We start from the raw sequence: 141993 nt of genomic DNA on the forward strand, positions 1-141993 counted from the left end.
CGATTGAACAATAAATAAAAATGTACTTCGATTTTTAATAACATTTTCAAAATCGACATTTCACGGCCAGAAAAGCATATTTTGAGTATTTCTTAACTATTTTCAAATATAGCCACTGAAGCCGTTATTTTTGTACTTTTTGCTTTAATTCAAGCAAATGTAACGATAGTCATTCAAAAAACTGTTAAAATTCAATTTTCAACAAGAAATCGTTGTCACGGATTTTGTATCTTGAAGAAGAAAAACATGCGATTTTTTCGGTACATTTTTGAATGCATTTTTTTCTGGACAAATTTTTGACCGAATTCAGCTTAATTCTCTATAAAATACTCCTTAAAAGTGATTTCATCTCGATTGAACAATAAATAAAAATGTACCTCGATTTTTAATAACATTTTCAAAATCGACGTTTCACGGCCAGAAAAGCATATTTTGAGTATTTCTTAACTATTTTCAAATATAGCCACTGAAGCCGTTATTTTTGTACTTTTTGCTTTAATTCAAGCAAATGTAACGATAGTCATTCAAAAAACTGTTAAAATTCAATTTTCAACAAGAAATCGTTTTCACGGATTTTGTATCTTGAAGAAAAAAAACATGCGATTTTTTCGGTACATTTTTAAATGCATTTTTTTCTGGACAAATTTTTGACCGAATTCAGCTTAATTCTCTATAAAATACTCCTTAAAAGTGATTTCATCTCGATTGAACAATAAATAAAAATGTACTTCGATTTTTAATAACATTTTCAAAATCGACGTTTCACGGCCAGAAAAGCATATTTTGAGTATTTCTTAACTATTTTCAAATATAACCACTGAAGCCGTTATTTTTGTACATTTTACTTTAATTCAAGCAAATGTAACGACATTCAATCAAAAAACTGTTAAAATTCAATTTTCAATAAGAAATCGTAGTCACGGATTTTGTATCTTGAAGAAAAAAAACATGCGATTTTTTCGGTACATTTTTGAATGCATTTTTTTCTGGACAAATTTTTTACCGAATTCAGCTTAATTCTCTATAAAATACTCCTTAAAAGTGATTTCATCTCGATTGAACAATAAATAAAAATGTACTTCGATTTTTAATAACATTTTCAAAATCGACGTTTCACGGCCAGAAAAGCATATTTTGAGTATTTCTTAACTATTTTCAAATATAACCACTGAAGCCGTTATTTTTGTACATTTTACTTTAATTCAAGCAAATGTAACGACATTCAATCAAAAAACTGTTAAAATTCAATTTTCAATAAGAAATCGTAGTCACGGATTTTGTATCTTGAAGAAAAAAAACATGCGATTTTTTCGGTACATTTTTGAATGCATTTTTTCTGGACAAATTTTTGACCGAATTCAGCTTAATTCTCTATAAAATACTCCTTAAAAGTGATTTCATCTCGATTGAACAATAAATAAAAATGTACCTCGATTTTTAATAACATTTTCAAAATCGACGGTTCACGGCCAGAAAAGCATATTTTGAGTATTTCTTAACTATTTTCAAATATAACCACTGAAGCCGTTATTTTTGTACATTTTACTTTAATTCAAGCAAATGTAACGAAATTCAATCAAAAAACTGTTAAAATTCAATTTTCAATAAGAAATCGTAGTCACGGATTTTGTATCTTGAAGAAAAAAAACATGCGATTTTTTCGGTACATTTTTGAATGCATTTTTTTCTGGACAAATTTTTTACCGAGTTCAGCTTAATTCTCTATAAAATACTCCTTAAAAGTGATTTCATCTCGATTGAACAATAAATAAAAATGTACCTCGATTTTTAATAACATTTTCAAAATCGACGTTTCACGGCCAGAAAAGCATATTTTGAGTATTTCTTAACTATTTTCAAATATAACCACTGAAGCCGTTATTTTTGTACATTTTACTTTAATTCAAGCAAATGTAACGACATTCAATCAAAAAACTGTTAAAATTCAATTTTCAATAAGAAATCGTAGTCACGGATTTTGTATCTTGAAGAAAAAAAACATGCGATTTTTTCGGTACATTTTTGAATGCATTTTTTTCTGGACAAATTTTTGACCGAATTCAGCTTAATTCTCTATAAAATACTCCTTAAAAGTGATTTCATCTCGATTGAACAATAAATAAAAATGTACCTCGATTTTTAATAACATTTTCAAAATCGACGGTTCACGGCCAGAAAAGCATATTTTGAGTATTTCTTAACTATTTTCAAATATAACCACTGAAGCCGTTATTTTTGTACATTTTACTTTAATTCAAGCAAATGTAACGAAATTCAATCAAAAAACTGTTAAAATTCAATTTTCAATAAGAAATCGTAGTCACGGATTTTGTATCTTGAAGAAAAAAAACATGCGATTTTTTCGGTACATTTTTGAATGCATTTTTTTCTGGACAAATTTTTGACCGAATTCAGCTTAATTCTCTATAAAATACTCCTTAAAAGTGATTTCATCTCGATTGAACAATAAATAAAAATGTACCTCGATTTTTAATAACATTTTCAAAATCGACGTTACACGGCCAAAAAAGCATATTTTGAGTATTTCTTAACTATTTTCAAATATAGCCACTGAAGCCGTTATTTTTGTACTTTTTGCTTTAATTCAAGCAAATGTAACGATAGTCATTCAAAAAACTGTTAAAATTCAATTTTCAACAAGAAATCGTTGTCACGGATTTTGTATCTTGAAGAAAAAAAACATGCGATTTTTTCGGTACATTTTTAAATGCATTTTTTTCTGGGCAAATTTTTGACCGAATTCAGCTTAATTCTCTATAAAATACTCCTTAAAAGTGATTTCATCTCGATTGAACAATAAATAAAAATGTACTTCGATTTTTAATAACATTTTCAAAATCGACGTTTCACGGCCAGAAAAGCATATTTTGAGTATTTCTTAACTATTTTCAAATATAACCACTGAAGCCGTTATTTTTGTACATTTTACTTTAATTCAAGCAAATGTAACGACATTCAATCAAAAAACTGTTAAAATTCAATTTTCAATAAGAAATCGTAGTCACGGATTTTGTATCTTGAAGAAAAAAAACATGCGATTTTTTCGTTACATTTTTGAATGCATTTTTTTCTGGACAAATTTTTGACCGAATTCAGCTTAATTCTCTATAAAATACTCCTTAAAAGTGATTTCATCTCGATTGAACAATAAATAAAAATGTACTTCGATTTTTAATAACATTTTCAAAATCGACGTTTCACGGCCAGAAAAGCATATTTTGAGTATTTCTTAACTATTTTCAAATATAACCACTGAAGCCGTTATTTTTGTACATTTTACTTTAATTCAAGCAAATGTAACGACATTCAATCAAAAAACTGTTAAAATTCAATTTTCAATAAGAAATCGTAGTCACGGATTTTGTATCTTGAAGAAAAAAAACATGCGATTTTTTCGGTACATTTTTGAATGCATTTTTTTCTGGACAAATTTTTGACCGAATTCAGCTTAATTCTCTATAAAATACTCCTTAAAAGTGATTTCATCTCGATTGAACAATAAATAAAAATGTACCTCGATTTTTAATAACATTTTCAAAATCGACGGTTCACGGCCAGAAAAGCATATTTTGAGTATTTCTTAACTATTTTCAAATATAACCACTAAAGCCGTTATTTTTGTACATTTTACTTTAATTCAAGCAAATGTAACGAAATTCAATCAAAAAACTGTTAAAATTCAATTTTCAATAAGAAATCGTAGTCACGGATTTTGTATCTTGAAGAAAAAAAACATGCGATTTTTTCGGTACATTTTTGAATGCATTTTTTTCTGGACAAATTTTTGACCGAATTCAGCTTAATTCTCTATAAAATACTCCTTAAAAGTGATTTCATCTCGATTGAACAATAAATAAAAATGTACTTCGATTTTTAATAACATTTTCAAAATCGACGTTTCACGGCCAGAAAAGCATATTTTGAGTATTTCTTAACTATTTTCAAATATAACCACTGAAGCCGTTATTTTTGTACATTTTACTTTAATTCAAGCAAATGTAACGACATTCAATCAAAAAACTGTTAAAATTCAATTTTCAATAAGAAATCGTAGTCACGGATTTTGTATCTTGAAGAAAAAAAACATGCGATTTTTTCGGTACATTTTTGAATGCATTTTTTTCTGGACAAATTTTTGACCGAATTCAGCTTAATTCTCTATAAAATACTCCTTAAAAGTGATTTCATCTCGATTGAACAATAAATAAAAATGTACCTCGATTTTTAATAACATTTTCAAAATCGACGGTTCACGGCCAGAAAAGCATATTTTGAGTATTTCTTAACTATTTTCAAATATAACCACTGAAGCCGTTATTTTTGTACATTTTACTTTAATTCAAGCAAATGTAACGACATTCAATCAAAAAACTGTTAAAATTCAATTTTCAATAAGAAATCGTAGTCACGGATTTTGTATCTTGAAGAAAAAAAACATGCGATTTTTTCGGTACATTTTTGAATGCATTTTTTTCTGGACAAATTTTTGACCGAATTCAGCTTAATTCTCTATAAAATACTCCTTAAAAGTGATTTCATCTCGATTGAACAATAAATAAAAATGTACCTCGATTTTTAATAACATTTTCAAAATCGACGGTTCACGGCCAGAAAAGCATATTTTGAGTATTTCTTAACTATTTTCAAATATAACCACTAAAGCCGTTATTTTTGTACATTTTACTTTAATTCAAGCAAATGTAACGAAATTCAATCAAAAAACTGTTAAAATTCAATTTTCAATAAGAAATCGTAGTCACGGATTTTGTATCTTGAAGAAAAAAAACATGCGATTTTTTCGGTACATTTTTAAATGCATTTTTTTCTGGGCAAATTTTTGACCGAATTCAGCTTAATTCTCTATAAAATACTCCTTAAAAGTGATTTCATCTCGATTGAACAATAAATAAAAATGTACTTCGATTTTTAATAACATTTTCAAAATCGACGTTTCACGGCCAGAAAAGCATATTTTGAGTATTTCTTAACTATTTTCAAATATAACCACTGAAGCCGTTATTTTTGTACATTTTACTTTAATTCAAGCAAATGTAACGACATTCAATCAAAAAACTGTTAAAATTCAATTTTCAATAAGAAATCGTAGTCACGGATTTTGTATCTTGAAGAAAAAAAACATGCGATTTTTTCGGTACATTTTTGAATGCATTTTTTTCTGGACAAATTTTTGACCGAATTCAGCTTAATTCTCTATAAAATACTCCTTAAAAGTGATTTCATCTCGATTGAACAATAAATAAAAATGTACTTCGATTTTTAATAACATTTTCAAAATCGACGTTTCACGGCCAGAAAAGCATATTTTGAGTATTTCTTAACTATTTTCAAATATAACCACTGAAGCCGTTATTTTTGTACATTTTACTTTAATTCAAGCAAATGTAACGACATTCAATCAAAAAACTGTTAAAATTCAATTTTCAATAAGAAATCGTAGTCACGGATTTTGTATCTTGAAGAAAAAAAACATGCGATTTTTTCGGTACATTTTTGAATGCATTTTTTTCTGGACAAATTTTTGACCGAATTCAGCTTAATTCTCTATAAAATACTCCTTAAAAGTGATTTCATCTCGATTGAACAATAAATAAAAATGTACCTCGATTTTTAATAACATTTTCAAAATCGACGGTTCACGGCCAGAAAAGCATATTTTGAGTATTTCTTAACTATTTTCAAATATAACCACTAAAGCCGTTATTTTTGTACATTTTACTTTAATTCAAGCAAATGTAACGAAATTCAATCAAAAAACTGTTAAAATTCAATTTTCAATAAGAAATCGTAGTCACGGATTTTGTATCTTGAAGAAAAAAAACATGCGATTTTTTCGGTACATTTTTGAATGCATTTTTTTCTGGACAAATTTTTGACCGAATTCAGCTTAATTCTCTATAAAATACTCCTTAAAAGTGATTTCATCTCGATTGAACAATAAATAAAAATGTACTTCGATTTTTAATAACATTTTCAAAATCGACGTTTCACGGCCAGAAAAGCATATTTTGAGTATTTCTTAACTATTTTCAAATATAACCACTGAAGCCGTTATTTTTGTACATTTTACTTTAATTCAAGCAAATGTAACGACATTCAATCAAAAAACTGTTAAAATTCAATTTTCAATAAGAAATCGTAGTCACGGATTTTGTATCTTGAAGAAAAAAAACATGCGATTTTTTCGGTACATTTTTGAATGCATTTTTTTCTGGACAAATTTTTGACCGAATTCAGCTTAATTCTCTATAAAATACTCCTTAAAAGTGATTTCATCTCGATTGAACAATAAATAAAAATGTACTTCGATTTTTAATAACATTTTCAAAATCGACGTTTCACGGCCAGAAAAGCATATTTTGAGTATTTCTTAACTATTTTCAAATATAACCACTGAAGCCGTTATTTTTGTACATTTTACTTTAATTCAAGCAAATGTAACGACATTCAATCAAAAAACTGTTAAAATTCAATTTTCAATAAGAAATCGTAGTCACGGATTTTGTATCTTGAAGAAAAAAAACATGCGATTTTTTCGGTACATTTTTGAATGCATTTTTTTCTGGACAAATTTTTGACCGAATTCAGCTTAATTCTCTATAAAATACTCCTTAAAAGTGATTTCATCTCGATTGAACAATAAATAAAAATGTACCTCGATTTTTAATAACATTTTCAAAATCGACGGTTCACGGCCAGAAAAGCATATTTTGAGTATTTCTTAACTATTTTCAAATATAACCACTGAAGCCGTTATTTTTGTACATTTTACTTTAATTCAAGCAAATGTAACGACATTCAATCAAAAAACTGTTAAAATTCAATTTTCAATAAGAAATCGTAGTCACGGATTTTGTATCTTGAAGAAAAAAAACATGCGATTTTTTCGGTACATTTTTGAATGCATTTTTTTCTGGACAAATTTTTGACCGAATTCAGCTTAATTCTCTATAAAATACTCCTTAAAAGTGATTTCATCTCGATTGAACAATAAATAAAAATGTACCTCGATTTTTAATAACATTTTCAAAATCGACGGTTCACGGCCAGAAAAGCATATTTTGAGTATTTCTTAACTATTTTCAAATATAACCACTAAAGCCGTTATTTTTGTACATTTTACTTTAATTCAAGCAAATGTAACGAAATTCAATCAAAAAACTGTTAAAATTCAATTTTCAATAAGAAATCGTAGTCACGGATTTTGTATCTTGAAGAAAAAAAACATGCGATTTTTTCGGTACATTTTTAAATGCATTTTTTTCTGGGCAAATTTTTGACCGAATTCAGCTTAATTCTCTATAAAATACTCCTTAAAAGTGATTTCATCTCGATTGAACAATAAATAAAAATGTACTTCGATTTTTAATAACATTTTCAAAATCGACGTTTCACGGCCAGAAAAGCATATTTTGAGTATTTCTTAACTATTTTCAAATATAACCACTGAAGCCGTTATTTTTGTACATTTTACTTTAATTCAAGCAAATGTAACGACATTCAATCAAAAAACTGTTAAAATTCAATTTTCAATAAGAAATCGTAGTCACGGATTTTGTATCTTGAAGAAAAAAAACATGCGATTTTTTCGGTACATTTTTGAATGCATTTTTTTCTGGACAAATTTTTGACCGAATTCAGCTTAATTCTCTATAAAATACTCCTTAAAAGTGATTTCATCTCGATTGAACAATAAATAAAAATGTACTTCGATTTTTAATAACATTTTCAAAATCGACGTTTCACGGCCAGAAAAGCATATTTTGAGTATTTCTTAACTATTTTCAAATATAACCACTGAAGCCGTTATTTTTGTACATTTTACTTTAATTCAAGCAAATGTAACGACATTCAATCAAAAAACTGTTAAAATTCAATTTTCAATAAGAAATCGTAGTCACGGATTTTGTATCTTGAAGAAAAAAAACATGCGATTTTTTCGGTACATTTTTGAATGCATTTTTTTCTGGACAAATTTTTGACCGAATTCAGCTTAATTCTCTATAAAATACTCCTTAAAAGTGATTTCATCTCGATTGAACAATAAATAAAAATGTACCTCGATTTTTAATAACATTTTCAAAATCGACGGTTCACGGCCAGAAAAGCATATTTTGAGTATTTCTTAACTATTTTCAAATATAACCACTAAAGCCGTTATTTTTGTACATTTTACTTTAATTCAAGCAAATGTAACGAAATTCAATCAAAAAACTGTTAAAATTCAATTTTCAATAAGAAATCGTAGTCACGGATTTTGTATCTTGAAGAAAAAAAACATGCGATTTTTTCGGTACATTTTTGAATGCATTTTTTTCTGGACAAATTTTTGACCGAATTCAGCTTAATTCTCTATAAAATACTCCTTAAAAGTGATTTCATCTCGATTGAACAATAAATAAAAATGTACTTCGATTTTTAATAACATTTTCAAAATCGACGTTTCACGGCCAGAAAAGCATATTTTGAGTATTTCTTAACTATTTTCAAATATAACCACTGAAGCCGTTATTTTTGTACATTTTACTTTAATTCAAGCAAATGTAACGACATTCAATCAAAAAACTGTTAAAATTCAATTTTCAATAAGAAATCGTAGTCACGGATTTTGTATCTTGAAGAAAAAAAACATGCGATTTTTTCGGTACATTTTTGAATGCATTTTTTTCTGGACAAATTTTTGACCGAATTCAGCTTAATTCTCTATAAAATACTCCTTAAAAGTGATTTCATCTCGATTGAACAATAAATAAAAATGTACCTCGATTTTTAATAACATTTTCAAAATCGACGGTTCACGGCCAGAAAAGCATATTTTGAGTATTTCTTAACTATTTTCAAATATAACCACTGAAGCCGTTATTTTTGTACATTTTACTTTAATTCAAGCAAATGTAACGACATTCAATCAAAAAACTGTTAAAATTCAATTTTCAATAAGAAATCGTAGTCACGGATTTTGTATCTTGAAGAAAAAAAACATGCGATTTTTTCGGTACATTTTTGAATGCATTTTTTTCTGGACAAATTTTTGACCGAATTCAGCTTAATTCTCTATAAAATACTCCTTAAAAGTGATTTCATCTCGATTGAACAATAAATAAAAATGTACCTCGATTTTTAATAACATTTTCAAAATCGACGGTTCACGGCCAGAAAAGCATATTTTGAGTATTTCTTAACTATTTTCAAATATAACCACTAAAGCCGTTATTTTTGTACATTTTACTTTAATTCAAGCAAATGTAACGAAATTCAATCAAAAAACTGTTAAAATTCAATTTTCAATAAGAAATCGTAGTCACGGATTTTGTATCTTGAAGAAAAAAAACATGCGATTTTTTCGGTACATTTTTGAATGCATTTTTTTCTGGACAAATTTTTTACCGAGTTCAGCTTAATTCTCTATAAAATACTCCTTAAAAGTGATTTCATCTCGATTGAACAATAAATAAAAATGTACCTCGATTTTTAATAACATTTTCAAAATCGACGTTTCACGGCCGGAAAAGCATATTTTGAGTATTTCTTAACTATTTTCAAATATAGCCACTGAAGCCGTTATTTTTGTACTTTTTGCTTTAATTCAAGCAAATGTAACGATAGTCATTCAAAAAACTGTTAAAATTCAATTTTCAACAAGAAATCGTTGTCACGGATTTTGTATCTTGAAGAAAAAAAACATGCGATTTTTTCGGTACATTTTTAAATGCATTTTTTTCTGGGCAAATTTTTGACCGAATTCAGCTCAATTCTCTATAAAATACTCCTTAAAAGTGATTTCATCTCGATTGAACAATAAATAAAAATGTACTTCGATTTTTAATAACATTTTCAAAATCGACGTTTCACGGCCAGAAAAGCATATTTTGAGTATTTCTTAACTATTTTCAAATATAACCACTGAAGCCGTTATTTTTGTACATTTTACTTTAATTCAAGCAAATGTAACGACATTCAATCAAAAAACTGTTAAAATTCAATTTTCAATAAGAAATCGTAGTCACGGATTTTGTATCTTGAAGAAAAAAAACATGCGATTTTTTCGGTACATTTTTGAATGCATTTTTTTCTGGACAAATTTTTGACCGAATTCAGCTTAATTCTCTATAAAATACTCCTTAAAAGTGATTTCATCTCGATTGAACAATAAATAAAAATGTACTTCGATTTTTAATAACATTTTCAAAATCGACGTTTCACGGCCAGAAAAGCATATTTTGAGTATTTCTTAACTATTTTCAAATATAACCACTGAAGCCGTTATTTTTGTACATTTTACTTTAATTCAAGCAAATGTAACGACATTCAATCAAAAAACTGTTAAAATTCAATTTTCAATAAGAAATCGTAGTCACGGATTTTGTATCTTGAAGAAAAAAAACCTGCGATTTTTTCGGTACATTTTTGAATGCATTTTTTTCTGGACAAATTTTTGACCGAATTCAGCTTAATTCTCTATAAAATACTCCTTAAAAGTGATTTCATCTCGATTGAACAATAAATAAAAATGTACTTCGATTTTTAATAACATTTTCAAAATCGACGTTTCACGGCCAGAAAAGCATATTTTGAGTATTTCTTAACTATTTTCAAATATAACCACTGAAGCCGTTATTTTTGTACATTTTACTTTAATTCAAGCAAATGTAACGACATTCAATCAAAAAACTGTTAAAATTCAATTTTCAATAAGAAATCGTAGTCACGGATTTTGTATCTTGAAGAAAAAAAACATGCGATTTTTTCGGTACATTTTTGAATGCATTTTTTTCTGGACAAATTTTTGACCGAATTCAGCTTAATTCTCTATAAAATACTCCTTAAAAGTGATTTCATCTCGATTGAACAATAAATAAAAATGTACCTCGATTTTTAATAACATTTTCAAAATCGACGGTTCACGGCCAGAAAAGCATATTTTGAGTATTTCTTAACTATTTTCAAATATAACCACTAAAGCCGTTATTTTTGTACATTTTACTTTAATTCAAGCAAATGTAACGAAATTCAATCAAAAAACTGTTAAAATTCAATTTTCAATAAGAAATCGTAGTCACGGATTTTGTATCTTGAAGAAAAAAAACATGCGATTTTTTCGGTACATTTTTGAATGCATTTTTTTCTGGACAAATTTTTGACCGAATTCAGCTTAATTCTCTATAAAATACTCCTTAAAAGTGATTTCATCTCGATTGAACAATAAATAAAAATGTACTTCGATTTTTAATAACATTTTCAAAATCGACGTTTCACGGCCAGAAAAGCATATTTTGAGTATTTCTTAACTATTTTCAAATATAACCACTGAAGCCGTTATTTTTGTACATTTTACTTTAATTCAAGCAAATGTAACGACATTCAATCAAAAAACTGTTAAAATTCAATTTTCAATAAGAAATCGTAGTCACGGATTTTGTATCTTGAAGAAAAAAAACATGCGATTTTTTCGGTACATTTTTGAATGCATTTTTTTCTGGACAAATTTTTGACCGAATTCAGCTTAATTCTCTATAAAATACTCCTTAAAAGTGATTTCATCTCGATTGAACAATAAATAAAAATGTACCTCGATTTTTAATAACATTTTCAAAATCGACGGTTCACGGCCAGAAAAGCATATTTTGAGTATTTCTTAACTATTTTCAAATATAACCACTGAAGCCGTTATTTTTGTACATTTTACTTTAATTCAAGCAAATGTAACGACATTCAATCAAAAAACTGTTAAAATTCAATTTTCAATAAGAAATCGTAGTCACGGATTTTGTATCTTGAAGAAAAAAAACATGCGATTTTTTCGGTACATTTTTGAATGCATTTTTTTCTGGACAAATTTTTGACCGAATTCAGCTTAATTCTCTATAAAATACTCCTTAAAAGTGATTTCATCTCGATTGAACAATAAATAAAAATGTACCTCGATTTTTAATAACATTTTCAAAATCGACGGTTCACGGCCAGAAAAGCATATTTTGAGTATTTCTTAACTATTTTCAAATATAACCACTAAAGCCGTTATTTTTGTACATTTTACTTTAATTCAAGCAAATGTAACGAAATTCAATCAAAAAACTGTTAAAATTCAATTTTCAATAAGAAATCGTAGTCACGGATTTTGTATCTTGAAGAAAAAAAACATGCGATTTTTTCGGTACATTTTTGAATGCATTTTTTTCTGGACAAATTTTTTACCGAGTTCAGCTTAATTCTCTATAAAATACTCCTTAAAAGTGATTTCATCTCGATTGAACAATAAATAAAAATGTACCTCGATTTTTAATAACATTTTCAAAATCGACGTTTCACGGCCGGAAAAGCATATTTTGAGTATTTCTTAACTATTTTCAAATATAGCCACTGAAGCCGTTATTTTTGTACTTTTTGCTTTAATTCAAGCAAATGTAACGATAGTCATTCAAAAAACTGTTAAAATTCAATTTTCAACAAGAAATCGTTGTCACGGATTTTGTATCTTGAAGAAAAAAAACATGCGATTTTTTCGGTACATTTTTAAATGCATTTTTTTCTGGGCAAATTTTTGACCGAATTCAGCTCAATTCTCTATAAAATACTCCTTAAAAGTGATTTCATCTCGATTGAACAATAAATAAAAATGTACTTCGATTTTTAATAACATTTTCAAAATCGACGTTTCACGGCCAGAAAAGCATATTTTGAGTATTTCTTAACTATTTTCAAATATAACCACTGAAGCCGTTATTTTTGTACATTTTACTTTAATTCAAGCAAATGTAACGACATTCAATCAAAAAACTGTTAAAATTCAATTTTCAATAAGAAATCGTAGTCACGGATTTTGTATCTTGAAGAAAAAAAACATGCGATTTTTTCGGTACATTTTTGAATGCATTTTTTTCTGGACAAATTTTTGACCGAATTCAGCTTAATTCTCTATAAAATACTCCTTAAAAGTGATTTCATCTCGATTGAACAATAAATAAAAATGTACCTCGATTTTTAATAACATTTTCAAAATCGACGGTTCACGGCCAGAAAAGCATATTTTGAGTATTTCTTAACTATTTTCAAATATAACCACTAAAGCCGTTATTTTTGTACATTTTACTTTAATTCAAGCAAATGTAACGAAATTCAATCAAAAAACTGTTAAAATTCAATTTTCAATAAGAAATCGTAGTCACGGATTTTGTATCTTGAAGAAAAAAAACATGCGATTTTTTCGGTACATTTTTGAATGCATTTTTTTCTGGACAAATTTTTGACCGAATTCAGCTTAATTCTCTATAAAATACTCCTTAAAAGTGATTTCATCTCGATTGAACAATAAATAAAAATGTACCTCGATTTTTAATAACATTTTCAAAATCGACGGTTCACGGCCAGAAAAGCATATTTTGAGTATTTCTTAACTATTTTCAAATATAACCACTAAAGCCGTTATTTTTGTACATTTTACTTTAATTCAAGCAAATGTAACGAAATTCAATCAAAAAACTGTTAAAATTCAATTTTCAATAAGAAATCGTAGTCACGGATTTTGTATCTTGAAGAAAAAAAACATGCGATTTTTTCGGTACATTTTTGAATGCATTTTTTTCTGGACAAATTTTTGACCGAATTCAGCTTAATTCTCTATAAAATACTCCTTAAAAGTGATTTCATCTCGATTGAACAATAAATAAAAATGTACTTCGATTTTTAATAACATTTTCAAAATCGACGTTTCACGGCCAGAAAAGCATATTTTGAGTATTTCTTAACTATTTTCAAATATAACCACTGAAGCCGTTATTTTTGTACATTTTACTTTAATTCAAGCAAATGTAACGACATTCAATCAAAAAACTGTTAAAATTCAATTTTCAATAAGAAATCGTAGTCACGGATTTTGTATCTTGAAGAAAAAAAACATGCGATTTTTTCGGTACATTTTTGAATGCATTTTTTTCTGGACAAATTTTTGACCGAATTCAGCTTAATTCTCTATAAAATACTCCTTAAAAGTGATTTCATCTCGATTGAACAATAAATAAAAATGTACCTCGATTTTTAATAACATTTTCAAAATCGACGGTTCACGGCCAGAAAAGCATATTTTGAGTATTTCTTAACTATTTTCAAATATAACCACTAAAGCCGTTATTTTTGTACATTTTACTTTAATTCAAGCAAATGTAACGAAATTCAATCAAAAAACTGTTAAAATTCAATTTTCAATAAGAAATCGTAGTCACGGATTTTGTATCTTGAAGAAAAAAAACATGCGATTTTTTCGGTACATTTTTGAATGCATTTTTTTCTGGACAAATTTTTTACCGAGTTCAGCTTAATTCTCTATAAAATACTCCTTAAAAGTGATTTCATCTCGATTGAACAATAAATAAAAATGTACCTCGATTTTTAATAACATTTTCAAAATCGACGTTTCACGGCCGGAAAAGCATATTTTGAGTATTTCTTAACTATTTTCAAATATAGCCACTGAAGCCGTTATTTTTGTACTTTTTGCTTTAATTCAAGCAAATGTAACGATAGTCATTCAAAAAACTGTTAAAATTCAATTTTCAACAAGAAATCGTTTTCACGGATTTTGTATCTTGAAGAAAAAAAACATGCGATTTTTTCGGTACATTTTTGAATGCATTTTTTTCTGGACAAATTTTTGACCGAATTCAGCTTAATTCTCTATAAAATACTCCTTAAAAGTGATTTCATCTCGATTGAACAATAAATAAAAATGTACCTCGATTTTTAATAACATTTTCAAAATCGACGTTTCACGGCCAAAAAAGCATATTTTGAGTATTTCTTAACTATTTTCAAATATAGCCACTGAAGCCGTTATTTTTGTACTTTTTGCTTTAATTCAAGCAAATGTAACGATAGTCATTCAAAAAACTGTTAAAATTCAATTTTCAACAAGAAATCGTTGTCACGGATTTTGTATCTTGAAGAAAAAAAACATGCGATTTTTTCGGTACATTTTTAAATGCATTTTTTTCTGGACAAATTTTTGACCGAATTCAGCTTAATTCTCTATAAAATACTCCTTAAAAGTGATTTCATCTCGATTGAACAATAAATAAAAATGTACTTCGATTTTTAATAACATTTTCAAAATCGACGTTTCACGGCCAGAAAAGCATATTTTGATTATTTCTTAACTATTTTCAAATATAACCACTGAAGCCGTTATTTTTGTACATTTTACTTTAATTCAAGCAAATGTAACGACATTCAATCAAAAAACTGTTAAAATTCAATTTTCAATAAGAAATCGTAGTCACGGATTTTGTATCTTGAAGAAAAAAAACATGCGATTTTTTCGGTACATTTTTGAATGCATTTTTTTCTGGACAAATTTTTTACCGAATTCAGCCTAATTCTCTATAAAATACTCCTTAAAAGTGATTTCATCTCGATTGAACAATAAATAAAAATGTACCTCGATTTTTAATAACATTTTCAAAATCGACGTTTCACGGCCAAAAAAGCATATTTTGAGTATTTCTTAACTATTTTCAAATATAGCCACTGAAGCCGTTATTTTTGTACTTTTTGCTTTAATTCAAGCAAATGTAACGATATTCATTCAAAAAACTGTTAAAATTCAATTTTCAACAAGAAATCGTTGTCACGGATTTTGTATCTTGAAGAAAAAAAACATGCGATTTTTTCGGTACATTTTTAAATGCATTTTTTTCTGGACAAATTTTTGACCGAATTCCGCTTAATTCTCTATAAAATACTCCTTAAAAGTGATTTCATCTCGATTGAACAATAAATAAAAATGTACTTCGATTTTTAATAACATTTTCAAAATCGACATTTCACGGCCAGAAAAGCATATTTTGAGTATTTCTTAACTATTTTCAAATATAGCCACTGAAGCCGTTATTTTTGTACTTTTTGCTTTAATTCAAGCAAATGTAACGATAGTCATTCAAAAAACTGTTAAAATTCAATTTTCAACAAGAAATCGTTGTCACGGATTTTGTATCTTGAAGAAGAAAAACATGCGATTTTTTCGGTACATTTTTGAATGCATTTTTTTCTGGACAAATTTTTGACCGAATTCAGCTTAATTCTCTATAAAATACTCCTTAAAAGTGATTTCATCTCGATTGAACAATAAATAAAAATGTACCTCGATTTTTAATAACATTTTCAAAATCGACGTTTCACGGCCAGAAAAGCATATTTTGAGTATTTCTTAACTATTTTCAAATATAGCCACTGAAGCCGTTATTTTTGTACTTTTTGCTTTAATTCAAGCAAATGTAACGATAGTCATTCAAAAAACTGTTAAAATTCAATTTTCAACAAGAAATCGTTTTCACGGATTTTGTATCTTGAAGAAAAAAAACATGCGATTTTTTCGGTACATTTTTAAATGCATTTTTTTCTGGACAAATTTTTGACCGAATTCAGCTTAATTCTCTATAAAATACTCCTTAAAAGTGATTTCATCTCGATTGAACAATAAATAAAAATGTACTTCGATTTTTAATAACATTTTCAAAATCGACGTTTCACGGCCAGAAAAGCATATTTTGAGTATTTCTTAACTATTTTCAAATATAACCACTGAAGCCGTTATTTTTGTACATTTTACTTTAATTCAAGCAAATGTAACGACATTCAATCAAAAAACTGTTAAAATTCAATTTTCAATAAGAAATCGTAGTCACGGATTTTGTATCTTGAAGAAAAAAAACATGCGATTTTTTCGGTACATTTTTGAATGCATTTTTTTCTGGACAAATTTTTTACCGAATTCAGCTTAATTCTCTATAAAATACTCCTTAAAAGTGATTTCATCTCGATTGAACAATAAATAAAAATGTACTTCGATTTTTAATAACATTTTCAAAATCGACGTTTCACGGCCAGAAAAGCATATTTTGAGTATTTCTTAACTATTTTCAAATATAACCACTGAAGCCGTTATTTTTGTACATTTTACTTTAATTCAAGCAAATGTAACGACATTCAATCAAAAAACTGTTAAAATTCAATTTTCAATAAGAAATCGTAGTCACGGATTTTGTATCTTGAAGAAAAAAAACATGGGATTTTTTCGGTACATTTTTGAATGCATTTTTTTCTGGACAAATTTTTGACCGAATTCAGCTTAATTCTCTATAAAATACTCCTTAAAAGTGATTTCATCTCGATTGAACAATAAATAAAAATGTACCTCGATTTTTAATAACATTTTCAAAATCGACGGTTCACGGCCAGAAAAGCATATTTTGAGTATTTCTTAACTATTTTCAAATATAACCACTGAAGCCGTTATTTTTGTACATTTTACTTTAATTCAAGCAAATGTAACGAAATTCAATCAAAAAACTGTTAAAATTCAATTTTCAATAAGAAATCGTAGTCACGGATTTTGTATCTTGAAGAAAAAAAACATGCGATTTTTTCGGTACATTTTTGAATGCATTTTTTTCTGGACAAATTTTTTACCGAGTTCAGCTTAATTCTCTATAAAATACTCCTTAAAAGTGATTTCATCTCGATTGAACAATAAATAAAAATGTACCTCGATTTTTAATAACATTTTCAAAATCGACGTTTCACGGCCAGAAAAGCATATTTTGAGTATTTCTTAACTATTTTCAAATATAACCACTGAAGCCGTTATTTTTGTACATTTTACTTTAATTCAAGCAAATGTAACGACATTCAATCAAAAAACTGTTAAAATTCAATTTTCAATAAGAAATCGTAGTCACGGATTTTGTATCTTGAAGAAAAAAAACATGCGATTTTTTCGGTACATTTTTGAATGCATTTTTTTCTGGACAAATTTTTTACCGAATTCAGCTTAATTCTCTATAAAATACTCCTTAAAAGTGATTTCATCTCGATTGAACAATAAATAAAAATGTACCTCGATTTTTAATAACATTTTCAAAATCGACGGTTCACGGCCAGAAAAGCATATTTTGAGTATTTCTTAACTATTTTCAAATATAACCACTGAAGCCGTTATTTTTGTACATTTTACTTTAATTCAAGCAAATGTAACGAAATTCAATCAAAAAACTGTTAAAATTCAATTTTCAATAAGAAATCGTAGTCACGGATTTTGTATCTTGAAGAAAAAAAACATGCGATTTTTTCGGTACATTTTTGAATGCATTTTTTTCTGGACAAATTTTTGACCGAATTCAGCTTAATTCTCTATAAAATACTCCTTAAAAGTGATTTCATCTCGATTGAACAATAAATAAAAATGTACCTCGATTTTTAATAACATTTTCAAAATCGACGTTACACGGCCAAAAAAGCATATTTTGAGTATTTCTTAACTATTTTCAAATATAGCCACTGAAGCCGTTATTTTTGTACTTTTTGCTTTAATTCAAGCAAATGTAACGATAGTCATTCAAAAAACTGTTAAAATTCAATTTTCAACAAGAAATCGTTGTCACGGATTTTGTATCTTGAAGAAAAAAAACATGCGATTTTTTCGGTACATTTTTAAATGCATTTTTTTCTGGGCAAATTTTTGACCGAATTCAGCTTAATTCTCTATAAAATACTCCTTAAAAGTGATTTCATCTCGATTGAACAATAAATAAAAATGTACTTCGATTTTTAATAACATTTTCAAAATCGACGTTTCACGGCCAGAAAAGCATATTTTGAGTATTTCTTAACTATTTTCAAATATAACCACTGAAGCCGTTATTTTTGTACATTTTACTTTAATTCAAGCAAATGTAACGACATTCAATCAAAAAACTGTTAAAATTCAATTTTCAATAAGAAATCGTAGTCACGGATTTTGTATCTTGAAGAAAAAAAACATGCGATTTTTTCGGTACATTTTTGAATGCATTTTTTTCTGGACAAATTTTTGACCGAATTCAGCTTAATTCTCTATAAAATACTCCTTAAAAGTGATTTCATCTCGATTGAACAATAAATAAAAATGTACTTCGATTTTTAATAACATTTTCAAAATCGACGTTTCACGGCCAGAAAAGCATATTTTGAGTATTTCTTAACTATTTTCAAATATAACCACTGAAGCCGTTATTTTTGTACATTTTACTTTAATTCAAGCAAATGTAACGACATTCAATCAAAAAACTGTTAAAATTCAATTTTCAATAAGAAATCGTAGTCACGGATTTTGTATCTTGAAGAAAAAAAACATGCGATTTTTTCGGTACATTTTTGAATGCATTTTTTTCTGGACAAATTTTTGACCGAATTCAGCTTAATTCTCTATAAAATACTCCTTAAAAGTGATTTCATCTCGATTGAACAATAAATAAAAATGTACCTCGATTTTTAATAACATTTTCAAAATCGACGGTTCACGGCCAGAAAAGCATATTTTGAGTATTTCTTAACTATTTTCAAATATAACCACTAAAGCCGTTATTTTTGTACATTTTACTTTAATTCAAGCAAATGTAACGAAATTCAATCAAAAAACTGTTAAAATTCAATTTTCAATAAGAAATCGTAGTCACGGATTTTGTATCTTGAAGAAAAAAAACATGCGATTTTTTCGGTACATTTTTGAATGCATTTTTTTCTGGACAAATTTTTGACCGAATTCAGCTTAATTCTCTATAAAATACTCCTTAAAAGTGATTTCATCTCGATTGAACAATAAATAAAAATGTACTTCGATTTTTAATAACATTTTCAAAATCGACGTTTCACGGCCAGAAAAGCATATTTTGAGTATTTCTTAACTATTTTCAAATATAACCACTGAAGCCGTTATTTTTGTACATTTTACTTTAATTCAAGCAAATGTAACGACATTCAATCAAAAAACTGTTAAAATTCAATTTTCAATAAGAAATCGTAGTCACGGATTTTGTATCTTGAAGAAAAAAAACATGCGATTTTTTCGGTACATTTTTGAATGCATTTTTTTCTGGACAAATTTTTTACCGAGTTCAGCTTAATTCTCTATAAAATACTCCTTAAAAGTGATTTCATCTCGATTGAACAATAAATAAAAATGTACCTCGATTTTTAATAACATTTTCAAAATCGACGTTTCACGGCCGGAAAAGCATATTTTGAGTATTTCTTAACTATTTTCAAATATAGCCACTGAAGCCGTTATTTTTGTACTTTTTGCTTTAATTCAAGCAAATGTAACGATAGTCATTCAAAAAACTGTTAAAATTCAATTTTCAACAAGAAATCGTTTTCACGGATTTTGTATCTTGAAGAAAAAAAACATGCGATTTTTTCGGTACATTTTTGAATGCATTTTTTTCTGGACAAATTTTTGACCGAATTCAGCTTAATTCTCTATAAAATACTCCTTAAAAGTGATTTCATCTCGATTGAACAATAAATAAAAATGTACCTCGATTTTTAATAACATTTTCAAAATCGACGTTTCACGGCCAAAAAAGCATATTTTGAGTATTTCTTAACTATTTTCAAATATAGCCACTGAAGCCGTTATTTTTGTACTTTTTGCTTTAATTCAAGCAAATGTAACGATAGTCATTCAAAAAACTGTTAAAATTCAATTTTCAACAAGAAATCGTTGTCACGGATTTTGTATCTTGAAGAAAAAAAACATGCGATTTTTTCGGTACATTTTTAAATGCATTTTTTTCTGGACAAATTTTTGACCGAATTCAGCTTAATTCTCTATAAAATACTCCTTAAAAGTGATTTCATCTCGATTGAACAATAAATAAAAATGTACTTCGATTTTTAATAACATTTTCAAAATCGACGTTTCACGGCCAGAAAAGCATATTTTGATTATTTCTTAACTATTTTCAAATATAACCACTGAAGCCGTTATTTTTGTACATTTTACTTTAATTCAAGCAAATGTAACGACATTCAATCAAAAAACTGTAAAAATTCAATTTTCAATACGAAATCGTAGCACGGATTTTGTATCTTGAAGAAAAAAAACATGCGATTTTTTCGGTACATTTTTGAATGCATTTTTTTCTGGACAAATTTTTTACCGAATTCAGCCTAATTCTCTATAAAATACTCCTTAAAAGTGATTTCATCTCGATTGAACAATAAATAAAAATGTACCTCGATTTTTAATAACATTTTCAAAATCGACGGTTCACGGCCAGAAAAGCATATTTTGAGTATTTCTTAACTATTTTCAAATATAACCACTAAAGCCGTTATTTTTGTACATTTTACTTTAATTCAAGCAAATGTAACGAAATTCAATCAAAAAACTGTTAAAATTCAATTTTCAACAAGAAATCGTTTTCACGGATTTTGTATCTTGAAGAAAAAAAACATGCGATTTTTTCGGTACATTTTTGAATGCATTTTTTTCTGGACAAATTTTTGACCGAATTCAGCTTAATTCTCTATAAAATACTCCTTAAAAGTGATTTCATCTCGATTGAACAATAAATAAAAATGTACCTCGATTTTTAATAACATTTTCAAAATCGACGTTTCACGGCCAAAAAAGCATATTTTGAGTATTTCTTAACTATTTTCAAATATAGCCACTGAAGCCGTTATTTTTGTACTTTTTGCTTTAATTCAAGCAAATGTAACGATAGTCATTCAAAAAACTGTTAAAATTCAATTTTCAACAAGAAATCGTTGTCACGGATTTTGTATCTTGAAGAAAAAAAACATGCGATTTTTTCGGTACATTTTTAAATGCATTTTTTTCTGGACAAATTTTTGACCGAATTCAGCTTAATTCTCTATAAAATACTCCTTAAAAGTGATTTCATCTCGATTGAACAATAAATAAAAATGTACTTCGATTTTTAATAACATTTTCAAAATCGACGTTTCACGGCCAGAAAAGCATATTTTGATTATTTCTTAACTATTTTCAAATATAACCACTGAAGCCGTTATTTTTGTACATTTTACTTTAATTCAAGCAAATGTAACGACATTCAATCAAAAAACTGTTAAAATTCAATTTTCAATACGAAATCGTAGCACGGATTTTGTATCTTGAAGAAAAAAAACATGCGATTTTTTCGGTACATTTTTGAATGCATTTTTTTCTGGACAAATTTTTTACCGAATTCAGCCTAATTCTCTATAAAATACTCCTTAAAAGTGATTTCATCTCGATTGAACAATAAATAAAAATGTACCTCGATTTTTAATAACATTTTCAAAATCGACGTTTCACGGCCAAAAAAGCATATTTTGAGTATTTCTTAACTATTTTCAAATATAGCCACTGAAGCCGTTATTTTTGTACTTTTTGCTTTAATTCAAGGAAATGTAACGATAGTCATTCAAAAAACTGTTAAAATTCAATTTTCAACAAGAAATCGTTGTCACGGATTTTGTATCTTGAAGAAAAAAAACATGCGATTTTTTCGGTACATTTTTAAATGCATTTTTTTCTGGGCAAATTTTTGACCGAATTCAGCTTAATTCTCTATAAAATACTCCTTAAAAGTGATTTCATCTCGATTGAACAATAAATAAAAATGTACTTCGATTTTTAATAACATTTTCAAAATCGACGTTTCACGGCCAGAAAAGCATATTTTGAGTATTTCTTAACTATTTTCAAATATAACCACTGAAGCCGTTATTTTTGTACATTTTACTTTAATTCAAGCAAATGTAACGACATTCAATCAAAAAACTGTTAAAATTCAATTTTCAATAAGAAATCGTAGTCACGGATTTTGTATCTTGAAGAAAAAAAACATGCGATTTTTTCGGTACATTTTTGAATGCATTTTTTTCTGGACAAATATTTTACCGAATTCAGCTTAATTCTCTATAAAATACTCCTTAAAAGTGATTTCATCTCGATTGAACAATAAATAAAAATGTACCTCGATTTTTAATAACATTTTCAAAATCGACGTTTCACGGCCGGAAAAGCATATTTTGAGTATTTCTTAACTATTTTCAAATATAGCCACTGAAGCCGTTATTTTTGTACTTTTTGCTTTAATTCAAGCAAATGTAACGATAGTCATTCAAAAAACTGTTAAAATTCAATTTTCAACAAGAAATCGTTTTCACGGATTTTGTATCTTGAAGAAAAAAAACATGCGATTTTTTCGGTACATTTTTGAATGCATTTTTTTCTGGACAAATTTTTGACCGAATTCAGCTTAATTCTCTATAAAATACTCCTTAAAAGTGATTTCATCTCGATTGAACAATAAATAAAAATGTACCTCGATTTTTAATAACATTTTCAAAATCGACGTTTCACGGCCAGAAAAGCATATTTTGAGAATTTCTTAACTATTTTCATATATAGCCACTGAAGCCGTTATTTTTGTACTTTTTGCTTTAATTCAAGCAGATGTAACGATAGTCATTCAAAAAACTGTTAAAATTCAATTTTCAACAAGAAATCGTTGTCACGGATTTTGTATCTTGAAGAAAAAAAACATGCGATTTTTTCGGTACATTTTTAAATGCATTTTTTTCTGGACAAATTTTTGACCGAATTCAGCTTAATTCTCTATAAAATACTCCTTAAAAGTGATTTCATCTCGATTGAACAATAAATAAAAATGTACTTCGATTTTTAATAACATTTTCAAAATCGACGTTTCACGGCCAGAAAAGCATATTTTGAGTATTTCTTAACTATTTTCAAATATAACCACTGAAGCCGTTATTTTTGTACATTTTACTTTAATTCAAGCAAATGTAACGACATTCAATCAAAAAACTGTTAAAATTCAATTTTCAATAAGAAATCGTAGTCACGGATTTTGTATCTTGAAGAAAAAAAACATGCGATTTTTTCGGTACATTTTTGAATGCATTTTTTTCTGGACAAATATTTTACCGAATTCAGCTTAATTCTCTATAAAATACTCCTTAAAAGTGATTTCATCTCGATTGAACAATAAATAAAAATGTACCTCGATTTTTAATAACATTTTCAAAATCGACGTTTCACGGCCAGAGAAGCATATTTTGAGTATTTCTTCACTATTTTCAAATTTAACCACTGAAACCATAATGTTTGTACTTTTTGCTTTAATTCAAGCAAATGTAACGATATTCATTCAAAAAACTGTTAAAATTCAATTTTCAACAAGAAATCGTTGTCACGGATTTTGTATCTTGAAGAAAAAAAACATGCGATTTTTTCGGTACATTTTTAAATGCATTTTTTTCTGGACAAATTTTTGACCGAATTCCGCTTAATTCTCTATAAAATACTCCTTAAAAGTGATTTCATCTCGATTGAACAATAAATAAAAATGTACTTCGATTTTTAATAACATTTTCAAAATCGACATTTCACGGCCAGAAAAGCATATTTTGAGTATTTCTTAACTATTTTCAAATATAGCCACTGAAGCCGTTATTTTTGTACTTTTTGCTTTAATTCAAGCAAATGTAACGATAGTCATTCAAAAAACTGTTAAAATTCAATTTTCAACAAGAAATCGTTGTCACGGATTTTGTATCTTGAAGAAGAAAAACATGCGATTTTTTCGGTACATTTTTGAATGCATTTTTTTCTGGACAAATTTTTGACCGAATTCAGCTTAATTCTCTATAAAATACTCCTTAAAAGTGATTTCATCTCGATTGAACAATAAATAAAAATGTACTTCGATTTTTAATAACATTTTCAAAATCGACGTTTCACGGCCAGAAAAGCATATTTTGATTATTTCTTAACTATTTTCAAATATAACCACTGAAGCCGTTATTTTTGTACATTTTACTTTAATTCAAGCAAATGTAACGACATTCAATCAAAAAACTGTTAAAATTCAATTTTCAATACGAAATCGTAGCACGGATTTTGTATCTTGAAGAAAAAAAACATGCGATTTTTTCGGTACATTTTTGAATGCATTTTTTTCTGGACAAATTTTTTACCGAATTCAGCCTAATTCTCTATAAAATACTCCTTAAAAGTGATTTCATCTCGATTGAACAATAAATAAAAATGTACCTCGATTTTTAATAACATTTTCAAAATCGACATTTCACGGCCAGAAAAGCATATTTTGAGTATTTCTTAACTATTTTCAAATATAGCCACTGAAGCCGTTATTTTTGTACTTTTTGCTTTAATTCAAGCAAATGTAACGATAGTCATTCAAAAAACTGTTAAAATTCAATTTTCAACAAGAAATCGTTGTCACGGATTTTGTATCTTGAAGAAGAAAAACATGCGATTTTTTCGGTACATTTTTGAATGCATTTTTTTCTGGACAAATTTTTGACCGAATTCAGCTTAATTCTCTATAAAATACTCCTTAAAAGTGATTTCATCTCGATTGAACAATAAATAAAAATGTACTTCGATTTTTAATAACATTTTCAAAATCGACGTTTCACGGCCAGAAAAGCATATTTTGATTATTTCTTAACTATTTTCAAATATAACCACTGAAGCCGTTATTTTTGTACATTTTACTTTAATTCAAGCAAATGTAACGACATTCAATCAAAAAACTGTTAAAATTCAATTTTCAATACGAAATCGTAGCACGGATTTTGTATCTTGAAGAAAAAAAACATGCGATTTTTTCGGTACATTTTTGAATGCATTTTTTTCTGGACAAATTTTTTACCGAATTCAGCCTAATTCTCTATAAAATACTCCTTAAAAGTGATTTCATCTCGATTGAACAATAAATAAAAATGTACCTCGATTTTTAATAACATTTTCAAAATCGACGTTTCACGGCCAAAAAAGCATATTTTGAGTATTTCTTAACTATTTTCAAATATAGCCACTGAAGCCGTTATTTTTGTACTTTTTACTTTAATTCAAGCAAATGTAACGACATTCAATCAAAAAACTGTTAAAATTCAATTTTCAATAAGAAATCGTAGTCACGGATTTTGTATCTTGAAGAAAAAAAACATGCGATTTTTTCGGTACATTTTTGAATGCATTTTTTTCTGGACAAATATTTTACCGAATTCAGCTTAATTCTCTATAAAATACTCCTTAAAAGTGATTTCATCTCGATTGAACAATAAATAAAAATGTACCTCGATTTTTAATAACATTTTCAAAATCGACGTTTCACGGCCAGAAAAGCATATTTTGAGAATTTCTTAACTATTTTCATATATAGCCACTGAAGCCGTTATTTTTGTACTTTTTGCTTTAATTCAAGCAGATGTAACGATAGTCATTCAAAAAACTGTTAAAATTCAATTTTCAACAAGAAATCGTTGTCACGGATTTTGTATCTTGAAGAAAAAAAACATGCGATTTTTTCGGTACATTTTTAAATGCATTTTTTTCTGGACAAATTTTTGACCGAATTCAGCTTAATTCTCTATAAAATACTCCTTAAAAGTGATTTCATCTCGATTGAACAATAAATAAAAATGTACTTCGATTTTTAATAACATTTTCAAAATCGACGTTTCACGGCCAGAAAAGCATATTTTGAGTATTTCTTAACTATTTTCAAATATAACCACTGAAGCCGTTATTTTTGTACATTTTACTTTAATTCAAGCAAATGTAACGACATTCAATCAAAAAACTGTTAAAATTCAATTTTCAATAAGAAATCGTAGTCACGGATTTTGTATCTTGAAGAAAAAAAACATGCGATTTTTTCGGTACATTTTTGAATGCATTTTTTTCTGGACAAATATTTTACCGAATTCAGCTTAATTCTCTATAAAATACTCCTTAAAAGTGATTTCATCTCGATTGAACAATAAATAAAAATGTACCTCGATTTTTAATAACATTTTCAAAATCGACGTTTCACGGCCAGAGAAGCATATTTTGAGTATTTCTTCACTATTTTCAAATTTAACCACTGAAACCATAATGTTTGTACTTTTTGCTTTAATTCAAGCAAATGTAACGATATTCATTCAAAAAACTGTTAAAATTCAATTTTCAACAAGAAATCGTTGTCACGGATTTTGTATCTTGAAGAAAAAAAACATGCGATTTTTTCGGTACATTTTTAAATGCATTTTTTTCTGGACAAATTTTTGACCGAATTCCGCTTAATTCTCTATAAAATACTCCTTAAAAGTGATTTCATCTCGATTGAACAATAAATAAAAATGTACTTCGATTTTTAATAACATTTTCAAAATCGACATTTCACGGCCAGAAAAGCATATTTTGAGTATTTCTTAACTATTTTCAAATATAGCCACTGAAGCCGTTATTTTTGTACTTTTTGCTTTAATTCAAGCAAATGTAACGATAGTCATTCAAAAAACTGTTAAAATTCAATTTTCAACAAGAAATCGTTGTCACGGATTTTGTATCTTGAAGAAGAAAAACATGCGATTTTTTCGGTACATTTTTGAATGCATTTTTTTCTGGACAAATTTTTGACCGAATTCAGCTTAATTCTCTATAAAGTACTCCTTAAAAGTGATTTCATCTCGATTGAACAATAAATAAAAATGTACCTCGATTTTTAATAACATTTTCAAAATCGACGTTTCACGGCCAGAAAAGCATATTTTGAGTATTTCTTAACTATTTTCAAATATAGCCACTGAAGCCGTTATTTTTGTACTTTTTGCTTTAATTCAAGCAAATGTAACGATAGTCATTCAAAAAACTGTTAAAATTCAATTTTCAACAAGAAATCGTTTTCACGGATTTTGTATCTTGAAGAAAAAAAACATGCGATTTTTTCGGTACATTTTTAAATGCATTTTTTTCTGGACAAATTTTTGACCGAATTCAGCTTAATTCTCTATAAAATACTCCTTAAAAGTGATTTCATCTCGATTGAACAATAAATAAAAATGTACTTCGATTTTTAATAACATTTTCAAAATCGACGTTTCACGGCCAGAAAAGCATATTTTGAGTATTTCTTAACTATTTTCAAATATAACCACTGAAGCCGTTATTTTTGTACATTTTACTTTAATTCAAGCAAATGTAACGACATTCAATCAAAAAACTGTTAAAATTCAATTTTCAATAAGAAATCGTAGTCACGGATTTTGTATCTTGAAGAAAAAAAACATGCGATTTTTTCGGTACATTTTTGAATGCATTTTTTTCTGGACAAATTTTTTACCGAATTCAGCTTAATTCTCTATAAAATACTCCTTAAAAGTGATTTCATCTCGATTGAACAATAAATAAAAATGTACTTCGATTTTTAATAACATTTTCAAAATCGACGTTTCACGGCCAGAAAAGCATATTTTGAGTATTTCTTAACTATTTTCAAATATAACCACTGAAGCCGTTATTTTTGTACATTTTACTTTAATTCAAGCAAATGTAACGACATTCAATCAAAAAACTGTTAAAATTCAATTTTCAATAAGAAATCGTAGTCACGGATTTTGTATCTTGAAGAAAAAAAACATGCGATTTTTTCGGTACATTTTTGAATGCATTTTTTTCTGGACAAATTTTTTACCGAATTCAGCTTAATTCTCTATAAAATACTCCTTAAAAGTGAGTTCATCTCGATTGAACAATAAATAAAAATGTACCTCGATTTTTAATAACATTTTCAAAATCGACGTTTCACGGCCAGAGAAGCATATTTTGAGTATTTCTTCACTATTTTGAAATTTAACCACTGAAACCATAATTTTTGTACTTTTTGCTTTAATTCAAGCAAATGTAACGATATTCATTCAAAAAACTGTTAAAATTCAATTTTCAACAAGAAATCGTTGTCACGGATTTTGTATCTTGAAGAAAAAAAACATGCGATTTTTTCGGTACATTTTTAAATGCATTTTTTTCTGGACAAATTTTTGACCGAATTCAGCTTAATTCTCTATAAAATACTCCTTAAAAGTGATTTCATCTCGATTGAACAATAAATAAAAATGTACTTCGATTTTTAATAACATTTTCAAAATCGACGTTTCACGGCCAGAGAAGCATATTTTGAGTATTTCTTCACTATTTTGAAATTTAACCACTGAAACCATAATTTTTGTACTTTTTGCTTTAATTCAAGCAAATGTAACGATATTCATTCAAAAAACTGATAAAATTCAATTTTCAACAAGAAATCGTTGTCACGGATTTTGTATCTTGAAGAAAAAAAACATGCGATTTTTTCGGTACATTTTTAAATGCATTTTTTTCTGGACAAATTTTTGACCGAATTCAGCTTAATTCTCTATAAAATACTCCTTAAAAGTGATTTCATCTCGATTGAACAATAAATAAAAATGTACTTCGATTTTTAATAACATTTTCAAAATCGACGTTTCACGGCCAGAAAAGCATATTTTGAGTATTTCTTAACTATTTTCAAATATAACCACTGAAGCCGTTATTTTTGTACATTTTACTTTAATTCAAGCAAATGTAACGACATTCAATCAAAAAACTGTTAAAATTCAATTTTCAACAAGAAATCGTTGTCACGGATTTTGTATCTTGAAGAAAAAAAACATGCGATTTTTTCGGTACATTTTTGAATGAATTTTTTTCTGGACAAATTTTTGACCGAATTCAGCTTAATTCTCTATAAAATACTAATTAAAAGTGATTTCATCTCGATTGAACAATAAATAAAAATGTACCTCGATTTTTAATAACATTTTCAAAATCGACGTTTCACGGCCAAAAAAGCATATTTTGAGTATTTCTTAACTATTTTCAAATATAGCCACTGAAGCCGTTATTTTTGTACTTTTTGCTTTAATTCAAGCAAATGTAACGATAGTCATTCAAAAAACTGTTAAAATTCAATTTTCAACAAGAAATCGTTGTCACGGATTTTGTATCTTGAAGAAAAAAAACATGCGATTTTTTCGGTACATTTTTAAATGCATTTTTTTCTGGACAAATTTTTGACCGAATTCAGCTTAATTCTCTATAAAATACTCCTTAAAAGTGATTTCATCTCGATTGAACAATAAATAAAAATGTACTTCGATTTTTAATAACATTTTCAAAATCGACGTTTCACGGCCAGAAAAGCATATTTTGAGTATTTCTTAACTATTTTCAAATATAACCACTGAAGCCGTTATTTTTGTACATTTTACTTTAATTCAAGCAAATGTAACGACATTCAATCAAAAAACTGTTAAAATTCAATTTTCAATAAGAAATCGTAGTCACGGATTTTGTATCTTGAAGAAAAAAAACATGCGATTTTTTCGGTACATTTTTGAATGCATTTTTTTCTGGACAAATTTTTTACCGAATTCAGCTTAATTCTCTATAAAATACTCCTTAAAAGTGATTTCATCTCGATTGAACAATAAATAAAAATGTACTTCGATTTTTAATAACATTTTCAAAATCGACGTTTCACGGCCAGAAAAGCATATTTTGAGTATTTCTTAACTATTTTCAAATATAACCACTGAAGCCGTTATTTTTGTACATTTTACTTTAATTCAAGCAAATGTAACGACATTCAATCAAAAAACTGTTAAAATTCAATTTTCAATAAGAAATCGTAGTCACGGATTTTGTATCTTGAAGAAAAAAAACATGCGATTTTTTCGGTACATTTTTGAATGCATTTTTTTCTGGACAAATTTTTTACCGAATTCAGCTTAATTCTCTATAAAATACTCCTTAAAAGTGATTTCATCTCGATTGAACAATAAATAAAAATGTACCTCGATTTTTAATAACATTTTCAAAATCGACGTTTCACGGCCAGAAAAGCATATTTTGAGTATTTCTTAACTATTTTCAAATATAGCCACTGAAGCCGTTATTTTTGTACTTTTTGCTTTAATTCAAGCAAATGTAACGATAGTCATTCAAAAAACTGTTAAAATTCAATTTTCAACAAGAAATCGTTGTCACGGATTTTGTATCTTGAAGAAAAAAAAACATGCGATTTTTTCGGTACATTTTTGAATGCATTTTTTTCTGGACAAATTTTTGACCGAATTCAGCTAAATTCTCTATAAAATACTCCTTAAAAGTGATTTCATCTCGATTGAACAATAAATAAAAATGTACCTCGATTTTTAATAACATTTTCAAAATCGACGTTTCACGGCCAGAAAAGCATATTTTGAGTATTTCTTAACTATTTTCAAATATAACCACTGAAGCCGTTATTTTTGTACATTTTACTTTAATTCAAGCAAATGTAACGACATTCAATCAAAAAACTGTTAAAATTCAATTTTCAATAAGAAATCGTAGTCACGGATTTTGTATCTTGAAGAAAAAAAACATGCGATTTTTTCGGTACATTTTTGAATGCATTTTTTTCTGGACAAATTTTTTACCGAATTCAGCTTAATTCTCTATAAAATACTCCTTAAAAGTGATTTCATCTCGATTGAACAATAAATAAAAATGTACCTCGATTTTTAATAACATTTTCAAAATCGACGTTTCACGGCCAGAAAAGCATATTTTGAGTATTTCTTAACTATTTTCAAATATAGCCACTGAAGCCGTTATTTTTGTACTTTTTGCTTTAATTCAAGCAAATGTAACGATAGTCATTCAAAAAACTGTTAAAATTCAATTTTCAACAAGAAATCGTTGTCACGGATTTTGTATCTTGAAGAAAAAAAACATGCGATTTTTTCGGTACATTTTTGAATGCATTTTTTTCTGGACAAATTTTTGACCGAATTCAGCTTAATTCTCTATAAAATACTCCTTAAAAGTGAGTTCATCTCGATTGAACAATAAATAAAAATGTACCTCGATTTTTAATAACATTTTCAAAATCGACGTTTCACGGCCAGAGAAGCATATTTTGAGTATTTCTTCACTATTTTGAAATTTAACCACTGAAACCATAATTTTTGTACTTTTTGCTTTAATTCAAGCAAATGTAACGATATTCATTCAAAAAACTGTTAAAATTCAATTTTCAACAAGAAATCGTTGTCACGGATTTTGTATCTTGAAGAAAAAAAACATGCGATTTTTTCGGTACATTTTTAAATGCATTTTTTTCTGGACAAATTTTTGACCGAATTCAGCTTATTTCTCTATAAAATACTCCTTAAAAGTGATTTCATCTCGATTGAACAATAAATAAAAATGTACTTCGATTTTTAATAACATTTTCAAAATTACGTTTCACGGCCAGAAAAGCATATTTTGAGTATTTCTTAACTATTTTCAAATATAACCACTGAAGCCGTTATTTTTGTACATTTTACTTTAATTCAAGCAAATGTAACGACATTCAATCAAAAAACTGTTAAAATTCAATTTTCAACAAGAAATCGTTGTCACGGATTTTGTATCTTGAAGAAAAAAAACATGCGATTTTTTCGGTACATTTTTGAATGAATTTTTTTCTGGACAAAATTTTTGACCGAATTCAGCTTAATTCTCTATAAAATACTAATTAAAAGTGATTTCATCTCGATTGAACAATAAATAAAAATGTACCTCGATTTTTAATAACATTTTCAAAATCGACGTTTCACGGCCAAAAAAGCATATTTTGAGTATTTCTTAACTATTTTCAAATATAGCCACTGAAGCCGTTATTTTTGTACTTTTTGCTTTAATTCAAGCAAATGTAACGATAGTCATTCAAAAAACTGTTAAAATTCAATTTTCAACAAGAAATCGTTGTCACGGATTTTGTATCTTGAAGAAAAAAAACATGCGATTTTTTCGGTACATTTTTAAATGCATTTTTTTCTGGACAAATTTTTGACCGAATTCAGCTTAATTCTCTATAAAATACTCCTTAAAAGTGATTTCATCTCGATTGAACAATAAATAAAAATGTACTTCGATTTTTAATAACATTTTCAAAATCGACGTTTCACGGCCAGAAAAGCATATTTTGAGTATTTCTTAACTATTTTCAAATATAACCACTGAAGCCGTTATTTTTGTACATTTTACTTTAATTCAAGCAAATGTAACGACATTCAATCAAAAAACTGTTAAAATTCAATTTTCAATAAGAAATCGTAGTCACGGATTTTGTATCTTGAAGAAAAAAAACATGCGATTTTTTCGGTACATTTTTGAATGCATTTTTTTCTGGACAAATTTTTTACCGAATTCAGCTTAATTCTCTATAAAATACTCCTTAAAAGTGATTTCATCTCGATTGAACAATAAATAAAAATGTACTTCGATTTTTAATAACATTTTCAAAATCGACGTTTCACGGCCAGAAAAGCATATTTTGAGTATTTCTTAACTATTTTCAAATATAACCACTGAAGCCGTTATTTTTGTACATTTTACTTTAATTCAAGCAAATGTAACGACATTCAATCAAAAAACTGTTAAAATTCAATTTTCAATAAGAAATCGTAGTCACGGATTTTGTATCTTGAAGAAAAAAAACATGCGATTTTTTCGGTACATTTTTGAATGCATTTTTTTCTGGACAAATTTTTTACCGAATTCAGCTTAATTCTCTATAAAATACTCCTTAAAAGTGATTTCATCTCGATTGAACAATAAATAAAAATGTACCTCGATTTTTAATAACATTTTCAAAATCGACGTTTCACGGCCAGAAAAGCATATTTTGAGTATTTCTTAACTATTTTCAAATATAGCCACTGAAGCCGTTATTTTTGTACTTTTTGCTTTAATTCAAGCAAATGTAACGATAGTCATTCAAAAAACTGTTAAAATTCAATTTTCAACAAGAAATCGTTGTCACGGATTTTGTATCTTGAAGAAAAAAAAACATGCGATTTTTTCGGTACATTTTTGAATGCATTTTTTTCTGGACAAATTTTTGACCGAATTCAGCTAAATTCTCTATAAAATACTCCTTAAAAGTGATTTCATCTCGATTGAACAATAAATAAAAATGTACCTCGATTTTTAATAACATTTTCAAAATCGACGTTTCACGGCCAGAAAAGCATATTTTGAGTATTTCTTAACTATTTTCAAATATAACCACTGAAGCCGTTATTTTTGTACATTTTACTTTAATTCAAGCAAATGTAACGACATTCAATCAAAAAACTGTTAAAATTCAATTTTCAATAAGAAATCGTAGTCACGGATTTTGTATCTTGAAGAAAAAAAACATGCGATTTTTTCGGTACATTTTTGAATGCATTTTTTTCTGGACAAATTTTTTACCGAATTCAGCTTAATTCTCTATAAAATACTCCTTAAAAGTGATTTCATCTCGATTGAACAATAAATAAAAATGTACCTCGATTTTTAATAACATTTTCAAAATCGACGTTTCACGGCCAGAAAAGCATATTTTGAGTATTTCTTAACTATTTTCAAATATAGCCACTGAAGCCGTTATTTTTGTACTTTTTGCTTTAATTCAAGCAAATGTAACGATAGTCATTCAAAAAACTGTTAAAATTCAATTTTCAACAAGAAATCGTTGTCACGGATTTTGTATCTTGAAGAAAAAAAACATGCGATTTTTTCGGTACATTTTTGAATGCATTTTTTTCTGGACAAATTTTTGACCGAATTCAGCTTAATTCTCTATAAAATACTCCTTAAAAGTGAGTTCATCTCGATTGAACAATAAATAAAAATGTACCTCGATTTTTAATAACATTTTCAAAATCGACGTTTCACGGCCAGAGAAGCATATTTTGAGTATTTCTTCACTATTTTGAAATTTAACCACTGAAACCATAATTTTTGTACTTTTTGCTTTAATTCAAGCAAATGTAACGATATTCATTCAAAAAACTGTTAAAATTCAATTTTCAACAAGAAATCGTTGTCACGGATTTTGTATCTTGAAGAAAAAAAACATGCGATTTTTTCGGTACATTTTTAAATGCATTTTTTTCTGGACAAATTTTTGACCGAATTCAGCTTATTTCTCTATAAAATACTCCTTAAAAGTGATTTCATCTCGATTGAACAATAAATAAAAATGTACTTCGATTTTTAATAACATTTTCAAAATTACGTTTCACGGCCAGAAAAGCATATTTTGAGTATTTCTTAACTATTTTCAAATATAACCACTGAAGCCGTTATTTTTGTACATTTTACTTTAATTCAAGCAAATGTAACGACATTCAATCAAAAAACTGTTAAAATTCAATTTTCAACAAGAAATCGTTGTCACGGATTTTGTATCTTGAAGAAAAAAAACATGCGATTTTTTCGGTACATTTTTGAATGAATTTTTTTCTGGACAAATTTTTGACCGAATTCAGCTTAATTCTCTATAAAATACTAATTAAAAGTGATTTCATCTCGATTGAACAATAAATAAAAATGTACCTCGATTTTTAATAACATTTTCAAAATCGACGTTTGACGGCCAGAAAAGCATATTTTGAGTATTTCTTAACTATTTTCAAATATAACCACTGAAGCCGTTATTTTTGTACATTTTACTTTAATTCAAGCAATCGAGATGAAATCACTTTTAAGGAGTATTTTATAGGGAATTAAGCTGAATTAGGTCAAAAATTTTTCCAGAATATTGTGCCACGGAAGTTTAGAAAATAAATTGTCGTCAGGTATTGTAGAAAAACTTTGACTTTTTACGTTACATCTGAGACAACACAACACCGCTCCCGGGTGGGTTCGAACCACCAACCTTTCGGTTAACAGCCGAACGCGCTAACCATTGAGCCACGGAAACTCAGAAATTAAATGATCGGCAGGTATTGTGGAAAAACTTTGACTTTTTATGTTACATCTGAGGCCTCACAACTCCGCTCCCGGTTGGGCTCGAACCACCAACCTTTTTACTAACAGCTGAACGCGCTAACCATTGCGCCACGGAAGCCCAAAAATTAAATGGTCGTCAGGTATTATGGAAAAACTTTGACTTTTTACGTTATTTATCACAAAACACTCCAACGTTCCCGGGTGGGCTCGAACTAGCACATCTTTCGCTTAACAGCCTAACGCGCTAACCATTGTGCCACGGAAGTTTAGGAAATAAATTGTCGTCAGGTATTGTAGAAAAACTTTGAATTTTTACGTTACATCTGACACAACACAACACCGCTCCCGGGTGGGCTCGAACCACCAACCTTTTGATTAACAGCTGAACGCGTTAACCATTGCGCCACGGAAGCACAGAAATTAAATGGTCGTCAGGAATTATGTAAAAACTTTGACTTTTTTACGTTATTTATCACAAAACACAACAACGTTCCCGGGTGGGCTAGAACTAGGAATCTTTCGGTTAACAGCCGAACGCGCTAACCATTGTGCCACGAAAGCTTAGAAAAAAATTCTCGTCAGGTATTCTAGAAAAACTTTGACTTTTTACGTTACATCTAAGACAACACAACACCGCTCCAGGGTGGGCTCGAACCACCAACCTTTCGGTTAACAGCCAACGCGCTAACCATTGAGCAACGGAAGCCCAAAAATTAAATGGTCGTCAGGAATTATGGAAAAACTTTGACTTTTTACGTTATTTATCACAAAACACACCAACGTTCCCGGGTGGGCTCGAACTAGCAATCTTTCGGTTAACAGCCGAACGCGCTTACCATTGTGCCACGGAAGATTAGAAAAAAATTGTCGTCAGGTATATAAAAAAACTTTGACTTTTTACGTAACATCTGAGACAACACAACACCGCTCCCGGGTGGGCTCGAACCACCAACCTTTCGGTTAACAGCCGAACGCGCTAACCATTGAGCCACGGAAACTCAGAAATTCAATGATTGGCAGGTATTGTGGAAAAACTTTGACTTTTTATATTACATCTGAGGCCTCACAACTCCGCTCTCGGGTGGGCTCGCCACCAACCTTTCGGTTAACAGCCGAACGCGCTAACCATTGAGCCACGGAAGCCCAAAAATTAAATGGTCGTCAGGTATTATGGAAAAACTTTGGCTTTTTACGTCATTTATACCAAAACACACCAACGTTCCCGGGTGGGCTCGAACTAGCAATCTTTCGGTTAACAGTCGAACGCGCTAAATATTGTGCCACGGAAGTTTAGAAAATAAATTGTCGTCAGGTATTGTAGAAAAACTTTGACTTTTTACGTTACATCTGAGACAACACAACACCGCTCCCGGGTGGGTTCGAACCACCAACCTTTCGGTTAACAGCCGAACGCGCTAACCATTGACCCACGGAAACTCAGAAATTAAATGATCGGCAGGTATTGTGGAAAAACTTTGACTTTTTATGTTACATCTGAGGCCTCACAACTCCGCTCCCGGTTGGGCTCGAACCACCAACCTTTTTACTAACAGCTGAACGCGCTAACCATTGCGCCACGGAAGCCCAAAAATTAAATGGTCGTCAGGTATTATGGAAAAACTTTGACTTTTTACGTTATTTATCACAAAACACTCCAACGTTCCCGGGTGGGCTCGAACTAGCACTCTTTCGGTTAACAGCCTAACGCGCTAACCATTGTGCCACGGAAGTTTAGGAAATAAATTGTCGTCAGGTATTGTAGAAAAACTTTGACTTTTTACGTTACATCTGACACAACACAACACAGCTCCCGGGTGGGCTCGAACCACCAACCTTTTGATTAACAGCTGAACGCGTTAACCATTGCGCCACGGAAGCCCAAAAATTAAATGGTCGTCAGGAATTATGTAAAAACTTTGACTTTTTTACGTTATTTATCACAAAACACAACAACGTTCCCGGGTGGGCTCGAACTAGCAATCTTTCGGTTAACAGCCGAACGCGCTAACCATTGTGCCACGAAAGTCTAGAAAAAAATTCTTGTCAGGTATTCTAGAAAAACTTTGACTTTTTACGTTACATCTGAGACAACACAACACCGCTCCCGGGTGGGCTCGAACCACCAACCTTTCGGTTAACAGCCAACGCGCTAACCATTGAGCAACGGAAGCCCAAAAATTAAATTGTCGTCAGGAATTATGGAAAAACTTTGACTTTTTACGTTATTTATACCAAAACACACCAACGTTCCCGGGTGGGCTGGAACTAGCAATCTTTCAATTAACAGCCGAACGCGCTAACCATTGTGCCACGGAAGTTTAGAAAAAAATTCTCGTCAGGTATTCTAGAAAAACTTTGACTTTTTACATTACATCTGAGACAACACAACACCGCTCCCGGGTGGGCTCGAACCACCAACCTTTCGGTTAACAGCCAACGCGCTAACCATTGAGCAACGGAAGCCCAAAAATTAAATGGTCGTCAGGAATTATGGAATAACTTTGACTTTTTACGTTATTTATACCAAAACACACCAACGTTCCCGGGTGGGCTCGAACTAGCAATCTTTCGGATAACAGTCGAACGCGCTAAACATTGTGCCACGGAAGTTTAGAAAATAAATTGTCGTCAGGTATTGTAGAAAAACTTTGACTTTTTACGTTACATCTGAGACAACACAACACCGCTCCCGGGTGGGTTCGAACCACCAACCTTTCGGTTAACAGCCGAACGCGCTAACCATTGAGCCACGGAAACTTAGAAATTAAATGATCTGCAGGTATTGTGGAAAAACTTTGACTTTTTATGTTACATCTGAGGCCTCACAACTCCGCTCTCGGGTGGGCTCGCCACCAACCTTTCGGTTAACAGCCGAACGCGCTAACCATTGAGCCACGGAAGCCCAAAAATTAAATGGTCGTCAGGTATTATGGAAAAACTTTGGCTTTTTGCGTCATTTATACCAAAACACACCAACGTTCCCGGGTGGGCTCGAACTAGCAATCTTTCGGTTAACAGTCGAACGCGCTAAATATTGTGCCACGGAAGTTTAGAAAATAAATTGTCGTCAGGTATTGTAGAAAAACTTTGACTTTTTACGTTACATCTGAGACAACACAACACCGCTCCCGGGTGGGTTCGAACCACCAACCTTTCGGTTAACAGCCGAACGCGCTAACCATTGAGCCACGGAAACTCAGAAATTAAATGATCGGCAGGTATTGTGGAAAAACTTTGACTTTTTATGTTACATCTGAGGCCTCACAACTCCGCTCCCGGTTGGGCTCGAACCACCAACCTTTTTACTAACAGCTGAACGCGCTAACCATTGCGCCACGGAAGCCCAAAAATTAAATGGTCGTCAGGTATTATGGAAAAACTTTGACTTTTTACGTTATTTATCACAAAACACTCCAACGTTCCCGGGTGGGCTCGAACTAGCACTCTTTCGGTTAACAGCCTAACGCGCTAACCATTGTGCCACGGAAGTTTAGGAAATAAATTGTCGTCAGGTATTGTAGAAAAACTTTGACTTTTTACGTTACATCTGACACAACACAACACCGCTCCCGGGTGGGCTCGAACCACCAACCTTTTGATTAACAGCTGAACGCGTTAACCATTGCGCCACGGAAGCCCAAAAATTAAATGGTCGTCAGGAATTATGTAAAAACTTTGACTTTTTTACGTTATTTATCACAAAACACAACAACGTTCCCGGGTGGGCTCGAACTAGCAATCTTTCGGTTAACAGCCGAACGCGCTAACCATTGTGCCACGAAAGTCTAGAAAAAAATTCTCGTCAGGTATTCTAGAAAAACTTTGACTTTTTACGTTACATCTGAGACAACACAACACCGCTCCCGGGTGGGCTCGAACCACCAACCTTTCGGTTAACAGCCAACGCGCTAACCATTGAGCAACGGAAGCCCAAAAATTAAATGGTCGTCAGGAATTATGGAAAAACTTTGACCTTTTACTTTTTTTATACCAAAACACACCAACGTTCCCGGGTGGGCTGGAACTAGCAATCTTTCAGTTAACAGCCGAACGCGCTAACCATTGTGCCACGGAAGTTTAGAAAAAAATTCTCGTCAGGTATTCTAGAAAAACTTTGACTTTTTACATTACATCTGAGACAACACAACACCGCTCCCGGGTGGGCTCGAACCACCAACCTTTCGGTTAACAGCCAACGCGCTAACCATCGAGCAACGGAAGCCCAAAAATTAAATGGTCGTCAGGAATTATGGAAAAACTTTGACTTTTTACGTTATTTATACCAAAACACACCAACGTTCCCGGGTGGGCTGGAACTAGCAATCTTTCAGTTAACAGCCGAACGCGCTAACCATTGTGCCACGGAAGTTTAGAAAAAAATTCTCGTCAGGTATTCTAGAAAAACTTTGACTTTTACGTTACATCTGACACAACACAACACCGCTCCCGGGTGGGCTCGAACCACCAACCTTTTGATTAACAGCTGAACGCGCTAACCATTGCGCCACGGAAGCCCAAAAATTAAATGGTCGTCAGGTATTATGGAAAAACTTTGACTTTTTATGTTACATCTGAGACCTAACAACCCCGCTCCCGGTTGGGGTCGAACCACCAAACTTTTTACTAACAGCTAAACGCGCTAACCATTGCGCCACGGAAGCCCAAAAATTAAATGGTCGTCAGGTATTATGGAAAAACGTTGACTTTTTACGTTATTTTTACCAAAACACACCAACGTTCCCGGGTGGGCTCGAACTAGCAATCTTTCGGTTAACAGCCGAACGCGCTAACCATTGTGCCACGGAAGTTTAGAAAATAAATTGTCGTCAGGTATTGTAGAAAAACTTTGACTTTTCGCGTTACATCTGACACAACACAACACCGCTCCCGGGTGGGCACGAACCACGAACCTTTCGGTTAACAGCCGAACGCACTAACCATTGAGCCACGGAAACTCAGAAATAAAATGATCGGCAGGTATTGTGGAAAAACTTTGACTTTTATTATACATCTGAGGCCTCACAACTCCGCTCCCGGGTGGGCTCGCCACCAACCTTTCGGTTAACAGCCGAACGCGCTAACCATTGAGCCACGGAAACTCTGAAATGAAATTATCGGCAGGTATTGTGGAAAAACTTTGACATTTTATGTTACATCTGAGACCTCACAACTCCGCTCCCGGTAGGGCTAGAACCACCAACCTTTTTACTAACAGCTGAACGCGCTAACCATTGCGCCACGGAAGCCAGAAAATTAAATGGTCGTCAGGTATTATGGAAAAACTTTGACTTTTTTCGTTATTTTTACCATAACACACCAACGTTCCCGGGTGGGCTCGAACTAGCATTCTTTCGGTTAAGAGCCGAACGCGCTAACTATTGTGCCACGGAAGTTTAGAAAATAAATTGTCGTCAGGTATTGTAGAAAAACTTGACTTTTTACGTTACATCTGACACAACACAACACCGCTCCCGGGTGGGCTCGAAACTTTTGATTAACAGCTGAACGCGCTAACCATTGCGCCACGGAAGCCCAAAAATTAAATGGTCGTCAGGTATTATGGAAAAACTTTGACTTTTGACGTTATTTTTACCAAAACACCCCAACGTTATCGGGTGGGCTCGAACTAGCAATCTTTCGGTTAACAGCCGAACGCGCTAACCATTGTGCCACGGAAGTTTAGAAAATAAATTGTCGTCAGGTATTGTAGAACAACTTTGACTTTTTACGTTACATCTGACACAACACAACACCGCTCCCGGGTGGACTCGAACCACCAACCTTTCGGTTAACAGCCGAACGCGCTAACCATTGCGCCACGGAAACTCAGAAATTAAATGATCGGCAGGTATTGTGGAAAAACTTTGACTTTTATTTTACATCTGAGGCCTCACAACTCCGCTCCCGGGTGGGCTCGCCACCAACCTTTCGGTTAACAGCCGAACGCGCTAGCCATTGAGCCACGGAAACTCAGAAATTACATGATCGTCAGGTATTGTGGAAAAACTCTGAATTTAAACGTTGCATTTGAGATCTCACAACAACGCTCCCGGGTGGGCTCGAACCACCAACCTTTTGAATAACAGCGGAGCGCGCTAACCATTGCGCCACGGAAGCGATTTTTTTCTGGAAAAATTTTTGACCGAATTCAGCTTAATTCCCTATAAAATACTCCTTAAAAGAGATTTCATCTCGATTGAAAAATAAATAAAAATGTACCTCGATTTTTCTTAACATTTTCAAAATCGACGTTTCACGGCCAGAGAAGCATATTTTTGAGTATTTCTTCACTATTTTGAAATATAACCACTGAAGCCGTTATTTTTGTTCATTTTGCTTTAATTCGAGCAAGTGTAACGATATTCAATCAAAAAACTGTTAAAATTCATTTTCAATAAGAAATCGTAGTCACGGATTTTGTATCTAGAAGAAAAAAAACATGCAATTTTTTCGGTACACTTTTGAATGCATTTTTTTCTGGACAAATTTTTCACCGAATTCCGCTTAATTCTCTATAAAATACTCCTTAAAAGTGATTTCATCTCGATTGAACAATAAATAAAAATGTACCTCGATTTTTAATAACATTTTCAAAATCGACGTTTCACCGCCAGAGAAGCATATTTTGAGTATTTCTTCACTATTTTCAAATATAACCACTGAAACCAGAATTTTTGTACTTTTTGCTTTAATTCAAGCAAATGTAACGATATTCATTCAAAAAACTGTTAAAATTCAATTTTCAATAAGAAATCGTCACGGATTTTGTATCTTGAAGAAAAAAACTTGTGATTTTTTTTCTTCGATGGCAGCAAGAAAGTTTGCACGACGAAACATAGTCTAATTTCGCAAGTTTGCATCTTAATCGTCTGCGTCTTGTCGTGCCAACGCTTCGGCAGAAAAAAGTTTCTCTATATCGAAGCTTTTAAAAACGTACACGCACTTAAACCCAGAGGTCCTATAATTCCAATAAAATCCTGCATTTTAGAAAGTATCCTATTTTACCCTACAATTTCACAAATCGTCCTTTAAAGTCTCATATTTTTACACTACAATTTCAAAAATCGTCCTTTAAAGTCCTTTATATTTGGGATTTTGATGTAATTATTTATAGTCTTAGTTGCATTACGTTTTAAACGTAGAATCAGGGATATCTCATTTGGTCAGATAAAAAAATCCAAGCTAAACGAATGAGAGGGTGGGTTGTTTGATTACGTTTTGCTTAATTACTTGGCCCCGTTTGTCGTAGCCCTAACCTTAGTATGGTTGGATGGGGGACAAATTGAAATAAAGCTTTCTCAAAGGACATCCCCGTATCTCTAGGGTGGGATAGCTAAACGAGTGAGAGGGTGGGTTAGCTAAACGAGTGAGAGGGTGGGTTAGCTAAACGAGTGAGAGGGTGGGTTAGCTAAACGAGTGAGAGGGTGGGTTAGCTAAACGAGTGAGAGGGTGGATTAGCTAAACGAGTGGGAGGGTGGGTTAGTTAAACGAGTGAGATGGTGGGTTAGCTAAACGAGTGAGAGGGTGGGTTAGCTAAACGAGTGAGAGGGTGGGCTAGCTAAACGAGTGAGATAGTGGGTTAGCTAAACGAGTGAGATAGTGGGTTAGCTAAACGAGTGAGAGGGTGGGCTAGCTAAACGAGTGAGAGGGTGGGTTAGCTAAACGAGTGAGAGGGTGGGTTAGCTAAACGAGTGAGAGGGTGGGTTAGCTAAACGAGTGAGAGGGTGGGTTAGCTAATCGAGTGAGAGGGTGGGCTAGCTAAACAAGTGAGATAGTGGGTTAGCTAAACGAGTGAGACGGTGGGTTAGCTAAACGAGTGAGAGGGTGGGTTGTTTGTTTACGTTTTGCTTAATTACTCGGCCCCCGTTTGTCGTAGCCCTAACCTTAGTATATTTGGATGGGGGACAAATTGTACTATAACATACTCAAAGGACATCCCCGTATCTCTAATATAACCTGAGTTATGAGCCTCCAAAATATAGTGTAATGTTAATCAAATGGAAGGTATGTTCACGAACATTTTGCTTAATTACTCGGCCCCCGTTTGACGCAAATTTTCCTGATTCCCCAGAATTTTACTAAAAATTCGAAATGTCCCTGAATTTTCCATGAGTTTTTTGTCAACTATTTATTTCCCTGATTTTTCCAGGTTTTCCTGGTTTTCCAGGTTTGTATGAACCCTGTTATCTTTTGGTGGGCGCCCAAATCCACATTTAGACTGTACCCCCCTAAATTCGAAACGTTCCTACGCGCCTGCCACCAACCTTTCGGTTAACAACCGAACGCGCATAGCATTGCGCCACGGAAGCTTAGTAAATAAATGGTAAGTGCTGGCTGGCTCCTGACAAGTCTATTTGGAAGTAAATACAGTGATAGTTAATCATTTAAATATAAAATGACCTTTTACGCGTAATGAGCCCTTGACCATAATTAAAGAGCACTAGCATGCGCGTGAGACTACTTGGTCCGGCTTTTAAGTAAACACTGCTAAAGTGACTAACAATATGAGGATGTTTGAACGATTCCCGTCCCATTGGAACGAAATCCCATTCAACCGAAATCAAAGAAGGGAGGACCCATTGGACCGCAATCCCGCACCTTGGGCGGTTTACGAAAAGTAGAGATAGCCATGAATGGCTGCACTTAACGTTAGTGTACACTGCCTAGTTATCTCCAATAAAAACGAAGTTGCAAGGAGTTAACCGTGGAATCGGTTTTAAAGGCTTATGTTAATTTAAGGGAAAGCTAAAATAAGACGTTAACCGTAACATTTTCTTTAATGTTACCCTAAAGTAGGTTTCCAATGGTATTTTCATGAAAAGTACGAAAAATTTACGGCGCTCAACCTAACCTAACCTAACCAAACCTAACCAAACCAAACCAATTTACTGTTATGTTATGTTAGGTTAGGTTTGGTTTGGTTAGGTTAGGTTAGGTTAGGTTATGTTAGGTTAGGTTAGGTTAGGTTAGGTTAGTAATATACTATAAATCATTTAACAATGCTACGCCTTTTCCAGAATATTGATGTTTAGCTTTATTGACTTCTCAAATAATATGCCTTTTCCAAAACATTACTGTTATGTTAGGTTAGGTTAGGTTTGGTTTGGTTAGGTTTGGTTAAGTTAAGTTAGGTTAGGTTTGGTTAGGGTAGGTTAGGTTAGGTTAGGTTAGGTAAGGTTAGGTTAGGTTAGGTTAGTAATATTTTATAAATTATTTAACAATGCTACGCCTTGTCCAGAATATTGATGTTTAGCTTCATTGACTTCTCAAATAATATGCTTTTTCCAAAACATTACTGTTATGTTATGTTTGGTTTGGTTTGGTTAGGTTTGGTTAGGTTAGGTTTGGTTAGGTTAGGTTAGGTTAGGTTGAGCGCCGTAAATTTTTCGTACTTTTCATGAAAATACCATTGGAAACATACTTTAGAGTAACATTAAAGAAAATGTTGCGGTTCACGGCTTATTTTAGCTTTCCCTTAAATTAACATAAGCCTTTAAAACCGATTCCACGGTTAACTCATTGCAACTTCGTTTTTATTGGAGATAACTAGGCAGTGCACACTAACGTTAAGTGCAGCCATTCATGGCTATCTCCACTTTTCGTAAACCGCCCAAGGTGCGGGATTGCGGTCCAATGGGACCTCCCTTCTTTGATTTCGGTTGAATGGGATTTCGTTCCAATGGGAGGGAATCGTTCAAACATCCTCATATTGTTAGTCACTTTAGCAGTGTTTACTTAAAAGCCGGACCAAGCAGTCACACGCGCATGCTAGTGCTCTTTATTTATGGTCCACCAACCTTTTGGTAAACATCCGAACGCGCTAACCATTGCGCCACGGAAGCCCAAAAATTAAATGGTCGTCAGGTATTGTGGAAAAACTTTTGCTTTTTACGTTACATTTGAGACGCCACAACACCGCTCCCGGGTGGGCTCGAACCACCAACCTTTTGGTTAACATCCGAACGCGCTAACCATGGAGCCAAGGAAGCTCAGAAATGAAATGGTCGTCAGGTATTGTGGAAAAACTTTGACGTTTTACGTCACATCTGAGACCTCACAACACCGCTCACGGATGGGCTCGAACCACCAACCTTTCGGTAAACAGCCGAACGCGCTAACCATTGCGCCACGGAAGCCCAAAAATTAAATGGTCGTCAGGTATTGTGGGAAAACTTTGGCTTTATACGTTACATTTGAGATCCCACAACACCGCTCCCGGGTGGGCTCGAACCACCAACCTTTCGGTTAACAGCTGAACGCTCTAACCACTGCGCCACGGAAGCCCAAAAATTAAATGTTCGTCAGATATTGTGGAATAACTCTTATTTTTTACGTCACATCTGAGACCTCACAACACCGCTTTCGGATGGCCTCCAACCACCAACCTTTCGGTTAACAGCTGAACGCTCTAACCACTGCGCCACGGAAGCCCAAAAATTAAATGTTCGTCAGATATTGTGGAATAACTCTTATTTTTTACGTCACATCTGAGACCTCACAACACCGCTTTCGAATGGCCTCCAACCACCAACCTTTCGGGTAACAGCTGAACGCTCTAACCATTGCGCCACGGAAGCCCAAAAATTAAATGTTCGTCAGATATTGTGGAAAAACTCTTATTTTTAAGGCATCAGAGACCTCACAACACCGCTTTCGGATGGGCTCGAACCACCAACCTTTCGGTTAACAGCTGAACGCTCTAACCATTGCGCCACGGAAGCCCAAAAATTAAATGTTCGTCAGGTATTGTGGAAAAACTCTTATTTTTTACGTCACATCTGAGACATCAAAACAACGCTCCCGGGTGGGCTCGAACCAACAACGTTTTGGTTAACATCCGAACGCGATAACCATAGAGCCAAGGAAGCTCAGAAATGAAACGGTCGTCAGGTATTGTGGAAAAACTTTGGCTTTATACGTTACATTTGAGATCCCACAACACCGCTCCCGGGTGGGCTCGAACCAACAACCTTTCGGTAAACAGCCGAACGCGTTAACCATTGCGCAACGGAAGCCCAAAAATTAAATGGTCGTCAGGTATTGTGGGAAAACTTTGGCTTTATACGTTACGTTTGAGATCCCACAAAACCGCTCCCGGGTGGGCTCGAACCACCAACCTTTTGGTTAACATCCGAACGCGCTATCCATGGAGCCAAGGAAGCTCAAAAGTGAAAAGTTCGTCAGGTATTGTGGAGAAACTTTGACTTTTTACGTCCCATTTGAGATCCCACAACACAGCTCCCGGGTGGGCTCGAACCACCAACCTTTCGGTTAACAGCTGAACGCTCTAACCATTGCGCCACGGAAGCCCAAAAATTAAATGTTCGTCAGATATTGTGGAAAAACTCTTATTTTTTACGTCACATCTGAGACCTCACAACACCGCTTTCGGATGGGCTCCAACCACCAACCTTTCGGGTAACAGCTGAACGCTCTAACCATTGCGCCACGGAAGCCCAAAAATTAAATGTTCGTCAGGTATTGTGGAAAAAATCTTATTTTTTACGTCACATCTGAGACCTCACAACACCGCTTCCGTGTGGGCTCGAACCAACAACCTTTTGGTTAACATCCGAACGCGATAACCATGGAGCCAAGGAAGCTCAGAAATGAAATGGTCGTCAGGTATTGGGGAAAAACTTTGACTTTTTACGTCACATCTGAGACCCCATAACACCTGTCCCGGGTGGGCTCGAACCACCAACCTTTCGGTTAACAGCTGAACGCTCTAACCATTGCGCCACGGAAGCCCAAAAATTAAATGTTCGTCAGGTATTGTGGAAAAACTCTTATTTTTTACGTCACATCTGAGACCTCAAAACAACGCTCCCGGGTGGGCTCGAACCAACAACCTTTTGGTTAACATCCGAACGCGATAACCATGGAGCCAAGGAAGCTCAGAAATGAAATGGTCGTCAGGTATTGTGGAAAAACTTTGACTTTTTACGTTATTTATACCAAAACACACCAACGTTCCCGGGTGGGCTGGAACTAGCAATCTTTCAATTAACAGCCGAACGCGCTAACCATTGTGCCACGGAAGTTTAGAAAAAAATTCTCGTCAGGTATTCTAGAAAAACTTTGACTTTTTACATTACATCTGAGACAACACAACACCGCTCCCGGGTGGGCTCGAACCACCAACCTTTCGGTAAACAGCCGAACGCGCTAACCATTGCGCCACGGAAGCCCAAAAATTAAATGGTCGTCAGGTATTGTGGAAAAACTTTGGCTTTATACGTTACATTTGAGATCCCACAACACCGCTCCCGGGTGGGCTCGAACCACCAACCTTTTGGTAAACATCCGAACGCGCTAACCATTGCGCCACGAAAGCCCAAACATTAAATGGTCGTCAGGTATTGTGGAAAAACTTTTGCTTTTTACGTTACATTTGAGACCCCACAACACCGCTCCCGGGTGGGCTCGAACCACCAACCTTTTGGTTAACATCCGAACGCGCTAACCATGGAGCCAAGGAAGCCCAGAAATGAAATGTTCGTCAGGTATTGTGGAAAAAATTTTAATTTTTACGCTACATCTGAGACGTCATAACACCTCTCCCGGGTGGGCTCGAACCACCAACCTTTCGGTTTACAACTGAACGCGCTAACCATTGCGCCACGGAAGCCCAAAAATTAAATGTTCATCAGGTATTGTGGAAAAACTCTGACTTTTTACGTTACATCTGAGACCTCACAACACCGTCCCGGGTGGGCTCGAACCACCAATCTTTTGAATAACATTTGAGCGCGCTAACCATTGCGCCATGGAAGCCCAAAAATTAAATGTTCGTCAGGTATTGTGGAAAAACTTTTGCTTTTTACGTTACATTTGAGACCCCACAACACCGCTCCCGGGTGGGCTCGAACCATCAACCTTTTGGTTAACATCCGAACGCGCTAACCATGGAGCCAAGGAAGCTCAGAAATGAAATGGTCGTCAGGTATTGTGGAAAAAATTTGAATTTTTACGCTACATCTGAGACCTCATAACACCTCTCCCGGGTGGGCTCGAACCACCAACCTTGTAACGCATAACTTAAGTATAGTAACAATTTTAATTGTAACGCATAACTTAAGTATAGTAACAATTTTAATTCGAATTTAGTTTAAGGTTATTTCTTTTGCTTCACTAGGTTATTTCTCTTTCCTCGCAAAAGGGTTAGAGATTATAGATAAGGGCCGGCGACTGCAAGTCGGGGTTACCTAGCTACTTTGACAGTTTCTTTCTTCTTTGTAAAACGTACTTCTAGCTTATTTCTAGTTCGGTCATTCTCTTTGAGCCTGAGAACGCTGGTCGTCAAAGGTTAGGGGAGGTGATTAGACTTCTTTGGGGTATTGTTGGACGGCGTCCGGCCGGCGCCGCTCACCAGATCCCACACTTTTACGTTATACTTACTGAACTAATAGGTACAGCTATAAACGGTTAAGTTTACCCATATATACTCAGTCCAGCTCCACCGTGTTTTTGTTCATTCGTTCATATTTAGAATAAGGTAGAAAAAGGGTTCACAATAAGAAATGTACCGATGCCTAAAAGATAAGAACACCATTGCCAAAGGTATGATGTGTGCGTCGTTTCGTGGCGACGGATTGTCGCGGTACACGGTGTGGCGACTGATGGTCGCCAGGGAGGTCAGAGGTCACCGGGTTTCGAGGGGTTAAGGGGGATAGAAACCTTAACCTCCGATTGGTTCGTTATTGGTGACCACCTCCGGACGGAACCAATAAGACGGGTCACGTCTGGGGTCCCGAATCAAGATCTCTACAACGATTGGTGAAGTGTGGCATATATAACCGGGTGTTCGGGTCAGAAAACTTCACTTCTTCTCACTTCGAAAACCAATTCGCAAGATTGAAACTCTCGTCCGACATTCTCAGACTTATGGAGAGGAAGATGCTGAGACGATCCAAGGCCTAAAGGTTCCTCCCCGGACTTTGGCCCGAAAGAGATACCAAGAAGACGCGTGGCAATGCGAATCGTTGATAGTGACTCTTAAAGAGCAGTCTGTCGGAAGCCGCGTCGTATAAGAACGCGAGACGGTTAAACCGGTTTGGTGCGGGTAAAGCGCGTATGAAGAACAAACGGGGGACACCAAGAACGTAAAGTACTTTTATTGGTTTTATAATGTTTGGCATGGTTATGTAAATATTTTGTATATAGTTGTACATAAAGTTAAATGGCAATGGTACTGGTATACTCATATTAATGAGTCCTTAAATGGTAATCATTAAAATTTAATAATAAGTGAACCCCAACCATGGTCTCATTATTTCGTATTTAGAGTATAAGGTTTGGTAGGTGGTTGGGTGGGTTTTGTGCCTGTGCTATCGGGTAGGGTTTGGTTAAAAGGAGGCCGACGGATAAGTCGGTCTCGTAAGGTTACGCGTAGTGATAGCGCAGGGAAACGTCACAAAATGGAGGCACCGCCGAGATACTGAAAACGGGAAGGTAGTGTAGGTAAATGTGTTGTTTGTTACGAAATTAGTGATACCATGGTTGTTATTTGTTAGGTTTTATTTGTTAGGGTTTCGGTTGTTCAGTGTTCGCGTGAATTTTTGGTTAATGTGAAATTATCGATAGTGTAGGGTTTTGCTTTTTCTGTTTAATTTTGTGTAAAGTTTTGTATGTAACGGTTTATTTTAGTGTTTGGTTAAGTTAAACGTATACAAAAGTATACGAAACCTCATGTCTAACGCATATACTCGGTTTGATCCGGAATTAAGTAAACAACTAAAACAGTTAAGAAGTGAAAGGTACGAGCAAAGAACTCGTAAGATAGACGCTAATCTTGCTCAAGGTCAAAGCATTATGCCCCGAAGGAGGCAAATTGTTGAAAGCGCGTCGCCGAGGCGATCGCGCTCTCTTTCCCCTGGGTCTAGGCTCAATTCGGGAAGTATTAGTAATTTAATTGATGATCCAACAACTAGAGATAGTCAAAATTCTTTAGTTAATAATAGTACTGGTCAGGGTGTGAGTCAACCCTCACAAGTACAAGGTGTAGCAGCGGGTAGTGCGACTTCTGCTCAGCAGGGTAGTGGAAACACAGCTCCTCTCCCCTCAGATGTCCTTAATGCTATTCTATCCCGGTTAGACGGGATTGTAGCAACCCAAAACAATCATCAAAGGTCAATTCAAACACTTATGGCTCAGTCCACCTCGTCAATGTCGGGTACCGTAAGTGTAACGTCTAATCAGGGAATTCAGGTTCAAACGAGTAACGTAAACACGAACGTAAGTGGAACACATTTAGGTCAGGTCCAGTCAATGCCCGCAATTACCTATTCCACCCCTCTAAACGTTCCAAATTATTCGGGAAACCCCTCCGACCCTGGTCCGAGAGATTTCTTAAGGAGGGCCAAGCAGGTATTGCTGACAAGCACGGTAGATGAAGGTACTTTTATTCAACGTTGGGTGCCAACTATGCTGACCGGTACCGCGTTTGATTGGTATGAATCGGAACAACCTTTTCGGGATTGGGACGATTTTGCAAACAGGTGTAAGCGCAGGTTTGAGAGAACGAGTAATGATGAAAATATCAAAGACAAGATTAGTGAAAGGTTGCAAAAACCTCAGGAGACGGTTTGCGAGTATTTAGACGCGTTACAGAAACTCTTTAATCAGCTAAATACTCCTATTCCAAGTAGCGAACAGGTGCGGTTAGCTCGTCGAAATTTTCGCGAGGAAATTAAAGTGCACGTTATTTTGAACAAGTACGATACGTTACGCGAATTAACGGACGATGCTATCATGGTCGAACGCCTCACAAATAAACTTCGTCGCGATTCCTCAGCTAACACTAGCGCGAGCGGGAAAGGGAATCAGAGGGTGGTTAGTCACGGTCGTCAATACCAAGAGGTCCCACAAGCGTCAAGTTTTAGACAGTACCCCAAGTGTTCGTACTGCAACAGAATGGGTCATATGGAAATAGATTGTTGGGATAAGAATGGTATGAAGAACGCTAACCCTAACCTAAGATGTTATGAATGCGAACAAGTCGGACATATGGCTAAGTTCTGTACGAACAGAGGTAAACGCGTGCCAGCCAAGAAAGAGGGAAACGGCTCTGCGGGCGGTCCGAGAGGGGGTGGCAACCAGCCCGCGCAGCAGTAATATCGGAGACGAACCCCACTACAACGGATTTGAAAAGAAACGTTCATTTACAAAAGAACTGTCAAAACTTTTTGGACATCTTTGTAGGACCGATTCCGTGTGTAGCGTTAATAGATCCCGGTTCGACTCATACGATTGTAAATAGTAACTTAAAACCCCTGTTAGAAAAGAATGGATTCCAAACGGTTAAGGAGAATATAACTTTACGGCTGGCAGATGATTCAATTATACCTACAAAAGGTTTAGTGAAAGTAACATTTGGTTTACCAAAGAAACAGGTAGAATTTGAGGCAGTGTACGTGCCAAACCTACATTATTCGTGTATTTTAGGTCAGGATATTTTACGGGAAACAGGTATGGTTATAGATTTTGGTAGGGCCCAATTTAATTGGCCTGGTGATGAAAGTAGTAAGATCGAGTTTAACAGTGAAGTATCCCCTACTGGAGTTTGTTGCAGTTTAGCACATTCAGACAAATACACGGATTATGAGGGTATTAAGACAGCATTAGAAGGGGCAACTAGCTTAAACCCCTCACAGAAAGTTAGGTTAACTGATTTGGTCAATAAGTATAAATGTATATTTTCCACTATTCCCGGTAAGACTAGCAGAGTAGAACATTATATTGATGTAGGTGATGCAAGGCCCATAGCTAGTCCACCTTATAGGTGTAATCCCGCGAAACGTGAGATTTTGGACGGTATAATTAACGAAATGCTAGAACTTGATTTGATAGAACCGTGCAATAGTCCGTGGGCCAGTCCAGCCTTCGTAATAATGCAAAATAAACCCAGAATGTGTGTTGATTTACGTCCGGTTAACAAAGTAACGCGAAAGGACGCTTACCCGATGCCACGCATTGACGACATCTTAGAGTCACTACATAAACCGGCTTTCATCACAACTCTGGACATGCGCTCTGCATATTGGCAGGTTCCCATCTTCGAGCCTCATCGCGATATCGCGGCATTCGTAACGCCACGAGGACTCTTTAGGCCAAAGGTGGTAATGTTTGGTTTATCGGGCGCACCTGCAACATTCCAGCGCATGGTTAACAACCTATTTTCCGATTTGCTCGATCGCGGCGTTTGCGCGTATTTGGACGATCTAATAATCGCATCGGCAGACTTCGAGTCTCACATCCAGACGCTAGAAGAAGTCTTCAATAGGTTGTTTAAAGAAGGTCTGACGGTAAAAGCTGCCAAGACACAATTTTGCAAGAAACAATGCAAAATTCTTGGACATATGGTATCAGAATTTGGTGTGCAGGTGGATTCTGAAAAGACGGACACTATGGCCGATTTCCCCACCCCCAAAAATGTAAGACAGCTTAGAAGATTTTTGGGGATGGCCAGTTACTACAGACGGTTCATAAAAGACTTTGCTAAGATCGCGACTCCTCTTCACGATCTGTTAAAGAACGAAAGTAGGTGGAAATGGGGTAACGAACAAGACGCTGCGTTCAAGAAGTTGAAAGACAAGCTTTCGTCCGCACCAGTTTTAAGCTCGCCCGACTACTCACAGCCCTTTCACATTCATTGTGATGCTTCGTTGGTGGGGTTAGGAGCCGTTCTCTCACAAAAGATCAACGGACGACGGCAGGTGGTCCAATACGCTAGTCGATCTTTATCTGACGCTGAGCGTAAATACTCTACAACCGAACGTGAATGTCTTGCGGTCGTCTGGGCGGTCGAGAAATTCCGACCTTATATCGAGGGTACGAAATTTGAACTATTTACAGATCATAGCGCGATTAAATGGTTACACCGTGCGCCAGACCCTACCGGAAAATTTGCGCGTTGGAACGCAAAGTTACAATCCTTTGATTTTAACGTCAACTATATACCTGGTAAAGATAATACGGTAGCGGATGCGCTTTCACGAATTCCGGAAGGCGACAGTAGTGCCGACTCCACACCGGTAGAAAAACAATCGCGAATCACCGAATGTGATGTCACCGGTACTACTTGTGCGATAATGGCGGACGCGGTCGGTTCGGGAAAGGTAATTGTAAAATTTGACCATGACGAAATTAAGAGAGCGCAGCGAGAAGATGATCATTTAGGAGCCGTAATTAATTTCTTGGAAAACGGTGAAATGCCGGTAGACTCTAAACTAAAGAGAGAGGTTAAGAATATATCACAGAGCTGCGAGATGAGGCATGGAATATTATATAGGGAGGTAAAGAAGTTAATCAATCACGATAACTTTAAAATAATAGTTCCAACGTCGTTAAAGGCTCGTGTTTTACACTTGTGTCATGATATCCCGTCCTCAGGACATTTAGGTGCTAAAAAGACAGTAAAACGGTTGCAAAGCCAATTTGTATGGGATGGTTTAACCCGGGACGCGGTAGAGTACTGTCGCTCATGCTTGGTATGTCAGCGAAATAAGGTCCCGCAGCAAAAACCTGCTGGCTTAATGAAACCCAGTGAAACCAAAAACCCCTGGGAGGTAATTTCGATCGACCTTAAAGGTCCATATCCCCGAAGTAAACGAGGGTATAGGTATTTGTTGGTAGTGTCTGATATGTTGACCAAATGGGTCGAGATTTTCCCATTACGTAACGCAACCACTAAGCCCATAGTTAGGCACCTAATAAATGACGTGTTCACCAGATTTGGTTTGCCCACATGTGTAGTATCCGACAACGGTAAGGTGTTCGTGGGACGGATTTTCAAACGAGTTTTTGAAATCCTGCAGGTACAACAACGATTTACATCGTTGTATTCCCCACAAGGAAATTTGACCGAAAGGTTCAATAAAACCATCGGTATAATGGTCGCCTCGTATGTGGAGGATAATCATCGTGATTGGGATTTAGGTATACCACAATTTGCTATGGCAATACGAACGGCTAATCAAGAAACGACGGGGTATACTCCCGCGTTCTTGATGTTTGGTAGAGAACTTAGAACTGCTAGTAGCGTTCTTGCCACTAAAAATCCCGATGATTATCTCACGAAAGAGGTCGAACAATTTCATGGTCTTCGGGTAGCCTCTACAATTCAGGAGGCTGTGTCTAAAGCTCGTGCCAATATTGAAAAGCAACAAGCCAAACAGAAGTCGTACTATGACCGTAGTCACCGCGATTTTGAGTTTGAGGAAGGCGATAGGGTCATGAAAAAGACCCATTTTCTTTCTAGTGCAGTTGACGACTTTTCAAAGAAACTGGCAGATAAGTTTGACGGTCCTTATGTTATTTCTCGAAAGTTTTCTAAACTTACGTATAGGTTAGCTAAATTAAATGGGAAAGAATTATTTGGAACATATCATGTATCCCAATTAAAACCGTACGTGGAAAGAAAGGACTTAATGTTAACAGAAAATGACCTTGCGCAAGGTGGTGAGGATGATAAAAAGGAAGAGACCGACACTCTCCTTACGGCACATCCTGGTGTAGCTAAGAAAAAGGTAAAATCGATATCGAATCAAATGGTAAATAATAACAAAAAGGTTAATAACTTAAGAAATGTGAACGTTCAGAGTAGTAAAAGTGATAGTGAAGATGAAACCAGTGATGAGGACACGATGGATCGCGGTAGACGTTTACGACCACGTGATCCGCTCACTGGGAGAGTAGTTAAAAGAACTTAACTTTGTGTAATGATTTGTAGATATTAGGTAGACTGTTAATGGAGTAAGAGCGCTCGTGTATTATAGAGGTTATTTTGTGTACTAATGCTTTGGTTAAAAGTTTATTTTGGATTGCATAGTTTGTCGAAGGTTTTATCACAGGTTTTTGAGTTTTGTGTAGTATTTCTGAATTTTTGTGTCAATTGATTATAATTTTATTTCATAGGTTTTGGTTCTTTTCGGTATAATTGGCTTTTTGTAAGGTCGGTTCGGGGGAGTTGGACTGAGGTCTCACGGGTCGTTCGACGTTAAGTTGGGGGGAATTGTAACGCATAACTTAAGTATAGTAACAATTTTAATTGTAACGCATAACTTAAGTATAGTAACAATTTTAATTCGAATTTAGTTTAAGGTTATTTCTTTTGCTTCACTAGGTTATTTCTCTTTCCTCGCAAAAGGGTTAGAGATTATAGATAAGGGCCGGCGACTGCAAGTCGGGGTTACCTAGCTACTTTGACAGTTTCTTTCTTCTTTGTAAAACGTACTTCTAGCTTATTTCTAGTTCGGTCATTCTCTTTGAGCCTGAGAACGCTGGTCGTCAAAGGTTAGGGGAGGTGATTAGACTTCTTTGGGGTATTGTTGGACGGCGTCCGGCCGGCGCCGCTCACCAGATCCCACACTTTTACGTTATACTTACTGAACTAATAGGTACAGCTATAAACGGTTAAGTTTACCCATATATACTCAGTCCAGCTCCACCGTGTTTTTGTTCATTCGTTCATATTTAGAATAAGGTAGAAAAAGGGTTCACAATAAGAAATGTACCGATGCCTAAAAGATAAGAACACCATTGCCAAAGGTATGATGTGTGCGTCGTTTCGTGGCGACGGATTGTCGCGGTACACGGTGTGGCGACTGATGGTCGCCAGGGAGGTCAGAGGTCACCGGGTTTCGAGGGGTTAAGGGGGATAGAAACCTTAACCTCCGATTGGTTCGTTATTGGTGACCACCTCCGGACGGAACCAATAAGACGGGTCACGTCTGGGGTCCCGAATCAAGATCTCTACAACGATTGGTGAAGTGTGGCATATATAACCGGGTGTTCGGGTCAGAAAACTTCACTTCTTCTCACTTCGAAAACCAATTCGCAAGATTGAAACTCTCGTCCGACATTCTCAGACTTATGGAGAGGAAGATGCTGAGACGATCCAAGGCCTAAAGGTTCCTCCCCGGACTTTGGCCCGAAAGAGATACCAAGAAGACGCGTGGCAATGCGAATCGTTGATAGTGACTCTTAAAGAGCAGTCTGTCGGAAGCCGCGTCGTATAAGAACGCGAGACGGTTAAACCGGTTTGGTGCGGGTAAAGCGCGTATGAAGAACAAACGGGGGACACCAAGAACGTAAAGTACTTTTATTGGTTTTATAATGTTTGGCATGGTTATGTAAATATTTTGTATATAGTTGTACATAAAGTTAAATGGCAATGGTACTGGTATACTCATATTAATGAGTCCTTAAATGGTAATCATTAAAATTTAATAATAAGTGAACCCCAACCATGGTCTCATTATTTCGTATTTAGAGTATAAGGTTTGGTAGGTGGTTGGGTGGGTTTTGTGCCTGTGCTATCGGGTAGGGTTTGGTTAAAAGGAGGCCGACGGATAAGTCGGTCTCGTAAGGTTACGCGTAGTGATAGCGCAGGGAAACGTCACAACCTTTCGGTTTACAACTGAACGCGCTAACCATTGCGCCACGGAAGCCCAAAAAATTAAATGTTCATCAGGTATTGTGGAAAAACTCTGACTTTTTACGTTACATCTGAGACCTCACAACACCGTCCCGGGTGGGCTCGAACCACCAATCTTTTGAATAACATTTGAGCGCGCTAACCATTGCGCCACGGAAGCCCAAAAATTAAATGTTCGTTAGGTATTGGGGAAAAACTTTTGCTTTTTACGTTACATTTGAGACCCCTCAACACCGCTCCCGGGTGGGCTCGAACCACCAACCTTTTGGTTCACATCCGAACGCTCTATCCATGGAGCCAAGGAAGCTCAGAAATGAAATGGTCGTCAGGTATTGTGGAAAAACTCTTATTTTTTACGTCACATCTGAGACCTCACAACACCGCTCCCGGGTGGGCTCGAACCAACAACCTTTCGGATAACAGCCGGAGGCGCTAACCATTGAGCCACGGAAGCTCAGAACTTAAATGGTCGTCAGGTATTGTGGAAAAGCTTTGACTTCTTACGTTACATATTAAACTTCACACCAACGTTCCCGGGTGGGCTCGAACCACCAACCTTACATTTAACAGCCAAACACGCTAACCATCGCGCCACGGAAGCCTTAAAGTTAAATGGTCGTCAGGTATTGTGGAAAACTTTGACTTTTTGCGTTACATCTGACACCTCACAACACCGCTTCCGGGTGGGCTCGAACCACCTACCTTTCGGTTAAAAACCGAACGCGCTTACCATCGCGCCACGGAATCCTAAAAGTTAAATGGTCGTCAGGTATTGTGGAAAAATTTTGTTTTTTACGCTACATCTGAGACCCCACAACACCGCTCCCGGGTGGGCTTAAACCACCAACCTTTCGGTTAACTGACGAACGCGCTAACCGTTGAGCCACGGAAGCTCAGAAAGTAAACGGTCGTTAGGTATTTAGGAAAAGCTTTGCCTTTTTACACCATCGTTCCCGGGTGGGCTCGAACCTCCAACCTTTCCGTTAGCAGCCAAACGCGCAAACCATTGCGACACGGAAGCCTAAAAGTTAAATGGTCGTCAGGTATTGTGGAAAAACTTTGATTTTTGCGTTACATCTGACACCTCACAACACCGCTCCGGGGTGGGCTCGAACCACCAACCTTACGGTTAACATCTGAACGCGCTAACCATTGCGCCACGGAAGCTTAGAAAGTAAATAGTTGTCAGGTATGGTGGAAAAACGTTGGCTTTTTAAGTTACTTATAAAACTTCACTCCAACGTTCCCGGGTGGGCTTGAACCACCAACCTTTAGGCTAACATCCGAACGCGCTAACCATCGCGCCACGGAAGTCTAAAATTAAATGGTCTTCAGGTATTGTGGAAAAACTTTGACATTTTGCGTTACATCTGACACCTCACAACACCGCTCCCGGGTGGGCTCGAACCACCAACCTTTCGGTTAACAGCCGAACGCGCTTACCATCGCGCCACGGAATCCTAAAAGTTAAATGGTCGTCAGGTATTATGGAAAAACGTTGACTTTTTACGTTATTTTTACCAAAACACACCAACGTTCCCGGGTGGGCTCGAACTAGCAATCTTTCGGTTAACAGCCGAACGCGCTAACCATTGTGCCACGGAAGTTTAGAAAATAAATTGTCGTCAGGTATTGTAGAAAAACTTTGACTTTTTACGTTACATCTGACACAATACAACACCGCTCCCGGGTGGGCTCGAACCACCAACCTTTTGATTAACAGCTGAACGCGCTAACCATTGCGCCACGGAAGCCCAAAAGTTAAATGGTCGTCAGGTATTATGGAAAAACTTTGACTTTTTACGTTATTTACACCAAAACACACCAACGTTCCCGGGTGGGCTCGAACTAGCAATCTTTCGGTTAACAGTCGAACGCGCTAACCATTGTGCCACGGAAGTTTAGAAAAAAATTCTCGTCAGGTATTCTAGAAAAACCTTGACTTTTTACGTTACATCTGAGACAACACAACACCGCTCCCGGGTGGGCTCGAACCACCAACCTTTCGGTTAACAGCCGAACGCACTAACCATTGAGCCACGGAAACTCAGAAATTAAATGATCGGCAGGTATTGTGGAAAAACTTTGACTTTTTATGTTACACCTGACGACAATTTATTTTCTAAACTTCCGTGGCACAATATTTAGCGCGTTCGACTGTTAACCGAAAGATTGCTAGTTCGAGCCCACCCGGGAACGTTGGTGTGTTTTGGTATAAATAACGTAAAAAGTCAAAGTTTTTCCATAATACCTGACGACCATTTAATTTTTGGGCTTCCGTGGCTCAATGGTGAGCGGGTTCGGCTGTTAACCGGAAGGTTGGTGGTTCGAGCCCACCCGGGAGCGGTGTTGTGTTGTCTCAGATGTTACGTAAAAAGTCAAAGTTTTTTTATATACCTGACGACAATTTCTTTCTAAACTTCCGTGGCACAATGGTAAGCGCGTTCGGCTGTTAACCGAAAGATTGCTAGTTCGAGCCCACCCGGGAACGTTGGTGTGTTTTGTGATAAATAACGTAAAAAGTCAAAGATTTTTCCATAATACCTGACGACCATTTTATATTTGGGCTTCCGTGGCGCAATGGTTAGCGCGCCGGGCTTTTAACCGAAAGATTGCTAGTTCGAGCCCACCCGGGAACGTTGGTGTGTTTTGGTATAAATAACGTAAAAAGTCAAAGTTTTTCCATAATATCTGACGACCATTTAATTTTTGGGCTTACGTGGCGCATTGGTTAGCGCGTTCGGCTGTTAACCGAAAGGTTGGTGGTTCGAGCCCACCCGGGAGTGGTGTTGTGTTGTCTCAGATGTAGCGTAAAAAACATAATTTTTCCACAATACCTGACGACCATTTAATTTTTGGGCTTCCGTGGCGCAATGGTTTGCGCGTTTGGCAGTTAACCGAAAGGTTGGTGGTTCGCGCCCACCCGGGAGCGGTGTTGTGAGGTGTCAGATATAACGCAAAAAGTCAAAGTTTTTCCACAATATCTGACGACCATTTAACTTTTAGGATTCCGTGGCGCGATGGTAAGCGCGTTCGGCTGTTAACCGAAAGGTTGGTGGTTCGAGCCCACCCGGGAGCGGTGTTGTGAGGTGTCAGATGTAACGCAAAATGTCAAAGTTTTTCCACAATACCTGAAGACCATTTAATTTTAGACTTCCGTGGCGCGATGGTTAGCGCGTTCGGATGTTAGCCTAAAGGTTGGTGGTTCAAGCCCACCCGGGAACGTTGGAGTGAAGTTTTATAAGTAACTTAAAAAGGCAACGTTTTTCCACCATACCTGACAACTATTTACTTTCTAAGCTTCCGTGGCGCAATGGTTAGCGCGTTCAGATGTTAACCGTAAGGTTGGTGGTTCGAGCCCACCCCGGAGCGGTGTTGTGAGGTGTCAGATGTAACGCAAAAATCAAAGTTTTTCCACAATACCTGACGACCATTTAACTTTTAGGCTTCCGTGTCGCAATGGTTTGCGCGTTTGGCTGCTAACGGAAAGGTTGGAGGTTCGAGCCCACCCGGGAACGATGGTGTAAAAAGGCAAAGCTTTTCCTAAATACCTAACGACCGTTTACTTTCTGAGCTTCCGTGGCTCAACGGTTAGCGCGTTCGTCAGTTAACCGAAAGGTTGGTGGTTTAAGCCCACCCGGGAGCGGTGTTGTGGGGTCTCAGATGTAGCGTAAAAAACAAAATTTTTCCACAATACCTGACGACCATTTAACTTTTAGGATTCCGTGGCGCGATGGTAAGCGCGTTCGGTTTTTAACCGAAAGGTAGGTGGTTCGAGCCCACCCGGAAGCGGTGTTGTGAGGTGTCAGATGTAACGCAAAAAGTCAAAGTTTTTCCACAATACCTGACGACCATTTAACTTTAAGGCTTCCGTGGCGCGATGGTTAGCGTGTTTGGCTGTTAATTGTAAGGTTGGTGGTTCGAGCCCACCCGGGAACGTTGGTGTGAAGTTTAATATGTAACGTAAGAAGTCAAAGCTTTTCCACAATACCTGACGACCATTTAAGTTCTGAGCTTCCGTGGCTCAATGGTTAGCGCCTCCGGCTGTTATCCGAAAGGTTGTTGGTTCGAGCCCACCCGGGAGCGGTGTTGTGAGGTCTCAGATGTGACGTAAAAAATAAGAGTTTTTCCACAATACCTGACGACCATTTCATTTCTGAGCTTCCTTGGCTCCATGGATAGAGCGTTCGGATGTGAACCAAAAGGTTGGTGGTTCGAGCCCACCCGGGAGCGGTGTTGAGGGGTCGCAAATGTAACGTAAAAAGCAAAAGTGTTTCCACAATACCTAACGAACATTTAATTTTTGGGCTTCCGTGGCGCAATGGTTAGCGCGCTCAAATGTTATTCAAAAGATTGGTGGTTCGAGCCCACCCGGGACGGTGTTGTGAGGTCTCAGATGTAACGTAAAAAGTCAGAGTTTTTCCACAATACCTGATGAACATTTAATTTTTAGGCTTCCGTGGCGCAATGGTTAGCGCGTTCAGTTGTAAACCGAAAGGTTGGTGGTTCGAGCCCACCCGGGAGAGGTGTTATGACGTCTCAGATGTAGCGTAAAAATTAAAATTTTTTCCACAATACCTGACGAACATTTCATTTCTGGGCTTCCTTGGCTCCATGGTTAGCGCGTTCGGATGTTAACCAAAACGTTGGTGGTTCGAGCCCACCCGGGAGCGGTGTTGTGGGGTCTCAAATGTAACGTAAAAAGCAAAAGTTTTTCCACAATACCTGACGACCATTTAATGTTTGGGCTTTCGTGGCGCAATGGTTAGCGCGTTCGGATGTTTACCAAAAGGTTGGTGGTTCGAGCCCACCCGGGAGCGGTGTTGTGGGATCTCAAATGTAACGTATAAAGCCAAAGTTTTTCCACAATACCTGACGACCATTTAATTTTTGGGCTTCCGTGGCGCAATGGTTAGCGCGTTCGGCTGTTTACCGAAAGGTTGGTGGTTCGAGCCCATCCGGGAGCGGAGTCGTGAGGTCTCAGACGTGACGAAAAAGTCAAAGTTTTTCCACAATACCTGACGACCATTTCATTTCTGAGCTTCCTTGGCTCCATGGTTATCGCGTTCGGATGTTAACCAAAAGGTTGTTGGTTCGAGCCCACCCGGGAGCGTTGTTTTGAGGTCTCAGATGTGACGTAAAAAATAAGAGTTTTTCCACAATACCTGACGAACATTTAATTTTTGGGCTTCCGTGGCGCAATGGTTAGAGCGTTCAGCTGTTAACCGAAAGGTTGGTGGTTCGAGCCCACCCGGGACAGGTGTTATGGGGTCTCAGATGTGACGTAAAAAGTCAAAGTTTTTCCCCAATACCTGACGACCATTTCATTTCTGAGCTTCCTTGGCTCCATGGTTATCGCGTTCGGATGTTAACCAAAAGGTTGTTGGTTCGAGCCCACACGGAAGCGGTTATGTGAGGTCTCAGATGTGACGTAAAAAATAAGATTTTTTCCACAATACCTGACGAACATTTAATTTTTGGGCTTCCGTGGCGCAATGGTTAGAGCGTTCAGCTGTTACCCGAAAGGTTGGTGGTTGGAGCCCATCCGAAAGCGGTGTTGTGAGGTCTCAGATGTGACGTAAAAAATAAGAGTTTTTCCACAATATCTGACGAACATTTAATTTTTGGGCTTCCGTGGCGCAATGGTTAGAGCGTTCAGCTGTTAACCGAAAGGTTGGTGGTTCGAGCCCACCCGGGAGCTGTGTTGTGGGATCTCAAATGGGACGTAAAAAGTCAAAGTTTCTCCACAATACCTGACGAACTTTTCACTTTTGAGCTTCCTTGGCTCCATGGATAGCGCGTTCGGATGTTAACCAAAAGGTTGGTGGTTCGAGCCCACCCGCGGACGGTTTTGTGGGATCTCAAACGTAACGTATAAAGCCAAAGTTTTCCCACAATACCTGACGACCATTTAATTTCTGGGCTTCCGTTGCGCAATGGTTAACGCGTTCGGCTGTTTACCGAAAGGTTGTTGGTTCGAGCCCACCCGGGAGCGGTGTTGTGGGATCTCAAATGTAACGTATAAAGCCAAAGTTTTTCCACAATACCTGACGACCGTTTCATTTCTGAGCTTCCTTGGCTCTATGGTTATCGCGTTCGGATGTTAACCAAAACGTTGATGGTTCGAGCCCACCCGGGAGCGTTGTTTTGATGTCTCAGATGTGACGTAAAAAATAAGAGTTTTTCCACAATACCTGACGAACATTTAATTTTTGGGCTTCCGTGGCGCAATGGTTAGAGCGTTCAGCTGTTAACCGAAAGGTTGGTGGTTGGAGGCCATCCGAAAGCGGTGTTGTGAGGTCTCAGATGTGACGTAAAAAATAAGAGTTATTCCACAATATCTGACGAACATTTAATTTTTGGGCTTCCGTGGCGCAGTGGTTAGAGCGTTCAGCTGTTAACCGAAAGGTTGGTGGTTGGAGGCCATCCGAAAGCGGTGTTGTGAGGTCTCAGATGTGACGTAAAAAATAAGAGTTATTCCACAATATCTGACGAACATTTAATTTTTGGGCTTCCGTGGCGCAGTGGTTAGAGCGTTCAGCTGTTAACCGAAAGGTTGGTGGTTCGAGCCCACCCGGGAGCGGTGTTGTGGGATCTCAAATGTAACGTATAAAGCCAAAGTTTTCCCACAATACCTGACGACCATTTAATTTTTGGGCTTCCGTGGCGCAATGGTTAGCGCGTTCGGCTGTTTACCGAAAGGTTGGTGGTTCGAGCCCATCCGTGAGCGGTGTTGTGAGGTCTCAGATGTGACGTAAAACGTCAAAGTTTTTCCACAATACCTGACGACCATTTCATTTCTGAGCTTCCTTGGCTCCATGGTTAGCGCGTTCGGATGTTAACCAAAAGGTTGGTGGTTCGAGCCCACCCGGGAGCGGTGTTGTGGCGTCTCAAATGTAACGTAAAAAGCAAAAGTTTTTCCACAATACCTGACGACCATTTAATTTTTGGGCTTCCGTGGCGCAATGGTTAGCGCGTTCGGATGTTTACCAAAAGGTTGGTGGACCATAAATAAAGAGCACTAGCATGCGCGTGTGACTGCTTGGTCCGGCTTTTAAGTAAACACTGCTAAAGTGACTAACAATATGAGGATGTTTGAACGATTCCCTCCCATTGGAACGAAATCCCATTCAACCGAAATCAAAGAAGGGAGGTCCCATTGGACCGCAATCCCGCACCTTGGGCGGTTTACGAAAAGTGGAGATAGCCATGAATGGCTGCACTTAACGTTAGTGTGCACTGCCTAGTTATCTCCAATAAAAACGAAGTTGCAATGAGTTAACCGTGGAATCGGTTTTAAAGGCTTATGTTAATTTAAGGGAAAGCTAAAATAAGCCGTGAACCGCAACATTTTCTTTAATGTTACTCTAAAGTAAGTTTCCAATGGTATTTTCATGAAAAGTACGAAAAATTTACGGCGCTCAACCTAACCTAACCTAACCAAACCTAACCTAACCAAACCTAACCAAACCAAACCAAACATAACATAACAGTAATGTTTTGGAAAAAGCATATTATTTGAGAAGTCAATGAAGCTAAACATCAATATTCTGGACAAGGCGTAGCATTGTTAAATAATTTATAAAATATTACTAACCTAACCTAACCTAACCTTACCTAACCTAACCTAACCTAACCTACCCTAACCAAACCTAACCTAACTTAACTTAACCAAACCTAACCAAACCAAACCTAACCTAACCTAACATAACAGTAATGTTTTGGAAAAGGCATATTATTTGAGAAGTCAATAAAGCTAAACATCAATATTCTGGAAAAGGCGTAGCATTGTTAAATGATTTATAGTATATTACTAACCTAACCTAACCTAACATAACCTAACCTAACCTAACCTAACCAAACCAAACCTAACCTAACATAACATAACAGTAAATTGGTTTGGTTTGGTTAGGTTTGGTTAGGTTAGGTTAGGTTGAGCGCCGTAAATTTTTCGTACTTTTCATGAAAATACCATTGGAAACCTACTTTAGGGTAACATTAAAGAAAATGTTACGGTTAACGTCTTATTTTAGCTTTCCCTTAAATTAACATAAGCCTTTAAAACCGATTCCACGGTTAACTCCTTGCAACTTCGTTTTTATTGGAGATAACTAGGCAGTGTACACTAACGTTAAGTGCAGCCATTCATGGCTATCTCTACTTTTCGTAAACCGCCCAAGGTGCGGGATTGCGGTCCAATGGGTCCTCCCTTCTTCTATTTCGGTTGAATGGGATTTCGTTCCAATGGGACGGGAATCGTTCAAACATCCTCATATTGTTAGTCACTTTAGCAGTGTTTACTTAAAAGCCGGACCAAGTAGTCTCACGCGCATGCTAGTGCTCTTTAATTATGGTCAAGGGCTCATTACGCGTAAAAGGTCATTTTATATTTAAATGATTAACTATCACTGTATTTACTTCCAAATAGACTTGTCAGGAGCCAGCCAGCACTTACCATTTATTTACTAAGCTTCCGTGGCGCAATGCTATGCGCGTTCGGTTGTTAACCGAAAGGTTGGTGGCAGGCGCGTAGGAACGTTTCGAATTTAGGGGGGTACAGTCTAAATGTGGATTTGGGCGCCCACCAAAAGATAACAGGGTTCATACAAACCTGGAAAACCAGGAAAACCTGGAAAAATCAGGGAAATAAATAGTTGACAAAAAACTCATGGAAAATTCAGGGAAATTTCGAATTTTTAGTAAAATTCTGGGGAATCAGGAAAATTTGCGTCAAACGGGGGCCGAGTAATTAAGCAAAATGTTCGTGAACATACCTTCCATTTGATTAACATTACACTATATTTTGGAGGCTCATAACTCAGGTTATATTAGAGATACGGGGATGTCCTTTGAGTATGTTATAGTACAATTTGTCCCCCATCCAACCATACTAAGGTTAGGGCTACGACAAACGGGGGCCGAGTAATTAAGCAAAACGTAAACAAACAACCCACCCTCTCACTCGTTTAGCTAACCCACCGTCTCACTCGTTTAGCTAACCCACTATCTCACTTGTTTAGCTAGCCCACCCTCTCACTCGATTAGCTAACCCACCCTCTCACTCGTTTAGCTAACCCACCCTCTCACTCGTTTAGCTAACCCACCCTCTCACTCGTTTAGCTAACCCACCCTCTCACTCGTTTAGCTAGCCCACCCTCTCACTCGTTTAGCTAACCCACTATCTCACTCGTTTAGCTAACCCACTATCTCACTCGTTTAGCTAGCCCACCCTCTCACTCGTTTAGCTAACCCACCCTCTCACTCGTTTAGCTAACCCACCCTCTCACTCGTTTAGCTAACCCACCATCTCACTCGTTTAACTAACCCACCCTCCCACTCGTTTAGCTAATCCACCCTCTCACTCGTTTAGCTAACCCACCCTCTCACTCGTTTAGCTAACCCACCCTCTCACTCGTTTAGCTAACCCACCCTCTCACTCGTTTAGCTAACCCACCCTCTCACTCGTTTAGCTATCCCACCCTAGAGATACGGGGATGTCCTTTGAGAAAGCTTTATTTCAATTTGTCCCCCATCCAACCATACTAAGGTTAGGGCTACGACAAACGGGGCCAAGTAATTAAGCAAAACGTAATCAAACAACCCACCCTCTCATTCGTTTAGCTTGGATTTTTTTATCTGACCAAATGAGATATCCCTGATTCTACGTTTAAAACGTAATGCAACTAAGACTATAAATAATTACATCAAAATCCAAAAATATAAAGGACTTTAAAGGACGATTTGTGAAATTGTAGTGTAAAAATATGAGACTTTAAAGGACGATTTGTGAAATTGTAGTGTAAAAATATGAGACTTTAAAGGACGATTTGTGAAATTGTAGGGTAAAATAGGATACTTTCTAAAATGCAGGATTTTATTGGAATTATAGGACCTCTGGGTTTAAGTGCGTGTACGTTTTTAAAAGCTTCGATATAGAGAAACTTTTTTCTGCCGAAGCGTTGGCACGACAAGACGCAGACGATTAAGATGCAAACTTGCGAAATTAGACTATGTTTCGTCGTGCAAACTTTCTTGCTGCCATCGAAGAAAAAAAATCACAAGTTTTTTTCTTCAAGATACAAAATCCGTGACGATTTCTTATTGAAAATTGAATTTTAACAGTTTTTTGAATGAATATCGTTACATTTGCTTGAATTAAAGCAAAAAGTACAAAAATTCTGGTTTCAGTGGTTATATTTGAAAATAGTGAAGAAATACTCAAAATATGCTTCTCTGGCGGTGAAACGTCGATTTTGAAAATGTTATTAAAAATCGAGGTACATTTTTATTTATTGTTCAATCGAGATGAAATCACTTTTAAGGAGTATTTTATAGAGAATTAAGCTGAATTCGGTCAAAATTTTGTCCAGAAAAAAATGCATTCAAAAATGTACCGAAAAAATCGTATGTTTTTTTTCTTCAAGATACAAAATCCGTGACAACGATTTCTTGTTGAAAATTGAATTTTAACAGTTTTTTGAATGACTATCGTTACATTTGCTTGAATTAAAGCAAAAAGTACAAAAATAACGGCTTCAGTGGTTATATTTGAAAATAGTGAAGAAATACTCAAAAATATGCTTCTCTGGCCGTGAAACGTCGATTTTGAAAATGTTAAGAAAAATCGAGGTACATTTTTATTTATTTTTCAATCGAGATGAAATCTCTTTTAAGGAGTATTTTATAGGGAATTAAGCTGAATTCGGTCAAAAATTTTTCCAGAAAAAAATCGCTTCCGTGGCGCAATGGTTAGCGCGCTCCGCTGTTATTCAAAAGGTTGGTGGTTCGAGCCCACCCGGGAGCGTTGTTGTGGGATCTCAAATGCAACGTTTAAATTCAGAGTTTTTCCAAAATACCTGACGATCATGTAATTTCTGAGTTTCCGTGGCGCAATGGTTAGCGCGTTCGGCTGTTAACCGAAAGGTTGGTGGTTCGAGTCCACCCGGGAGCGGTGTTGTGTTGTGTCAGATGTAACGTAAAAAGTCAAAGTTTTTCTACAATACCTGACGACAATTTATTTTCTAAACTTCCGTGGCACAATAGTTAGCGCGTTCGGCTCTTAACCGAAAGATTGCTAGTTCGAGCCCACCCGGGAGCGTTGGTGTGTTATGGTAAAAATAACGAAAAAAGTCAAAGTTTTTCCATAATACCTGACGACCATTTAATTTTCTGGCTTCCGTGGCGCAATGGTTAGCGCGTTCAGCTGTTAGTAAAAAGGTTGGTGGTTCTAGCCCTACCGGGAGCGGAGTTGTGAGGTCTCAGATGTAACATAAAAAGTCAAAGTTTTTCCACAATACCTGCCGATAATTTCATTTCAGAGTTTCCGTGGCTCAATGGTTAGCGCGTTCGGCTGTTAACCGAAAGGTTGGTGGCGAGCCCACCCGGGAGCGGAGTTGTGAGGCCTCAGATGTAAAATAAAAGTCAAAGTTTTTCCACAATACCTGCCGATCATTTTATTTCTGAGTTTCCGTGGCTCAATGGTTAGTGCGTTCGGCTGTTAACCGAAAGGTTCGTGGTTCGTGCCCACCCGGGAGCGGTGTTGTGTTGTGTCAGATGTAACGCGAAAAGTCAAAGTTTTTCTACAATACCTGACGACAATTTATTTTCTAAACTTCCGTGGCACAATGGTTAGCGCGTTCGGCTGTTAACCGAAAGATTGCTAGTTCGAGCCCACCCGGGAACGTTGGTGTGTTTTGGTAAAAATAACGTAAAAAGTCAACGTTTTTCCATAATACCTGACGACCATTTAATTTTTGGGCTTCCGTGGCGCAATGGTTAGCGCGTTTAGCTGTTAGTAAAAAGTTTGGTGGTTCGACCCCAACCGGGAGCGGGGTTGTTAGGTCTCAGATGTAACATAAAAAGTCAAAGTTTTTCCATAATACCTGACGACCATTTAATTTTTGGGCTTCCGTGGCGCAATGGTTAGCGCGTTCAGCTGTTAATCAAAAGGTTGGTGGTTCGAGCCCACCCGGGAGCGGTGTTGTGTTGTGTCAGATGTAACGTAAAAGTCAAAGTTTTTCTAGAATACCTGACGAGAATTTTTTTCTAAACTTCCGTGGCACAATGGTTAGCGCGTTCGGCTGTTAACTGAAAGATTGCTAGTTCCAGCCCACCCGGGAACGTTGGTGTGTTTTGGTATAAATAACGTAAAAAGTCAAAGTTTTTCCATAATTCCTGACGACCATTTAATTTTTGGGCTTCCGTTGCTCGATGGTTAGCGCGTTGGCTGTTAACCGAAAGGTTGGTGGTTCGAGCCCACCCGGGAGCGGTGTTGTGTTGTCTCAGATGTAATGTAAAAAGTCAAAGTTTTTCTAGAATACCTGACGAGAATTTTTTTCTAAACTTCCGTGGCACAATGGTTAGCGCGTTCGGCTGTTAACTGAAAGATTGCTAGTTCCAGCCCACCCGGGAACGTTGGTGTGTTTTGGTATAAAAAAAGTAAAAAGTCAAAGTTTTTCCATAATTCCTGACGACCATTTAATTTTTGGGCTTCCGTTGCTCAATGGTTAGCGCGTTGGCTGTTAACCGAAAGGTTGGTGGTTCGAGCCCACCCGGGAGCGGTGTTGTGTTGTCTCAGATGTAACGTAAAAAGTCAAAGTTTTTCTAGAATACCTGACGAGAATTTTTTTCTAGACTTTCGTGGCACAATGGTTAGCGCGTTCGGCTGTTAACCGAAAGATTGCTAGTTCGAGCCCACCCGGGAACGTTGTTGTGTTTTGTGATAAATAACGTAAAAAAGTCAAAGTTTTTACATAATTCCAGACGACCATTTAATTTTTGGGCTTCCGTGGCGCAATGGTTAACGCGTTCAGCTGTTAATCAAAAGGTTGGTGGTTCGAGCCCACCCGGGAGCGGTGTTGTGTTGTGTCAGATGTAACGTAAAAAGTCAAAGTTTTTCTACAATACCTGACGACAATTTATTTCCTAAACTTCCGTGGCACAATGGTTAGCGCGTTAGGCTGTTAACCGAAAGAGTGCTAGTTCGAGCCCACCCGGGAACGTTGGAGTGTTTTGTGATAAATAACGTAAAAAGTCAAAGTTTTTCCATAATACCTGACGACCATTTAATTTTTGGGCTTCCGTGGCGCAATGGTTAGCGCGTTCAGCTGTTAGTAAAAAGGTTGGTGGTTCGAGCCCAACCGGGAGCGGAGTTGTGAGGCCTCAGATGTAACATAAAAAGTCAAAGTTTTTCCACAATACCTGCCGATCATTTAATTTCTGAGTTTCCGTGGCTCAATGGTTAGCGCGTTCGGCTGTTAACCGAAAGGTTGGTGGTTCGAACCCACCCGGGAGCGGTGTTGTGTTGTCTCAGATGTAACGTAAAAAGTCAAAGTTTTTCTACAATACCTGACGACAATTTATTTTCTAAACTTCCGTGGCACAATATTTAGCGCGTTCGAATGTTAACCGAAAGATTGCTAGTTCGAGCCCACCCGGGAACGTTGGTGTGTTTTGGTATAAATGACGTAAAAAGCCAAAGTTTTTCCATAATACCTGACGACCATTTAATTTTTGGGCTTCCGTGGCTCAATGGTTAGCGCGTTCGGCTGTTAACCGAAAGGTTGGTGGCGAGCCCACCCGAGAGCGGAGTTGTGAGGCCTCAGATGTAATATAAAAAGTCAAAGTTTTTCCACAATACCTGCCAATCATTGAATTTCTGAGTTTCCGTGGCTCAATGGTTAGCGCGTTCGGCTGTTAACCGAAAGGTTGGTGGTTCGAGCCCACCCGGGAGCGGTGTTGTGTTGTCTCAGATGTTACGTAAAAAGTCAAAGTTTTTTTATATACCTGACGACAATTTTTTTCTAATCTTCCGTGGCACAATGGTAAGCGCGTTCGGCTGATAACCGAAAGATTGCTAGTTCGAGCCCACCCGGGAAAGTTGGTGTGTTTTGTGATAAATAACGTAAAAAGTCAAAGTTTTTCCATAATTCCTGACGACCATTTAATTTTTGGGCTTCCGTTGCTCAATGGTTAGCGCGTTGGCTGTTAACCGAAAGGTTGGTGGTTCGAGCCCACCCGGGAGCGGTGTTGTGTTGTCTTAGATGTAACGTAAAAAGTCAAAGTTTTTCTAGAATACCTGACGAGAATTTTTTTCTAAGCTTTCGTGGCACAATGGTTAGCGCGTTCGGCTGTTAACCGAAAGATTGCTAGTTCTAGCCCACCCGGGAACGTTGTTGTGTTTTGTGATAAATAACGTAAAAAAGTCAAAGTTTTTACATAATTCCTGACGACCATATAATTTCTGTGCTTCCGTGGCGCAATGGTTAACGCGTTCAGCTGTTAATCAAAAGGTTGGTGGTTCGAGCCCACCCGGGAGCGGTGTTGTGTTGTGTCAGATGTAACGTAAAAAGTCAAAGTTTTTCTACAATACCTGACGACAATTTATTTCCTAAACTTCCGTGGCACAATGGTTAGCGCGTTAGGCTGTTAACCGAAAGAGTGCTAGTTCGAGCCCACCCGGGAACGTTGGAGTGTTTTGTGATAAATAACGTAAAAAGTCAAAGTTTTTCCATAATACCTGACGACCATTTAATTTTTGGGCTTCCGTGGCGCAATGGTTAGCGCGTTCAGCTGTTAGTAAAAAGGTTGGTGGTTCGAGCCCAACCGGGAGCGGAGTTGTGAGGCCTCAGATGTAACATAAAAAGTTAAAGTTTTTCCACAATACCTGCCGATCATTTAATTTCTGAGTTTCCGTGGCTCAATGGTTAGCGCGTTCGGCTGTTAACCGAAAGGTTGGTGGTTCGAACCCACCCGGGAGCGGTGTTGTGTTGTCTCAGATGTAACGTAAAAAGTCAAAGTTTTTCTACAATACCTGACGACAATTGATTTTCTAGACTTCCGTGGCACAATATTTAGCGCGTTCGACTGTTAACCGAAAGATTGCTAGTTCGAGCCCACCCGGGAACGTTGGTGTGTTTTGGTATAAATGACGTAAAAAGCCAAAGTTTTTCCATAATACCTGACGACCATTTAATTTTTGGGCTTCCGTGGCTCAATGGTTAGCGCGTTCGGCTGTTAACCGAAAGGTTGGTGGCGAGCCCACCCGAGAGCGGAGTTGTGAGGCCTCAGATGTAACATAAAAAGTCAAAGTTTTTCCACAATACCTGCCGATCATTTAATTTCTGAGTTTCCGTGGCTCAATGGTTAGCGCGTTCGGCTGTTATCCGAAAGATTGCTAGTTCGAGCCCACCCGGGAACGTTGGTGTGTTTTGGTATAAATAACGTAAAAAGTCAAAGTTATTCCATAATTCCTGACGACCATTTAATTTTTGGGCTTCCGTTGCTCAATGGTTAGCGCGTTGGCTGTTAACCGAAAGGTTGGTGGTTCGAGCCCACCCGGGAGCGGTGTTGTGTTGTCTCAGATGTAATGTAAAAAGTCAAAGTTTTTCTAGAATACCTGACGAGAATTTTTTTCTAAACTTCCGTGGCACAATGGTTAGCGCGTTCGGCTGTTAATTGAAAGATTGCTAGTTCCAGCCCACCCGGGAACGTTGGTGTGTTTTGGTATAAATAACGTAAAAAGTCAAAGTTTTTCCATAATTCCTGACGACAATTTAATTTTTGGGCTTCCGTTGCTCAATGGTTAGCGCGTTGGCTGTTAACCGAAAGGTTGGTGGTTCGAGCCCACCCGGGAGCGGTGTTGTGTTGTCTCAGATGTAACGTAAAAAGTCAAAGTTTTTCTAGAATACCTGACAAGAATTTTTTTCTAGACTTTCGTGGCACAATGGTTAGCGCGTTCGGCTGTTAACCGAAAGATTGCTAGTTCGAGCCCACCCGGGAACGTTGTTGTGTTTTGTGATAAATAACGTAAAAAAGTCAAAGTTTTTACATAATTTCTGACGACCTTTTAATTTTTGGGCTTCCGTGGCGCAATGGTTAACGCGTTCAGCTGTTAATCAAAAGGTTGGTGGTTCGAGCCCACCCGGGAGCTGTGTTGTGTTGTGTCAGATGTAACGTAAAAAGTCAAAGTTTTTCTACAATACCTGACGACAATTTATTTCCTAAACTTCCGTGGCACAATGGTTAGCGCGTTAGGCTGTTAACCGAAAGAGTGCTAGTTCGAGCCCACCCGGGAACGTTGGAGTGTTTTGTGATAAATAACGTAAAAAGTCAAAGTTTTTCCATAATACCTGACGACCATTTAATTTTTGGGCTTCCGTGGCGCAATGGTTAGCGCGTTCAGCTGTTAGTAAAAAGGTTGGTGGTTCGAGCCCAACCGGGAGCGGAGTTGTGAGGCCTCAGATGTAACATAAAAAGTCAAAGTTTTTCCACAATACCTGCCGATCATTTAATTTCTGAGTTTCCGTGGCTCAATGGTTAGCGCGTTCGGCTGTTAACCGAAAGGTTGGTGGTTCGAACCCACCCGGGAGCGGTGTTGTGTTGTCTCAGATGTAACGTAAAAAGTCAAAGTTTTTCTACAATACCTGACGACAATTTATTTTCTAAACTTCCGTGGCACAATATTTAGCGCGTTCGACTGTTAACCGAAAGATTGCTAGTTCGAGCCCACCCGGGAACGTTGGTGTGTTTTGGTATAAATGACGTAAAAAGCCAAAGTTTTTCCATAATACCTGACGACCATTTTATTTTTGGGCTTCCGTGGCTCAATGGTTAGCGCGTTCGGCTGTTAACCGAAAGGTTGGTGGCGAGCCCACCCGAGAGCGGAGTTGTGAGGCCTCAGATGTAACATAAAAAGTCAAAGTTTTTCCACAATACCTGCCGATCATTTAATTTCTGAGTTTCCGTGGCTCAATGGTTAGCGCGTTCGGCTGTTAACCGAAAGGTTGGTGGTTCGAACCCACCCGGGAGCGGTGTTGTGTTGTCTCAGATGTAACGTAAAAAGTCAAAGTTTTTCTACAATACCTGACGACAATTTATTTTCTAAACTTCCGTGGCACAATATTTAGCGCGTTCGACTGTTAACCGAAAGATTGCTAGTTCGAGCCCACCCGGGAACGTTGGTGTGTTTTGGTATAAATGACGTAAAAAGCCAAAGTTTTTCCATAATACCTGACGACCATTTAATTTTTGGGCTTCCGTGGCTCAATGGTTAGCGCGTTCGGCTGTTAACCGAAAGGTTGGTGGCGAGCCCACCCGAGAGCGGAGTTGTGAGGCCTCAGATGTAATATAAAAAGTCAAAGTTTTTCCACGATACCTGCCAATCATTGAATTTCTGAGTTTCCGTGGCTCAATGGTTAGCGCGTTCGGCTGTTAACCGAAAGGTTGGTGGTTCGAGCCCACCCGGGAGCGGTGTTGTGTTGTCTCAGATGTTACGTAAAAAGTCAAAGTTTTTTTATATACCTGACGACAATTTTTTTCTAATCTTCCGTGGCACAATGGTAAGCGCGTTCGGCTGTTAACCGAAAGATTGCTAGTTCGAGCCCACCCGGGAACGTTGGTGTGTTTTGGTATAAATGACGTAAAAAGCCAAAGTTTTTCCATAATACCTGACGACCATTTAATTTTTGGGCTTCCGTGGCTCAATGGTTAGCGCGTTCGGCTGTTAACCGAAAGGTTGGTGGCGAGCCCACCCGAGAGCGGAGTTGTGAGGCCTCAGATGTAATATAAAAAGTCAAAGTTTTTCCACAATACCTGCCAATCATTGAATTTCTGAGTTTCCGTGGCTCAATGGTTAGCGCGTTCGGCTGTTAACCGAAAGGTTGGTGGTTCGAGCCCACCCGGGAGCGGTGTTGTGTTGTCTCAGATGTTACGTAAAAAGTCAAAGTTTTTTTATATACCTGACGACAATTTTTTTCTAATCTTCCGTGGCACAATGGTAAGCGCGTTCGGCTGTTAACCGAAAGATTGCTAGTTCGAGCCCACCCGGGAACGTTGGTGTGTTTTGTGATAAATAACGTAAAAAGTCAAAGTTTTTCCATAATTCCTGACGACCATTTAATTTTTGGGCTTCCGTTGCTCAATGGTTAGCGCGTTGGCTGTTAACCGAAAGGTTGGTGGTTCGAGCCCACCCGGGAGCGGTGTTGTGTTGTCTTAGATGTAACGTAAAAAGTCAAAGTTTTTCTAGAATACCTGACGCGAATTTTTTTCTAAGCTTTCGTGGCACAATGGTTAGCGCGTTCGGCTGTTAACCGAAAGATTGCTAGTTCTAGCCCACCCGGGAACGTTGTTGTGTTTTGTGATAAATAACGTAAAAAAGTCAAAGTTTTTCCATAATACCTGACGACCATTTAATTTTTGGGCTTCCGTGGCGCAATGGTTAGCGCGTTCAGCTGTTAGTAAAAAGGTTGGTGGTTCGAGCCCAACCGGGAGCGGAGTTGTGAGGCCTCAGATGTAACATAAAAAGTCAAAGTTTTTCCACAATACCTGCCGATCATTTAATTTCTGAGTTTCCGTGGCTCAATGGTTAGCGCGTTCGGCTGTTAACCGAAAGGTTGGTGGTTCGAACCCACCCGGGAGCGGTGTTGTGTTGTCTCAGATGTAACGTAAAAAGTCAAAGTTTTTCTACAATACCTGACGACAATTTATTTTCTAAACTTCCGTGGCACAATATTCTGGAAAAATTTTTGACCTAATTCAGCTTAATTCCCTATAAAATACTCCTTAAAAGTGATTTCATCTCGATTGCTTGAATTAAAGTAAAATGTACAAAAATAACGGCTTCAGTGGTTATATTTGAAAATAGTTAAGAAATACTCAAAATATGCTTTTCTGGCCGTGAAACGTCGATTTTGAAAATGTTTTTAAAAATCGAGGTACATTTTTATTTATTGTTCAATCGAGATGAAATCACTTTTAATTAGTATTTTATAGAGAATTAAGCTGAATTCGGTCAAAAATTTGTCCAGAAAAAAATTCATTCAAAAATGTACCGAAAAAATCGCATGTTTTTTTTCTTCAAGATACAAAATCCGTGACAACGATTTCTTGTTGAAAATTGAATTTTAACTGTTTTTTGATTGAATGTCGTTACATTTGCTTGAATTAAAGTAAAATGTACAAAAATAACGGCTTCAGTGGTTATATTTGAAAATAGTTAAGAAATACTCAAAATATGCTTTTCTGGCCGTGAAACGTAATTTTGAAAATGTTATTAAAAATCGAAGTACATTTTTATTTATTGTTCAATCGAGATGAAATCACTTTTAAGGAGTATTTTATAGAGAATTAAGCTAAATTAGGTCAAAAATTTGTCCAGAAAAAAATGCATTTAAAAATGTACCGAAAAAATCGCATGTTTTTTTTCTTCAAGATACAAAATCCGTGACAACGATTTCTTGTTGAAAATTGAATTTTAACAGTTTTTTGAATGAATATCGTTACATTTGCTTGAATTAAAGCAAAAAGTACAAAAATTATGGTTTCAGTGGTTAAATTTCAAAATAGTGAAGAAATACTCAAAATATGCTTCTCTGGCCGTGAAACGTCGATTTTGAAAATGTTATTAAAAATCGAGGTACATTTTTATTTATTGTTCAATCGAGATGAACTCACTTTTAAGGAGTATTTTATAGAGAATTAAGCTGAATTCGGTCAAAAATTTGTCCAGAAAAAAATGCATTCAAAAATGTACCGAAAAAATCGCATGTTTTTTTTCTTCAAGATACAAAATCCGTGACAACGATTTCTTGTTGAAAATTGAATTTTAACAGTTTTTTGAATGACTATCGTTACATTTGCTTGAATTAAAGCAAAAAGTACAAAAATAACGGCTTCAGTGGCTATATTTGAAAATAGTTAAGAAATACTCAAAATATGCTTTTCTGGCCGTGAAACGTCGATTTTGAAAATGTTTTTAAAAATCGAGGTACATTTTTATTTATTGTTCAATCGAGATGAAATCACTTTTAATTAGTATTTTATAGAGAATTAAGCTGAATTCGGTCAAAAATTTGTCCAGAAAAAAATTCATTCAAAAATGTACCGAAAAAATCGCATGTTTTTTTTCTTCAAGATACAAAATCCGTGACAACGATTTCTTGTTGAAAATTGAATTTTAACAGTTTTTTGATTGAATGTCGTTACATTTGCTTGAATTAAAGTAAAATGTACAAAAATAACGGCTTCATTGGTTATATTTGAAAATAGTTAAGAAATACTCAAAATATGCTTTTCTGGCCGTGAAACGTAATTTTGAAAATGTTATTAAAAATCGAAGTACATTTTTATTTATTGTTCAATCGAGATGAAATCACTTTTAAGGAGTATTTTATAGAGAATTAAGCTGAATTCGGTCAAAAATTTGTCCAGAAAAAAATGCATTTAAAAATGTACCGAAAAAATCGCATGTTTTTTTTCTTCAAGATACAAAATCCGTGACAACGATTTCTTGTTGAAAATTGAATTTTAACAGTTTTTTGAATGAATATCGTTACATTTGCTTGAATTAAAGCAAAAAGTACAAAAATTATGGTTTCAGTGGCTAAATTTCAAAATAGTGAAGAAATACTCAAAATATGCTTCTCTGGCCGTGAAACGTCGATTTTGAAAATGTTATTAAAAATCGAGGTACATTTTTATTTATTGTTCAATCGAGATGAACTCACTTTTAAGGAGTATTTTATAGAGAATTAAGCTGAATTCGGTCAAAAATTTGTCCAGAAAAAAATGCATTCAAAAATGTACCGAAAAAATCGCATGTTTTTTTTCTTCAAGATACAAAATCCGTGACAACGATTTCTTGTTGAAAATTGAATTTTAACAGTTTTTTGAATGACTATCGTTACATTTGCTTGAATTAAAGCAAAAAGTACAAAAATAACGGCTTCAGTGGCTATATTTGAAAATAGTTAAGAAATACTCAAAATATGCTTTTCTGGCCGTGAAACGTCGATTTTGAAAATGTTATTAAAAATCGAGGTACATTTTTATTTATTGTTCAATCGAGATGAAATCACTTTTAAGGAGTATTTTATAGAGAATTAAGCTGAATTCGGTCAAAAATTTGTCCAGAAAAAAATGCATTCAAAAATGTACCGAAAAAATCGCATGTTTTTTTTCTTCAAGATACAAAATCCGTGACAACGATTTCTTGTTGAAAATTGAATTTTAACAGTTTTTTGAATGACTATCGTTACATTTGCTTGAATTAAAGCAAAAAGTACAAAAATAACGGCTTCAGTGGCTATATTTGAAAATAGTTAAGAAATACTCAAAATATGCTTTAATTCAAGCAAATGTAACGACAGTCATTCAAAAAACTGTTAAAATTCAATTTTCAACAAGAAATCGTTGTCACGGATTTTGTATCTTGAAGAAGAAAAACATGCGATTTTTTCGGTACATTTTTGAATGCATTTTTTTCTGGACAAATATTTGACCGAATTCAGCTTAATTCTCTATAAAATACTCCTTAAAAGTGATTTCATCTCGATTGAACAATAAATAAAAATGTACCTCGATTTTTAATAACATTTTCAAAATCGACGTTTCACGGCCAGAAAAGCATATTTTGAGTATTTCTTAACAATTTTCAAATATAACCACTGAAGCCGTTATTTTTGTACATTTTACTTTAATTCAAGCAAATGTAACGACATTCAATCAAAAAACTGTTAAAATTCAATTTTCAATATGAAATCGTAGTCACGGATTTTGTATCTTGAAGAAAAAAACATGCGATTTTTTCGGTACATTTTTGAATGCATTTTTTTCTGGACAAATTTTTTACCGAATTCAGCTTAATTCTCTATAAAATACTCCTTAAAAGTGATTTCATCTCGATTGAACAATAAATAAAAATGTACCTCGATTTTTAATAACATTTTCAAAATCGACGTTTCACGACCAGAAAAGCATATTTTGAGTATTTCTTAACTATTTTCAAATATAGCCACTGAAGCCGTTATTTTTGTACTTTTTGCTTTAATTCAAGCAAATGTAACGATAGTCATTCAAAAAACTGTTAAAATTCAATTTTCAACAAGGAATCGTTGTCACGGATTTTGTATCTTGAAGAAGAAAAACATGCGATTTTTTCGGTACATTTTTGAATGCATTTTTTTCTGGACAAATTTTTGACCGAATTCAGCTTAATTCTCTATAAAATACTCCTTAAAAGTGATTTCATCTCGATTGAACAATAAATAAAAATGTACCTCGATTTTTAATAACATTTTCAAAATCGACGTTTCACGGCCAGAAAAGCATATTTTGAGTATTTCTTAACTATTTTCAAATATAACCACTGAAGCCGTTATTTTTGTACATTTTACTTTAATTCAAGCAAATGTAACGACATTCAATCAAAAAACTGTTAAAATTCAATTTTCAATAAGAAATCGTAGTCACGGATTTTGTATCTTGAAGAAAAAAACATGCGATTTTTTCGGTACATTTTGGAATGCATTTTTTTCTGGACAAATTTTTTACCGAATTCAGCTTAATTCTCTATAAAATACTCCTTAAAAGTGATTTCATCTCGATTGAACAATAAATAAAAATGTACCTCGATTTTTAATAACATTTTCAAAATCGACGTTTCACGACCAGAAAAGCATATTTTGAGTATTTCTTAACTATTTTCAAATATAGCCACTGAAGCCGTTATTTTTGTACTTTTTGCTTTAATTCAAGCAAATGTAACGATAGTCATTCAAAAAACTGTTAAAATTCAATTTTCAACAAGAAATCGTTGTCACGGATTTTGTATCTTGAAGAAAAAAAACACGATTTTTTCGGTACATTTTTGAATGCATTTTTTTCTGGACAAATTTTTGACCGAATTCAGCTTAATTCTCTATAAAATACTCCTTAAAAGTGATTTCATCTCGATTGAACAATAAATAAAAATGTACCTCGATTTTTAATAACATTTTCAAAATCGACGTTTCACGGCCAGAAAAGCATATTTTGAGTATTTCTTAACTATTTTCAAATATAACCACTGAAGCCGTTATTTTTGTACATTTTACTTTAATTCAAGCAAATTTAACGACATTCAATCAAAAAACTGTTAAAATTCAATTTTCAACAAGAAATCGTTGTCACGGATTTTGTATCTTGAAGAAAAAAAACATACGATTTTTTCGGTACATTTTTGAATGCATTTTTTTCTGGACAAATTTTTGACCGAATTCAGCTTAATTCTCTATAAAATACTCCTTAAAAGTGATTTCATCTCGATTGAACAATAAATAAAAATGTACCTCGATTTTTAATAACATTTTCAAAATCGACGTTTCACGGCCAGAAAAGCATATTTTGAGTATTTCTTAACTATTTTCAAATATAACCACTGAAGCCGTTATTTTTGTACATTTTACTTTAATTCAAGCAAATGTAACGACAATCAATCAAAAAACTGTTAAAATTCAATTTTCAATAAGAAATCGTAGTCACGGATTTTGTATCTTGAAGAAAAAAACATGCGATTTTTTCGGTACATTTTTGAATGCATTTTTTTCTGGACAAATTTTTTACCGAATTCAGCTTAATTCTCTATAAAATACTCCTTAAAAGTGATTTCATCTCGATTGAACAATAAATAAAAATGTACCTCGATTTTTAATAACATTTTCAAAATCGACGTTTCACGGCCAGAAAAGCATATTTTGAGTATTTCTTAACTATTTTCAAATATAACCACTGAAGCCGTTATTTTTGTACATTTTACTTTAATTCAAGCAAATGTAACGACATTCAATCAAAAAACTGTTAAAATTCAATTTTCAATAAGAAATCGTAGTCACGGATTTTGTATCTTGAAGAAAAAACATGCGATTTTTTCGGTACATTTTTGAATGCATTTTTTTCTGGACAAATTTTTTACCGAATTAAGCTTAATTCTCTATAAAATACTCCTTAAAAGTGATTTCATATCGATTGAACAATAAATAAAAATGTACCTCGATTTTTAATAACATTTTCAAAATCGACGTTTCACGGCCAGAAAAGCATATTTTGAGTATTTCTTAACTATTTTCAAATACAGCCACTGAAGCCGTTATTTTTGTACTTTTTGCTTTAATTCAAGCAAATGTAACGATAGTCATTCAAAAAACTGTTAAAATTCAATTTTCAACAAGAAATCGTTGTCACGGATTTTGTATCTTGATGAAAAAAAACATACGATTTTTTCGGTACATTTTTGAATGCATTTTTTTCTGGACAAATTTTTGACCGAATTCAGCTTAATTCTCTATAAAATACTCCTTAAAAGTGATTTCATCTCGATTGAACAATAAATAAAAATGTACCTCGATTTTTAATAACATTTTCAAAATCGACGTTTCACGGCCAGAAAAGCATATTTTGAGTATTTCTTAACTATTTTCAAATATAACCACTGAAGCCGTTATTTTTGTACATTTTACTTTAATTCAAGCAAATGTAACGACATTCAATCAAAAAACTGTTAAAATTCAATTTTCAATAAGAAATCGTAGTCACGGATTTTGTATCTTGAAGAAAAAACATGCGATTTTTTCGGTACATTTTTGAATGCATTTTTTTCTGGACAAATTTTTTACCGAATTAAGCTTAATTCTCTATAAAATACTCCTTAAAAGTGATTTCATCTCGATTGAACAATAAATAAAAATGTACCTCGATTTTTAATAACATTTTCAAAATCGACGTTTCACGGCCAGAAAAGCATATTTTGAGTATTTCTTAACTATTTTCAAATACAGCCACTGAAGCCGTTATTTTTGTACTTTTTGCTTTAATTCAAGCAAATGTAACGATAGTCATTCAAAAAACTGTTAAAATTCAATTTTCAACAAGAAATCGTTGTCACGGATTTTGTATCTTGAAGAAAAAAAACACGATTTTTTCGGTACATTTTTGAATGCATTTTTTTCTGGACAAATTTTTGACCGAATTCAGCTTAATTCTCTATAAAATACTCCTTAAAAGTGATTTCATCTCGATTGAACAATAAATAAAAATGTACCTCGATTTTTAATAACATTTTCAAAATCGACGTTTCACGGCCAGAAAAGCATATTTTGAGTATTTCTTAACTATTTTCAAATATAACCACTGAAGCCGTTATTTTTGTACATTTTACTTTAATTCAAGCAAATGTAACGACATTCAATAAAAAAACTGTTAAAATTCAATTTTCAACAAGAAATCGTTGTCACGGATTTTGTATCTTGAAGAAAAAAAACATACGATTTTTTCGGTACATTTTTGAATGCATTTTTTTCTGGACAAATTTTTGACCGAATTCAGCTTAATTCTCTATAAAATACTCCTTAAAAGTGATTTCATCTCGATTGAACAATAAATAAAAATGTACCTCGATTTTTAATAACATTTTCAAAATCGACGTTTCACGGCCAGAAAAGCATATTTTGAGTATTTCTTAACTATTTTCAAATATAACCACTGAAGCCGTTATTTTTGTACATTTTACTTTAATTCAAGCAAATGTAACGACATTCAATCAAAAAACTGTTAAAATTCAATTTTCAACAAGAAATCGTTGTCACGGATTTTGTATCTTGAAGAAAAAAAACATGCGATTTTTTCGGTACATTTTTGAATGCATTTTTTTCTGGACAAATTTTTGACCGAATTCAGCTTAATTCTCTATAAAATACTCCTTAAAAGTGATTTCATCTCGATTGAACAATAAATAAAAATGTACCTCGATTTTTAATAACATTTTCAAAATCGACGTTTCACGGCCAGAGAAGCATATTTTGAGTATTTCTTCACTATTTTCAAATTTAACCACTGAAACCATAATTTTTGCTTTAATTCAAGCAAATGTAACGATATTCATTCAAAAAACTGTTAAAATTCAATTTTCAACAAGAAATCGTTGTCACGGATTCTGTATCTTGAAGAAGAAAAACATGCGATTTTTTCGGTACATTTTTGAATGCATTTTTTTCTGGACAAATTTTTGACCGAATTCAGTTTAATTCTCTATAAAATACTCCTTAAAAGTGATTTCATCTCGATTGAACAATAAATAAAAATGTACCTCGATTTTTAATAATATTTTCAAAATCGACGTTTCACGGCCAGAGAAGCATATTTTGAGTATTTCTTCACTATTTTCAAATTTAACCACTGAAACCATAATTTTTGCTTTAATTCAAGCAAATGTAACGACATTCAATCAAAAAACTGTTAAAATTCAATTTTCAACAAGAAATCGTTGTCACGGATTTTGTATCTTGAAGAAAAAAAACATGCGATTTTTTCGGTACATTTTTGAATGCATTTTTTTCTGGACAAATTTTTGACCGAATTCAGCTTAATTCTCTATAAAATACTCCTTAAAAGTGATTTCATCTCGATTGAACAATAAATAAAAATGTACCTCGATTTTTAATAACATTTTCAAAATCGACGTTTCACGGCCAGAGAAGCATATTTTGAGTATTTCTTCACTATTTTCAAATTTAACCACTGAAACCATAATTTTTGCTTTAATTCAAGCAAATGTAACGATATTCATTCAAAAAACTGTTAAAATTCAATTTTCAACAAGAAATCGTTGTCACGGATTCTGTATCTTGAAGAAGAAAAACATGCGATTTTTTCGGTACATTTTTGAATGCATTTTTTTCTGGACAAATTTTTGACCGAATTCAGTTTAATTCTCTATAAAATACTCCTTAAAAGTGATTTCATCTCGATTGAACAATAAATAAAAATGTACCTCGATTTTTAATAATATTTTCAAAATCGACGTTTCACGGCCAGAAAAGCATATTTTGAGTATTTCTTAACTATTTTCAAATATAACCACTGAAGCCGTTATTTTTGTACATTATACTTTAATTCAAGCAAATGTAACGACATTCAATCAAAAAACTGTTAAAATTCAATTTTCAATAAGAAATCGTAGTCACGGATTTTGTATCTTGAAGAAAAAAACATGCGATTTTTTCGGTACATTTTTGAATGCATTTTTTTCTGGACAAATTTTTTACCGAATTCAGCTTAATTCTCTATAAAATACTCCTTAAAAGTGATTTCATCTCGATTGAACAATAAATAAAAATGTACCTCGATTTTTAATAACATTTTCAAAATCGACGTTTCACGGCCAGAGAAGCATATTTTGAGTATTTCTTCACTATTTTCAAATTTAACCACTGAAACCATAATTTTTGTACTTTTTGCTTTAATTCAAGCAAATGTAACGATATTCATTCAAAAAACTGTTAAAATTCAATTTTCAACAAGAAATCGTTGTCACGGATTTTGTATCTTGAAGAAAAAACATGCGATTTTTTCGGTACATTTTTGAATGCATTTTTTTCTGGACAAATTTTTTACCGAATTCAGCTTAATTCTCTATAAAATACTCCTTAAAAGTGATTTCATCTCGATTGAACAATAAATAAAAATGTACCTCGATTTTTAATAACATTTTCAAAATCGACGTTTCACGGCCAGAAAAGCATATTTTGAGTATTTCTTAACTATTTTCAAATATAGCCACTGAAGCCGTTATTTTTGTACTTTTTGCTTTAATTCAAGCAAATGTAACGATAGTCATTCAAAAAACTGTTAAAATTCAATTTTCAACAAGAAATCGTTGTCACGGATTTTGTATCTTGAAGAAAAAAAACATACGATTTTTTCGGTACATTTTTGAATGCATTTTTTTCTGGACAAAATTTTGACCGAATTCAGCTTAATTCTCTATAAAATACTCCTTAAAAGTGATTTCATCTCGATTGAACAATAAATAAAAATGTACCTCGATTTTTAATAACATTTTCAAAATCGACGTTTCACGGCCAGAAAAGCATATTTTGAGTATTTCTTAACTATTTTCAAATATAACCACTGAAGCCGTTATTTTTGTACATTTTACTTTAATTCAAGCAAATGTAACGACATTCAATCAAAAAACTGTTAAAATTCAATTTTCAACAAGAAATCGTTGTCACGGATTTTGTATCTTGAAGAAAAAAAACACGATTTTTTCGGTACATTTTTGAATGCATTTTTTTCTGGACAAATTTTTGACCGAATTCAGCTTAATTCTCTATAAAATACTCCTTAAAAGTGATTTCATCTCGATTGAACAATAAATAAAAATGTACCTCGATTTTTAATAACATTTTCAAAATCGACGTTTCACGGCCAGAAAAGCATATTTTGAGTATTTCTTAACTATTTTCAAATATAACCACTGAAGCCGTTATTTTTGTACATTTTACTTTAATTCAAGCAAATGTAACGACATTCAATCAAAAAACTGTTAAAATTCAATTTTCAACAAGAAATCGTTGTCACGGATTTTGTATCTTGAAGAAAAAAAACACGATTTTTTCGGTACATTTTTGAATGCATTTTTTTCTGGACAAATTTTTGACCGAATTCAGCTTAATTCTCTATAAAATACTCCTTAAAAGTGATTTCATCTCGATTGAACAATAAATAAAAATGTACCTCGATTTTTAATAACATTTTCAAAATCGACGTTTCACGGCCAGAAAAGCATATTTTGAGTATTTCTTAACTATTTTCAAATATAACCACTGAAGCCGTTATTTTTGTACATTTTACTTTAATTCAAGCAAATGTAACGACATTCAATCAAAAAACTGTTAAAATTCAATTTTCAACAAGAAATCGTTGTCACGGATTTTGTATCTTGAAGAAAAAAAACATACGATTTTTTCGGTACATTTTTGAATGCATTTTTTTCTGGACAAATTTTTGACCGAATTCAGCTTAATTCTCTATAAAATACTCCTTAAAAGTGATTTCATCTCGATTGAACAATAAATAAAAATGTACCTCGATTTTTAATAACATTTTCAAAATCGACGTTTCACGGCCAGAAAAGCATATTTTGAGTATTTCTTAACTATTTTCAAATATAACCACTGAAGCCGTTATTTTTGTACATTTTACTTTAATTCAAGCAAATGTAACGACATTCAATCAAAAAACTGTTAAAATTCAATTTTCAATAAGAAATCGTAGTCACGGATTTTGTATCTTGAAGAAAAAAACATGCGATTTTTTCGGTACATTTTTGAATGCATTTTTTTCTGGACAAATTTTTGACCGAATTCAGCTTAATTCTCTATAAAATACTCCTTAAAAGTGATTTCATCTCGATTGAACAATAAATAAAAATGTACCTCGATTTTTAATAACATTTTCAAAATCGACGTTTCACGGCCAGAAAAGCATATTTTGAGTATTTCTTAACTATTTTCAAATATAACCACTGAAGCCGTTATTTTTGTACATTTTACTTTAATTCAAGCAAATGTAACGACATTCAATCAAAAAACTGTTAAAATTCAATTTTCAACAAGAAATCGTTGTCACGGATTTTGTATCTTGAAGAAAAAAAACACGATTTTTTCGGTACATTTTTGAATGCATTTTTTTCTGGACAAATTTTTGACCGAATTCAGCTTAATTCTCTATAAAATACTCCTTAAAAGTGATTTCATCTCGATTGAACAATAAATAAAAATGTACCTCGATTTTTAATAACATTTTCAAAATCGACGTTTCACGGCCAGAAAAGCATATTTTGAGTATTTCTTAACTATTTTCAAATATAACCACTGAAGCCGTTATTTTTGTACATTTTACTTTAATTCAAGCAAATGTAACGACATTCAATCAAAAAACTGTTAAAATTCAATTTTCAACAAGAAATCGTTGTCACGGATTTTGTATCTTGAAGAAAAAAAACATACGATTTTTTCGGTACATTTTTGAATGCATTTTTTTCTGGACAAATTTTTGACCGAATTCAGCTTAATTCTCTATAAAATACTCCTTAAAAGTGATTTCATCTCGATTGAACAATAAATAAAAATGTACCTCGATTTTTAATAACATTTTCAAAATCGACGTTTCACGGCCAGAAAAGCATATTTTGAGTATTTCTTAACTATTTTCAAATATAACCACTGAAGCCGTTATTTTTGTACATTTTACTTTAATTCAAGCAAATGTAACGACATTCAATCAAAAAACTGTTAAAATTCAATTTTCAACAAGAAATCGTTGTCACGGATTTTGTATCTTGAAGAAAAAAAACACAATTTTTTCGGTACATTTTTGAATGCATTTTTTTCTGGACAAATTTTTGACCGAATTCAGCTTAATTCTCTATAAAATACTCCTTAAAAGTGATTTCATCTCGATTGAACAATAAATAAAAATGTACCTCGATTTTTAATAACATTTTCAAAATCGACGTTTCACGGCCAGAAAAGCATATTTTGAGTATTTCTTAACTATTTTCAAATATAACCACTGAAGCCGTTATTTTTGTACATTTTACTTTAATTCAAGCAAATGTAACGACATTCAATCAAAAAACTGTTAAAATTCAATTTTCAACAAGAAATCGTTGTCACGGATTTTGTATCTTGAAGAAAAAAAACATACGATTTTTTCGGTACATTTTTGAATGCATTTTTTTCTGGACAAATTTTTTACCGAATTAAGCTTAATTCTCTATAAAATACTCCTTAAAAGTGATTTCATCTCGATTGAACAATAAATAAAAATGTACCTCGATTTTTAATAACATTTTCAAAATCGACGTTTCACGGCCAGAAAAGCATATTTTGAGTATTTCTTAACTATTTTCAAATATAACCACTGAAGCCGTTATTTTTGTACATTTTACTTTAATTCAAGCAAATGTAACGACATTCAATCAAAAAACTGTTAAAATTCAATTTTCAATAAGAAATCGTAGTCACGGATTTTGTATCTTGAAGAAAAAAACATACGATTTTTTCGGTACATTTTTGAATGCATTTTTTTCTGGACAAATTTTTTACCGAATTCAGCTTAATTCTCTATAAAATACTCCTTAAAAGTGATTTCATCTCGATTGAACAATAAATAAAAATGTACCTCGATTTTTAATAACATTTTCAAAATCGACGTTTCACGGCCAGAAAAGCATATTTTGAGTATTTCTTAACTATTTTCAAATATAACCACTGAAGCCGTTATTTTTGTACATTTTACTTTAATTCAAGCAAATGTAACGACATTCAATCAAAAAACTGTTAAAATTCAATTTTCAACAAGAAATCGTTGTCACGGATTTTGTATCTTGAAGAAAAAAAACACGATTTTTTCGGTACATTTTTGAATGCATTTTTTTCTGGACAAATTTTTTACCGAATTAAGCTTAATTCTCTATAAAATACTCCTTAAAAGTGATTTCATCTCGATTGAACAATAAATAAAAATGTACCTCGATTTTTAATAACATTTTCAAAATCGACGTTTCACGGCCAGAAAAGCATATTTTGAGTATTTCTTAACTATTTTCAAATATAACCACTGAAGCCGTTATTTTTGTACATTTTACTTTAATTCAAGCAAATGTAACGACATTCAATCAAAAAACTGTTAAAATTCAATTTTCAACAAGAAATCGTTGTCACGGATTTTGTATCTTGAAGAAAAAAAACATACGATTTTTTCGGTACATTTTTGAATGCATTTTTTTCTGGACAAATTTTTGACCGAATTCAGCTTAATTCTCTATAAAATACTCCTTAAAAGTGATTTCATCTCGATTGAACAATAAATAAAAATGTACCTCGATTTTTAATAACATTTTCAAAATCGACGTTTCACGGCCAGAAAAGCATATTTTGAGTATTTCTTAACTATTTTCAAATATAACCACTGAAGCCGTTATTTTTGTACATTTTACTTTAATTCAAGCAAATGTAACGACATTCAATCAAAAAACTGTTAAAATTCAATTTTCAATAAGAAATCGTAGTCACGGATTTTGTATCTTGAAGAAAAAAACATGCGATTTTTTCGGTACATTTTTGAATGCATTTTTTTCTGGACAAATTTTTTACCGAATTCAGCTTAATTCTCTATAAAATACTCCTTAAAAGTGATTTCATCTCGATTGAACAATAAATAAAAATGTACCTCGATTTTTAATAACATTTTCAAAATCGACGTTTCACGGCCAGAAAAGCATATTTTGAGTATTTCTTAACTATTTTCAAATATAACCACTGAAGCCGTTATTTTTGTACATTTTACTTTAATTCAAGCAAATGTAACGACATTCAATCAAAAAACTGTTAAAATTCAATTTTCAATAAGAAATCGTAGTCACGGATTTTGTATCTTGAAGAAAAAACATGCGATTTTTTCGGTACATTTTTGAATGCATTTTTTTCTGGACAAATTTTTTACCGAATTAAGCTTAATTCTCTATAAAATACTCCTTAAAAGTGATTTCATCTCGATTGAACAATAAATAAAAATGTACCTCGATTTTTAATAACATTTTCAAAATCGACGTTTCACGGCCAGAAAAGCATATTTTGAGTATTTCTTAACTATTTTCAAATACAGCCACTGAAGCCGTTATTTTTGTACTTTTTGCTTTAATTCAAGCAAATGTAACGATAGTCATTCAAAAAACTGTTAAAATTCAATTTTCAACAAGAAATCGTTGTCACGGATTTTGTATCTTGAAGAAAAAAAACATACGATTTTTTCGGTACATTTTTGAATGCATTTTTTTCTGGACAAATTTTTGACCGAATTCAGCTTAATTCTCTATAAAATACTCCTTAAAAGTGATTTCATCTCGATTGAACAATAAATAAAAATGTACCTCGATTTTTAATAACATTTTCAAAATCGACGTTTCACGGCCAGAAAAGCATATTTTGAGTATTTCTTAACTATTTTCAAATATAACCACTGAAGCCGTTATTTTTGTACATTTTACTTTAATTCAAGCAAATGTAACGACATTCAATCAAAAAACTGTTAAAATTCAATTTTCAATAAGAAATCGTAGTCACGGATTTTGTATCTTGAAGAAAAAACATGCGATTTTTTCGGTACATTTTTGAATGCATTTTTTTCTGGACAAATTTTTTACCGAATTAAGCTTAATTCTCTATAAAATACTCCTTAAAAGTGATTTCATCTCGATTGAACAATAAATAAAAATGTACCTCGATTTTTAATAACATTTTCAAAATCGACGTTTCACGGCCAGAAAAGCATATTTTGAGTATTTCTTAACTATTTTCAAATACAGCCACTGAAGCCGTTATTTTTGTACTTTTTGCTTTAATTCAAGCAAATGTAACGATAGTCATTCAAAAAACTGTTAAAATTCAATTTTCAACAAGAAATCGTTGTCACGGATTTTGTATCTTGAAGAAAAAAAACACGATTTTTTCGGTACATTTTTGAATGCATTTTTTTCTGGACAAATTTTTGACCGAATTCAGCTTAATTCTCTATAAAATACTCCTTAAAAGTGATTTCATCTCGATTGAACAATAAATAAAAATGTACCTCGATTTTTAATAACATTTTCAAAATCGACGTTTCACGGCCAGAAAAGCATATTTTGAGTATTTCTTAACTATTTTCAAATATAACCACTGAAGCCGTTATTTTTGTACATTTTACTTTAATTCAAGCAAATGTAACGACATTCAATAAAAAAACTGTTAAAATTCAATTTTCAACAAGAAATCGTTGTCACGGATTTTGTATCTTGAAGAAAAAAAACATACGATTTTTTCGGTACATTTTTGAATGCATTTTTTTCTGGACAAATTTTTGACCGAATTCAGCTTAATTCTCTATAAAATACTCCTTAAAAGTGATTTCATCTCGATTGAACAATAAATAAAAATGTACCTCGATTTTTAATAACATTTTCAAAATCGACGTTTCACGGCCAGAAAAGCATATTTTGAGTATTTCTTAACTATTTTCAAATATAACCACTGAAGCCGTTATTTTTGTACATTTTACTTTAATTCAAGCAAATGTAACGACATTCAATCAAAAAACTGTTAAAATTCAATTTTCAACAAGAAATCGTTGTCACGGATTTTGTATCTTGAAGAAAAAAAACATGCGATTTTTTCGGTACATTTTTGAATGCATTTTTTTCTGGACAAATTTTTGACCGAATTCAGCTTAATTCTCTATAAAATACTCCTTAAAAGTGATTTCATCTCGATTGAACAATAAATAAAAATGTACCTCGATTTTTAATAACATTTTCAAAATCGACGTTTCACGGCCAGAAAAGCATATTTTGAGTATTTCTTAACTATTTTCAAATATAACCACTGAAGCCGTTATTTTTGTACATTTTACTTTAATTCAAGCAAATGTAACGACATTCAATCAAAAAACTGTTAAAATTCAATTTTCAATAAGAAATCGTAGTCACGGATTTTGTATCTTGAAGAAAAAACATGCGATTTTTTCGGTACATTTTTGAATGCATTTTTTTCTGGACAAATTTTTTACCGAATTAAGCTTAATTCTCTATAAAATACTCCTTAAAAGTGATTTCATCTCGATTGAACAATAAATAAAAATGTACCTCGATTTTTAATAACATTTTCAAAATCGACGTTTCACGGCCAGAAAAGCATATTTTGAGTATTTCTTAACTATTTTCAAATATAACCACTGAAGCCGTTATTTTTGTACATTTTACTTTAATTCAAGCAAATGTAACGACATTCAATCAAAAAACTGTTAAAATTCAATTTTCAATAAGAAATCGTAGTCACGGATTTTGTATCTTGAAGAAAAAACATGCGATTTTTTCGGTACATTTTTGAATGCATTTTTTTCTGGACAAATTTTTTACCGAATTAAGCTTAATTCTCTATAAAATACTCCTTAAAAGTGATTTCATCTCGATTGAACAATAAATAAAAATGTACCTCGATTTTTAATAACATTTTCAAAATCGACGTTTCACGGCCAGAAAAGCATATTTTGAGTATTTCTTAACTATTTTCAAATACAGCCACTGAAGCCGTTATTTTTGTACTTTTTGCTTTAATTCAAGCAAATGTAACGATAGTCATTCAAAAAACTGTTAAAATTCAATTTTCAACAAGAAATCGTTGTCACGGATTTTGTATCTTGAAGAAAAAAAACACGATTTTTTCGGTACATTTTTGAATGCATTTTTTTCTGGACAAATTTTTGACCGAATTCAGCTTAATTCTCTATAAAATACTCCTTAAAAGTGATTTCATCTCGATTGAACAATAAATAAAAATGTACCTCGATTTTTAATAACATTTTCAAAATCGACGTTTCACGGCCAGAAAAGCATATTTTGAGTATTTCTTAACTATTTTCAAATATAACCACTGAAGCCGTTATTTTTGTACATTTTACTTTAATTCAAGCAAATGTAACGACATTCAATAAAAAAACTGTTAAAATTCAATTTTCAACAAGAAATCGTTGTCACGGATTTTGTATCTTGAAGAAAAAAAACATACGATTTTTTCGGTACATTTTTGAATGCATTTTTTTCTGGACAAATTTTTGACCGAATTCAGCTTAATTCTCTATAAAATACTCCTTAAAAGTGATTTCATCTCGATTGAACAATAAATAAAAATGTACCTCGATTTTTAATAACATTTTCAAAATCGACGTTTCACGGCCAGAAAAGCATATTTTGAGTATTTCTTAACTATTTTCAAATATAACCACTGAAGCCGTTATTTTTGTACATTTTACTTTAATTCAAGCAAATGTAACGACATTCAATCAAAAAACTGTTAAAATTCAATTTTCAACAAGAAATCGTTGTCACGGATTTTGTATCTTGAAGAAAAAAAACATGCGATTTTTTCGGTACATTTTTGAATGCATTTTTTTCTGGACAAATTTTTGACCGAATTCAGCTTAATTCTCTATAAATTACTCCTTAAAAGTGATTTCATCTCGATTGAACAATAAATAAAAATGTACCTCGATTTTTAATAACATTTTCAAAATCGACGTTTCACGGCCAGAGAAGCATATTTTGAGTATTTCTTCACTATTTTCAAATTTAACCACTGAAACCATAATTTTTGCTTTAATTCAAGCAAATGTAACGATATTCATTCAAAAAACTGTTAAAATTCAATTTTCAACAAGAAATCGTTGTCACGGATTCTGTATCTTGAAGAAGAAAAACATGCGATTTTTTCGGTACATTTTTGAATGCATTTTTTTCTGGACAAATTTTTGACCGAATTCAGTTTAATTCTCTATAAAATACTCCTTAAAAGTGATTTCATCTCGATTGAACAATAAATAAAAATGTACCTCGATTTTTAATAATATTTTCAAAATCGACGTTTCACGGCCAGAAAAGCATATTTTGAGTATTTCTTAACTATTTTCAAATATAACCACTGAAGCCGTTATTTTTGTACATTATACTTTAATTCAAGCAAATGTAACGACATTCAATCAAAAAACTGTTAAAATTCAATTTTCAATAAGAAATCGTAGTCACGGATTTTGTATCTTGAAGAAAAAAACATGCGATTTTTTCGGTACATTTTTGAATGCATTTTTTTCTGGACAAATTTTTTACCGAATTCAGCTTAATTCTCTATAAAATACTCCTTAAAAGTGATTTCATCTCGATTGAACAATAAATAAAAATGTACCTCGATTTTTAATAACATTTTCAAAATCGACGTTTCACGGCCAGAGAAGCATATTTTGAGTATTTCTTCACTATTTTCAAATTTAACCACTGAAACCATAATTTTTGTACTTTTTGCTTTAATTCAAGCAAATGTAACGATATTCATTCAAAAAACTGTTAAAATTCAATTTTCAACAAGAAATCGTTGTCACGGATTTTGTATCTTGAAGAAAAAAAACATGCGATTTTTTCGGTACATTTTTAAATGCATTTTTTTCTGGACAAATTTTTGACCGAATTCAGCTTAATTCTCTATAAAATACTCCTTAAAAGTGATTTCATCTCGATTGAACAATAAATAAAAATGTACCTCGATTTTTAATAACATTTTCAAAATCGACGTTTCACGGCCAGAAAAGCATATTTTGAGTATTTCTTAACTATTTTCAAATATAACCACTGAAGCCGTTATTTTTGTACATTTTACTTTAATTCAAGCAAATGTAACGACATTCAATCAAAAAACTGTTAAAATTCAATTTTCAACAAGAAATCGTTGTCACGGATTTTGTATCTTGAAGAAAAAAAACATACGATTTTTTCGGTACATTTTTGAATGCATTTTTTTCTGGACAAATTTTTGACCGAATTCAGCTTAATTCTCTATAAAATACTCCTTAAAAGTGATTTCATCTCGATTGAACAATAAATAAAAATGTACCTCGATTTTTAATAACATTTTCAAAATCGACGTTTCACGGCCAGAGAAGCATATTTTGAGTATTTCTTCACTATTTTCAAATTTAACCACTGAAACCATAATTTTTGCTTTAATTCAAGCAAATGTAACGATATTCATTCAAAAAACTGTTAAAATTCAATTTTCAACAAGAAATCGTTGTCACGGATTCTGTATCTTGAAGAAGAAAAACATGCGATTTTTTCGGTACATTTTTGAATGCATTTTTTTCTGGACAAATTTTTGACCGAATTCAGTTTAATTCTCTATAAAATACTCCTTAAAAGTGATTTCATCTCGATTGAACAATAAATAAAAATGTACCTCGATTTTTAATAATATTTTCAAAATCGACGTTTCACGGCCAGAAAAGCATATTTTGAGTATTTCTTAACTATTTTCAAATATAACCACTGAAGCCCTTATTTTCGTACATTATACTTTAATTCAAGCAAATGTAACGACATTCAATCAAAAAACTGTTAAAATTCAATTTTCAATAAGAAATCGTAGTCACGGATTTTGTATCTTGAAGAAAAAAACATGCGATTTTTTCGGTACATTTTTGAATGCATTTTTTTCTGGACAAATTTTTTACCGAATTCAGCTTAATTCTCTATAAAATACTCCTTAAAAGTGATTTCATCTCGATTGAACAATAAATAAAAATGTACCTCGATTTTTAATAACATTTTCAAAATCGACGTTTCACGGCCAGAGAAGCATATTTTGAGTATTTCTTCACTATTTTCAAATTTAACCACTGAAACCATAATTTTTGTACTTTTTGCTTTAATTCAAGCAAATGTAACGATATTCATTCAAAAAACTGTTAAAATTCAATTTTCAACAAGAAATCGTTGTCACGGATTTTGTATCTTGAAGAAAAAAAACATGCGATTTTTTCGGTACATTTTTAAATGCATTTTTTTCTGGACAAATTTTTGACCGAATTCAGCTTAATTCTCTATAAAATACTCCTTAAAAGTGATTTCATCTCGATTGAACAATAAATAAAAATGTACCTCGATTTTTAATAACATTTTCAAAATCGACATTTCACGGCCAGAAAAGCATATTTTGAGTATTTCTTAACTATTTTCAAATATAGCCACTGAAGCCGTTATTTTTGTACTTTTTGCTTTAATTCAAGCAAATGTAACGACATTCAATCAAAAAACTGTTAAAATTCAATTTTCAATAAGAAATCGTAGTCACGGATTTTGTATCTTGAAGAAAAAAACATGCGATTTTTTCGGTACATTTTTGAATGCATTTTTTTCTGGACAAATTTTTTACCGAATTCAGCTTAATTCTCTATAAAATACTCCTTAAAAGTGATTTCATCTCGATTGAACAATAAATAAAAATGTACCTCGATTTTTAATAACATTTTCAAAATCGACGTTTCACGGCCAGAAAAGCATATTTTGAGTATTTCTTAACTATTTTCAAATATAGCCACTGAAGCCGTTATTTTTGTACTTTTTGCTTTAATTCAAGCAAATGTAACGATAGTCATTCAAAAAACTGTTAAAATTCAATTTTCAACAAGAAATCGTTGTCACGGATTTTGTATCTTGAAGAAAAAAAACATACGATTTTTTCGGTACATTTTTGAATGCATTTTTTTCTGGACAAAATTTTGACCGAATTCAGCTTAATTCTCTATAAAATACTCCTTAAAAGTGATTTCATCTCGATTGAACAATAAATAAAAATGTACCTCGATTTTTAATAACATTTTCAAAATCGACGTTTCACGGCCAGAAAAGCATATTTTGAGTATTTCTTAACTATTTTCAAATATAACCACTGAAGCCGTTATTTTTGTACATTTTACTTTAATTCAAGCAAATGTAACGACATTCAATCAAAAAACTGTTAAAATTCAATTTTCAACAAGAAATCGTTGTCACGGATTTTGTATCTTGAAGAAAAAAAACATACGATTTTTTCGGTACATTTTTGAATGCATTTTTTTCTGGACAAATTTTTGACCGAATTCAGCTTAATTCTCTATAAAATACTCCTTAAAAGTGATTTCATCTCGATTGAACAATAAATAAAAATGTACCTCGATTTTTAATAACATTTTCAAAATCGACGTTTCACGGCCAGAAAAGCATATTTTGAGTATTTCTTAACTATTTTCAAATATAACCACTGAAGCCGTTATTTTTGTACATTTTACTTTAATTCAAGCAAATGTAACGACATTCAATCAAAAAACTGTTAAAATTCAATTTTCAACAAGAAATCGTTGTCACGGATTTTGTATCTTGAAGAAAAAAAACATGCGATTTTTTCGGTACATTTTTGAATGCATTTTTTTCTGGACAAATTTTTGACCGAATTCAGCTTAATTCTCTATAAAATACTCCTTAAAAGTGATTTCATCTCGATTGAACAATAAATAAAAATGTACCTCGATTTTTAATAACATTTTCAAAATCGACGTTTCACGGCCAGAGAAGCATATTTTGAGTATTTCTTCACTATTTTCAAATTTAACCACTGAAACCATAATTTTTGCTTTAATTCAAGCAAATGTAACGATATTCATTCAAAAAACTGTTAAAATTCAATTTTCAACAAGAAATCGTTGTCACGGATTTTGTATCTTGAAGAAGAAAAACATGCGATTTTTTCGGTACATTTTTGAATGCATTTTTTTCCGGACAAATTTTTGACCGAATTCAGTTTAATTCTCTATAAAATACTCCTTAAAAGTGATTTCATCTCGATTGAACAATAAATAAAAATGTACCTCGATTTTTAATAACATTTTCAAAATCGACGTTTCACGGCCAGAAAAGCATATTTTGAGTATTTCTTAACTATTTTCAAATATAACCACTGAAGCCGTTATTTTTGTACATTTTACTTTAATTCAAGCAAATGTAACGACATTCAATCAAAAAACTGTTAAAATTCAATTTTCAACAAGAAATCGTTGTCACGGATTTTGTATCTTGAAGAAAAAAAACATACGATTTTTTCGGTACATTTTTGAATGCATTTTTTTCTGGACAAATTTTTGACCGAATTCAGCTTAATTCTCTATAAAATACTCCTTAAAAGTGATTTCATCTCGATTGAACAATAAATAAAAATGTACCTCGATTTTTAATAACATTTTCAAAATCGACGTTTCACGGCCAGAAAAGCATAGTTTGAGTATTTCTTAACTATTTTCAAATATAACCACTGAAGCCGTTATTTTTGTACATTTTACTTTAATTCAAGCAAATGTAACGACATTCAATCAAAAAACTGTTAAAATTCAATTTTCAACAAGAAATCGTTGTCACGGATTTTGTATCTTGAAGAAAAAAAACATGCGATTTTTTCGGTACATTTTTGAATGCATTTTTTTCTGGACAAATTTTTGACCGAATTCAGCTTAATTCTCTATAAAATACTCCTTAAAAGTGATTTCATCTCGATTGAACAATAAATAAAAATGTACCTCGATTTTTAATAACATTTTCAAAATCGACGTTTCACGGCCAGAGAAGCATATTTTGAGTATTTCTTCACTATTTTCAAATTTAACCACTGAAACCATAATTTTTGCTTTAATTCAAGCAAATGTAACGATATTCATTCAAAAAACTGTTAAAATTCAATTTTCAACAAGAAATCGTTGTCACGGATTTTGTATCTTGAAGAAAAAAAACATGCGATTTTTTCGGTACATTTTTAAATGCATTTTTTTCTGGACAAATTTTTGACCGAATTCAGCTTAATTCTCTATAAAATACTCCTTAAAAGTGATTTCATCTCGATTGAACAATAAATAAAAATGTACCTCGATTTTTAATAACATTTTCAAAATCGACGTTTCACGGCCAGAAAAGCATATTTTGAGTATTTCTTAACTATTTTCAAATATAACCACTGAAGCCGTTATTTTTGTACATTTTACTTTAATTCAAGCAAATGTAACGACATTCAATCAAAAAACTGTTAAAATTCAATTTTCAACAAGAAATCGTTGTCACGGATTTTGTATCTTGAAGAAAAAAAACATACGATTTTTTCGGTACATTTTTGAATGCATTTTTTTCTGGACAAATTTTTGACCGAATTCAGCTTAATTCTCTATAAAATACTCCTTAAAAGTGATTTCATCTCGATTGAACAATAAATAAAAATGTACCTCGATTTTTAATAACATTTTCAAAATCGACGTTTCACGGCCAGAAAAGCATAGTTTGAGTATTTCTTAACTATTTTCAAATATAACCACTGAAGCCGTTATTTTTGTACATTTTACTTTAATTCAAGCAAATGTAACGACATTCAATCAAAAAACTGTTAAAATTCAATTTTCAACAAGAAATCGTTGTCACGGATTTTGTATCTTGAAGAAAAAAAACATGCGATTTTTTCGGTACATTTTTGAATGCATTTTTTTCTGGACAAATTTTTGACCGAATTCAGCTTAATTCTCTATAAAATACTCCTTAAAAGTGATTTCATCTCGATTGAACAATAAATAAAAATGTACCTCGATTTTTAATAACATTTTCAAAATCGACGTTTCACGGCCAGAGAAGCATATTTTGAGTATTTCTTCACTATTTTCAAATTTAACCACTGAAACCATAATTTTTGCTTTAATTCAAGCAAATGTAACGATATTCATTCAAAAAACTGTTAAAATTCAATTTTCAACAAGAAATCGTTGTCACGGATTTTGTATCTTGAAGAAAAAAAACATGCGATTTTTTCGGTACATTTTTAAATGCATTTTTTTCTGGACAAATTTTTGACCGAATTCAGCTTAATTCTCTATAAAATACTCCTTAAAAGTGATTTCATCTCGATTGAACAATAAATAAAAATGTACCTCAATTTTTAATAACATTTTCAAAATCGACGTTTCACGGCCAGAAAAGCATATTTTGAGTTATTTATACCAAAACACACCAACGTTCCCGGGTGGGCTCGAATTAGCAATCTTTCGGTTAACAGCCGAACGCTCTAACCATTGTGCCACGGAAGTTTAGAAAATAAATTGTCGTCAGGTATTCTAGAAAAACTTTGACTTTTTACTATACATCTGAGACAACACAACACCGCTCCCGGGTGGGCTCGAACCACCAACCTTTCGGTTAACAGCCGAACGCGCTAACCCTTGAGCCACGGAAACTCAGAAATTAAATGATCGGCAGGTATTGTGGAAAAACTTTGACTTTTTACGTTATTTATCACAAAACACAAAAACGTTCCCGGGTGGGCTCGAACTAGCAATCTTTCGGTTAGCAGCCGAACGCGCTAACCATTGTGCCACGGAAGCCCAAAAATTAAATGGTCGTCAGGTATTATGGAAAAACTTTGACTTTTTACGTTATTTTTACCAAAACACACCAACGTTCCCGGGTGGGCTCGAACTAGCAATCTTTCGGTTAGCAGCCGAACGCGCTAACCATTGTGCCACGGAAGCTTAGAAAATAAATTGTCGTCAGGTATTGTAGAAAAACTTTGACTTTTTACTATACATCTGAGACAACACAACACCGCTCCCGGGTGGGCTCGAACCACCAACCTTTTGATTAGCAGCTGAACGCGCTAACCATTGCGCCACGTAAGCCCAAAAATTAAATGGTCGTCAGGAATTATGGAAAACTTTGACTTTTTACGTTATTTATACCAAAACACACCAACGTTCCCGAGTGGGCTCGAACTAGCAATCTTTCGGTTAACAGGCGAACGCGCTAACCATTGTGCCATGGAAGTTTAGAAAATAAATTGTCGTCAGGTATTGTAGAAAAACTTTGACTTTTTACGTTACATCTGACACAACACAACACCGCTCCCGGGTGGGCTCGAACCACCAACCTTTCGGTTAACAGCCGAACGCGCTAATCATTGCGCCACGGAAGCCCAAAAATTAAGTGGTCGTCAAGTATTATGGAAAAACTTTGACTTTTTACGTTATTTATACCAAAACACACCAACGTTCCCGGGTGGGCTCGAACTAGCAATCTTTCGGTTAGCAGCCAAACGCGCTAACCATTGTGCCACGGAAGTTTATAAAAAAATTCTCGTCAGGTATTCTAGAAAAAACTTGACTTTTTACGTTACATCTGAGACAACACAACACCGCTCCCGGGTGGGCTCGAACCACCAACCTTTCGGTTAACAGCCGAACGCACTAACCATTGAGCCACGGAAACTCAGAAATTAAATGATCGGCAGGTATTGTGGAAAAACTTTGACTTTTTATGTTACATCTGAGGCCTCACAACTCCGCTCCCGGGTGGGCTCGAACCACTAACCTTTCGGTTAATAGCCGAACGCGCTAACCATTGAGCCACGGAAACTCAGAAATTAAATGATCGGCTGGTATTGTGGAAAAACTTTGACTTTTTATGTTACATCTGAGACCTCACAACACCGCTCCCGGGTGGGCTCGAACCACCAACCTTTCGGTTAACAGCCGAACGCACTAACCATTGAGCCACGGAAACTCAGAAATTAAATGATCGGCAGGTATTGTGGAAAAACTTTGACTTTTTATGTTACATCTGAGACCTCACAACACCGCTCCCGGGTGGGCTCGAACCACCAACCTTTTGATTAACAGCTGAACGCGCTAACCATTGCGCCACGGAAGCCCAAAAATTAAATGGTCGTCAGGTATTATGGAAAAACTTTGACTTTTTTCGTTATTTTTACCAAAACACACCAACGTTCCCGGGTGGGCTCGAACTAGCAATCTTTCGGTTAAGAGCCGAACGCGCTAACCATTGTGCCACGGAAGTTTAGAAAATAAATTGTCGTCAGGTATTGTAGAAAAACTTTGACTTTTTACGTTACATCTGACACAACACAACACCGCTCCCGGTTGGGCTCGAACCACCAACCTTTTTACTAACAGCTGAACGCGCTAACCATTGCGCCACGGAAGCCCAAAAATTAAACAGTCGTCAGGTATTATGGAAAAACTTTGACTTTTTACGTTATTTATCACAAAACACACCAACGTTCCCGGGTGGGCTCGAACTAGCAATCTTTCGGTTAACAGCCGAACGCGCTAACCATTGTGCCACGGAAGTTTAGAAAATAAAATGTCGTCAGGTATTGTAGAAAAACTTTGACTTTTTTCGTTACATCTGACACAACACAACACCGCTCCCGGCTGGGCTCGAACCACCAACCTTTCGGTTAACAGCCGATCGTGCTAACAATTGAGCCAAGGAAACTCAGATGTTAAATGATCGGCAGGTATTGTGGAAAATCTTTGACTTTTTATGTTACATCTGAGGCCTCACAACTCCGCTCCCGGGTGGGCTCGAACCATCAACCTTTCGGTTAACAGCCGAACGCGCTAACCATTGAGCCACGGAAACTAGGAAATTAAATGATCGGCAGGTATTGTGGAAACCTTTGACTTTTTATGTTACATCTGAGACCTCACAACTCCGCTCCCGGTTGGGCTCAAACAACCAACCTTTTTACTAACAGCTGAACGCGCTAACCATTGCGCCACGGAAGCCCAAAAATTAAATAATCGTCAGGTATTATGGAAAAACTTTGACTTTTTACGTTATTTATACCAAAACACATCAACGTTCCCGGGTGGGCTCGATCTAGCAATCTTTCGGTAAACAGCCGAACGCTCTAACCATTGTGCCACGGAAGTTTAGAAAATAAATTGTCGTCAGGTATTCTAGAAAAACTTTGACTTTTTACGTTACATCTGAAACAACACAACACCGCTCCCGGGTGGGCTCGAACAACAACCTTTCGGTTAACAGCCGATCGTGCTAACAATTGAGCCAAGGAAACTCAGAAATTAAATGATCGGCAGGTATTGTGGATATCTTTGACTTTTTACGTTACATCTGAAACAACACAACACCGCTTCCAGGTGGGCTCGAACCACCAACCTTTTGATTAACAGCTGAACGCGCTAACCATTATTGCGCCACGGAAGCCCAAAAATTAAATGGTCGTCAGGTATTATGGAAGAACTTTGACTTTTTACGTTATTTATACCAAAACACACCAACGTTCCCGGGTGGGCTCGAATTAGCAATCTTTCGGTTAACAGCCGAACGCTCTAACCATTGTGCCACGGAAGTTTAGAAAATAAATTGTCGTCAGGTATTCTAGAAAAACTTTGACTTTTTACGTTACGTCTGAAGTAACACAACACCGCTCCCGGGTGGGCTCGAACCACCAACCTTTCGTTTAACAGCCGAACGCACTAACCATTGAGCCACGGAAATTCAGAAATGAAATGATCGGCAGGAATTGTGGAAAAACTTTGACTATTTATGTTATATCTGAGACCTCACAACACCGCTCCCGGTTGGGCTCGAACCACCAACCTTTTGATTAACAGCTGAACGCGCTAACCATTGCGCCACGGAAGCCCAAAAATTAAATGGTCGTCAGGTATTATGGAAAAACTTTGACTTTTTACGTTATTTATCACAAAACACACCAACGTTCCCGGGTGGGCTCGAACTAGCATTCTTTCGGTTAACAGCCGAACGCGCTAACCATTGTGTCACGGAAGTTTAGAAAATAAGTTGTCGTCAGGTATTGTAGAAAAACTTTGACTTTTTACGTTACATCTGACACAACACAACACCGCTCCCGGGTGGGCTCGAACCACCAACCTTTTGATTAACAGCTGAACGCGCTAACCATTGCGCCACGGAAGCCCAAAAATTAAATGGTCGTCAGGTATTATGGAAAAACTTTGACTTTTTACGTTAAAAACTTTGACTTTTTACGTTACATCTGAAACAACACAACACCGCTTCCAGGTGGGCTCGAACCACCAACCTTTCGGTTAACAGCCGAACGCGCTAACCATTGAGCCACGGAAACTCTGAAATTAAATGATCGGCAGGTATTGTGGAAAAACTTTGACTTTTTATGTTACATCTGAGACCTCACAACTCCGCTCCCGGTTGAACTCGAACCACCAACCCTTTTATTAACAGCTGAACGCGCTAACCATTGCGCCACGGAAGCCCAAAAATTAAATGGTCGTCAGGTATTATGGAAAAACTTTGACTTTTTACGTTATTTATCACAAAACACGCCAACGTTCCCGGGTGGGCTAAAACTAGCAATCTTTCGGTTAACAGCCGAACGCGCTAACCATTGTGCCACGGAAGTTTAGAAAAAAATTCTCGTCAGGTATTCTAGAAAAACCTTGACTTTTTACGTTACATCTGAGACAACACAACACCGCTCCCGGGTGGGCTCGAACCACCAACCTTTCGGTTAACAGCCGAACGCACTAACCATTGAGCCACGGAAACTCAGAAATTAAATGATCGGCAGGTATTGTGGAAAAACTTTTGTTACACCTGACGACAATTTATTTTCTAGACTTCCATGGCACAATATTTAGCGGGAACGTTGGTGTGTTTTGGACGTAAAAAGCCAAAGTTTTTCCATAATACCTGACGACCATTTAATTTTTGGGCTTCCGTGGCTCATTGGTTAGCGCGTTCGGCTGTTAACCGAAAGGTTGGTGGCGAGCCCACCCGAGAGCGGAGTTGTGAGGCCTCAGATGTAATATAAAAAGTCAAAGTTTTTCCACAATACCTGCCAATCATTTAATTTCTGAGTTTCCGTGGCTCAATGGTTAGCGCGTTCGGCTGTTAACCGAAAGGTTGGTGGTTCGAGCCCACACGGGAGCGATGTTGTGTTGTCTCAGATGTTACGTAAAAAGTCAAAGTTTTTTATATACCTGACGACAATTTTTTTCTTAACTTCCGTGGCACAATGGTAAGCGCGTTCGACTGTTAACCGAAAGATTGCTAGTTCGAGCCCACCCGGGAACGTTGGTGTGTTTTGTGATAAATAACGTAAAATGTCAAAGTTTTTCCATAATACCTGACGACCATGTAATATTTGGGCTTCCGTGGCGCAATGGTTAGCGCGTTCAGCTGTTAACCGAAAGGTTGGTGGTTCGAGCCCACCCGGGAGCGGTGTTGTGTTTTTTGATAAATAACGTAAAAAGTCAAAGTTTTTCCATAATACCTGACGACCATTTAATATTTGGGCTTCCGTGGCGCAATGGTTAGCGCGTTCAGCTGTTAATCAAAAGGTTGGTGGTTCGAGCCCACCCGGGAGCGGTGCTGTGTTGTGTCAGATGTAACGTAAAAAGTCAAAGTTTTTCTACAATACCTGACGACAATTTATTTTCTAAACTTCCGTGGCACAATGGTTAGCGCGTTCGGCTGTTAACTGAAAGATTGCTAGTTCGAGCCCACCCGGGAACGTTGGTGTGTTTTGTGATAAATAACGTAAAAAGTCAAAGTTTTTCCATAATACCTGACGACCATTTAATTTTTGGGCTTACGTGGCGCAATGGTTAGCGCGTTCGGCTGTTAACCGTAAGGTTGGTGGTTCGAGCCCACCCCGGAGCGGTGTTGTGAGGTGTCAGATGTAACGCAAATATCAAAGTTTTTCCACAATACCTGACGACCATTTAACTTTTAGGCTTCCGTGTCGCAATGGTTTGCGCGTTTGGCTGCTAACGGAAAGGTTGAAGGTTCGAGCCCACCCGGGAACGATGGTGTGAAGGTTTCTAAGTAACGTAAAAAGGCAAAGCTTTTCCTAAATACCGAACGACCGTTTACTTTCTGAGCTTCCGTGGCTCAACGGTTAGCGCGTTCGTCCGTTAACCGAAAGGTTGGTGGTTTAAGCCCACCCGGGAGCGGTGTTGTGGGGTCTCAGATGTAGCGTAAAAAACAAAATTTTTCCACAATACCTGACGACCATTTAACTTTTAGGATTCCGTGGCGCGATGGTAAGCGCGTTCGGTTTTTAACCGAAAGGTAGGTGGTTCGAGCCCACCCGGAAGCGGTGTTGTGAGGTGTCAGATGTAACGCAAAAAGTCAAAGTTTTTCCACAATACCTGACGACCATTTAACTTTTAGGCTTCCGTGGCGCGATGGTTAGCGTGTTTGGCTGTTAATTGTAAGGTTGGTGGTTCGAGCCCACCCGGGAACGTTGGTGTGAAGTTTAATATGTAACGTAAGAAGTCAAAGCTTTTCCACAATACCTGACGACCATTTAGGTTCTGAGCTTCCGTGGCTCAATGGTTAGCGCCTCCGGCTGTTATCCGAAAGATTGTTGGTTCGAGCCCACCCGGGAGCGGTGTTGTGAGGTCTCAGATGTGACGTAAAAAATAAGAGTTTTTCCACAATACCTGACGACCATTTCATTTCTGAGCTTCCTTGGCTCCATGGATAGAGCGTTCGGATGTGAACCAAAAGGTTGGTGGTTCGAGCCCAGCCGGGAGCGGTGTTGAGGGGTCTCAAATGTAACGTAAAAAGCAAAAGTTTTTTCACAATACCTGACGACCATTTAATTTTTGGGCTTCCGTTGCGCAATGGTTAGCGCGCTCAAATGTTATTCAAAAGATTGGTGGTTCGAGCCCACCCGGGACGGTGTTGTGAGGTCTCAGATGTAACGTAAAAAGTCAGAGTTTTTCCACAATACCTGATGAACATTTAATTTTTGGGCTTCCGTGGCGCAATGGTTAGCGCGTTCAGTTGTAAACCGAAAGGTTGGTGGTTCGAGCCCACCCGGGAGAGGTGTTATGAGGTCTCAGATGTAGCGTAAAAATTAAAATTTTTTCCACAATACCTGACGACCATTTCATTTCTGAGCTTCCTTGGCTCCATGGTTAGCGCGTTCGGATGTTAACCAAAAGGTTGGTGGTTCGAGCCCACCCGGGAGCGGTGTTGTGGGGTCTCAAATGTAACGTAAAAAGCAAAAGTTTTTTCACAATACCTGACGACCATTTAATTTTTGGGCTTTCGGGGCGCAATGGTTAGCGCGTTCGGATGTTTACCAAAAGGTTGGTGGTTCGAGCCCACCCGGGAGCGGTGTTGTGGGATCTCAAATGTAACGTATAAAGCCAAAGTTTTTCCACAATACCTGACGACCATTTTATTTTTGGGCTTCCGTGACGCAATGGTTAGCGCGTTCGGCTGTTTACCGAAAGGTTGGTGGTTCGAGCCCATCCGGGAGCGGAGTCGTGAGGTCTCTGACGTGACGAAAAAGTCAAAGTTTTTCCACAATACCTGACGACCATTTCATTTCTGAGCTTCCTTGGCTCCATGGTTATCGCGTTCGGATGTTAACCAAAAGGTTGTTGGTTCGAGCCCACCCGGGAGCGTTGTTTTGAGGTCTCAGATGTGACGTAAAAAATAAGAGTTTTTCCACAATACCTGACGAACATTTAATTTTTGGGCTTCCGTGGCGCAATGGTTAGAGCGTTCAGCTGTTAACCGAAAGGTTGGTGGTTCGAGCCCACCCGGGACAGGTGTTATGGGGTCTCAGATGTGACGTAAAAAGTCAAAGTTTTTCCACAATACCTGACGACCATTTCATTTCTGAGCTTCCTTGGCTCCATGGTTATCGCGTTCGGTGTTAACCAAAAGGTTGTTGGTTCGAGCCCACCCGGGAGCGGTGTTGTGAGGTCTCAGATGTGACGTAAAAAATAAGAGTTTTTCCACAATACCTGACGAACATTTAATTTTTGGGCTTCCGTGGCGCAATGGTTAGAGCGTTCAGCTGTTAACCGAAAGGTTGGTGGTTCGAGCCCACCCGGGAGCGGTGTTGTGGGATCTCAAATGGGACGTAAAAAGTCAAAGTTTCTCCACAATACCTGACGAACTTTTCATTTTTGAGCTTCCTTGGCTCCATGGATAGCGCGTTCGGATGTTAACCAAAAGGTTGGTGGTTCGAGCCCACCCGGGAGCGGTGTTGTGGGATCTCAAATGTAACGTATAAAGCCAAAGTTTTCCCACAATACCTGACGACCATTTAATTTTTGGGCTTCCGTGGCGCAATGGTTAGCGCGTTCGGCTGTTTACCGAAAGGTTGTTGGTTCGAGCCCACCGGGGAGCGGTGTTGTGGGATCTCAAATGTAACGTATAAAGCCAAAGTTTTTCCACAATACCTGACGACCGTTTCATTTCTGAGCTTCCTTGGCTCCATGGTTATCGCGTTCGGATGTTAACCAAAACGTTGTTGGTTCGAGCCCACCCGGGAGCGTTGTTTTGATGTCTCAGACGTGACGTAAAAAATAAGAGTTTTTCCACAATACCTGACGAACATTTAATTTTTGGGCTTCCGTGGCGCAATGGTTAGAGCGTTCAGCTGTTAACCGAAAGGTTGGTGGTTCGAGCCCATCCGAAAGCGGTGTCACAGAATAGTTTTAAAACCAATACTCCTCGAAGGTGAAATAATGGTTCAGTCCAAGGGTTAGCGAAAAACACAAAATTATCATGAACTTTAATGTACAAAATACGGTTACTCCGACCAACACGTCTTTACATCCCAAAAAATATATGGAGAGTGGTCTTTTCTTATTGAAAAAGTACCCAAAAAACTCAAAATGAAATCCCCCTTTTTTCACTCCCAATCTCGCTCGGTATCTTATAATCCCCCGAATCGAGGAATCGTCAACAGAGGGGGCGAACCTCCAAAAATAGGAGCGGTCCATGCCGGTGGTCTTAACCCTTAACCAAGAAAACTTATCCCCTTAGGAATAAGTTCTCCCTATCCATGAATATTGGCATTTTAAAGCTAAGTATCTCAGTTCAATTTACGATTTACGTCACGCTCCCCCCATGAACTTTTAGAAGTTCATCTTTAAATTCAAATTAATCCCTTAATCCCAATACAAGTAAATTCAAACAATCCAATAAAATGATACAGAATAAAACACAACATGCAATACAAATGTATTCTAATTTAAAACTTCTAATTTGTAGAGCAACTGTATAGGGCGTTTCAAAAATGTTCCGTTAGGTAATCTAACCCTACACGATCTTGTAATTCCGTCGCGTCCTTTAAATAATTCGGCTATCAGTCCAGTTTTCCACAACATACGCGGGGTACGGTCCTCCTGAACCATCACCAGGTCGTCGATCTGGTATTCTGTCCCCTTTGAAGCTGGCTTCCTCTCGTTACTAGTGCGAAGCTCCAGAAGGTACTCCTTGTTCCATCTTTGCCAGATTCTTTCTAGAAGCGCCTGTTGATACTTTAGGCGATTAGTCAACTCTTTCTTAGTTGACGGGACGACTACGCTGGTCGGGAATATTCTCGACGGTAGTGACGTCAGTCGATCTCCGATTAGAAAATGTCCTGGGGTTAAAGGAGAGGGCTCGTCCTTCTCGTTGTAGGTGAACGTGAGAGGCCTCGAATTCAGAATCGCCTCCACTTCTGCCAGTAGAGTCCTCATCTCCTCCTTGTCCAGTTTGGCTTTACCTAAAACCTTCCTTAGAGCTATCTTTGTTAGCCCCACCATCCTCTCGTACCATCCTCCCCACCACGCTCCTCGTTCAACGATAAACTTCCACGTTATCCTGGCTTCCGAAAAGTAGTTCATAACATCCGGATCTCGGATGGTTTTCCAAATTATCTTTAAGTCTTCGGAGGCTTTCTTAAACGTGAGCGCGTTGTCGCTATAGATCGTTGATGGTATTCCCCGTCGGGCGGCAAACTGCCGAAAAGCCTGGAGAAACCTTTCCGTGGTCAAGCTTGGTACCAATTCTAAATGCGTCGCTCTCGTGACGGCGCATATAAGATTTTTCAGTCGTGGTTTTGCCGGTTTTAGTATGTAGTGGTCCGGCAAAATCCACCCCGGTTATTTCAAACGGTTTGGCTTTTCTAATCCGGTCCGCCGGAAGCGGTGCTTCAATCTGTTTCCCTGGCTTGGCCGATAATCTTCGACAGATTAAACAAGAATTGATTCTTGATTTTATCAATTGGCGTGCTCTGGGGATCCAAAATCTTTCCCTCAGATGCGTCATCGTCATTCCTTGACCTCCGTGCATTGTTTTTAGGTGGCAGGAATCTGCGACTAAACGAGATAGTCTATTTGTCGGGTCCAATATCCCGGGGTGCTTTTCTCTATACGTGAACTCTGACTTTTCTAATCTACCTCCAACGCTCAGTAGTCCATTTTCATCTAGGAACGGGTCTAGTAGATATAGCTTCGATTCTTTCGAAATTTCTTGTTTATTCTTAATTCTTGAGATTTCGTTTCCATAATCTCTTTTCTGTTCTTGTTGGATGACTATCCTCTCGGCTTTGTTTATTTCTTCAGCATCCAAGGGTCCCCCTTTCCACTCCTCTTTTTTCTTTGACACTCTCGCTCTGACGTTTCCAACGAATCTGTGTACCCAGGCCATTACCCGTAGTACTTTCTTTAGAGTGCTGAACCTTTCTAAGTCGAGGAAGGGTTCAGTTTCCTTTCCGCTTATACAGGCTCCTTGGTATGTATCCTTAAACGCCGGTCTAAGTTCTTCATCGCAAGCCTTTGGGTAAATTCCCGGGCTTGGATTCTCTTTAATCCAATCTTTTTCCTCCATTCTTAAAAATGGTGGCCCTTCCCACCATAACTTGAGTGTGAGAAGCTCTTCTGCTTTTCTTCCCCTCGTAGGTAAATCAGCAGGGTTGTTAACCCCTCGACAGTAGTGCCAAGTAGTCGGGTCCGTTAGACTCTGGATTTCGCTTACTCTGTTGCTGACGTAGGGTAAATACTTGTTTGGTGAATGTTTGATCCATCCCAGAGCTATGGTGCTGTCCGTCCACATTGACAATTTGGGATTTTCCCTTGCAAAATCCTTCTCTAGCAAGTATTTTACTAGCCGTGCTCCTAGTAGGGCTGCCGTTAATTCTAGTTTCGGCAGTGTGATCTTCGTGGTCGTGATTTTCTTATCATTTGAACTGGTTTTCTTCAGAGGCGCTACTCGGCTTTTAGCTGCCACTAGAGTAGTTCCGATCTTCCCTTCCGATGTCTTGTACCGTAAATACACCACAGCAGCGTATCCCTTTTCGCTTGCGTCACAAAAGGAAACGAGTTCCTTGTACGGTATGGTAGAACCTTCGCTCCTTTCTTGGAAATAGTGCCTTGGGATTTCGATCTTTCCAAGGTGCGGTACTTCTTGACATCAGTTTTCAAAGATTTTTACCAATTCATCGTCTAATTGATCGTCCCAATCAACACCTCTCTGCCAAAGTTCTTGGAATAGAAATTTTCCTCGAACCGTGAAGGGTGCTAGTAGGCCCAGAGGATCGAATATCCTGGCTACTGCTTGTAAAATGAATCTTTTGGTGCATTTTTTCTCGACCAGAAATTCCAACAGACCTGTCATGTCAAATGCCAAACAATCCTTTTCTGGTTTCCATTTTATGCCTAAAATGGTTGAATCCGGATTTCTGGGGTCTGTTAGTAGGAAATCCTCTGACTTTCCCATATTTTCGTTCCATTTTTCTCTTAGTTCTCTTGAATTTGTTTTCCATTTTCGCAAATTCATTCCCGCTCTGCTCATGACTTCTTTGCATCCTATTGATAAATCAAAAGCTTCTTTTACGTCATCGGCTCCAGACGCTAGATCATCTATGTAAAGTCCCTCTCGAATAGCTTCGCAGATGACATGATTTTCCTTTTGATTCTGATCTAGGTGATGCCTGATCGTCGCGGTTAAAAGGAATGGACTCGAAGTGACTCCAAATGCAAATCGAGTTATCCGATATTCGTCGAAGGGCTGTGAAATATCTTCCGGTGATCCGTCCCTCCACAGAAAACGCAGAGCGTCTCGATCATTAGTATTCAAGGATATTTGCAGAAACGCCTTCGCTATGTCTGCAGTAAACGCTATTCGAGGCTTTCTGAACCTGACCAGAAGGTCCAAAAGCTCTGGATTCATGTTTTACCCAGCGTAGAGACAGTCATTTAATGAGAAGGCTCCTTTGACTTTCGATGACGCGTCAAATACGACTCTGATACGCGTCGTCTCGCTAGTTCTTCTAATCACTTCTCTGTGACGCAGGTAATAGACTGGGTTTCCCGCGCTCGGATCTTCCACCACTGGTTCTATGATTCCAGATTCCAGCTGCTCTTTAATTACTTGACTGTAATCATGATGTAGAACTGGGTCGGATCGAAACTTCTTAAATAGATTTTGGGTTCTTCGGATCGCCACACTCTTGTTATCTTTCAGAGCCTCCTTGTTATTTTTCCATGGAAGACTCACTCCGTAGCGACCATTCTCAAAGTAAATCGTCTCTTCGAATTTCTTGACAATTTCCTCTTCATTTGTTTTCTCGGTTGCATTCATCCCTTGCTCGCTGATGCCGATTGAATCCAGTTCCCAAAACGCCTTTATTTGATTCGATATCTTTTCTTCCATTGTGATTACATTCATGGATACAGCTTGATTTGAGACTACTGCTTCCGTGGCGCAATGGTTAGCGCGTTCGGCTGTTAACCGAAAGGTTGGTGATTCGAGCCCACCCGAAAGCGGTGTTGTGAGGTCTCAGATGTAACGTAAAATGTCAGAGTTTTTCCACAATACCTGACGACCATTTAATATTTGGGCTTACGTGGCGCAATGGTTAGTGCGCTCAGCTGTTATTCAAAAGGTTGGTGGTTCGAGCCCCTCCGGGAGCGTTTTGTGGGGTCTCAGATGTGACGTAAAAAGTCGAGGTTTTTCCACAATACCTGACGACCATTTAATATTTGGGCTTCCGTGGCGCAATGGTTAGCACGTTCGGCTGTTAACCGAAAGGTTGGTGGTTCGAGCCCACCCGAAAGCGGTGTTGTGAGGTCTCAGATGTAACGTAATATGTCATAGTTTTTCCACAATACCTGACGACCATTTAATATTTGGGCTTACGTGGCGCAATGGTTAGTGCGCTCAGCTGTTATTCAAAGGGTTGGTGGTTCGAGCCCCTCCGGGAGCGTTTTGTGGGGTCTCAGATGTGACGTAAAAAGTCGAGGTTTTTCCACAATACCTGACGACCATTTAATACTTGGGCTTCCGTGGCGCAATGGTTAGCGCGTTCGGCTGTTAACCGAAAGGTTGGTGGTTCGAGCCCACCCGAAAGCGGTGTTGTGAGGTCTCAGATGTAACGTAAAATGTCATAGTTTTTCCACAATACCTGACGACCATTTAATATTTGGGCTTCCGTGGCGCAATGGTTAGTGCGCTCAGCTGTTATTCAAAAGGTTGGTGGTTCGAGCCCCTCCGGGAGCGTTTTGTGGGGTCTCAGATGTAACGTAAAAAGTCAGAGTTTCTCCACAATACCTGACAACCATTTAATTACTGAGCTTCCGTGGCTCAATGGTTAGCGCGTTCGGCTGTTAACCAATAGGTTGGTGGTTCGAGCCCATCCGGGAGCGGTGTTGTGAGGTCTCAGATGTAACGTAAAATGTCATAGTTTTTCCACAGCACCTGACGACCATTTAAATTTTGGGCTTCCGTGGCGCAATGGTTAGCGCGTTCAGCTGTTATTCAAAAGACTGGTGGTTTGAGCCCTCCCGGGAGCGGTGCTGTGAGGTCTCAGATGTAACGTAAAATGTCAGAGTTTTTCCACAATAACTGACGAACATTTAATTTTTGGGCTTCCGTGGCGCAATGGTTAGCGCGTTCGGCTGTTGACCGAAAGGTTGGTGGTTCGAGCCCACCTGGGAGAGGTGTTGTAGGGTCTCAGATGTAACGTAAAAAGTCATAACTTATCCACAATACCTAACAACCATTTAATTTCTGAGCTTCTGTGGCTCAATGGTTAGCGCGTTCGGCTGTTAACCAATAGGTTGGTGGCTCGAGCCCATCCGGGAGAAGTGTTGTGACGTCTCAGATGTAACGTAAAATGTCAGAGTTTTTCCACAATACCTGACGAACATTTAATTTTTGGGCTTCCGTGGCTAAATGGTTAGCGCGTTCGGCTGTTAATCGAAAGGTTGGTGGTTCGAGCCCATCCGGGAGCGGTGTTGTGAGGTCTCAGATGTAGCGTGAAAAGTCAAACTTTTTCGATAATACGTGATAACCATTTATTTTCTGAGCTTCCGTGGCTCAATTGTTAGCGCGTTCGGCTGTTAACCAATAGGTTGGTGGTTCGAGCCCACCCGGGAGCGGTGTTGTGGGATCTCTAATGTAACGTAAAAACCCAAAGTTTTCCCACAATACCAGACGACCATTTAATTTTTGGGCGTCCGTGGCGCAATGGTTAGCGCGTTCGGCTGTTAACCGAAAGGTTGGTGGTTCGAGCCCATCTGGGAGCGGTGTTGTGAGGTCTCAGATGTAACGTAAAAAGACAAACGTTTTCCACAATAACTGACGAACCGAAAGTTTGGTGGTTCGAGCCCATCCGGGAGCGTTTTGTGGTGTCTCAGATGTAACGTGAAAAGTCAGAGTTTTTCCACAATACCTGACGAACTTTTAATTTTTGGGCTTCCGTGGCTCAATGGTTAGCGCGTTCGGCTGTTAACCAGTAAGTTGGTGGTTCGAGCCCACCCGAAACCGGTGTTGTGAGGTCTCAGATGTGGCGTAAAAAGTCAAGGTTTCTCCACAATACCTGACAACCATTTAATTACTGAGCTTCCGTGGCTCAATGGTTGGCGCGTTCGGCTGTTAACCGAAAGGTTGGTGGTTCGAGCCCATCCGGGAGCGGTGTTGTGAGGTCTCAGATGTGACGTAAAAGTCAAGAGTTTTCCACAATACCTGACGACCAATTAATATTTGGGCTTCCGTGGCGCAATGGTTAGTGCGTTCAGCAGTTAACCGAAAGGTGGGTGGTTCGAGCCCACACGGGAGAGGTGTTGTGGGGTCTCAGATGTAGCGTAAAAAGTCAAAACTTTTCCACAATACGGGACAACCATTTAATTCCTGAGCTTCCGTGGCTCAATGGTTAGCGCGTTCGGCTGTTAACCAATAGGTTGGTGGTTCGAGCCCACCCGGGAGCGGTGTTGTGGGGTCTCAGATGTAGCATAAAAATTCAAAACTTTTCCACAATACGTGATAACCATTTAATTTCTGAGCTTCCGTGGCTTAATTGTTAGCGCGTTCGGCTGTTAACCAATAGGTTGGTGGTTCGAGCCCACCCGGGACCGGTGTTGTGGGATCTCAAATGTAACGTAAAAACCAAAGTTTTTCCACAATACCTGACGACCATTGAATTTTTGGGTTTCCGTGGCGCATTGGTTAGCGCGTTCGGCTATGAACCGAAAGGTTGGTGGTTCGTGCCCATCCGGGAGCGGTGTTGTGAGGTCTCAGATGTGACGTAAAAAGTCGAGGTTTTTCCACAATACCTGACGAACATTTAATTTTTGGGCTTCCGTGGCGCAATGGTTAGCGCGTTCGGCTGTTAACCGAAAGGTTGGAGGTTCGAGCACATCCGGGAGCGGTGTTGTGAGGTCTCAGATGTGAAGTAAAAAGTCAAAGTTTTACCTCAATACCTGACGACCATTTAATATTTGGGCTTCCGTTGCGCTATGGTTAGCGCGTTCGGCTGTTAACCGAAAGGTTGGTGGTTCGAGCCCACCCAGGAGCGGTGTTGTGGGATCTCTAATGTAACGTAAAAACCCAAAGTTTTCCCACAATACCAGACGACCATTTAATTTTTGGGCGTCCGTGGCGCAATGGTTAGCGCGTTCGGCTGTTAACCGAAAGGTTGGTGGTTCGAGCCCACCCGAAAGCGGTGTTGTGAGGTCTCAGATGTAACGTAAAATGTCATAGTTTTTCCACAATACCTGACGACCATTTAATATTTGGGCTTACGTGGCGCAATGGTTAGTGCGCTCAGCTGTTATTCAAAAGGTTGGTGGTTCGAGCCCCTCCGGGAGCGTTTTGTGGAGTCTCAGATGTGACGTAAAAAGTCGAGGTTTTTCCACAATACCAGACGACCATTTAATACTTGGGCTTCCGTGGCGCAATGGTTAGCGCGTTCGGCTGTTAACCGAAAGGTTGGTGGTTCGAGCCCACCCGAAAGCGGTGTTGTGAGGTCTCAGATGTAACGTAAAATGTCATAGTTTTTCCACAATACCTGACGACCATTTAATATTTGGGCTTACGTGGCGCAATGGTTAGTGCGCTCAGCTGTTATTCAAAAGGTTGGTGGTTCGAGCCCCTCCGGGAGCGTTTTGTGGGGTCTCAGATGTAACGTAAAAAGTCAGAGTTTCTCCACAATACCTGACAACCATTTAATTACTGAGCTTCCGTGGCTCAATGGTTAGCGCGTTCGGCTGTTAACCAATAGGTTGGTGGTTCGAGCCCATCCGGGAGCGGTGTTGTGAGGTCTCAGATGTAACGTAAAATGTCATAGTTTTTCCACAGCACCTGACGACCATTTAAATTTTGGGCTTCCGTGGCGCAATGGTTAGCGCGTTCAGCTGTTATTCAAAAGACTGGTGGTTTGAGCCCTCCCGGGAGCGGTGCTGTGAGGTCTCAGATGTAACGTAAAATGTCAGAGTTTTTCCACAATAACTGACGAACTTTTAATTTTTGGGCTTCCGTGGCGCAATGGTTAGCGCGTTCAGCAGTAAAACAATAGGTTGGTGGTTCGAGCCCACCCGGGAGCGGTGTTGTGGGATCTCAAATGTAACGTAAAAAGCCAAAGTTTTTTCACAATACCTGACGACCATTTAATTCTTGGGCTTCCGTTGCGCAATGGTTAGCGCGTTCGGCTGTTGAACGAAAGGTTGGTGGTTCGAGCCCACCTGGGAGAGGTGTTGTAGGGTCTCAGATGTAACGTAAAAAGTCATAACTTATCCACAATACCTAACAACCATTTAATTTCTGAGCTTCTGTGGCTCAATGGTTAGCGCGTTCGGCTGTTATCCAAAAGGTTGGTGGTTCGAGCCCATCCGGGAGAAGTGTTGTGACGTCTCAGATGTAACGTAAAATGTCAGAGTTTTTCCACAATACCTGACGAACATTTAATTTTTGGGCTTCCGTGGCTCAATGGTTAGAGCGTTCGGCTGTTAACCAATAGGTTGGTGGTTCGAGCCCTCCCGGGAGCGGTGTTGTGACGTCTCAGATGTAACGTAAAATGTCAGAGTTTTTCCACGATACCTGACGAGCATTTAATTTTTGGGCTTCCGTGGCGCAATGGTTAGCGCGTTCAGCTGTTAACCGAAAGGTTGGTGGTTCGAGCCCCCCCGGGAGCGGTGTTTTTGGATCTCAAATGTAACGTAAATAGCCAAAGTTTTTCCACAATACCTGACGACCATTTAATTTTTGGGCGTCCGTGGCGAATGGTTAGCGCGTTCGGCTGTTAACCAATAAGTTGGTGGTTCGAGCCCATCCGGGAGAGGTGTTGTGACGTCTCAGATGTAACGTAAAATGTCAGAGTTTTTCCACAATACCTGACGAACATTTAATTTTTGGGCTTCCGTGGCTCAATGGTTAGCGCGTTCGACAGTTAATCGAAAGGTTGGTGGTTCGAACCCATCCGGGAGCGGTGTTGTGAGGTCTCAGATGTAGCGTGAAAAGTCAAACTTTTTCGATAATACGTGATAACCATTTATTTTCTGAGCTTCCGTGGCTCAATTGTTAGCGCGTTCGGCTGTTAACCAATAGGTTGGTGGTTCGAGCCCACCCGGGAGCGGTGTTTTGGGATCTCAAATGTAACGTAAATAGCCAAAGTTTTTCCACAATACCTGTCGACCATTTAATTTTTGGGCGTCCGTGGCGCAATGGTTAGCGCGTTCGGCTGTTAACCAAAAGGTTGGAGGTTCGAGCCCATCCGGGAGCGGTGTTGTGAGGTCTCAGATGTGAAGTAAAAAGTCAAAGTTTTACCTCAATACCTGACGACCATTTAATATTTGGGCTTCCGTTGCGCTATGGTTAGCGCGTTCGGCTGTTAACCGAAAGGTTGGTGGTTCGAGCCCACCCGGGAGCGGTGTTGTGGGATCTCTAATGTAACGTAAAAACCCAAAGTTTTCCCACAATACCAGACGACCATTTAATTTTTGGGCGTCCGTGGCGCAATGGTTAGCGCGTTCGGCTGTTAACCGAAAGGTTGGTGGTTCGAGCCCACCCGGGAGCGGTGTTGTGGGATCTCTAATGTAACGTAAATAGCCAAAGTTTTTCCACAATACCTGTCGACCATTTAATTTTTGGGCGTCCGTGGCGCAATGGTTAGCGCGTTCGGCTGTTAACCAAAAGGTTGGAGGTTCGAGCCCATCCGGGAGCGGTGTTGTGAGGTCTCAGATGTGAAGTAAAAAGTCAAAGTTTTACCTCAATACCTGACGACCATTTAATATTTGGGCTTCCGTTGCGCTATGGTTAGCGCGTTCGGCTGTTAACCGAAAGGTTGGTGGTTCGAGCCCACCCGGGAGCGGTGTTGTGGGATCTCTAATGTAACGTAAAAACCCAAAGTTTTCCCACAATACCAGACGACCATTTAATTTTAGGGCGTCCGTGGCGCAATGGTTAGCGCGTTCGGCTGTTAACCGAAAGGTTGGTGGTTCGAGCCCACCCGGGAGCGGTGTTGTGGGATCTCTAATGTAACGTAAAAACCCAAAGTTTTCCCACAATACCAGACGACCATTTAATTTTTGGGCGTCCGTGGCGCAATGGTTAGCGCGTTCGGCTGTTAACCGAAAGGTTGGTGGTTCGAGCCCATCCGGGAGCGGTGTTGTGACGTCTCAGATGTTACGTAAAATGTCAGAGTTTTTCCACAATACCTGACGAACATTTCATTTCTGGGCTTCCGTGGCGCAATAATTAGCGCGTCCAGCTGTTAATCGAAAGGTTGGTGGTTCGAGCCCACCCGGGAGGGATGTTTTGGGATCTCAAATGTAACGTAAATAGCCAAAGTTTTTCCACAATACCTGACGACCATTTAATTTTTGGCCGTCCGTGGCGAATGGTTAGCGCGTTCGGCTGTTAACCGAAAGGTTGGTGGTTCGAGCCCATCCGGGAGCGGTGTTGTGAGGTCTCAGATGTAGCGTGAAAAGTCAAACTTTTTCCCTAATACATGATAACCATTTATTTTCTGAGCTTCCGTGGCTCAATGGTTAGCGCGTTCGGCTGTTAACTAACAGGTTGGTGGTTCGAGCCCATCCGAGAGAGGTGTTGTGACGTCTCAGATGTAACGTAAAATGTCAGAGTTTTTCCACAATACCTGACGAACATTTAATTTTTGGGCTTCCGTGGCTCAATGGTTAGCGCGTTCGGCTGTTAATCGAAAGGTTGGTGGTTCGAGCCCATCCGGGAGCGGTGTTGTGAGGTCTCAGATGTAGCGTGAAAAGTCAAACTTTTTCCATAATACGTGATAACCATTTATTTTCTGAGCTTCCGTGGCTCAATTGTTAGCGCGTTCGGCTGTTAACCAATAGGTTGGTGGTTCGAGCCCACCCGGGAGCGGTGTTTTGGGATCTCAAATGTAACGTAAATAGCCAAAGTTTTTCCACAATACCTGTCGACCATTTAATTTTTGGGCGTCCGTGGCGCAATGGTTAGCGCGTTCGGCTGTTAACCGAAAGGTTGGAGGTTCGAGCACATCCGGGAGCGGTGTTGTGAGGTCTCAGATGTGAAGTAAAAAGTCAAAGTTTTACCTCAATACCTGACGACCATTTAATATTTGGGCTTCCGTTGCGCTACGGTTAGCGCGTTCGGCTGTTAACCGAAAGGTTGGTGGTTCGAGCCCACCCAGGAGCGGTGTTGTGGGATCTCTAATGTAACGTAAAAACCCAAAGTTTTCCCACAATACCAGACGACCATTTAATTTTTGGGCGTCCGTGGCGCAATGGTTAGCGCGTTCGGCTGTTAACCGAAAGGTTGGTGGTTCGAGCCCATCCGGGAGCGGTGTTGTGACGTCTCAGATGTTACGTAAAATGTCAGAGTTTTTCCACAATACCTGACGAACATTTCATTTCTGGGCTTCCGTGGCGCAATAATTAGCGCGTCCAGCTGTTAATCGAAAGGTTGGTGGTTCGAGCCCACCCGGGAGCGGTGTTTTGGGATCTCAAATGTAACGTAAATAGCCAAAGTTTTTCCACAATACCTGACGACCATTTAATTTTTGGCCGTCCGTGGCGAATGGTTAGCGCGTTCGGCTGTTAACCGAAAGGTTGGTGGTTCGAGCCCATCCGGGAGCGGTGTTGTGAGGTCTCAGATGTAGCGTGAAAAGTCAAACTTTTTCCCTTATACATGATAACCATTTATTTTCTGAGCTTCCGTGGCTCAATGGTTAGCGCGTTCGACTGTTAACTAACAGGTTGGTGGTTCGAGCCCATCCGGGAGATGTGTTGTGACGTCTCAGATGTAACGTAAAATGTCAGAGTTTTTCCACAATACCTGACGAACATTTAATTTTTGGACTTCCGTGGCTCAATGGTTAGCGCGTTCGGCTGTTAATCGAAAGGTTGGTGGTTCGAGCCCATCCGGGAGCGGTGTTGTGAGGTCTCAGATGTAGCGTGAAAAGTCAAACTTTTTCCATAATACGTGATAACCATTTATTTTCTGAGCTTCCGTGGCTGAATTGTTAGCGCGTTCGGCTGTTAACCAATAGGTTGGTGGTTCGAGCCCACCCGGGAGCGGTGTTTTGGGATCTCAAATGTAACGTAAATAGCCAAAGTTTTTCCACAATACCTGTCGACCATTTAATTTTTGGGCGTCCGTGGCGCAATGGTTAGCGCGTTCGGCTGTTAACCGAAAGGTTGGAGGTTCGAGCCCATCCGGGAGCGGTGTTGTGAGGTCTCAGATGTGAAGTAAAAAGTCAAAGTTTTACCTCAATACCTGACGACCATTTAATATTTGGGCTTCCGTTGCGCTATGGTTAGCGCGTTCGGCTGTTAACCGAAAGGTTGGTGGTTCGAGCCCACCCGGGAGCGGTGTTGTGGGATCTCTAATGTAACGTAAAAACCCAAAGTTTTCCCACAATACCAGACGACCATTTAATTTTTGGGCGTCCGTGGCGCAATGGTTAGCGCGTTCGGCTGTTAACCGAAAGGTTGGTGGTTCGAGCCCATCCGGGAGCGGTGTTGTGACGTCTCAGATGTTACGTAAAATGTCAGAGTTTTTCCACAATACCTGACGAACATTTCATTTCTGGGCTTCCGTGGCGCAATAATTAGCGCGTCCAGCTGTTAATCGAAAGGTTGGTGGTTCGAGCCCACCCGGGAGCGGTGTTTTGGGATCTCAAATGTAACGTAAATAGCCAAAGTTTTTCCACAATACCAGACGACCATTTAATTTTTGGGCGTCCTTGGCGCAATGGTTAGCGCGTTCGGCTGTTAACCGAAGGGTTGGTGGTTCGAGCCCATCCGGGAGCGGTGTTGTGACGTCTCAGATGTTACGTAAAATGTCAGAGTTTTTCCACAATACTTGACGAACATTTCATTTCTGGGCTTCCGTGGCGCAATAATTAGCGCGTCCAGCTGTAAATCGAAAGGTTGGTGGTTCGAGCCCAGCCGGGAGCGGTGTTTTGGGATCTCAAATGTAACGTAAATAGCCAAAGTTTTTCCACAATACCTGACGACCATTTAATTTTTGGCCGTCCGTGGCGAATGGTTAGCGCGTTCGGCTGTTAACCGAAAGGTTGGTGGTTCGAGCCCATCCGGGAGCGGTGTTGTGAGGTCTCAGATGTAGCGTGAAAAGTCAAACTTTTTCCCTTATACATGATAACCATTTATTTTCTGAGCTTCCGTGGCTCAATGGTTAGCGCGTTCGGCTGTTAACTAACAGGTTGGTGGTTCGAGCCCATCCGGGAGAGGTGTTGTGACGTCTCAGATGTAACGTAAAATGTCAGAGTTTTTCCACAATACCTGACGAACATTTAATTTTTGGGCTTCCGTGGCTCAATGGTTAGCGCGTTCGGCTGTTAATCGAAAGGTTGGTGGTTCGAGCCCATCCGGGAGCGGTGTTGTGAGGTCTCAGATGTAGCGTGAAAAGTCAAACTTTTTCCATAATACGTGATAACCATTTATTTTCTGAGCTTCCGTGGCTGAATTGTTAGCGCGTTCGGCTGTTAACCAATAGGTTGGTGGTTCGAGCCCACCCGAAAGCGGTGTTGTGAGGTCTCAGATGTAACGTAAAATGTCATAGTTTTTCCACAATAACTGACGAACATTTAATTTCTGAACTTCCGTGGCTCAATGGTTAGCGCGTTCGGCTGTTAACCAATAGGTTGGTGGTTCGAGCCCATCTGGGAGCGGTGTTGTGAGGTCTCAGATGTAACGTAAAAAGTCAAACGTTTTCCACAATAACTGACGAACCGAAAGTTTGGTGGTTCGAGCCCATCCGGGAGCGTTTTGTGGTGTCTCAGATGTAACGTGAAAAGTCAGAGTTTTTCCACAATACCTGACGAACATTTAATTTTTGGGCTTCCGTGGCTCAATGGTTAGCGCGTTCGGCTGTTAACCAGTAAGTTGGTGGTTCGAGCCCACCCGAAACCGGTGTTGTGAGGTCTCAGATGTGGCGTAAAAAGTCAAGGTTTCTCCACAATACCTGACAACCATTTAATTACTGAGCTTCCGTGGCTCAATGGTTGGCGCGTTCGGCTGTTAACCGAAAGGTTGGTGGTTCGAGCCCACCCGAAACCGGTGTTGTGAGGTCTCAGATGTGGCGTAAAAAGTCAAGGTTTCTCCACAATACCTGACAACCATTTAATTACTGAGCTTCCGTGGCTCAATGGTTGGCGCGTTCGGCTGTTAACCGAAAGGTTGGTGGTTCGAGCCCATCCGGGAGCGGTGTTGTGAGGTCTCAGATGTGACGTAAAAGTCAAGAGTTTTCCACAATACCTGACGACCAATTAATATTTGGGCTTCCGTGGCGCAATGGTTAGTGCGTTCAGCAGTTAACCGAAAGGTGGGTGGTTCGAGCCCACCCGGGAGAGGTGTTGTGGGGTCTCAGATGTAGCGTAAAAAGTCAAAACTTTTCCACAATACGGGACAACCATTTAATTCCTGAGCTTCCGTGGCTCAATGGTTAGCGCGTTCGGCTGTTAACCAATAGGTTGGTGGTTCGAGCCCACCCGGGAGCGGTGTTGTGGGGTCTCAGATGTAGCATAAAAATTCAAAACTTTTCCACAATACGTGATAACCATTTAATTTCTGAGCTTCCCTGGCTTAATTGTTAGCGCGTTCGGCTGTTAACCAATAGGTTGGTGGTTCGAGCCCACCCGGGACCGGTGTTGTGGGATCTCAAATGTAACGTAAAAACCAAAGTTTTTCCACAATACCTGACGAACATTGAATTTTTGGGTTTCCGTGGCGCATTAGTTAGCGCGTTCGGCTATGAACCGAAAGGTTGGTGGTTCGTGCCCATCCGGGAGCGGTGTTGTGAGGTCTCAGATGTGACGTAAAAATTCGAGGTTTTTCCACAATACCTGACGAACATTTAATTTTTGGGCTTCCGTGGCGCAATGGTTAGCGCGCTCAACTGTTATTCAAAAGGTTGGTGGTTCGAGCGTACCCGGGAGCGGTGTTGTGATGTCTCAGATGTGACGTAAAAAGTCGAGGTTTTTCCACAATACCTGACGACCATTTAATATATGGGCTTCCGTGGCGCAATGGTTAGCGCGTTCGGCTGTTAACCGAAAGGTTGGTGGTTCGAGCCCACCCGAAAGCGGTGTTGTGAGGTCTCAGATGTAACGTAAAATGTCATAGTTTTTCCACAATACCTGACGACCATTTAATATTTGGGCTTACGTGGCGCAATGGTTAGTGCGCTCAGCTGTTATTCAAAAGGTTGGTGGTTCGAGCTCCTCCGGGAGCGTTTTGTGGGGTCTCAGATGTGACGTAAAAAGTCGAGGTTTCTCCACAATACCTGACAACCATTTAATTACTGAGCTTCCGTGGCTCAATGGTTAGCGCGTTCGGCTGTTAACCAATAGGTTGGTGGTTCGAGCCCATCCGGGAGCGGTGTTGTGAGGTCTCAGATGTAACGTAAAATGTCATAGTTTTTCCACAGCACCTGACGACCATTTAAATTTTGGGCTTCTGTGGCGCAATGGTTAGCGCGTTCAGCTATTATTCAAAAGACTGGTGGTTTGAGCCCTCCCGGGAGCGGTGCTGTGAGGTCTCAGATGTAACGTAAAATGTCAGAGTTTTTCCACAATAACTGACGAACATTTAATTTTTGGGCTTCCGTGGCGCAATGGTTAGCGCGTTCAGCAGTAAAACAATAGGTTGGTGGTTCGAGCCCACCCGGGAGCGGTGTTGTGGGATCTCAAATGTAACGTAAAAAGCCAAAGTTTTTTCACAATACCTGACGACCATTTAATTTTTGGGCTTCCGTTGCGCAATGGTTAGCGCGCTCAACTGTTATTCAAAAGGTTGGTGGTTCGAGCGTACCCGGGAGCGGTGTTGTGATGTCTCAGATGTGACGTAAAAAGTCGCGGTTATTCCACAATACCTGACGACCATTTAATATTTGGGCTTCCGTGGCGCAATGGTTAGCGCGTTCGGCTGTTAACCAATAGGTTGGTGGTTCGAGCCCACCCGGGAGCGGTGTTGTGGGGCCTCAGATGTAGCATAAAAATTCAAAACTTTTCCACAATACGTGATAACCATTTAATTTCTGAGCTTCCCTGGCTTAATTGTTAGCGCGTTCGGCTGTTAACCAATAGGTTGGTGGTTCGAGCCCACCCGGGACCGGTGTTGTGGGATCTCAAATGTAACGTAAAAACCAAAGTTTTTCCACAATACCTGACGAACATTGAATTTTTGGGTTTCCGTGGCGCATTGGTTAGCGCGTTCGGCTATGAACCGAAAGGTTGGTGGTTCGTGCCCATCCGGGAGCGGTGTTGTGAGGTCTCAGATGTGACGTAAAAAGTCGAGGTTTTTCCACAATACCTGACGAACATTTAATTTTTGGGCTTCCGTGGCGCAATGGTTAGCGCGCTCAACTGTTATTCAAAAGGTTGGTGGTTCGAGCGTACCCGGGAGCGGTGTTGTGATGTCTCAGATGTGACGTAAAAAGTCGAGGTTTTTCCACAATACCTGACGACCATTTAATATATGGGCTTCCGTGGCGCAATGGTTAGCGCGTTCGGCTGTTAACCGAAAGGTTGGTGGTTCGAGCCCACCCGAAAGCGGTGTTGTGAGGTCTCAGATGTAACGTAAAATGTCATAGTTTTTCCACAATACCTGACGACCATTTAATATTTGGGCTTACGTGGCGCAATGGTTAGTGCGCTCAGCTGTTATTCAAAAGGTTGGTGGTTCGAGCTCCTCCGGGAGCGTTTTGTGGGGTCTCAGATGTGACGTAAAAAGTCGAGGTTTTTCCACAATACCTGACGACCATTTAATATTTGGGCTTCCGTGGCGCAATGGTTAGCGCGTTCGGCTGTTAACCGAAAGGTTGGTGGTTCGAGCCCACCCGAAAGCGGTGTTGTGAGGTCTCAGATGTAACGTAAAATGTCATAGTTTTTCCACAATACCTGACGACCATTTAATATTTGGGCTTACGTGGCGCAATGGTTAGTGCGCTCAGCTGTTATTCAAAAGGTTGGTGGTTCGAGCCCCTCCGGGAGCGTTTTGTGGGGTCTCAGATGTAACGTAAAAAGTCAGAGTTTCTCCACAATACCTGACAACCATTTAATTACTGAGCGTCCGTGGCTCAATGGTTAGCGCGTTCGGCTGTTAACCAATAGGTTGGTGGTTCGAGCCCATCCGGGAGCGGTGTTGTGAGGTCTCAGATGTAACGTAAAATGTCATAGTTTTTCCACAGCACCTGACGACCATTTAAATTTTGGGCTTCTGTGGCGCAATGGTTAGCGCGTTCAGCTATTATTCAAAAGACTGGTGGTTTGAGCCCTCCCGGGAGCGGTGCTGTGAGGTCTCAGATGTAACGTAAAATGTCAGAGTTTTTCCACAATAACTGACGAACATTTAATTTTTGGGCTTCCGTGGCGCAATGGTTAGCGCGTTCAGCAGTAAAACAATAGGTTGGTGGTTCGAGCCCACCCGGGAGCGGTGTTGTGGGATCTCAAATGTAACGTAAAAAGCCAAAGTTTTTTCACAATACCTGACGACCATTTAATTCTTGGGCTTCCGTTGCGCAATGGTTAGCGCGCTCAACTGTTATTCAAAAGGTTGGTGGTTCGAGCGTACCCGGGAGCGGTGTTGTGATGTCTCAGATGTGACGTAAAAAGTCGCGGTTATTCCACAATACCTGACGACCATTTAATATTTGGGCTTCCGTGGCGCAATGGTTAGCGCGTTCGGCTGTTAACCGAAAGGTTGGTGGTTCGAGCCCACCCGAAAGCGGTGTTGTGAGGTCTCAGATGTAACGTAAAATGTCATAGTTTTCCACAATAACTGACGAACATTTAATTTCTGAACTTCCGTGGCTCAATGGTTAGCGCGTTCGGCTGTTAACCAATAGGTTGGTGGTTCGAGCCCATCTGGGAGCGGTGTTGTGAGGTCTCAGATGTAACTTAAAAAGTCAAACGTTTTCCACAATAACTGACGAACCGAAAGTTTGGTGGTTCAAGCCCATCCGGGAGCGTTTTGTGGTGTCTCAGATGTAACGTGAAAAGTCAGAGTTTTTCCACAATACCTGACGAACATTTAATTTTTGGGCTTCCGTGGCTCAATGGTTAGCGCGTTCGGCTGTTAACCAGTAAGTTGGTGGTTCGAGCCCACCCGAAACCGGTGTTGTGAGGTCTCAGATGTAGCATAAAAATTCAAAACTTTTCCACAATACGTGATAACCATTTAATTTCTGAGCTTCCGTGGCTTAATTGTTAGCGCGTTCGGCTGTTAACCAATAGGTTGGTGGTTCGAGCCCACCCGGGACCGGTGTTGTGGGATCTCAAATGTAACGTAAAAACCAAAGTTTTTCCACAATACCTGACGACCATTGAATTTTTGGGTTTCCGTGGCGCATTGGTTAGCGCGTTCGGCTATGAACCGAAAGGTTGGTGGTTCGTGCCCATCCGGGAGCGTTTTGTGGTGTCTCAGATGTAACGTGAAAAGTCAGAGTTTTTCCACAATACCTGACGAACATTTAATTTTTGGGCTTCCGTGGCTCAATGGTTAGCGCGTTCGGCTGTTAACCAGTAAGTTGGTGGTTCGAGCCCACCCGAAACCGGTGTTGTGAGGTCTCAGATGTGGCGTAAAAAGTCAAGGTTTCTCCACAATACCTGACAACCATTTAATTACTGAGCTTCCGTGGCTCAATGGTTGGCGCGTTCGGCTGTTAACCGAAAGGTTGGTGGTTCGAGCCCATCCGGGAGCGGTGTTGTGAGGTCTCAGATGTGACGTAGAAGTCAAGAGTTTTCCACAATACCTGACGACCAATTAATATTTGGGCTTCCGTGGCGCAATGGTTAGTGCGTTCAGCAGTTAACCGAAAGGTGGGTGGTTCGAGCCCACCCGGGAGCGGTGTTGTGGGGTCTCAGATGTAGCATAAAAATTCAAAACTTTTCCACAATACGTGATAACCATTTAATTTCTGAGCTTCCGTGGCTTAATTGTTAGCGCGTTCGGCTGTTAACCAATAGGTTGGTGGTTCGAGCCCACCCGGGACCGGTGTTGTGGGATCTCAAATGTAACGTAAAAAGTCGAGGTTTTTCCACAATACCTGACGAACATTTAATTTTTGGGCTTCCGTGGCGCAATGGTTAGCGCGTTCGGCTGTTAACCGAAAGGTTGGTGGTTCGAGCGTACCCGAAAGCGGTGTTGTGAGGTCTCAGATGAAACGTAAAATGTCATAGTTTTTCCACAATACCTGACGACCATTTAATATATGGGCTTCCGTGGCGCAATGGTTAGCGCGTTCGGCTGTTAACCGAAAGGTTGGTGGTTCGAGCCCACCCGAAAGCGGTGTTGTGAGGTCTCAGATGTAACGTAAAATGTCATAGTTTTTCCACAATACCTGACGACCATTTAATATTTGGGCTTACGTGGCGCAATGGTTAGTGCGCTCAGCTGTTATTCAAAAGGTTGGCGGTTCGAGCTCCTCCGGGAGCGTTTTGTGGTGTCTCAGATGTGACGTAAAAAGTCGAGGTTTTTCCACAATACCTGACGACCATTTAATATTTGGGCTTCCGTGGCGCAATGGTTAGCGCGTTCGGCTGTTAACCAGTAAGTTGGTGGTTCGAGCCCACCCGAAACCGGTGTTGTGAGGTCTCAGATGTGGCGTAAAAAGTCAAGGTTTCTCCACAATACCTGACAACCATTTAATTACTGAGCTTCCGTGGCTCAATGGTTGGCGCGTTCGGCTGTTAACCGAAAGGTTGGTGGTTCGAGCCCATCCGGGAGCGGTGTTGTGAGGTCTCAGATGTGACGTAAAAGTCAAGAGTTTTCCACAATACCTGACGACCAATTAATATTTGGGCTTCCGTGGTGCAATGGTTAGTGCGTTCAGCAGTTAACCGAAAGGTGGGTGGTTCGAGCCCACCCGGGAGAGGTGTTGTGGGGTCTCAGATGTAGCGTAAAAAGTCAAAACTTTTCCACAATACGGGACAACCATTTAATTCCTGAGCTTCCGTGGCTCAATGGTTAGCGCGTTCGGCTGTTAACCAATAGGTTGGTGGTTCGAGCCCACCCGGGAGCGGTGTTGTGGGGTCTCAGATGTAGCATAAAAATTCAAAACTTTTCCACAATACGTGATAACCATTTAATTTCTGAGCTTCCGTGGCTTAATTGTTAGCGCGTTCGGCTGTTAACCAATAGGTTGGTGGTTCGAGCCCACCCGGGACCGGTGTTGTGGGATCTCAAATGTAACGTAAAAACCAAAGTTTTTCCACAATACCTGACGACCATTGAATTTTTGGGTTTCCGTGGCGCATTGGTTAGCGCGTTCGGCTATGAACCGAAAGGTTGGTGGTTCGTGCCCATCCGGGAGCGGTGTTGTGAGGTCTCAGATGTGACGTAAAAAGTCGAGGTTTTTCCACAATACCTGACGAACATTTAATTTTTGGGCTTCCGTGGCGCAATGGTTAGCGCGCTCAACTGTTATTCAAAAGGTTGGTGGTTCGAGCGTACCCGGGAGCGGTGTTGTGATGTCTCAGATGTGACGTAAAAAGTCGAGGTTTTTCCACAATACCTGTCGACCATTTAATATTTGGGCTTCCGTGGCGCAATGGTTAGCGCGTTCGGCTGTTAACCGAAAGGTTGGTGATTCGAGCCCACCCGAAAGCGGTGTTGTGAGGTCTCAGATGTAACGTAAAATGTCATAGTTTTTCCACAATACCTGACGACCATTTAATATTTGGGCTTCCGTGGCGCAATGGTTAGCGCGTTCGGCTGTTAACCGAAAGGTTGGTGATTCGAGCCCACCCGAAAGCGGTGTTGTGAGGTCTCAGATGTAACGTAAAATGTCATAGTTTTTCCACAATACCTGACGACCATTTAATATTTGGGCTTACGTGGCGCAATGGTTAGTGCGCTCAGCTGTTATTCAAAAGGTGGGTGGTTCGAGCCCCTCCGGGAGCGTTTTGTGGGGTCTCAGATGTAACGTAAAAAGTCAGAGTTTCTCCACAATACCTGACAACCATTTAATTACTGAGCTTCCGTGGCTCAATGGTTAGCGCGTTCGGCTGTTAACCAATAGGTTGGTGGTTCGAGCCCATCCGGGAGCGGTGTTGTGAGGTCTCAGATGTAACGTAAAATGTCATAGTTTTTCCACAGCACCTGACGACCATTTAAATTTTGGGCTTCCGTGGCGCAATGGTTAGCGCGTTCAGCTGTTATTCAAAAGACTGGTGGTTTGAGCCCTCCCGGGAGCGGAGCTGTGAGGTCTCAGATGTAACGTAAAATGTCAGAGTTTTTCCACAATAACTGACGAACATTTAATTTTTGGGCTTCCGTGGCGCAATGGTTAGCGCGTTCGGCTGTTAACCAGTAAGTTGGTGGTTCGAGCCCACCCGAAACCGGTGTTGTGAGGTCTCAGATGTGGCGTAAAAAGTCAAGGTTTCTCCACAATACCTGACAACCATTTAATTACTGAGCTTCCGTGGCTCAATGGTTGGCGCGTTCGGCTGTTAACCGAAAGGTTGGTGGTTCGAGCCCATCCGGGAGCGGTGTTGTGAGGTCTCAGATGTGACGTAAAAGTCAAGAGTTTTCCACAATACCTGACGACCAATTAATATTTGGGCTTCCGTGGTGCAATGGTTAGTGCGTTCAGCAGTTAACCGAAAGGTGGGTGGTTCGAGCCCACCCGGGAGAGGTGTTGTGGGGTCTCAGATGTAGCGTAAAAAGTCAAAACTTTTCCACAATACGGGACAACCATTTAATTCCTGAGCTTCCGTGGCTCAATGGTTAGCGCGTTCGGCTGTTAACCAATAGGTTGGTGGTTCGAGCCCACCCGGGAGCGGTGTTGTGGGGTCTCAGATGTAGCATAAAAATTCAAAACTTTTCCACAATACGTGATAACCATTTAATTTCTGAGCTTCCGTGGCTTAATTGTTAGCGCGTTCGGCTGTTAACCAATAGGTTGGTGGTTCGAGCCCACCCGGGACCGGTGTTGTGGGATCTCAAATGTAACGTAAAAACCAAAGTTTTTCCACAATACCTGACGACCATTGAATTTTTGGGTTTCCGTGGCGCATTGGTTAGCGCGTTCGGCTATGAACCGAAAGGTTGGTGGTTCGTGCCCATCCGGGAGCGGTGTTGTGAGGTCTCAGATGTGACGTAAAAAGTCGAGGTTTTTCCACAATACCTGACGAACATTTAATTTTTGGGCTTCCGTGGCGCAATGGTTAGCGCGCTCAACTGTTATTCAAAAGGTTGGTGGTTCGAGCGTACCCGGGAGCGGTGTTGTGATGTCTCAGATGTGACGTAAAAAGTCGAGGTTTTTCCACAATACCTGACGACCATTTAATATTTGGGCTTCCGTGGCGCAATGGTTAGCGCGTTCGGCTGTTAACCGAAAGGTTGGTGATTCGAGCCCACCCGAAAGCGGTGTTGTGAGGTCTCAGATGAAACGTAAAATGTCATAGTTTTTCCACAATACCTGACGACCATTTAATATTTGGGCTTCCGTGGCGCAATGGTTAGCGCGTTCGGCTGTTAACCGAAAGGTTGGTGATTCGAGCCCACCCGAAAGCGGTGTTGTGAGGTCTCAGATGTAACGTAAAATGTCATAGTTTTTCCACAATACCTGACGACCATTTAATATTTGGGCTTACGTCGCGCAATGGTTAGTGCGCTCAGCTGTTATTCAAAAGGTGGGTGGTTCGAGCCCCTCCGGGAGCGTTTTGTGGGGTCTCAGATGTAACGTAAAAAGTCAGAGTTTCTCCACAATACCTGACAACCATTTAATTACTGAGCTTCCGTGGCTCAATGGTTAGCGCGTTCGGCTGTTGACCGAAAGGTTGGTGGTTCGAGCCCACCTGGGAGAGGTGTTGTAGGGTCTCAGATGTAACGTAAAAAGTCATAACTTATCCGCAATACCTAACAACCATTTAATTTCTGAGCTTCTGTGGCTCAATGGTTAGCGCGTTCGGCTGTTAACCAATAGGTTGGTGGTTCGAGCCCATCCGGGAGAAGTGTTGTGACGTCTCAGATGTAACGTAAAATGTCAGAGTTTTTCCACAATACCTGACGAACATTTAATTTTTGGGCTTCCGTGGCTCAATGGTTAGAGCGTTCGGCTGTTAACCAATAGGTTGGTGGTTCGAGCCCTCCCGGGAGCGGTGTTGTGACGTCTCAGATGTAACGTAAAATGTCAGAGTTTTTCCACAATACCTGACGAGCATTTAATTTTTGGGCTTCCGTGGCGCAATGGTTAGCGCGTTCAGCTGTTAACCGAAAGGTTGGTGGTTCGAGCCCACCCGGGAGCGGTGTTTTTGGATCTCAAATGTAACGTAAATAGCCAAAGTTTTTCCACAATACCTGACGACCATTTAATTTTTGGGCGTCCGTGGCGAATGGTTAGCGCGTTCGGCTGTTAACCAATAGGTTGGTGGTTCGAGCCCATCCGGGAGAGGTGTTGTGACGTCTCAGATGTAACGTAAAATGTCAGAGTTTTTCCACAATACCTGACGAACATTTAATTTTTGGGCTTCCGTGGCTCAATGGTTAGCGCGTTCGGCTGTTAATCGAAAGGTTGGTGGTTCGAGCCCATCCGGGAGCGGTGTTGTGAGGTCTCAGATGTAGCGTGAAAAGTCAAACTTTTTCGATAATACGTGATAACCATTTGTTTTCTGAGCTTCCGTGGCTCAATTGTTAGCGCGTTCGGCTGTTAACCAATAGGTTGGTGGTTCGAGCCCACCCGTGAGCGGTGTTGTGGGATCTCTAATGTAACGTAAAAACCCAAAGTTTTCCCACAATACCAGACGACCATTTAATTTTTGGGCGTCCGTGGCGCAATGGTTAGCGCGTTCGGCTGTTAACCGAAAGGGTGGTGGTTTGAGCCCTCCCGGGAGCGGTGTTGTGAGGTCTCAGATTTAACGTAAAATGTCATAGTTTTTCCACAATACCTGACGACCATTTAATATTTGGGCTTACGTGGCGCAATGGTTAGTGCGCTCAGCTGTTATTCAAAAGGTTGGTGATTCGAGCCCCTCCGGGAGCGTTTTGTGGGGTCTCAGATGTGACGTAAAAAGTCGAGGTTTTTCCACAATACCTGACGACCATTTAATACTTGGGCTTCCGTGGCGCAATGGTTAGCGCGTTCGGCTGTTAACCGAAAGGTTGGTGGTTCGAGCCCACCCGAAAGCGGTGTTGTGAGGTCTTAGATGTAACGTAAAATGTCATAGTTTTTCCACAATACCTGACGACCATTTAATATTTGGGCTTACGTGGCGCAATGGTTAGTGCGCTCAGCTGTTATTCAAAAGGTTGGTGGTTCGAGCCCCTCCGGGAGCGTTTTGTGGGGTCTCAGATGTAACGTAAAAAGTCAGAGTTTCTCCACGATACCTGACAACCATTTAATTACTGAGCTTCCGTGGCTCAATGGTTAGCGCGTTCGGCTGTTAACCAATAGGTTGGTGGTTCGAGCCCATCCGGGAGCGGTGTTGTGAGGTCTCAGATGTAACGTAAAATGTCATAGTTTTTCCACAGCACCTGACGACCATTTAAATTTTGGGCTTCCGTGGCGCAATGGTTAGCGCGTTCAGCTGTTATTCAAAAGACTGGTGGTTTGAGCCCTCCCGGGAGCGGTGCTGTGAGGTCTCAGATGTAACGTAAAATGTCAGAGTTTTTCCACAATAACTGACGAACATTTAATTTTTGGGCTTCCGTGGCGCAATGGTTAGCGCGTTCAGCAGTAAATCAATAGGTTGGTGGTTCGAGCCCACCCGGGAGCGGTGTTGTGGGATCTCAAATGTAACGTAAAAAGCCAAAGTTTTTTCACGATACCTGACGACCATTTAATTCTTGGGCTTCCGTTGCGCAATGGTTAGCGCGTTCGGCTGTTGACCGAAAGGTTGGTGGTTCGAGCCCACCTGGGAGAGGTGTTGTAGGGTCTCAGATGTAACGTAAAAAGTCATAACTTATCCACAATACCTAACAACCATTTGATTTCTGAGCTTCTGTGGCTCAATGGTTAGCGCGTTCGGCTGTTAACCAATAGGTTGGTGGTTCGAGCCCATCCGGGAGAAGTGTTGTGACGTCTCAGATGTAACGTAAAATGTCAGAGTTTTTCCACAATACCTGACGAGCATTTAATTTTTGGGCTTCCGTGGCTCAATGGTTAGCGCGTTCGGCTGTTTATCGAAAGGTTGGTGGTTCGAGCCCATCCGGGAGCGTTGTTTTGGGATCTCAAATGTAACGTAAATAGCCAAAGTTTTTCCACAATACCTGTCGACCATTTAATTTTTGGGCGTCCGTGGCGCTATGGTTAGCGCGTTCAGCTGTTAACCGAAAGGTTGGTGGTTCGAGCCCACCCGGGAGCGGTGTTTTTGGATCTCAAATGTAACGTAAATAGCCAAAGTTTTTCCACAATACCTGACGACCATTTAATTTTTGGGCGTCCGTGGCGAATGGTTAGCGCGTTCGGCTGTTAACCAATAGGTTGGTGGTTCGAGCCCATCCGGGAGAGGTGTTGTGACGTCTCAGATGTAACGTAAAATGTCAGAGTTTTTCCACAATACCTGACGAACATTTAATTTTTGGGCTTCCGTGGCTCAATGGTTAGCGCGTTCGGCTGTTAATCGAAAGGTTGATGGTTCGAGCCCATCCGGGAGCGGTGTTGTGAGGTCTCAGATGTAGCGTGAAAAGTCAAACTTTTTCGATAATACGTGATAACCATTTATTTTCTGAGCTTCCGTGGCTCAATTGTTAGCGCGTTCGGCTGTTAACCAATAGGTTGGTGGTTCGAGCCCACCCGGGAGCGGTGTTTTGGGATCTCAAATGTAACGTAAATAGCCAAAGTTTTTCCACAATACCTGACGACCATTTAATTTTTGGCCGTCCGTGGCGAATGGTTAGCGCGTTCGGCTGTTAACCGAAAGGTTGGTGGTTCGAGCCCATCCGGGAGCGGTGTTGTGAGGTCTCAGATGTAGCGTGAAAAGTCAAACTTTTTCCCTAATACATGATAACCATTTATTTTCTGAGCTTCCGTGGCTCAATGGTTAGCGCGTTCGGCTGTTAACTAACAGGTTGGTGGTTCGAGCCCATCCGGGAGAGATGTTGTGACGTCTCAGATGTAACGTAAAATGTCAGAGTTTTTCCACAATACCTGACGAACATTTAATTGTTGGGCTTCCGTGGCTCAATGGTTAGCGCGTTCGGCTGTTAATCGAAAGGTTGGTGGTTCGAGCCCATCCGGGAGCGGTGTTGTGAGGTCTCAGATGTAGCGTGAAAAGTCAAACTTTTTCCATAATATGTGATAACCATTTATTTTCTGAGCTTCCGTGGCTCAATTGTTAGCGCGTTCGGCTGTTAACCAATAGGTTGGTGGTTCGAGCCCATCCGGGAGCGGTGTTGTGAGGTCTCAGATGTGAAGTAAAAAGTCAAAGTTTTACCTCAATACCTGACGACCATTTAATATTTGGGCTTCCGTTGCGCTATGGTTAGCGCGTTCGGCTGTTAACCGAACGGTTGGTGGTTCGAACCCACCCGGGAGCGGTGTTGTGGGATCTCTAATGTAACGTAAAAACCCAAAGTTTTCCCACAATACCAGACGACCATTTAATTTTTGGGCGTCCGTGGCGCAATGGTTAGCGCGTTCGGCTGTTAACCGAAAGGTTGGTGGTTCGAGCCCATCCGGGAGCGGTGTTGTGACGTCTCAGATGTTACGTAAAATGTCAGAGTTTTTCCACAATACCTGACGAACATTTCATTTCTGGGCTTCCGTGGCGCAATAATTAGCGCGTCCAGCTGTTAATCGAAAGGTTGGTGGTTCGAGCCCACCCGGGAGGGGTGTTGTGACGTCTCAGATGTAACGTAAAATGTCAGAGTTTTTCCACAATACCTGACGAACATTTAATTTTTGGGCTTCCGTGGCTCAATGGTTAGCGCGTTCGGCTGTTAATCGAAAGGTTGGTGGTTCGAGCCCATCCGGGAGCGGTGTTGTGAGGTCTCAGATGTAGCGTGAAAAGTCAAACTTTTTCCATAATATGTGATAACCATTTATTTTCTGAGCTTCCGTGGCTCAATTGTTAGCGCGTTCGGCTGTTAACCAATAGGTTGGTGGTTCGAGCCCACCCGGGAGCGGTGTTTTGGGATCTCAAATGTAACGTAAATAGCCAAAGTTTTTCCACAATACCTGTCGACCATTTAATTTTTGGGCGTCCGTGGCGCAATGGTTAGCGCGTTCGGCTGTTAACCGAAAGGTTGGAGGTTCGAGCCCATCCGGGAGCGGTGTTGTGAGGTCTCAGATGTGAAGTAAAAAGTCAAAGTTTTACCTCAATACCTGACGACCATTTAATATTTGGGCGTCCGTGGCGCAATGGTTAGCGCGTTCGGCTGTTAACCGAAAGGTTGGTGGTTCGAGCCCATCCGGGAGCGGTGTTGTGACGTCTCAGATGTTACGTAAAATGTCAGAGTTTTTCCACAATACCTGACGAACATTTCATTTCTGGGCTTCCGTGGCGCAATAATTAGCGCGTCCAGCTGTTAATCGAAAGGTTGGTGGTTCGAGCCCACCCGGGAGGGGTGTTTTGGGATCTCAAATGTAACGTAAATAGCGAAAGTTTTTCAACAATACCTGACGACCATTTAATTTTTGGCCGTCCGTGGCGAATGGTTAGCGCGTTCGGCTGTTAACCGAAAGGTTGGTGGTTCGAGCCCATCCGGGAGCGGTGTTGTGAGGTCTCAGATGTAGCGTGAAAAGTCAAACTTTTTCCCTAATACATGATAACCATTTATTTTCTGAGCTTCCGTGGCTCAATGGTTAGCGCGTTCGGCTGTTAACTAACAGGTTGGTGGTTCGAGCCCATCCGGGAGAGATGTTGTGACGTCTCAGATGTAACGTAAAATGTCAGAGTTTTTCCACAATACCTGACGAACATTTAATTTTTGGGCTTCCGTGGCTCAATGGTTAGCGCGTTCGGCTGTTAATCGAAAGGTTGGTGGTTCGAGCCCATCCGGGAGCGGTGTTGTGAGGTCTCAGATGTAGCGTGAAAAGTCAAACTTTTTCCATAATATGTGATAACCATTTATTTTCTGAGCTTCCGTGGCTCAATTGTTAGCGCGTTCGGCTGTTAACCAATAGGTTGGTGGTTCGAGCCCACCCGGGAGCGGTGTTTTGGGATCTCAAATGTAACGTAAATAGCCAAAGTTTTTCCACAATACCTGTCGACCATTTAATTTTTGGGCGTCCGTGGCGCAATGGTTAGCGCGTTCGGCTGTTAACCGAAAGGTTGGAGGTTCGAGCCCATCCGGGAGCGGTGTTGTGAGGTCTCAGATGTGAAGTAAAAAGTCAAAGTTTTACCTCAATACCTGACGACCATTTAATATTTGGGCTTCCGTTGCGCTATGGTTAGCGCGTTCGGCTGTTAACCGAAAGGTTGGTGGTTCGAGCCCACCCGGGAGCGGTGTTGTGGGATCTCTAATGTAACGTAAAAACCCAAAGTTTTCCCACAATACCAGACGACCATTTAATTTTTGGGCGTCCGTGGCGCAATGGTTAGCGCGTTCGGCTGTTAACCGAAAGGTTGATGGTTCGAGCCCATCCGGGAGCGGTGTTGTGACGTCTCAGATGTTACGTAAAATGTCAGAGTTTTTCCACAATACCTGACGAACATTTCATTTCTGGGCTTCCGTGGCGCATAAATTAGCGCGTCCAGCTGTTAATCGAAAGGTTGGTGGTTCGAGCCCACCCGGGAGCGGTGTTTTGGGATCTCAAATGTAACGTAAATAGCCAAAGTTTTTCCACAATACCTGACGACCATTTAATTTTTGGCCGTCCGTGGCGAATGGTTAGCGCGTTCGGCTGTTAACCGAAAGGTTGGTGGTTCGAGCCCATCCGGGAGCGGTGTTGTGAGGTCTCAGATGTAGCGTGAAAAGTCAAACTTTTTCCCTTATACATGATAACCATTTATTTTCTGAGCTTCCGTGGCTCAATGGTTAGCGCGTTCGGCTGTTAACTAACAGGTTGGTGGTTCGAGCCCATCCGGGAGAGGTGTTGTGACGTCTCAGATGTAACGTAAAATGTCAGAGTTTTTCCACAATACCTGACGAACATTTAATTTTTGGACTTCCGTGGCTCAATGGTTAGCGCGTTCGGCTGTTAATCGAAAGGTTGGTGGTTCGAGCCCATCCGGGAGCGGTGTTGTGAGGTCTCAGATGTAGCGTGAAAAGTCAAACTTTTTCCATAATACGTGATAACCATTTATTTTCTGAGCTTCCGTGGCTGAATTGTTAGCGCGTTCGGCTGTTAACCAATAGGTTGGTGGTTCGAGCCCACCCGGGAGCGGTGTTTTGGGATCTCAAATGTAACGTAAATAGCCAAAGTTTTTCCACAATACCTGTCGACCATTTAATTTTTGGGCGTCCGTGGCGCAATGGTTAGCGCGTTCGGCTGTTAACCGAAAGGTTGGAGGTTCGAGCCCATCCGGGAGCGGTGTTGTGAGGTCTCAGATGTGAAGTAAAAAGTCAAAGTTTTACCTCAATACCTGACGACCATTTAATATTTGGGCTTCCGTTGCGCTATGGTTAGCGCGTTCGGCTGTTAACCGAAAGGTTGGTGGTTCGAGCCCACCCGGGAGCGGTGTTGTGGGATCTCTAATGTAACGTAAAAACCCAAAGTTTTCCCACAATACCAGACGACCATTTAATTTTTGGGCGTCCGTGGCGCAATGGTTAGCGCGTTCGGCTGTTAACCGAAAGGTTGGTGGTTCGAGCCCATCCGGGAGCGGTGTTGTGACGTCTCAGATGTTACGTAAAATGTCAGAGTTTTTCCACAATACCTGACGAACATTTCATTTCTGGGCTTCCGTGGCGCAATAATTAGCGCGTCCAGCTGTTAATCGAAAGGTTGGTGGTTCGAGCCCACCCGGGAGCGGTGTTTTGGGATCTCAAATGTAACGTAAATAGCCAAAGTTTTTCCACAATACCAGACGACCATTTAATTTTTGGGCGTCCGTGGCGCAATGGTTAGCGCGTTCGGCTGTTAACCGAAAGGTTGGTGGTTCGAGCCCATCCGGGAGCGGTGTTGTGACGTCTCAGATGTTACGTAAAATGTCAGAGTTTTTCCACAATACTTGACGAACATTTCATTTCTGGGCTTCCGTGGCGCAATAATTAGCGCGTCCAGCTGTTAATCGAAAGGTTGGTGGTTCGAGCCCATCCGGGAGCGGTGTTGTGAGGTCTCAGATGTAGCGTGAAAAGTCAAACTTTTTCCGTAATACATGACGAACATTTCATTTCTGGGCTTCCGTGGCGCAGTAATTAGCGCGTCCAGCTGTTAATCGAAAGGTTGGTGGTTCGAGCCCACCCGGGAGCGGTGTTTTGGGATCTCAAATGTAACGTAAATAGCCAAAGTTTTTCCACAATACCTGACGACCATTTAATTTTTGGCCGTCCGTGGCGAATGGTTAGCGCGTTCGGCTGTTAACCGAAAGGTTGGTGGTTCGAGCCCATCCGGGAGCGGTGTTGTGAGGTCTCAGATGTAGCGTGAAAAGTCAAACTTTTTCCCTTATACATGATAACCATTTATTTTCTGAGCTTCCGTGGCTCAATGGTTAGCGCGTTCGGCTGTTAACTAACAGGTTGGTGGTTCGAGCCCATCCGGGAGAGGTGTTGTGACGTCTCAGATGTAACGTAAAATGTCAGAGTTTTTCCACAATACCTGACGAACATTTAATTTTTGGACTTCCGTGGCTCAATGGTTAGCGCGTTCGGCTGTTAATCGAAAGGTTGGTGGTTCGAGCCCATCCGGGAGCGGTGTTGTGAGGTCTCAGATGTAGCGTGAAAAGTCAAACTTTTTCCATAATACGTGATAACCATTTATTTTCCGAGCTTCCGTGGCTAAATTGTTAGCGCGTTCGGCTGTTAACCAATAGGTTGGTGGTTCGAGCCCACCCGGGAGCGGTGTTTTGGGATCTCAAATGTAACGTAAATAGCCAAAGTTTTTCCACAATACCTGTCGACCATTTAATTTTTGGGCGTCCGTGGCGCAATGGTTAGCGCGTTCGGCTGTTAACCGAAAGGTTGGAGGTTCGAGCCCATCCGGGAGCGGTGTTGTGAGGTCTCAGATGTGAAGTAAAAAGTCAAAGTTTTTCCTCAATACCTGACGACCATTTAATATTTGGGCTTCCGTTGCGCTATGGTTAGCGCGTTCGGCTGTTAACCGAAAGGTTGGTGGTTCGAGCCCACCCGGGAGCGGTGTTGTGGGATCTCTAATGTAACGTAAAAACCCAAAGTTTTCCCACAATACTAGACGACCATTTAATTTTTGGGCGTCCGTGGCGCAATGGTTAGCGCGTTCGGCTGTTAACCGAAAGGTTGGTGGTTCGAGCCCATCCGGGAGCGGTGTTGTGACGTCTCAGATGTTACGTAAAATGTCAGAGTTTTTCCACAATACCTGACGAACATTTCATTTCTGGGCTTCCGTGGCGCAATAATTAGCGCGTCCAGCTGTTAATCGAAAGGTTGGTGGTTCGAGCCCACCCGGGAGCGGTGTTTTGGGATCTCAAATGTAACGTAAATAGCCAAAGTTTTTCCACAATACCAGACGACCATTTAATTTTTGGGCGTCCGTGGCGCAATGGTTAGCGCGTTCGGCTGTTAACCGAAAGGTTGGTGGTTCGAGCCCATCCGGGAGCGGTGTTGTGACGTCTCAGATGTTACGTAAAATGTCAGAGTTTTTCCACAATACTTGACGAACATTTCATTTCTGGGCTTCCGTGGCGCAATAATTAGCGCGTCCAGCTGTTAATCGAAAGGTTGGTGGTTCGAGCCCATCCGGGAGCGGTGTTGTGAGGTCTCAGATGTAGCGTGAAAAGTCAAACTTTTTCCGTAATACATGACGAACATTTCATTTCTGGGCTTCCGTGGCGCAATAATTAGCGCGTCCAGCTGATAATCGAAAGGTTGGTGGTTCGAGCCCACCCGGGAGCGGTGTTTTGGGATCTCAAATGTAACGTAAATAGCCAAAGTTTTTCCACAATACCTGACGACCATTTAATTTTTGGCCGTCCGTGGCGAATGGTTAGCGCGTTCGGCTGTTAACCGAAAGGTTGGTGGTTCGAGCCCATCCGGGAGCGGTGTTGTGAGGTCTCAGATGTAGCGTGAAAAGTCAAACTTTTTCCCTTATACATGATAACCATTTATTTTCTGAGCTTCCGTGGCTCAATGGTTAGCGCGTTCGGCTGTTAACTAACAGGTTGGTGGTTCGAGCCCATCCGGGAGAGGTGTTGTGACGTCTCAGATGTAACGTAAAATGTCAGAGTTTTTCCACAATACCTGACGAACATTTAATTTTTGGACTTCCGTGGCTCAATGGTTAGCGCGTTCGGCTGTTAATCGAAAGGTTGGTGGTTCGAGCCCATCCGGGAGCGGTGTTGTGAGGTCTCAGATGTAGCGTGAAAAGTCAAACTTTTTCCATAATACGTGATAACCATTTATTTTCTGAGCTTCCGTGGCTGAATTGTTAGCGCGTTCGGCTGTTAACCAATAGGTTGGTGGTTCGAGCCCACCCGGGAGCGGTGTTTTGGGATCTCAAATGTAACGTAAATAGCCAAAGTTTTTCCACAATACCTGTCGACCATTTAATTTTTGGGCGTCCGTGGCGCAATGGTTAGCGCGTTCGGCTGTTAACCGAAAGGTTGGAGGTTCGAGCCCATCCGGGAGCGGTGTTGTGAGGTCTCAGATGTGAAGTAAAAAGTCAAAGTTTTACCTCAATACCTGACGACCATTTAATATTTGGGCTTCCGTTGCGCTATGGTTAGCGCGTTCGGCTGTTAACCGAAAGGTTGGTGGTTCGAGCCCACCCGGGAGCGGTGTTGTGGGATCTCTAATGTAACGTAAAAACCCAAAGTTTTCCCACAATACCAGACGACCATTTAATTTTTGGGCGTCCGTGGCGCAATGGTTAGCGCGTTCGGCTGTTAACCGAAAGGTTGGTGGTTCGAGCCCATCCGGGAGCGGTGTTGTGACGTCTCAGATGTTACGTAAAATGTCAGAGTTTTTCCACAATACCTGACGAACATTTCATTTCTGGGCTTCCGTGGCGCAATAATTAGCGCGTCCAGCTGTTAATCGAAAGGTTGGTGGTTCGAGCCCACTAGGGAGCGGTGTTTTGGGATCTCAAATGTAACGTAAATAGCCAAAGTTTTTCCACAATACCAGACGACCATTTAATTTTTGGGCGTCCGTGGCGCAATGGTTAGCGCGTTCGGCTGTTAACCGAAAGGTTGGTGGTTCGAGCCCATCCGGGAGCGGTGTTGTGACGTCTCAGATGTTACGTAAAATGTCAGAGTTTTTCCACAATACTTGACGAACATTTCATTTCTGGGCTTCCGTGGCGCAATAATTAGCGCGTCCAGCTGTTAATCGAAAGGTTGGTGGTTCGAGCCCATCCGGGAGCGGTGTTGTGAGGTCTCAGATGTAGCGTGAAAAGTCAAACTTTTTCCGTAATACATGATAACCATTTATTTTCTGAGCTTCCGTGGCTCAATGTTCGGCTGTTAACTAATAGGTTGGTGGTTCGAGCCCATCCGGGAGAAGTGTTGTGACGTCTCTAGTTTTTGGGCTTCCGTGGCGCAATGGTTAGCGCGTTCGGCTGTTAACCAATAGGTTGGTGGTTCGAGCCCACCCGGGAGCGGTGATGTGGGATCTCAAATGTAACGTAGAAAGCCAAAGTTTTTCCACAATATCTGACGACCATTTATTTTTTGGGATTCCTAGGCGCAATGGTTAGCGCGTTCGGCTGTTAACCGAAAGGTTGGTGGTTCGAGCCCAACCGGGAGAGGTGTAGTAGGGTCTCAGATGTAACGTAATAAGTCATAACTTATCCACAATACCTGACAACCATTCAATTTCTGAGCTTCCGTGGTTCAATGGTTAGCGCGTTCGGCTGTTAACCAATAGGTTGGTGGTTCGAGCCCATCCGGGAGCGGTGTTGTGACGTCTCAGATGATACGTAAAATGTCAGAGTTTTTCCACAATACCTGACGAACATTTCATTTCTGGGCTTCCGTGGCGCAATAATTAGCGCGTCCAGCTGTTAATCGAAAGGTTGGTGGTTCGAGCCCACCCGGGAGCGGTGTTTTGGGATCTCAAATGTAACGTAAATAGCCAAAGTTTTTCCACAATACCTGACGACCATTTAATTTTTGGCCGTCCGTGGCGAATGGTTAGCGCGTTCGGCTGTTAACCGAAAGGTTGGTGGTTCGAGCCCATCCGGGAGCGGTGTTGTGAGGTCTCAGATGTAGCGTGAAAAGTCAAACTTTTTCCCTTATACATGATAACCATTTATTTTCTGAGCTTCCGTGGCTCAATGGTTAGCGCGTTCGGCTGTTAACTAACAGGTTGGTGGTTCGAGCCCATCCGGGAGAGGTGTTGTGACGTCTCAGATGTAACGTAAAATGTCAGAGTTTTTCCACAATACCTGACGAACATTTAATTTTTGGGCTTCCGTGGCGCAATAATTAGCGCGTCCAGCTGTTAATCGAAAGGTTGGTGGTTCGAGCCCACCCGGGAGCGGTGTTTTGGGATCTCAAATGTAACGTAAATAGCCAAAGTTTTTCCACAATACCTGACGACCATTTAATTTTTGGCCGTCCGTGGCGAATGGTTAGCGCGTTCGGCTGTTAACCGAAAGGTTGGTGGTTCGAGCCCATCCGGGAGCGGTGTTGTGAGGTCTCAG

General features: G+C 38.0%; 3 protein-coding genes and 9 non-coding genes across 12 annotated transcripts; 7 read left to right on the forward strand and 5 right to left on the reverse strand.

Moving 5' to 3' along the window:
* Window positions 1–48076: 48076 nt before the first annotated feature.
* Window positions 48077–48149, reverse strand: TRNAY-GUA (transfer RNA tyrosine (anticodon GUA)). The gene has a single exon. It is a non-coding gene; the product is annotated as a tRNA-Tyr (tRNA).
* Window positions 48150–55429: 7280 nt separating this feature from the next.
* Window positions 55430–108440, reverse strand: LOC149597385 (uncharacterized). Its single transcript, XM_089860910.1, has 2 exons — window positions 107942–108440; window positions 55430–55545 (listed from the first exon to the last, which is right to left on the reverse strand). Exons 1-2 carry the CDS (start codon window positions 108438–108440, stop codon window positions 55430–55432), a joined length of 615 nt encoding a protein of 204 aa, XP_089717036.1.
* Window positions 61411–61483, forward strand: TRNAY-GUA (transfer RNA tyrosine (anticodon GUA)). Its single transcript has one exon. It is a non-coding gene; the product is annotated as a tRNA-Tyr (tRNA).
* TRNAN-AUU (transfer RNA asparagine (anticodon AUU)) lies at window positions 100311–100383 on the reverse strand. The gene has a single exon. It is a non-coding gene; the product is annotated as a tRNA-Asn (tRNA).
* Window positions 105561–105633, forward strand: TRNAY-GUA (transfer RNA tyrosine (anticodon GUA)). The gene has a single exon. It is a non-coding gene; the product is annotated as a tRNA-Tyr (tRNA).
* Window positions 108441–108516: 76 nt separating the features above from the next.
* On the reverse strand, window positions 108517–110766 carry LOC149597389 (uncharacterized). The gene is made up of 2 exons (XM_089860911.1): window positions 110029–110766; window positions 108517–109980 (listed from the first exon to the last, which is right to left on the reverse strand). The coding sequence occupies exons 1-2, from the start codon at window positions 110764–110766 to the stop codon at window positions 108517–108519; spliced, it is 2202 nt and encodes a 733-aa protein (XP_089717037.1).
* A 3-nt stretch (window positions 110767–110769) lies between these two features.
* On the reverse strand, window positions 110770–111249 carry LOC149597390 (uncharacterized). The gene has a single exon (XM_089860912.1). It carries the CDS (start codon window positions 111247–111249, stop codon window positions 110770–110772), a length of 480 nt encoding a protein of 159 aa, XP_089717038.1.
* A 2775-nt stretch (window positions 111250–114024) lies between these two features.
* TRNAH-AUG (transfer RNA histidin (anticodon AUG)) lies at window positions 114025–114097 on the forward strand. The gene has a single exon. It is a non-coding gene; the product is annotated as a tRNA-His (tRNA).
* A 9419-nt stretch (window positions 114098–123516) lies between these two features.
* Window positions 123517–123589, forward strand: TRNAH-AUG (transfer RNA histidin (anticodon AUG)). The gene has a single exon. It is a non-coding gene; the product is annotated as a tRNA-His (tRNA).
* Window positions 123590–125664: 2075 nt separating this feature from the next.
* Window positions 125665–125737, forward strand: TRNAH-AUG (transfer RNA histidin (anticodon AUG)). Its single transcript has one exon. It is a non-coding gene; the product is annotated as a tRNA-His (tRNA).
* A 1833-nt stretch (window positions 125738–127570) lies between these two features.
* On the forward strand, window positions 127571–127643 carry TRNAH-AUG (transfer RNA histidin (anticodon AUG)). The gene has a single exon. It is a non-coding gene; the product is annotated as a tRNA-His (tRNA).
* A 1688-nt stretch (window positions 127644–129331) lies between these two features.
* On the forward strand, window positions 129332–129404 carry TRNAH-AUG (transfer RNA histidin (anticodon AUG)). The gene has a single exon. It is a non-coding gene; the product is annotated as a tRNA-His (tRNA).
* The last annotated feature ends 12589 nt before the right edge of the window (window positions 129405–141993 follow it).

The sequence above is a fragment of the Phalangium opilio genome, unplaced genomic scaffold (genome assembly GCF_054372755.1).
Source record: "Phalangium opilio isolate 3A_F unplaced genomic scaffold, DU_Popi_V2 ptg000360l_1, whole genome shotgun sequence".
NCBI classification, from domain to species: domain Eukaryota; kingdom Metazoa; phylum Arthropoda; class Arachnida; order Opiliones; family Phalangiidae; genus Phalangium; species Phalangium opilio.

Excerpts from the sequence above, each read along its gene's own strand:
- LOC149597385 (XM_089860910.1), bottom strand. The coding sequence starts at position 108,440 with ATGAACTACTTTTCGGAAGCCAGGATAACGTGGAAGTTTATCGTTGAA. Across the intron at positions 55,546-107,941 it reads TCAGGAGGACCGTACCCCGC|TTATGCGTTACAATTCCCCC; the intron begins GTATGTTGTGGA and ends ACTATACTTAAG.
- LOC149597389 (XM_089860911.1), bottom strand. The coding sequence starts at position 110,766 with ATGAATCCAGAGCTTTTGGACCTTCTGGTCAGGTTCAGAAAGCCTCGA. Across the intron at positions 109,981-110,028 it reads ATCAATTAGACGATGAATTG|ATCGAAATCCCAAGGCACTA; the intron begins GTAAAAATCTTT and ends CACCTTGGAAAG.
- LOC149597390 (XM_089860912.1), bottom strand. The coding sequence starts at position 111,249 with ATGGAAGAAAAGATATCGAATCAAATAAAGGCGTTTTGGGAACTGGAT.